General features: G+C 42.8%; 3 protein-coding genes across 5 annotated transcripts; 1 reads left to right on the top strand and 2 right to left on the bottom strand.

The window, feature by feature from the left end:
• Window positions 1-6576: 6576 nt before the first annotated feature.
• On the bottom strand, window positions 6577-63757 carry phf20l1 (PHD finger protein 20 like 1). Of its 3 annotated transcripts, none has more exons than XM_012965165.3 (21): window positions 63373-63757; window positions 61161-61280; window positions 45704-45875; window positions 44049-44133; window positions 41231-41319; window positions 40935-41142; window positions 39126-39251; window positions 37690-37772; window positions 25954-26146; window positions 23089-23256; window positions 21527-21721; window positions 19893-20090; window positions 17974-18024; window positions 17593-17700; window positions 16057-16221; window positions 15037-15218; window positions 13786-13885; window positions 12613-12808; window positions 10519-10870; window positions 8700-8862; window positions 6577-7913 (listed from the first exon to the last, which is right to left on the bottom strand). In XM_012965165.3, exons 1-21 carry the CDS (start codon window positions 63399-63401, stop codon window positions 7771-7773), a joined length of 3126 nt encoding a protein of 1041 aa, XP_012820619.2. In that variant the 5' UTR covers window positions 63402-63757; the 3' UTR covers window positions 6577-7770. The 3 variants fall into 3 exon arrangements, with proteins under 3 accessions (XP_012820619.2, XP_012820620.1, XP_004915101.2); XM_012965166.3 differs by having other exon boundaries at window positions 63404-63757; XM_004915044.4 differs by lacking the exons at window positions 6577-7913; window positions 8700-8862; window positions 10519-10870; ... (8 more) ...; window positions 23089-23256; window positions 25954-26146 and having other exon boundaries at window positions 37684-37772.
• A 7786-nt stretch (window positions 63758-71543) lies between these two features.
• On the bottom strand, window positions 71544-95908 carry tmem71 (transmembrane protein 71). The gene is made up of 10 exons (XM_012965167.3): window positions 95517-95908; window positions 92213-92275; window positions 82608-82671; window positions 79959-80162; window positions 78930-79072; window positions 77843-77983; window positions 75029-75107; window positions 73014-73075; window positions 72592-72647; window positions 71544-71687 (listed from the first exon to the last, which is right to left on the bottom strand). The coding sequence occupies exons 2-10, from the start codon at window positions 92256-92258 to the stop codon at window positions 71679-71681; spliced, it is 804 nt and encodes a 267-aa protein (XP_012820621.2). The 5' UTR covers window positions 92259-92275; window positions 95517-95908; the 3' UTR covers window positions 71544-71678.
• Window positions 95909-102061: 6153 nt separating this feature from the next.
• On the top strand, window positions 102062-137615 carry lrrc6 (leucine rich repeat containing 6). The gene is given in 12 exon segments (NM_001037255.1): window positions 102062-102086; window positions 104525-104692; window positions 105507-105584; window positions 105872-106044; window positions 113210-113439; window positions 115632-115814; window positions 119213-119290; window positions 124348-124413; window positions 124647-124716; window positions 125904-125999; window positions 134339-134415; window positions 137287-137615. Coding segments are annotated over 12 exon segments (1413 nt in total). The 5' UTR covers window positions 102062-102076; the 3' UTR covers window positions 137471-137615.
• The last annotated feature ends 6564 nt before the right edge of the window (window positions 137616-144179 follow it).

Genomic DNA, 144179 nt, shown 5'->3' with positions numbered 1-144179 from the left:
AAAAGTTGCGCATTTTTCGTAGTGTTAAGTTTTAACGCTACGAAAAATGCGCAACTTTTCGCGTAAGTTTTAACGCTACGAAAAATGCGCAACTTTTTACGCAACTTTCGTAATGGATACGAAAACTCGCGTTTTTACGCAAAAATCGTATTGGTAACGAAAAATTCGTAAAGAATCCGAAAAAATCGCAAAACATACGAAAAAATCGCAAAATACCGATCATTACGAAAAAAACGCAATCGGACTCCATTCGACCCGTTCGTGGGTAAGTAAATCAGCCCCTTAGAATTACTTTACAGCCATATGAGATAACTAGACAGCAGTAGAAACTGTTTTGTTCAAAACATGCTTTCTAGAATTATCTAAGGAAACAGGACCTACGTAAACTGCTAACCTACACCTACACAATTTTGATAGGGGACAACCCCACTAAAGTTATTCAAAAGTGGAGTAAAAATTCCCGCTTTCTCTACTTTCTTTTTGATTTCTATTTATGCAGTTATGTATCTGTTAAACTGAAAACTGTTGAATAAAAATCTTTTTTTTTAAGAAAATACCAATTTATCCAGCTCAGCTGTAGCCTTGGCCCTGCAGTCTGCCCTCCATTTCCGGGATAAGGAAATTTGGGAGGCGGCACTGGACTTGCTACCCCAAGCTCACAATCTCTGCTATAGACATATATGCAAGTTACATTTCTCCACATCTCAGTAAGGCCACACTAGGCCAATTGGGCTCATTCTCGTCTTCCGCTTTTCCCTAGTCAACAATCCATGTATTGTTATGGATCTGGTAATTGAAAGCCGTTAAGTAAAAACTTGCAGTAGGGGGAGACGCGCTACCATGGCAACGCGTCTCAGGAAATGGGTCATAATTGTATTTCTGGCTTTACGCCGGTGTTCCGGATGGTTGTCTAATTCATACACTGATATATCTGTATAAATATCGATACTGGTGGGTACATTGGATTCATTTGCTCCTGAGGAAGCGTGCAGAGAGCACGCGAAACGCGTTGAGCTACTTGAGACTTTTATTCATTGCTTTTTATCACAGCTACACTGTAAGTAGCCTGCATTGAGCAGGGTTTTATATTCATATTAAACGTTTTTACAATATCGTTGCCTCCTCTTCTGCTCTACATACACTGAGGTATCTGAGCCCCCTCCAATCAATTGCCCCGTTGGGTTGGACCTACATGCTCCAGTTCATGGTGTTCTGGTGAGCATTTAGTATATCTCATTTACTACAGAGTTGGGTCAACACGTTTTAACCGGTATATTACTAAGCACGTGTGGTGTTAAGATCATTCATTATCCCATTGATCTGCACTATATTTGTTTTTGTTTCTTTATTTCCAATGAAATAAACGCATGCACTTGAAAAAAAATCAACTGTTTTGTTCAGCTCAGCCGTATCGTTAGCTAAGGGCCTATTTATTATACTGTGTGAAATAAACTCACGGAAAAGTGTATAAAGCTGCGTAAAATAAATGAAGTTTGCTGTGCGAGCGGCAGATTTTAGTTGTTTTCTGGCTCAAGAAAAACTATTAAAAAATGACAGCGAAGCCCTGCGAATGTTGTCAGTTATTTACACCGCTTAATAAATCAGCCCTTTAGAATTAACAGCCAGATGGGATAAACAGAGAAACTTGCCCAGCAGCATTAGCCCCAGCCCTGCAGCTCTCTGCCTCCCACACACACTCAGTCTCACACATACTGTCAGATAAAAATCTGATAAAAGTTTTTTTTTTATTATTGTATTTCTTTTTGTTACTCAGCTCAGCTGTAGCCTACCCCTGTCCCTTCTCCTACCCCTGCAGCCCACCCACTCCCAGTCCCCCAGTCCCCCAGTCCCACACCCATTTCGCAGGCCCCACAACCCTATGCACCCAACATAATCCCCGCGAAATCTGCCACACGCCAGCTCCAGCCTAAGCCTTTTATAGCCTCGGTTGCCCTGCCTCTTCGTGACGTCAGTACGTCTTCGGCGAGCGTGTGCGTCATCGCGTCAGCCATCGCTGCCAAGAGAAGGGCAAGCCGGAACGGAAGCCTGGGAAGGCGGGGTGCTGAGTGTGGGCGGGGCCACCAGTAGTAGGAACTGCGTTACCAGGGATGCCGGGTTGGGGGTTTCCAACGTACAAACCCGCCAAGGTGCAGATTTGGCCTAGTTTTTGGCGCCTTGGCGGGTTTGTAGTTTTGAAACTAGGAAGTTTTTTTCCTCTGACATTACTTTCCCAGTGCATGCTGGGTAATGTAGTTTGCGTTTTACTATTAGCCGACAGGTAAGCTTAATATAAAACTACAATACCCAGCATGCAATTATAGACAGAAGCTCCCCTTTCTATTCCTCAGTACTGATCCTGAACATGAAGCAGGAAAACTACTATACCCTGCATGGACTGGGCACAGAGGGAATTATCAGCCATCCCACTTACTGGGGAGGGAGTACAGGGCATGGGTAGTGATTATATGGTTTAAAAAGTTTAAAATGTTTTTTTGAAATTTTTTTCATTAAGCATATTGGGCTATTTTTGGGCTACTTTCAAAGCGGCTTTTGGCTAGTTTTGGGCTGGTTTCAGAACTGACTTTGGCAGGTTTGGGAAAAAGAAATCTGGCAGCCCTGGTCGTTACCCAGGCCCTTATAACTAGTGGGTAATACACCCCTACCTGGGTAAATTCAGTTCCAGGGCGCCATTGCTTAGTTTGTGGCAGTGGGGCCAGTGTAGCAGGGGCTGCTGTAGCCCGAATCCACTGAAGCCAAGCAAGTCCTTCCGTGCTGCAGGAAGCTGATGGGGAAGGGCTGAAAGCATTTAGTTACACACCATTTATAATATACTTATACCTAATAGTGATGTACAGGCCCAACATATTCCCACACCCACCCTAAAGTTGGCCATATACTGGCCAACTTTAGGGTGCTTGTTTGGCGAGGTCCTAAGTGAACGGATCTTCTCCGCCTATGCCCAGTGTGGGACTGGGACGCCAGGGGCCCACCAGAAAACCTTAGACCCTAGGCCCGCTCAAACTATTATTCCTCCTCTCCTCACCCAACCTCTTTATTCTCCCAGTCTCTTTTATTTACATGCTAGCATCTATTCTTCCATCTATTTCTACTCTTTCTTCCCATACAGAAATAGGGAATGACCATGAAACAGGCCAAAAGGTCAAGGGCAGGAGGGCCCACCGGCACCTGGCCCACCGGGAGTTTTCCTGGTAGGCCAGTCTGACATTGCCTATACCCACTTATGGGTGGGCAATATCTAGCTAATCCAACTGTGCCTATGCCCGCCATTTTAATTAGACCGTTTGGCACTAGGGCCAAACAAGTTAAAATGGCGGGGTATAGTTGCCATCGGATCAGGGACCACATCAATGAGCAGATGTAGTCCCTTATCTGACGGAAAAATCAAACCTGCCCGATCGAGTTCTCGCCGATTTCAGGCCAGGTATTGGGTAGGCATGTTGGGGTGCCCATACATGGGCAGATAAGCTGCCGAATCGGTCTAAAGAACCCATATTGGCAGCTAAACTCTGCCCGTGTATGGCCACCATACCCCGCCGAGCACTAATCCAGGCCTGACTGAGGCAGAGGATGAAAAGGGACCTGTAAACCTGACCTCTTCCTGGCCCCCTTAACTAACGATCAGAAGGGGGCAGGATCCAGAAAACGCTATCCCACCAATGATGAGGCTAGCTTTCTGGAGAGAAGCCATATAGCATTTGTAGATTGTAAGCTCTTTTGGGCAGGGCTCCCTTCACCTCTTGTATCGGTTATTGGTTGCTTTATATGTTACTCCTTGTAGAGTGTAAGCTCTTTTGGGCAGGGCTCTCTTCCCCTCCTGTATCGGTTACTGATTGCTTTATATGTTACTCCTTGTAGAGTGTAAGCTCTTTCGGGCAGCGCTCCCTTCCCCTCCTGTATCGGTTACTGATTGCTTTATATGTTACTCCTTGTAGAGTGTAAGCTCTTTTGGGCAGGGCTCCCTTCACCTCTTGTATCGGTTATTGGTTGCTTTATATGTTACTCCTTGTAGAGTGTAAGCTCTTTTGGGCAGGGCTCTCTTCCCCTCCTGTATCGGTTATTGGTTGCTTTATATGTTACTCCTTGTAGAGTGTAAGCTCTTTTGGGCAGGGCTCCCTTCCCCTCCTGTATCGGTTACTGATTGCTTTATATGTTACTCCTTGTAGAGTGTAAGCTCTTTTGGGCAGGGCTCTCTTCCCCTCCTGTATCGGTTATTGGTTGCTTTATATGTTACTCCTTGTAGAGTGTAAGCTCTTTCGGGCAGGGCTCTCTTCCCCTCCTGTATCGGTTACTGATTGCTTTATATGTTACTCCTTGTAGAGTGTAAGCTCTTTTGGGCAGGGCTCTCTTCCCCTCTTGTATCGGTTACTGATTGCTTTATATGTTACTCTATATGTCCAATGTATGTAACCCACTTATTGTACAGCGCTGCGGGATATGTTGGCGCTTTATAAATAAATGTTAATAATAATAATAGCACAAATGCAAAGTTATTGGTGCTACAACTGGCCAATGACAACCTGTGCCAAAAGCGGTGGCCCATTTTGTTGCCCTGAACCTGCCCAACCCAAAAGAAAACCGCTAACCCCTAAATCTGCCATAATAACCACACACTTCCAGTCGCTTCCACGCGGCTCAGACATGGAATAAATACTCCTTTCTCAATGGGATTTACAGAAGCTTCTTTATTTACTGTTCCTTTGTACATTTTGTCAGATTACAATATTTATAAACTGCACACTCTTCCCTTTAGTCCTAGTCTCCCGCTTTACTTTAGCCTTTGGTTTGTGAAGATTTCGGTACAGACTCGACCTCTGACGAAAGGAGGGGGGGGACCTTTAAAGAACTGCAATAAAAAGACATCTCTTCCTTATAGTTATTTTAGTGGTTGTGTGGCGCTCACATGACCAGACTGCGCCGTTTCCTCATGCCCGCTGAGGATGAGCGCACACCGGAAATAAACAAACAAAATAAGAAGAAGCCAGTGTTGAATTACTCTGGGCCAAAAGAATAAAATATATACAGATCTATGCGGAACACTGCAAAATAAGGGTTACAATGTATATAAAGTATCTCTAGATAAACCAGCTCCGGGGATCGCCAGCACCACTGCAATGGGATCTTCCTGTTCCCTGTAGTAGTCATTTTGGCACATTTATGTAAAAATAGTGCATGCCAGCATAAAATAAAGGCTAAAATAAATGAAAAACGGATAAAATTATCATTAAACCAACGTTGTGTCCATCAGTCAAATGAGACAGATCTCACCATGACCGGGATCTGCAGGTCCAGCAATGTATATCTACTTCTCCCTTGTAAAGGAGTCGTTCACTTTTGAGTTAACTTTCAGTATGATGTAGAGCGTAATAATCTGAGAAAATTTGCAATTGGTCTTCATTTTTTATTATTTGTAGTTCTTTAGTTATTTCGCTTTTTGTTCAGCAGCTCTCCTGTTTGGAGCTTTAGCAGCTATCTGGTTGCTAGGGTCCAAATGACCTTAATAACCAGGGTGTGGTTGGAATGAGAGACCGGTTTATGAATAGGAGAGGGACTGAATAGACAGACAAGCTATACAAAGTAACAATTGTAGCCTCAACATAGCAAGAGTTTTGTGGCTGCCGGGGTCAGTGACCCCCATTTAAAAGCTGGATAGAGTTAGAAGAAGGCAAATCATTTAAAAACTATAAAAAATAAATAATGAAGACCAATTGAAAAGTTGCTAGGAATAGGACTTTCTATAACATACTAAAAGTTAACTTAAAGTTGAACCACCCACCAATAAGCAGTCAGGAAAAAAATATCCGCTGCTGGAGACTCAGATCCCCATCATGATGTGATTGTATTTGAATTGTATTATATTATATTGTATTTAAACTGCTGAATTCTACACCAAAGCGGAACCTGGGACTGTAATCAAAAACACAGCTTCCACAACTAAAGGACTTGGCCACCCTAGGGGTCTCATACCCTTTATACTATAGAGCAGGGGTCCCCAACCTTTCTTACTCGGGAGCCACAGTCAAATGTAAAAAGACTTGGGGAGCAACACAAGCACCATAAAAATTCATGGAGGAGCCAAATAAGGGCTGTGATTGGCTATTAGGGGCCTCTATGCACCCTATCAGCTTACAGGGGCTTTATTTGGTAGGAAATCTTGTTTTTATGCAACCAAAACTTGCCCCCAAATCAGGAATTCAAAAATAACTCCCTGGTTTGGGGGCACTGAGAGCAACATCCAAGGGGTTGGGGAGCAACATGTTGTCCCTGAGCCACTGGTTGGGGATCACTGCCATAGAGGAACCTGGAAGTATGGCCTGAAACATAAGTTCCACAACTGTAGGCCCTGGCCACCCTAGGGGTTTCATACCATTTACACCATAGAGAAACCATTATACTTTAAAACATAGGTTCTTAACCTGTAGTACATGGCCACCCTAGGGGGACCATATACAACCAGACAGAAACCTGGGAACATGGGCTGCACTCTTCTTTGCTAGAACTGCACCAGCACCTTCTCTCCAAGCACCACACCGCCATCTTAAAAGGCATCCCTTGTTGTTGTCCTGGCCACTTCACATGTGCAGTAAAGTAACACTGAAAGTGATTTACAAGAGTGGCCATTTTGCTACACTGCACATATGAACGGTCCTGGGCAGCTGCAATAGATCCTTGGGAAATCCCTGAGGATGGCAGGGAAATGTTTAAAGGAGAAGTATCCTAGGTGTTTTTCAGCAAAGGAATCAGTGGCCCAGGGTCCAACTTTTTGTTTGGACTTAAAAGAAAAAAAACAGATGACTAAAAAAAAGCAGATATTAGGCACAGAATGACTTGGTACCAAACAGCAATGTGGAGACCAGGGATGATTGGAATCCATTCTTGCTGTTCAGTCAAATCACATCTGAACCCTCTTAGCCTTGTGGATTAACTCCTTTCTTTCTTGTTCGGTACTGATGATATGGATTTGGTGCAGACCAATTGGAGACATAAATAAATCTGGATTGGCAAAGATGGAAGCCACCAGCTGCCTGGTGATTGGTTGCTGTTGAATAGTACACATTATATCACCCTCCTTTTATTCTTGTCACCCTGAGCGGATCCATAAAGTGCTAAAATCCAGGTCCGGAATCTCCACCGGTAGGTACCGCAGCAGTTACATATTTTTGATCTTTAGCTAAAGAACTACAGATGGAGCAAACGATAATGATGTAATTAGCACACATAATGCACCAGGGGGCATAACCAAGTGCCAGATGATTCTCCATGACCTGCCCCATCTGCATATCAGAGATACCCACCCTGCAGCCCTCCAGCTGCCACCAGAGGATTCTGGGAGTTATGCCACAACAGCTAGAGGTCCACAGATGGAGCCTCGGTGAATTCTATGGCTTGAACATTTAGTGCTGCTTTAATGAGAATTGGCATGTTGGATCGCAATATAAAGTTTGTGAGGCCAAAATTAAATGCTAAAATACACCGGAGCTTTTGAAGTGTCCTTTCTCCCGTGGAACTGCCATCTCCGGCACAGCGTGAAAAAAATCCTTGCGCCGCTCGCTAGGGCTGCCCATCTCTTTACTAACTGGTTCTCTCTCTCTCCTGGTTTAAAAGGATGTATTAATAATCCTTGCAAAGGATCAATACTAATAATATATATATTTGTTTCATAAAACTCGTACAAATTTTTTTTTTTTTCTTTTTGTATCCTAAATAGCAAAATAGTTCGGCACGGAGCGCCACGAGCTTTCCTTTCCATCGTCATACGGAGCATATGGTTGCTATTTGCTGCACTTTGCCCATGTCCATAAGAAGCTGCTTCATGCGTCTCTTTAACTGAGGCAGTCTCCCAAGCGGATCCGGCGGCTCCAACTCGCCAGTGAAGTCCAACCAGCTCTCTAGAACTTGAGATTAAAAACAAAGAACAAATTATACTCTTGCCTTATGCCCACTTCTCATTTTATATTGTAAGCTCTAAAGAGCAGAAAGACACCTTTACCTCCTGCATCCAGTAGTTGTATGTCTCATGTATACACTCTTCTATTGTACAGCACTGCAGGAAATGTGGGCACTTTATACACAATTGCACCCAGGGCTGGAACTAGGGGTAGGCAGAAGAGGCACGTGCCCAGGGCATGGGGGAGAGGGGTCACTAGGCATGTACCTTGTCCGGTGCCTACTAGTGATGTCTGGTGCCTATTAGTGATGTGTGGCCCAATACCCGGCCAGGTTTCTGCACAACATTTTTGAGTCGCGGGCGGGTTTTGGTCCACCTTACACTGCCGGTACTTCCCGGTTGCGGCTCTTATATTTATAGGTGCGCATGTACCCCCACTCCTTTTGTGACATCAACGTGGGCGGGTCTATAAATAGAGGGGACTAGCCAGGTCAGGAAGGGTTCAGGCTAGAAGCGAGCAGGTAAAACTTAACCCACACATCACTAGTGCCTATCCCTAGTCCAGGGGCTTGTCACTCCATCACCTGCTTATCATTGTCCCCTTGTCCCTCTGCTGCCACATTGCCAGAGCGCAGGAATGCGCCTTCGCCTGTGGGTGGGGCCAAGGTGCCCTAAGGCATCTGGCTGGCCTGGGTCAGAACTGAGTGTGCCGTAATTCCCCCTCTTGTCAGTATCCCTGCCAGACAGACAGCTACTCGCTATACAATAAGTGAGAGGAAGAAGGGAGCCTCACCGTCCACCTCCTTCTCTATGAGGTCCATCCGGCTGCTGACTTCGTTCTGCTCATTCTCTATGTGAGCCAAGAGGTTCAGCTGCCACTGAAGATGGGAGTCCACTTGCTCCTCCATTCCTTTCCTCTCGTAGGAGACTGCTACTTTATTCTCTTCCAACACATTCTGAATGAGGAAGAAACACAACAACATCATAATAAGGACTGGCAGCCGGAAATAATCGGGGGGATAAGGTGGCATTGGCTGCAGTGTGGTTAAAGGAAAACTATACCCCCAAACAATGTAGGTCTCTGTACAAATATATTGCATAAACAGCTCATATGTAAAGCCCTGCTTCATCTAAATAAACCATTTTCATATAAATATACTTATTTAGCAGTATGTGCCATTGGGTAATCCTAAATAGGAAACTGCCATTTTAAGTACTAAGGGCCACCCCCTGGGATCATAGGAGTCACAGTGCACACAAACAAGCCAAGGCACACATACATGCTAGGCCCCATCAGCCAATGAATGGGCAGAGTTCTGCCTTTTGCTCCCACAATACTTCCTGTTACAGTTAGAGCTGCATCACTTCCTGTCAGCTGATCTCTGAGGGAGCACACAGCCCATCACTAAATGGCGGCTCAAGGGAAAGGATGTAAAAGGGCAATATTTACTGATATATATATTCCAGTTTGGGGAGATTCTTTAATAGGCCACTTAACATAATATAAACTGTCTGTTGGTTACGTATTCATTCTGGGGGTATAGTTTCCCTTTAATGTATTTATATTATCTAGGGCTCCACTTAGCACCACACACACAGTTGCCTAATTACAGCAGATACAATTAGAAAATACATTCAAATAAAAAAAAGGTTTTGTACCATGTGCAGAAAAGAAGTAAATAGAGGGTTACGTTTGTTAAAGAAAGGGCAACTGAACCCTGTTAAATTATTCATTATTTCAAGGGAATATATACATTAGCATTTAATGGCGTGGCTCTCTGTACAGGTTATGAGATATCCAAGAAAGGAAACTTTTGCCATGGAAACTTCCATTTATAGCCCTAGTCTTGCCCCAGAACCACCTGACCAGATGCCAAGGCCACCAAGTCACAACCCTCCCAGCTTCTGGTTAGGGACATTGGCAACAGGGTGAGCTATAGAAGGGGCCGAGAAGGTTGTGGCCAGGCAGCCTGAAACTATGGCAGCTTAGGGAAAAGCTCCTCTGTACAGGTTTCAGTGGAAAATAATCATATTTTGGTTAAATATATAGTAAAATAGAAGATCTGGGTTGTTTTACGATGCTAAAATCAACGTAAAGGAAAAGTGCCCCCTGTTGTTTTATCTGGTGCCAGACACCAGGGGCGCAACTACAGAGATAGCAGACCCTGCGGCTGCAGGCAGGCCCAGGAGTGTAGGGGACCAGTAAGGCCTTAATTATACAGCAATTTCAATATATCTTGGTAGAATAGGTCAACTTTAGGGGCCCCAAATTGAATTTGCTTGAGGGCCTAGTAGTTACGCCACTGCCACACATAACCATCAGAAGACTCCTGCTGCAATAATAACTGAAGCCACTAGTCAATCAGGCAGACAGAATAGCAGAGAGCACTCATGCTACAAACAGATATTGGTAGTGTAAAACTGCCAATATCATGAAAACTATAAATAATGCAAATGGCAGGAAAAGTACCCTGAGCAATCTTCCACTGAGTAAATATTCAAGCTGATATGCCAGACAGTATTCAGGCTTTGCCTTACGATCAGCTTTCAGGTACAAGGCATTAAAAAAACACCATTTTGAGCACACAAAGACCAAAGCACGGCACCATCACCTGTTCATTCCTCCTCTCTGTCCTCAAAGAACCTTGTAAACATGTTTTTGTGTCGCCCAGAATTTCCCTTTTCTCGTTGGCAAGGCCTGCTCCCGCCTCCTCGTTGCAGCCGGCAGGGCCAGTGGGCACGTTGCAGGCAAGATTACCGCCCAGAGGCTTCTGATAACTGTGCTCGCTGGTTATGTATGTCTCGTCGGATTTCCAGAGCTCACTGGGGGATCCTACATGGTTTTGCCCACACGTCGTTCTGTCCAACTGGTTAATGCAAAACGTTCTTTTCTCATTCGTTTCTCCGCACTCCTTCTGCTTCCCGGGACACGCCCACAGTCGAAGGTCCGGGTGGTCCTTATTCCTTATTGGTAGAGAAAATGAGATGTGTGAAAAACAAGAATGTGCCAGTGCCTACTACTCCCACCCAGGCCCGGACTGGCAATCTGTGGGTTCTGGCAAATGCCAGAGGGGCTGCTGTAAGGTGCCATAGACCAGGGGTGGCTAGACTCGGTATACCAAAAATCCATGGGGATTGACTGGTGGACTGCGATTAACGTATTGGCCACCCCTGCCATAGACAGTCACTATTTATTGAGTCAGTGGGGGGCTGTTTGGGCTTCTGTGTACCTAAAATGCCAGGGCCATCTTTGCCACTTCCTGTTGGCTCCTTTCCCAGGCTGCATAGGGGCACTCAGCACTGTAGGATAGGAACCAATCGACCTGATAGGGAACCAAAGCCAGGCTTTCCATGTGTGACAGCAGGGCTGTGATTGGCTACTCCCCTCCTACCATATACATCACCTGTTTGTCTCCAGTGTTAAAGGAGAAGGAAAGGTAAAAACTCAGTAAGCTTTATCAGAAAGGTCTATGTAAATACAGCCATAAGCACTCACAGAAACACTGCACTCTGTCAAAAGAAACACAGAAGAACATGTGTACACAAAAGAAGTAAAGAAATCCTGTGTCTGACTTCCTTCTCTCAGAAAAATCCTTCATTACGTGGACCAGAGTCTGCGCAGCTCCCTCCTCTCTCCCTTCACCCCCTTCCCTTAAGGATTCACTCCCCACTCCCATAGGAATGTGTGATCTGAGCTACCAACGGCTAGAGCTATAGTAGGAAGCTATGAAGACTAAGCTAAGATGGCAGCTGCTATTTTAAACAAACAGAGGGAGCTTCTAAAGCTCTTTACTGATAAAGCTTTCTGCAGAATAAATATAGGGTTCTAGGTGGCACTAATGTGGCGAATCTATTGGCAGTAAAATGCCAAAATGACTTTCCTTCTTCTTTAAAGGGGTGGTTTACCTTTAAGTTAATGTTTAGTATGTTATAGAACAGCCAATTCTAAGCAACTTTTCAATTAGTCTTTATTATTTTTTTATCGTTCTTTAATTATTTGCCTTCTTCTTCCAACTCTTTGCAGTTTTTAAATGGGGGTCACTGACCCCGGCAGCCAAAAACCTATTGCTCTGTGAGGCTCCAGTGTTACTGTTATTGTTACTTCTTGTAACTTTCTTTTCTATTCAGGCCCTCTCCTATTCATATACCAGTCTCTCATCCGAACCACTGCCTGGTTACTAAGGTAACTTGGACCTTAGCAACCAAATAGCTTCTGAAACACCAGGCTGGAGAGCTCCTGAACTGAAAAGAGAACAAATTTGCTGCTCTGCGGGTATCTGCAATACATGTACCATTGCAATGGGCGACAGCCGTGCTACTCAAACATCAGTACAAACATTAAAGGGAAACCAGCTAGATCCTCATAATGCATTTTATGAATCAGCAGAAGTTATATAGATTGTAAGCTCTACGGGGCAGGGACCTCCATCCTCTTGTGTCTTTGACTCTTAACTTGTTGCAACTGTATCTTGTATTTATTTGTATTTATTGTTATACTTTGTATTTATCTATTATTATCTTAATAACCCCCTGTTTGTATTAATGTATTCTACTGTACAGCGCTGCGTACATAAGTAGCACTTTATAAATAAACATATACATACATGTAAACAGAAGACATAAGAACTCAACTCAGCTGATATACTTTTGGAATATATCCCCTTTAAATAGAATAACACAGCAAAGAGTGAAGCACAGGCTCTTACTTGAGTATGCCGAACTTCAGCTGCAGCCCGTACATGATCTCGGTGATGTTGAAGATGTCGGCCACTAAGTGGTGAGTGGAGACGATCTTTTTGGCGTTCAGGTAGGAGTAGTTCTCATTTACAAAAGACAAGCCGCACAGATGGCCTTTGTTGAACCAGTCCTTGTCGTATCGGTATTTCGCACTCCACCTCTGACCTAGAAAAGTTAAGGAGGAAACTAATTACTTTAAAGCATATATGTCAAACACAAGGCCCGGGGCCAAATCCGGCCCACCTGGCTGTTTTATGTGGCCCTTGGTGAGTGTGTCTGACCATCCAGCCTGATCAATTTCCATTTTCCTCACATAGTAACTAAGACTAAGGGGTATATTTATCATGCTGTGTAAAAAGTGGAGTGAAGCATTACCAGTAATGTTGCCCAAGGCAACCAATCAGCAATCAGATTTCAACAGTAGCAAAGCATCTGATTGGCTGCTATGAGCAACATCACCGGTAATGTCTTACTCCACTTTTTACACATTGTGATAAATATACCCCTTAGTATCTTACTAAGTATATTAATAAAAAATTAATATACTTAGTAAGAAATTTGGCCCGCGACTTAGCCTGTGTTTTAGATTTCGGCCCCTTATGTGATTGAGTTTGACACCCCTACTTTAAAGCAATGAATTGGCATTGCGTGCAATACAGGTGGGATAGGGGGTCATTTCCTTTTCTACGGGGGGTACTTTTTATTTCTAAATGACACTGTTACATAGCAAATAATTCCCTCTGCCATTTAAACTTTTCTTGAAACAACAAATGTATTTGCAGCTGTAATATTGGTGTGTAGGCGCCATCTCAGTGCCTGAGTCTGAGCAGTTTCATCGTATTATGCTCAGTGGGCAGCATTGCTGAGTTCTAACAGCCATCAGAATCGTTAATTTCCAACGCAAAACAGTGAACACCATTTTTTTGTTTTTTAACCACCTCTATGCATTGTTTGAGATCAGTAAAACAAATACTGAAGCTTTGTAAATCAGCACCGAAATCTCAAAGGAACAAGTTTATGTTTAATATGCAAATAGAAGGGCACTTGTTGGTCATGCTTGGCTTGGCAGAGCCATATGGGCCCAGGGCAAGGACGAGAAGGTCAGAAATAAAGGTGGTGACAGGATTGCGGTGAAATCTTACCTGGGGGGTCACTGCAGATGTAGCAGACGTACTGCTCAGGAATACTCTCCTCCAGGAGCCCCATACAGGCGCTATGCTGCCAGCACAGGCATTCTTCACACTAAAGCAAAAAGATGGAGTCAACATAAATCAGGAGGGTGGAATCTAACAGCCAGGCCTGGACTGGCAATCTGTAGATTCTGGCAAATGGAAGAGGGGCTGCTGTAAGGTGCCACAGACAGTCACTATTTATTGGGCTGGGAGGGCTGTTTGGGCCTATGTTTAATGCCAGACTAGGCCTACCCGGGAAAACTATGTACCTTCACCAGAGGGGTTCATGAATGCTGAGATAAATGTAAGGTGCTGATACTGCAGGTATATATACCCTTGGTACCCCAGATTAATGTACTACTATGTACCTTCACCAGAGGGGTTCATGAATGCTGAGATAAATATAAGGTGCTGATCCTGCAGATATATATACCCCTGGTACCCCAGATTAATGTACTACTATGTACCTTCACCAGAGGGGTTCATGAATGCTGAGATAAATGTAAGGTGCTGATACTGCAGGTATATATACCCTTGGTACCCCAGATTAATGTACTACTATGTACCTTCACCAGAGGGGTTCATGAATGCTGAGATAAATGTAAGGTGCTGATACTGCAGGTATATATACCCTTGGTACCCCAGATTAATGTACTACTATGTACCTTCACCAGAGGGGTTCATGAATGCTGAGATAAATGTAAGGTGCTGATCCTGCAGATATATATACCCCTGGTACCCCAGATTAATGTACTACTATGTACCTTCACCAGAGGGGTTCATGAATGCTGAGATAAATGTAAGGTGCCGATACTGCAGGTATATATACCCTTGGTACCCCAGATTAATGTACTACTATGTACCTTCACCAGAGGGGTTCATGAATGCTGAGATAAATGTAAGGTGCTGATACTGCAGGTATATATACCCTTGGTACCCCAGATTAATGTACTACTATGTACCTTCACCAGAGGGGTTCATGAATGCTGAGATAAATGTAAGGTGCTGATCCTGCAGATATATATACCCCTGGTACCCCAGATTAATGTACTACTATGTATAGGGTATATATACCCCTAGTACCCCAGATTAATGTACTGGTGTACATTAATCTGGGGTACCAGGGGTATATATACCTGCAGTATCAGCACCTTCTCTCAGCGTTCATGAACCCCTCTGCTGAAGGTACAGAGTTTTCCCGGGCGGTGACGCACATCTCACCTGAATCATAAAACCATTCTCCTCGTCTATTTCACAGACGCAACGCACAATCTCATTCGCGGCTTCCTCCTCGTCCTGCGACTCCTCAAAGTTGGCCGAATCAAACTCCTGGTTGTACTCGTCCCCGCTGAGAATCAGGCTTTCCGTAGAAGAATCATCCAGAAACTCCATATCAGATAGATCTAATTTGGGGGATAAGAGGGAACAAATGTAAGGACTGACCTTTATATATATCCCCCCCCCCCATATTTATCCTATAAAGGCATAATGATGCCTTCTGGGTTAGGCCTTTATTCACTCTATATATTATGGGGGTTATGTAATAAAAAGCACTAAGTTTGCCCAGGAGCAGTAACCCATAGCAACCAAGCAGCAGGTAGAATTTACTGGTCACCTGTTTAAAAGCAAAAATCTTATTGGTTGCTATGGGTTACTGCTCCTGGGCAAACTTAGTGCCTTTTATTATATATGGGGGAAAGTGCCTTACCCTAAATTTACTTGCTCTATCTACAGAATATACTGTATTGTATATTTTCCTCTGTTCTTTAATGTACCATATAAATAGTATTTATAAAGTTACAGTATATAAAGAGCAATGTTTGCCAGATTTCCTTTTTAACCACAATAAAGCATTTTTCCCCAGAATTACAGCAATAATACTATGTATCGCCCACTGCAACTGAGCCAGCAGAGAGCAGCCCAAAAATGCTGCATCCCATTCACCCAAATGGTATGTTCCTGTCCACACCATTGCTGTCGCCTATAGCCCAGTTAAAAGCATCTTTTTAATGGGGTCCTCCAGCCAAAAACCACATCAATTAAAAATGTAAAATTATTAGCAAATGTCATTGCTGCTGAAAGCTGCCTGGCTGTTTATATTCCCTACACTGCTGGTTCTGACCCGTGAAACAATGTAGCAGAAGAACTCAGAGGAGATCTGACTTCTGCTACAATGGTTCAACAAGCATTTGAATATCCTCAGAAATATGGGGCAGACAAAGCAAGGAGGGCAGGGCTTACTTTCTCCAGTGAGATCGACAGACAGGATGGCTCGTGGGAACTGAAATGAATTATTCTTCACAGTTAATGTGTTGCGGAGCGATAAAGTGCCGGAGGACGTGAGCGTCACTGGGGAGGAAGTCCTGTCTTGGAAGTCCATGGAAGCCTCCTCGAAATCTAAATATTCTTTTACAGGACAAAAACAATGCACGTTACGTAAGGGAATCGCATGATACTGTAAATCTATACACATGGTAAAATATTGGTTTAAAAGTACAGAGGTCATTTACTAACACAGGTGCTAAATTTGCTATAGCAACCTATCAGCAGTTGAGTTTCATTCTACTGAACACGAAAGCAAAGAACTGATTGGTTGTGACCTATGTTAGTAAACTTAACTGGTGGCACAAAAAGGGACAATTGCTGCAAGCTTGCTCAGGGTGCTATGCAGGGTGCTATGGGGCTATCCGACTTTTTATTCATTGCACAGCGTAACAGAAGCACCAATTGCTAGTCAGTTCCTGTAACTGTACGGTTGGAAAAATAGGAGAGAGATATATTCATAAGGAAACAAAGAGGTTGTCTGATATTGCTCTGCTCGGGAAACAGTCTCTTCTTTCCTGCCCAGCGCAGCATTAGAACATTTCTCTGCTTTTCTTCTAAACGTAACTCTCTCCTATCTCTCCAACTGTTCATTTACAGGAACTGGCCAGCAGGTGGCACTTTTACATTACAACAGGGGATACCAAAAGTGGGAGCCAGGACCACAACAATGAGTCGATGCAGTCCTTGATCTACCCGATCGACACCTGGCCAATTACTACATTCTGACTATTACTACAGATTACTACTTACTACATTATGACTATTGCTACAGATTATTACATTATGACTATAACTACAGATGCACTTGACTGTGTGACTGTTCAATTGGCCTTAGCCAGAGTAAAGTTGGCCATACACGCACCTTGTTTCATACAATATTCGGTGCATGTATGTCGGCTCGACGAGGTGACCAATATCGCAAAAGGCCGCATATATCGGTCGCGTATATCGTCAATCGGCCAAGTTTAAAGATTTTTATCAAAATCTACGTTCAGGGCTGAACTGGCAAAAGGAGGTAGAGTTTCTATTGTTTCTACCTCCATTTCTACCTCCATATCCAACGATTCGGCCCTGAACGTCAGAGGAGGGTGGGAAAGACCAATGGCCACCTTTAGGCTCAGGTATGCCTTGTTTCTCATACAGTAAGTGACATTGCCACCCAATTCTGAAGATCAGTTTCACTGATAAAATAAATCAGTACTAAAAACATCAAATGATAGTTTATGTATCTTTCATGACATTCTAAAGGCATGACATGGACACCATTTAGTTGGCCCTACGCTACAGTGTACGTTACAGGGTGCAGCTTGTAGGTGGGTGAGGGGTATAAAGTTATACACCAAAGCCCAAACAACTGATGTTGAGGACGATTGGTGTATAGGGCCTTAAACCACCATATGCATTGCCTTTTACCGCCGGCCTGAACAATGCAGCGCATTGTTTAACATTTACCGTGCTGCTTTGATTTCTTTTTTTTCTTTTTCTTCTTTTTCTGTTTGGATTTGGAGTGATCCTTCTCTTTCTTCTCTTTCCGATCCTTGTCTTTATCTTTCTTTTTCCCTGTAAAAGCAACCGTACTGTGACTCTATAGCACCAGGCTGGTAAAGAAACGTGCTATTAGCCGTGCCGTGTAGAAGCAAACATGCTTTGTGGGCCAAATACTGTATATTACGGGTAATTAAAAAGTAAATATCTTGCACATACAGTGTAATACAATACAATGCACATTACAATGCTGCAAAAATAAAAACTGGCAAGCTGCTGGGGTGGCTCCTATCTGCAGTACACTAAAGGGGAATTTCCTACACAGAATAAAACAAAGCATGGACTTACCAACTGATGTCATTTTCTCTTCAATTTTCACTTTCTTTTCTTTTACCACCCCTGTTAAAAAGACAATAAGGAATTTGCAGTGGAAATGAAACCCTAAACATATGGAAGCTAACAAATCTATGAGATGTACAGCTCACTAACACACTTCTCTCCAGCATATAACCTTCCATCCATTTAGGACAACTGCTAGTCAATGCCCTATGGGGCCCTTATAGTTCCTGGGCCACCTGGAGGTGAGAAGGTCTGCTTCCTCTATAGTTACACACCTAATGTGCCCACCGTCCAACTGTTTTCAAAGAAAGGTGTATTTATTGCATGGGAAAGCCAGACCGGCACAGTTGCTCTGGGTCCAGGCACATGGAAAAGCTAATTGGGGGCTGCACAGGCGCTGATTATCTGCCTGCGTGTTTCTTCAGCCAGAGAATCAGCTCCATGGCCAAAGCCATACATTACAGGATCAACTTGTTTGGAAAGGTTGCCAGATAAGCACATCTTAGCCCAATAAGCCCACGTAAGGTGGCCAATATCAGGCTGATGTGATTGTTTGTCCCTATGGCTACACGATCGGTTGACAACGACGGATACAATCCATTGGGGCAAGGACATCAACAAGCCAATGCAGTCTTCCATCCGATGGTAAAATCTAGCCTGCCCCATCAACATCTGCCCAATTTTCACCCATTTAACAGTTGTGTAGGCCCATCAGAGGGGCCAATACATGGGCAGATAAGCTGCTGAATCTGTCTGAAAGGATGTGTATGGCCACCCCTCAACAAAAACTAACACTAGGGTCTGTCTTATCATCATGTCTGTGCAGGTTAATTGACTCCTTGTAAAACTGACCCTTGTGTGTGTGTGAATGCGATAGGGACCTTAAGCTGGCCATGCAGATCTTTTCATTATCTTAGGACCAAGTTTATCCTGAAACGATCGTTTAAAAGTACAATTTGTCCACTACCTGTTTGGTCCTGTAAACCATAGGACAATGGGCAAATTTTGTTGCTAATGATGAAAATTTTTAAACCTGCCCGATCTATTTTATGACTGATGTCGGATGAAAAATCGCTAGATGTACGTTGTTCGGTGCCCACTAACCTTACAATAATTTGATGGATCTCAGATCGCACTAAAATTGGTCGTTAGGGAGAGAATAATCCTTCCGTATATGGCCAATTTTAGACTGTAAGCAGGAAATGATGTATAATTTCTGTAAAGATCTGTGGAATATGTCAGCACTATATAAATAAAGAATAAAACATAATATTTACAGTACTTGCTGCACTTCAGGCAGCCAATACAGGTGAAGTAAATATGCTAAGATGCCAAAAGGATGTGAACAGGGCTCTCTAGCTTCAGATCCAGCATCAGAGTAATATGATTAAACTTTGGGAATCTCCCATGAGAATCTGTAAATACTGAAGTCTGAGGACCCAACATCTAAGATTCTGTGATTAAAGGTGGCCATACATGGTAAGATTCGCTTATTTGGCGACGTCACCAAATGAGTGAATCTTTTGCAGGTATGCTCACCTTGGTGGGCAATATCGTACTAATGTGATTGGGCCAAATGATCACACTGCAATGGAAAGGATAAGAGAAGCCGATTTTTGACAGACATCAATTGGAGAGGCCTGTTGGAATGCCCCATACATGGGCAGATAAGCTGCTGAATCGGTCTGAAGGGCCCAAATCAGCAGCTTAAATCTGCCTGTGTATGGCCACCTTAAGTGTCTTTCAAAAGAGATACAACCCCACCAAACACAAAGGTGAGTCCCTACAGCCTTGCTCATCTCTTATGGGAATCCATAATATTGCCTGCAAAGCCCTATTGGTAACAATGGGCAAAAAATACATAAATAAACGGGCTTTGGAAGTGTTCCCCCATGTCTTGTGGAGAAAACAAAATGAAGGCAGTTTACCAACATCTGAATGCTTGTCCTCATTCCCTTTCTTTGTGACTTTTTCCTGTACATTATTAGGGGCTTTGTCTGTCCCCCCAGCAGGCAGTGGTTTTTCTGTTCCTTCTGACGCAGAAGATTTCTTCTTTCTATTTCCCTTTGCAGGTTTAACACTGTTGGGCAGTGCTGATTTTAAGGCATGAATGTGAGGCGATGAAGCTGAAAAGATAAATGAAACTGGTTGTAGAATGTGGAAATATGTACAGAAGTATAACAACATAGTGCTACTAGGCAATGGGGGGGGGGGGGGGGGGGGGGGTACCAGTGCAGGAATGGCTGCCCCCGGGGCTACACAGCGGGGTATTTATATAAACTATAGTAGGGTTTCTGTAGCAAACACCCCAGCTGTACCAGTGCAGGAATGGCTGCCCCCAGGGCTACACAGCAGGGTATTTATATAACCTATAGTAGGGTTTCTGTAGCAAACACCCCAGCTGTACCAGTGCAGGAATGGCTGCCCCCGGGGCTACACAGCGGGGTATTTATATAAACTATAGTAGGGTTTCTGTAGCAAACACCCCAGCTGTACCAGTGCAGGAATGGCTGCCCCGGGGCTACACAGCGGGGTATTTATATAAACTATAGTAGGGTTTCTGTAGCAAACACCCCAGCTGTACCAGTGCAGGAATGGCTGCCCCCGGGGCTACAAAGCGGGGTATTTATATAAACTATAGTAGGGTTTCTGTAGCAAACACCCCAGCTGTACCAGTGCAGGAACGGCTGCCCCCGGGGCTACACAGCAGGGTATTTATATAAACTATAGTAGGGTTTATGTAGCAAACACCCCAGCTGTACCAGTGCAGGAATGGCTGCCCCTGGGGCTACACAGCGGGGTATTTATATAAACTATAGTAGGGTTTCTGTAGCAAACACCCCAGCTGTACCAGTGCAGGAATGGCTGCCCCCAGGACTACACAGCAGGGTATTTATATAACCTATAGTAGGGTTTCTGTAGCAAACACCCCAGCTGTACCAGTGCAGGAATGGCTGCCCCCGGGGCTACACAGCGGGGTATTTATATAAACTATAGTAGGGTTTCTGTAGCAAACACCCCAGCTGTACCAGTGCAGGAATGGCTGCCCTCGGGGCTACACAGCGGGGTATTTATATAAACTATAGTAGTGTTTTTAAAATAAACACACAACTTTTACCAGTGCGGGGCAAAAGTATATAATAGTTTAATTCCTTCGTTATATTTATATTTTTTTGGTGTTACTGTTCCTTTAACAGGGTCACATTCCCTAACAACCAGACACAAGCAGTATAGGGAGGCCCTTAAAAACCCCCACACAAAATAAACAATATAAATTGCTTAGAGCAGTGGTTCTCAAACTTCCTAATGCCGCGACCCTTTAATATAGTTCCTCATGTTGTGGTGACCCCCAACCATAAAATTATTCCTAAGACCATCGGAAATATGTGTTTTCCAATGGTCTTAGGCAACCCCTGTGAAAGGGGTCACGAACCACAGGTTGAGAACCACTGGCTTAGACGAATTCCATATTCGACTTATTAAAATTAATTTGAAGGTGAACTTTGCCTTCAAACAAGCCTTCCCTCAAAAAATGAAAATCTTATGAGCAGAGGCGATTTACCTGGTGAGGCAGGGGCCCCACTGCTGTCTGCAACTGCTTTGGAAGAACAGGATATGCTTTGTATATTTTCCTTCTCTTTACTGGGGCAGATCACGCGGACAGAGGATTCAGGCAATAAAGGCGCCGTGGGTTCCGCACTGCGGCTCAGATCCAGAGGTTCCGACTTCTCTGGTGGAACACAGGCATCGCTACGTACTGCAAAACAAAAGAATGCGATAAAACATACGCACAGCGTAACAAAGACGCGGCACTTTACAACAATGGGGGCAAAATCCTGATAAAATGGACGGACTCTTTCAGGCCTAATTATGACTCTGTAATATGTTATATTACTTTTCAATTGGTCTTCTTTATAGTTTTTGAATGATTTTCCTTCCTTGGTAGCTTCTTTTAAATGGCAGCCAAAAACGACTGCTCTATGAGGCTCCAGTTTCATAGTTATTGTTACTTTTATCGCTTATCTTTATATTGTGGCCCTCTCCTATTCATCTTCCAGCCAAACAGACATAACGCTGCCTACTTGCTTGGATAATTTGGTCCCTAGCAACCAGGCAGTTACTGAATTCTAAAGTAGGAAGCTGACAAAAACCTAAATCATTCACAAACTACAAAAATAAATGAAGACCAACTGCAAACAGTTTTAAAATACTGCAGCCCATATAAGTTCAAGGGGTTGTTTATCTTTAAATTAACTTAGTATGATGAAGAGAGTGTCATTCTTAGACAGTTTGCAATTGGTCTTGATTGTACAGGTATAGGACCTGTTATCCAGAATGCTCGGGACCAAGGGTATTCCGGATAAGGGGTCTTTCCGTAATTTGGATCTCCATACCTTAAGTCTGCTAAAAAATCAATAAAACATTAATTAAACCCAATAGGATTGTTTTGCATCTAATAAGGATTGATTATATCTTAGTTGGGATAAATTACAAGGTACTGTTTTGTTATTACAGAGAAAAAGGAAATCAGTTTTAAAATTCTGAATTATTTGATTAAAATGGAGTCTATGGGAGACGGGCTTTCCGTAATTCGGAGCTTTCTGGATAATGGGTTTCCGGATAAGGGGTCCGATACCTGTATTATTATTTGTGGGTTTGAAATGATTTCGCTTTTTGTTCAGCAGCTCTCCAGTTTGGCAGGTATCTGGTTGCTAGGGTCCAATTTAAACTAGCAACCGGGCAGTGGTTGGAAAGAGGGACAGTAATATGAATAGAGGAGGGCCTAAATAGAAAGATAAGTAATAAAAAGTAACAATAACAATAAAATTGTAGCCTCACAGAGAAATAGTTTTTTTTTTTCCTGACCCCCATTTAAAAAGCTAGAAAGAGCCAGAAAAGGAAGGCAAATAATTAAACATACTATGAAAAATAAAAAATGAAGACCAATGGAAAAGTCACTAAGAATAGGTCATTTTTTAACATATAACATCTGTACACATTAAACTGAAAAGTTCTCAGTTAAAGATTTTGCTCAATTGCTCTGTCCATTCATTGGCTGATGTAACTGAGCAGGCCTGCAGGGGTTAATGAAAGCCATGTCCAACCCATAGAGGAATTAATTACCCGTGGCTACTGAAAGGCCTTGCTGGGTGTGAGGGCCCCTCTGCAATCCTTTGCCTTGGATGAATGAAGGGCAGGGGAAATCCTCGGACAATGGATTGCTTGATCTCTGAGGCCTCCTTCGATTCTTGCGCCCCAAAGACTTGGCGAGACTGACCGGCGCTGCCGAACCTAATTAGCAAGAGAAACTTTCATTCATTATCAACACAGGGTAACTCAATAACTGCCTGCTGTACATCTGCCCATTAAAGAAGATCAATTCTGAGCAACTTCCCAATAGAAATTCATTACAAAATCTCCATGGTCTTAGTGCTATTGGTAAATGGAATTGCTATTGACAGCAGTGCTACTCCCTCCTGTTTCGGACATCAGCTTTGCCTGCTTCTTCACAATCTGTTTATCCGTCGGCTTCTGCTACATTGTTTCAAATGTCAGAACCACCGGGGCAGGGAACAGAAAGGCACGGGAAGCTTTCAATAGCACTTACATCTACCAATAGCTCGACAACTTAACATGAATGTACATTGGAAAGCTGCTTAGAAATACGTCTCTCATAATATACATTTCTATTTTAGTGTTTAAATCCCCTTTTAAGAAGAGAAGAAGAGATCAGCTCCCTGTTTCCATGTTGCCTATGCAGGGTGTTTCCATGTTGCCTATGCTCACAGTGTTATCTATGGAAGGGAAATATTTCTATTATAATATTACTAGTGCCACACAGAACTAATGGAATTCTGTTTCTATTTATTATTTCAGCTTTGCAGCCTTGGTGTTAAATAGACAGGGTAAAAGGTCTCCAGATAAAGGAGGAAAGCTCCCACCCACCCCACAGTTTTCATTGAAAGCCTGGAAATTGCAAGTGATTTATTATAATTTGAGGCAAACTAGGTGCCTGCATGATTAATACTCTCCCCCCTCCTGATGGGTATGGTTAGTATTCCATGTAACACACCACCTGTATTGCATTGCTATATCTTACAGGGAGTGGGAATAGGCAGAAATGATATGGGCATAGAGGTGGGGGTGATATAAAGCAGGGCAGGAAGGCAGGGTGCTAAGGGTGGCTAAAGAGAGAAGGGCAAGAAGGTAGGTGCTTGGGTATGTCGGCAATGCAGGCCACAAGCCTCTCAATATACCAGTTCTACTTGCTGCCTAATGAATGTTTATCCTGGGATCCGTTAAATTGGCAGAAACATCTTCCTAGGATCCACATCACTAATTACTGAGCAACTTAAGAACAGAAAGGGAGGTTCCGCGCAGAAATCCTCTCCTGCTATTCCGGTTCCTTCTCATTAAGAGTTAATGCACTGCAATCCGGCCGGTGCTGCAATACTGTAATGGTTCGAGTGCAGAGAGGGCCTCAGATATGTGGCTGTGGCAAATATATCGATATATCTATATTTAATTTGGAGAGGGAATTTTTTTATAGATAGATGTGCAACAGATTTCTGATTGCAGATACTGGGCGATAAAATGCCACTTGTTCTATGGAAATGTCCCACTGGCTGACATGGGGCAGATCTCACACTGCGGGGAGAGGCAGTTTTATCCACTACTAGGGCAATGCTATGGGCCAAGAATTCCTTGTGGCAAGATAACAGGCTGCTTTACTCTTAACAATCTGGGGCTGATTTATTAACACTGGGCAAATTTGCCCATGGGTAGTAACCCATAGCAACCCAAACGGCTAGCTTTTTTTCAGTGAGCTGCAGGCAGAACTATAAATACAATAGTTTAATAGATTGCCATGGGTTACTGCCCATGGGCAAATTTTCCAGTGCTGATAAATGACCCCCCCCCCCCCTGTGTTCCTAAATATTTCACTCTTTTTGCCCTACACTGCAACATGGGGAGGTTATACTGATCTATTTTACTTCCTAATAACCTGAGTCTTGCAATATGGCAGATCTGACTTTAGCAGGACCTCAAGCTATAAAATAAAGGCAAAATAGATGAAAAGGAGAAAAAAAAAATTCCCCCCTTTTTTTGAGGGTCTCCCCACTACTTTAACTATTGAAACTAAGCATCCCTCCAAAGAATGTCAGATCAACTGGAGAAGCCCTACCTTATAAGCACTTCCATAAGAAGAGACATGTTCTCCTTAAAGGCACAGAAACACAATTAGCTTGTATGCTATATAGCTGGATGCATAGGGACATTGGTAGCCAAAAAAGACCTATACAGGACAATTGGATCAGTTGGAAGAACCTATTGATCCTTTTGACTAATGGTCATATATATACACACACACATACACACACACTAAAGGATACTTATCATCAACCGGATGGATAACCAACATTTCAAGAACTGGCCAACATTATCTACCCAGTTTTGTCCATCTTCAAAAGCTTAAGCAAATATGTATTCTACTTACTACAAGTAGACTATGTTGGCCAATTAGCTGTGTGTTCAGGTCCAGAACCTGAATTTCAACTGTAATTTGCCAAATTTGTGCATATTGCACAAGGCATGTTGGAAAATCAATTTACCTGATGATGGTATTAAGTATATATGATTACTGGCAAATGGTAATGATGGGCGCATCACTAGATCCAATCGTTAGTCCTTTCGGCTTCCATGGTGCCAATGTACCCAGCTCTATAGAAAGCAACCCATTTTTTGTTCCTGTCTGTTTAAAACGAAACATACTGAACAAATATAGATAGGAAACAAAAGCAAGATGATTGGGGTTCGGTGGATTTCCACTACATGAATTGTGTATAGTTGGGCGTATATTTGCTCCATAAACGCCATTCCCAGGGGAATCATGCTTTGCCCCCCCAACCCACAAGTTGTGTTTACTACACGTATTTCTGAAAAGGAAAAAAAAAGAGAGGAATTTGGGGATAATGGTGAGGTCCTCGCCTTGCGTTAAGTCTGGAACAATAGGGGACATGGGAATCTTTTTACACCCTGAGGCATCTCCAAGGTCACGTTTGTCTTTCCTGTTGCGAGCTTTCCCTGAAGACAAAGCTGCCGGGAGCAGGGTGGGCTTCAGTGTGCTGCAAGGGTGGCTAATGTCACCTTCATTTTGTTTCTGAGGTTTGGGAGAAATCGCCTGAATGGGAGAAAATAAGATGACGGTTATATTTGCATTACATACCACCGGCGCGCTGATGTAGGGTTCGTACATTACAGGCAGAACAAAAAGTTGATATTAATATACATAAAGTCATTATCTCAACGACAATGCCTACAACTGTAGCCTCTCATAACACACAGTCATCTTCTTTGTATCAGGCATGTACCGAATCCAACATTTTTGTATTTGGTCCAATATAGAATCTTCCACAGAAGAAGTGGCTGCCTACCAAACCGAATACAAATTACAAAGAATTGAGGAAAATTAAAAAATAGAAAATTTGCCACATTTAGTTGCCCAAGATTTTAACATTGCGTGAATATAAGGGTTCTGATATGGTTTGGCTGGGCAATGCGTATTTTGTTGAACCCAAAGCCTGTAAAATGCGCCTCAATTTGGCCAATTACTGGATTCTCAGCAAATCCCTAATTAAAAGATAGAATTGGGATCAATTTAATAGGGAACCTGGAAAGGAGAGACGCGGTGCTTATTTGCCCATAGCCGTCACATACAATGTAGGGAAACCACTAAAGGCCATTCACTAACAGCCATGTGTGAGTGTGCCGGTATCAAATAACTGGGATATTTCGATATCTTGAAAGAGAGACAAGATATTTTGGATATATATATATTAGTAATGGGGCCCAGTTCTTCATGTTTTCAGATACAGGTATAGGATCCATTATTTGAAAACCCATTATCTAGAAAGCTCTGAATTATGGGAAGGCTGCCTCCCACAGACTCCATTTAAATCAAATAACTAACATTTTTAAAGTTGATTTTCTTTTGGTCTATCCAACTGAATCTGGTCCCAAATGTGCTATTTTTCCAGTAAATATATTTCCATCCACTGAAGACCAGACAGAATTACTATTTCTATATTAGATTTAAAAAAAAAAAAAAAAAAAGTTCACATTGGGCAAAGGCCACATCAAAACCCTTATTAAAACACTTTTTTTTTTATCTTTCTCAAACCTGAATAGGCAAAGGAGGGAGTGGATTCAGTTCAGTATGTTCAGTTCAGCTGTGTGTGGTGCATTTGGTATTGGGACCCAAGCATTTAGTGTTTAGTATTTACTTTGCTCCATATGATGTGAGCACATTTGGTATCCAGTTGCCAGTACTGACTCTACTGTACCTACTGAGCTCCCGTAGCGAGTACTATACATAATGATACAAATACATATTGATGCAATATGGCCACATTTGGGAAACACACATCAGGCAATCAGTGTATCAGCACCATGTCTCAGGTAGCTCAGTAGACAGCGAAGCAGTATGAGTGGCAGATTTGTAGATAAAAAAAAAGGCTGACCAACTGCACAAATATCCTGTATAAATATATATTATAAATATAATACACAAGAGCCATAAAAAAGTGGTGGTTAGTGATGTAATTTATGTCACATGACTCATTCACGGGACATAAATTACATAATAAATTGATATGTTAAAACATAATTATTTTTGTAATTATCACATCATTATGTACCCACTGTTGTAAAATATAAGTATATTATAAGTCACCTCTGACTTCCATGACCTTCGGCCACTTGCTTTTATATGGTCATGGAACTCCCCGGTGACTTATATTATCACAATAGGGGGTACAGGATTCACTATATATTCACAAAGGATATAAAGCAAGGTATATCTCAGTGGGTCAATTCAAGTACAGTTATATACATGTTCATTTTCTATTATTTATATATACATTAAGGATGCACCAAGTCCACTAATTTTGGATTCGGCCGAACCCTGAATCCTTCGTAAAGGATTTGGCTGAATAGCGAACCGAATCTTAATTTAGATGTGTAAATGAGGATATGGAAGGGTTAAAGAGCACCCTGCACGCAGCTAAAAGTGTTCCAACTTCTGTGTTTATGTGACAAAAAGTCACGAGATTCGGAGTCGGATCCCAAACTGAATGGTTCATCGGTGCATCCCTAATATACATAGGCAATAATTTAGCCCCAATTGCAAAACATATGGCTATTATCACCTATGAGCTGCACTACCATATAAGGACCCAAGGCTCCAGGTTAATGATTGAATTTTAAAGCACTTAAATACATTGGGGCTTATTTATCAACACTGGGCAAATATGCCCACAGGCAGTAACCCATAGAGACCAATCAGTGATAGGCTTTTTCCAGCCAGCTGCAGGAGGAATAATGAATTAAACAATTTGATTGGTTGCCATGGGTTACTGCCCATGGGCAAATTTTCGCAGTGTTGATAAATGACCCCCATTGTTTTTTTTTTTTAATATACAAGTTTCAGACAGATATATAATTGTCAACTTCCTTTAAACGAACAGAACCAAATCTATTTGACACTGTGTGTTCTTTGTTAATCATCATCTGTGGTTCGGCGAATCTGTCTGGCTATAAGATATCGGCTTCCCAGACATCTCAGGTTAATAATTTTTTTTAAACATTTAAGTGCCACAGGGATGTACCAGAAAATTCCAGAAATACTCCTCTGCAGAGGTTATATATCATCAATACAAGGGAATTATTTGTATTCATACAGCATTATTGGACATGCCCAGAAAATTCCATAAAATATACTGGTATTATCCAGCTGTTATCTGCAACCCCGTTTTCTAGAAAGCTCCGAATTACAGAAAGGTCACCTCCCATTCAGTCCATTTTAATCAAATAATTCACTTTTTAAAAAAAAAAAAAAAAAAATATTTCCTTTTTCTCTGTAATAATAAAACAGTACCTGTACTTGATCCCAACTAAGATATAATTACCCCTTATTGGGGCAGAACAACCCTATTGGGTTTATTTAATGGTTAAATGATTCCCTTTTCTCTGTAATAATAAAACAGTACCTGTACTTGATCCCAACTAAGATATAATTACCCCTTATTGGGGGCAGAACAGCCCTATTGGGTTTATTTCATGGTTAAATGATTCCCTTTTCTCTGTACTTGATCCCAACTAAGATATAATTACCCCTTATTGGGGGCAGAACAGCCCTATTGGGTTTATTTCATGGTTAAATGATTCCCTTTTCTCTGTAATAATAAAACAGTACCTGTACTTGATCCCAACTAAGATATAATTGCCCCTTATTGGGGTCAAAACAGTCCTACTGGGTTTATTTCATGTTTAAATGATTTCTAAATAGACAAGGTATGGAGAACCAAATAACAGAAACACCCCTTGTCCCAAGAATTCTGGATAACAGGTCCCATACCTGTATTGTATTTATGTATTCATATAGTAACACATATGAAGGCAGGGCTTTACAAGGCATGAACACAAACAGGGCACAGTTAATATAAATTAAACCATGAAAAAAAAAGTACTTGAGTGCTAGGAGTTTCAATACACAGTTGGGATGAGGTCCCTGCCCCAAACAGCTTACAATCTATTAGGATGAAAAGAGAGAAACAAAATGGGCATAGGGTGAGGGGGGTATATTGCTGCAGGGAAAGACAAGCAAAGTGCTCTCCTAGAAAGTGATTTTTTTATGGAGCTTTGCGGAAAGGGTAAGTGGGGAGCCTTCCCTTAATGCAAGAAGGTAGGGCATTGCAGAGGTAAGGCACAATCAGGCAATAAGGCTTTATGCATACACTATATGGTCAGTAGATTGGGCTAAGTGCAATGATAGTGCAGATAAAGAGAAGAAGAAGAATGCAGGGACCTGAAGGAAACAATATGAACTTTATAGTTAAAGGGGTGGTTGACCTTTAAGATAACTTTACGTATGCCTCTGGTAAAACACACATAGAGACAATTATTAGTAAATTATCAGCATTGTCTATTTTAGTAGCTGCTACTAGTAGCTCTGTGTGTCTTCACCCTTAGAGGCAATGCAGCCCTATGTTATCCCCAGTCCCATAGCAGCACCAGAGCGTGTGGGTGACAAACCCTGTGCAATCTGTGTCTTACTCATTGTGTAAGTTACACCTTAGCAAGCGACTGAGATGGAAGCGTATAAAGTAGCTGGAACGCAGGGGAACATCTCAAACAGAAAAGGCAACCCTGTGTCTGAGATCATGCAGTGGCCATACTCATGAACCTTTACATTAAAATACTAATAATTAATGGATACCTAAATGTAGAGATGCATAAAATCCAGAAAAGTTTCATAGACTGATCTCAAGGTCTGTATTCAAATTTAAAAAAAAATTATAAAATTCCCATCTTTTAAAGGAGAAGGAAAGCCATTTTGGCATTTTACTGCCAATAGATTTGCCACATTAGTGCCACCTAGAACACTATATTTATTCTGCAGAAAGCATTACCATACCCGAGTAAACAGCCCTATAAACCCCCCCTGTTTGTTTAAGATAGCAGCTGCCATTTTAGCTTGGTCTCAGTAGCTTCCTGCTGCAGCTCAGATTACACAGAGATGGGAGGGGGAGCGAATTCTGATGGGAAGGGGAGAGAGGAGCAAACTGAGCAGACTCATGCCAGTGCCCTGAAGGATTTTTCTGATAGAAGGAAGTCTGATCCTGAAGAACATGTGTACACAAAAGAAGACAATATATCTTGTTTGATAGAGGACTCAGTGCAGCGTTTCTGTGAGTGCTTATGGCTGTTTTTACATAGACCTTTCTGATAAAACTTACTTAGGTTTTACCTTTCCTTCTCCTTTAAGAGTTGGATGGGGCTTGGCAGCCAAATCCTTGGGCCGAAGCCCAAACTGAACTTTAGATTTTGTGTGATGCATTCTAACAGACATATTTATGCCAGTTGTCTCCATAAGATATATTAACGCATAACACAGATCTGGTGAAATCCAGAGACAAATCACGTTTTCTAAAATCGTTTTGTTTTTGTTTTCCCGTTTTCTATTTGTTTTTTTAAATCATTTGCCCCCATCAGGCAGCGGTTAAAACTTTCATTACTGTGTTCAAACGTCAATTTTAGGGATGTATTTTCCTTCAAAAACCCCAAACTGGAACAATTGGCGGCTCTTTCCAATTAACATCCGTCTTCTTCTTCCAACAGAAGATGTTTTCGCTTAAATCCTCGCTCTCCCGCACTGTCGTTTGGTCATGAAATCCCCGGGCAACGCTGACATGTGTATGAATTATAGCCACAACATGTAAATAAACAGATTTTATTGCACATTTTCACATTGGTGAAAGGCATGAACTACAACTCAATAATAAACGGTTGTAACATGATCAAGCTCTATAAGAAAATAGTCACATTGCTTTCCACACTTAAATGCAACTCATTGGTTTCTACTTTATGCAACAATCGCACATTAAAAAAAAAAAGGAAAAACAACACCGGGCAGTTGTAACAATTAACAAACATGGAACCTTCCAGCTTTGCATTAAACGACTGTAGGCTAGGGAGTGTTGTCCTTTAAAAACCTATTAAAATATTTTTTGTTGTTGTTTGTTTTTATTAACAAAATACTTTATTGGTAACTAGTACGCCTATAAAATAAACGGAGTCGTAAGAGAATGACAGATGAAGCGGATTTCTGTTTGCCAAGTGCAAGGGTTATCTTACAAAAAGTTTCGGCGAAAGTGCTCTGTCAGTATTTTAGGTAATAACGCTAAAGGTGTAAACGGCCTGGACCACCGCTCTGCAAGTTTCAAGTTTTATTTCACCCCCCCAACAGGAAAACAACGTGATTAAAGGAGAAGGAAAGTCATTTTGGCATTTTATTGCCAATGGATTAGCCACATTAGTGCAAGTCAGAACCCTATATTTATTCTGCAGAAAGCTTTACCATACCTGAGTAAACAGCTCTAGAATCTCCCTCTGTTTGTTTAAGATAGCAGCTGCCATTTTAGCTTGGTCTCAGTAGCTTCCGTGCTGCAGCTCTAGCTGCTGGTAGCTCAGCAGAGTTGGGGAGGGAAAGCGGGTTCTAATGGGAGGGGTGAGCAGGAGAGAGCTGTCCAGATTTGTGACTGTGCCCTGAAGAATTTTTCTGAGAGAAGTCTGACACTGAAGAACATGTGTACACAAAAGAAGTAAAGAAATCCTGTGTTTCTTTTGATAGAGGACTCAGTGCAGCGTTTGTGTGAGTGCTTATGGCTGTATTATATAGACCTTTCTTGATAAAGCTTACTTCGTTTTTACCTTTCCTTTTCCTTTAATGGAATTTATAAATGTTCTAGTCGGTGTAAATCGACAAAGACCAGCCTGCAGCCCTGTGGTTAAATGACAATACCCAGCGTCAGAATGAAGGAAGGACAGGCTGGACTGCCCAATATAATACCAAAAGGTTGGCTTTTAGTTCCCCTATAAAACAATCACAGCGCTACTAAGTAAACATAGTTGGAAAAGTACATATGGCTCGACTGACACGGCGGGAATGTACACCCCCAGCCAGTTTACACCTGAAGTTTGCAATGTCAGTTTATTCCCTTTATAGTCACATAGATAAATGTATCCCAGACTTGGTCTGGCCAAGGGAAAGGGATGGCTCTGTGCACAAATACAGCAGGGGAAGCAGAATGGTTGCGTGAGAAATACTGGAAACATCGTAAGAGGGTTTGTAGAGTGCATAACCTTATATACCTGTTGCCAGCAAAATACAATGTTGAATGTGCTTAGATCATAGTGCGAGCTTGAGCGGATACCCTGTCTGGACTGGGATTCAAAACTAGCCCTGGCATTCCAAGTACCCCAACAGCCCCCCCTGCCCAATAAATAGCAACTGTCTATGGCATCTTATGGCAGCCCCTCTGGCATTAGCCACAATCTACATACTGCTAGCCCTACTGCTAGTCTGGGCCTGGTATATAAACATAATTGAACACGGAAAATATTGGATTTCTTTTTATCTTGATTGGAGCATTCTGCTACTCAACGGGAGAAGACTGAATCCACTCTTTTGGGATTGGGCCGAACCCTTCGTAAAAAAATTTTGGCCGCTATTGTATGTAATGTAAATTAGGATATGGAAGGGTTAAAGAGCAGCGCGCACTGCACAACTTCCGTGTTTCTGTGGCAAAAAGTCACGTGATTTTAAGGATTCGGTTCGGCCAGGAGTGCGGATTTGGCCGAATCCAAATCTTGCTGAAAAAGGCCGAATCCCAGATTCGGTGCATCCCTAGAAGACACACCACACGGAGTTACTTAGTAGCAGCTACTTGTCACAACTACTAAATGCCAGAAAATCCCCTGCCATAGACAATACTGAGAATTACCTCTGCTAAAACACACGTAGAGACAATTATCAGTAAATGATCAGCATTGTCTGTTTTAGTAGCCACGACAAGTAGCTGCTACTAGTAGCCCCATGTGTCTTCACCCTTAGGGTGAAGACACAGTTACTAGTAGCAGCTACTTTTTTTTACAGCTACTAAACGCCAGACAATCCCCTGCCATAGACAATACTGAGAATTGCCTCTGCTAAAACACACGTAGAGACAACTACCAGTAAATGATCAGCATTGTCTGTTTTAGTAGCCACGACAAGTAGCTGCTACTAGTAGCCCCATGTGTCTTCACCCTTAGGGTGAAGACACACAGTTACTAGTAGCAGCTACTTTTTTTTACAGCTACTAAACGCCAGACAATCCCCTGCCATAGACAATACTGAGAATTGCCTCTGCTAAAACACACGTAGAGACAACTATCAGTAAATGATCAGCATTGTCTATTTTAGCAGCCGTGACAAGTAGCTGCTACTAGTAGCTCTGTGTGTCTTCCCCCTAAGGGTTCCCCAGGAAATACTAACACTAAGGGGGGGCATTTACGAACATTCGGATTTGCTTGGCAATTTATTTGAAAGCACAAATAAACTCATTTCCATGAATGGCAGTCATTTGTGTTTTAAAAGAGCCGAACTGAAAAAAAATAAAAGAAAAAAAAGACGCAGGAAAAAAATCTGAAAACGGCAACTTTTTCATATTATCGCACAAAAACCATAACTTTTTCATACTGCCGTACAAAACCCAGCATCAAAAATACGCGAAAACCTCTAAACCCATGAAGCAAAGAGAGATTTTCCAGTTGTAAAAGGGACGTCTGCCATTGCCATTATACGATCTCAACAGGTTTTAGATGGCGTATTTTGTCTTTCGGATTTGACACAGTTGCATGGTAAATTTTTTTTTCCTTCAACAAAATGGTATTTTGCCCAACTAAATAAATTGAGTGTAAGTAAATGCCCCCTTAACACTACTTCTTTCCTATATCTACAGAAAATACCTAGTTACAAAATGAACAAAATGGCTTATTTACAAACACAGAAAGCAGCAATTTTCTACAAATTCCAGGGGTATTTGTATAACAGATTCCCATATACCAATTTAAAAAAAAAACATTTGTGTGGGCCAATCATGAGCAAGCATTCTGGCATCAATGGACTTTATGTGGCAATTGTGGCAATTGTGTCACTACTTGCAATGCCAGAAACAGTAGGGGTCATTTATCAAGTTTAGCACAAGGTGCAAAGCGCAGCCAGAATCTATATGCAGTTATATGTACTAATTCCACCTTATTTGCACCCTATTCAGACAGACACAATTTTTACACGCAAGTAGCTTTAAGAACAGCATATAAACACATGCGATATTAAGCTTTGCACTTGCGTTCATATATGACCCCCCCAATAACTTACATTTAGTTATGTAAAAAGGAAGTGCTTGCAAAAATATTTCCCTATTACCATGGCAGCACATGAGTGCAAAGACAAGGTGATGATGCCACAAAGCAACCAGGCAACCACACACATTGGCCAAACTCATTGGCCAAGCGCTCATTGTGGGAGTGACTTCCAAGCAGCAATTGCCCCTCCCCCTTCCCATTGCTACTGCTCAGGCAGCTCAGTGAGAATCAATGGAACTGTGTCAGGGGAGGGACACCGGCAACCGGTGGCAGCATAGGGATTCCCCTGTACTAAACACAATTCAGCAGGAACAGCCCCCTAAGTTTGCTCATAGCCTGTACAGAGACATACCATAAAACTATGGCAGCATAGGGATTCCCCTGTACTAAGCACAATTCAGCAGGAACAGCCCCCTAAGTTTGCTCATAGCCTGTACAGAGAGATACCATAAAACTATGGCAGCATAGGGATTCCCCTGTACTAAGCACAATTCAGCAGGAACAGCCCCCTAAGTTTGCTCATAGCCTGTACAGAGAGATACCATAATACTATGGCAGCATAGGGATTCCCCTGTACTAAGCACAATTCAGCAGGAACAGCCCCCTAAGTTTGCTCATAGCCTGTACAGAGACATACCATAAAACTATGGCAGCATAGGGATTCCTCTGTACTAAGCACAATTCAGCAGGAACAGCCCCCTAAGTTTGCTCATAGCCTGTACAGAGAGATACCATAATACTATGGCAGCATAGGGATTCCCCTGCACTAAACACAATTCAGCAGGAACAGCCCCCTAAGTTTGCTCATAGCCTGTACAGAGACATACCATAAAACTATGGCAGCATAGGGATTCCCCTGTACTAAGCACAATTCAGCAGGAACAGCCCCTCTCTCTTTAGCACCTGCTGAATTGTTCTTTATGTGCTAATAAGAGCTTTAAAGTGTCCATCTGTAGAGGCTCTGAGTGCATTATAAGCTACCAATGTCTTGGTATCATTAGGCCACATTCTCTAACCCAAAAGCCCAAACACACTGTTATACAGTAACTTCTCCTTAGTACAGGACTAAGAAGGAAATAGGTAAGGAGGATTTAGGCCGCTTAACCCTTTCCTTGCATATTTATTTAACTCTACATGTTAAAACCTTGCTCTAATTTTCTTCTCTTCTTCAAAAAGTGATATATATATATATATATATATATATATATATAAAAAAGCACCCACGAAAACTGCAAATTGCATCTGAACTTCCCACCAGTCCCCCAGCAATAGTGCCTAGATGAACCCTAATGTAAATATTTTATGTGGTGCCTATTGTATTTGACATACTTGCTGTAAATACAGAGCTGTGTTCAACTACATTCTGGCTCGTGGCACCACGGGCATGGGAATTCCCAATACTACTTAGTTGTGTGTGATGGTGCAAATCCATTAAAAGAACCCAGGAAGTAACAACCCATCAAGAGAGGGAGTTTCTGCAATGAGTACAATGGCGCTACTCACCATGTATAAGGACTATATATGGAAGCAAAGTACCTCCGCTTTGCAGTTGTGCTTCTAAATGAACCCAAGGGTCTCAAAATCAATCTGCCTTCTGGCTGCTGGAGAAACTGAACTCTGCAAAGCAAATGAGCTTAATGGGGAACTAAAGATTAAAAAATAATTAGGTTGAAAATCCTTTACATTATGTTTTGGTGGTTTTTTTTACCAGCCCAAGGCCCCCACAGCCCTTTAGCAGGGAAGATATGTGCCTCCAAAGATGCCCCCAGTAGCTCTTTATCTTCTTTTCTGCCGATTCCCTGTACATCTGTCACTTAATGAGCTTAGGGACCCACAATATACTGTATATATACAATATAAAACATTCACAATACAGGGCTGATTCGTAATCAATTCAAATGCTCGTTACATGGCAGCTCAGAAACCGGTGCAGTCTGCATCAGAATTTAGTAACCAGCACTGTGGCATCAGCTTCTATGGCAGGCAAAGTGTAATATAAAAAAATATACAGCATTTCTATCCATATTCCTATTTAGGCTTGAGAGTTCTCCTTGAATTACTATCTTCTACAAAACGCTAAACCTTAGGCCTGCTCTATAAAGTGCTGCATCACATGTCTCATCACATCACATTAAAAGGATAATAATAATAAAGTATCAATTTTCAGACAATATCATTTTCTAAATTTGCCTTGAGGGAGCTGGCAAGTCATATTATATTCATATTAAATCTGTATTTTGTCATTTTGCAAACAATCTTTTCTTATGTAATCATTAGCTTTACAGCAAAGACAACCAAATATGATATGGATTTCTATTTCTAATATAGTAACTCAATAAGCCCCTGCTCTGAAGAGCTTACATTCTAATGCTGTTGGCTGGCAAGGAGATATAGTTATTGAGCTAAAATCCAAAATTTGGAAATCTCAATTTCCTTCATTTACAATTTCCCCATTATACTAATTTTAGCTATGCTTGATCTCGTTTCAAAATGCCATATTCATTCCTTATTATTTGTTTTTTTCTAAGCAGGAGAGTGCTTTTCATGACCCTAATGAAACAAATGAATATTTAAACATTCTATCTAAACAGATAATGTGGAAAAGTGTCATCAACGGGCACCACAATGGCTGCCATCGGGTGGATTTGCCTGCAGTAAGTCATTAGCGTGACTATGACTACAGCAGGAAATGTATAAGCACCCTGACTCCAGGTTATGGTGGACACTGGATCTGGTCTGCCTGTAATGTCGTTGGAACAGGCGAGCACGAATGACAAACATAGTGGGACGACACAGAGGCAGGTTGGCAAAACCAAGTTAGAAAAACAAAAATCAGCGTGTGGATTTTACAGCTCAAAAGCACTGATCCAGAAACAGGCACTGATTTTAGCGGCTTGAGAATAGTTTCAGTAACTTAAAGCCCTGTAGTGGGTCCCTGCTGGGATCTTGCAAAAGACAAATTCTCCCATTTCATACCTCCTCCAGCCTGGATGCCTTTTCTGAGACACGGTCCTTCTTTTCTGCGTCGTCCAAACTAACTGCTTTAGATGCCAATAATCCTTCAATGAGAAGAAATGAACAGCAAAGCTAAGAATGACACTCTTTCAACTGTACTACATTGCAATGGTATAAGCACAGGCTGCCTGAGAGTGCCCCCTGGTGGAGCCAGTGCTCAATATTAAGCAGTGGGAGACATGGGGAACATATGGAAAACAGATAAACACTATCATGGGGAAATGTTCAAGAAGCACAAAGGAATCACAGCTATAGTGATAAAGGTAGAAATCTTACCCTTGGTTAAGGTGGGTCCGGGTGCTCATGCCCCAGACTCTCAGTTGGGGCATTCAGGGATTTCACATAGAAAAAATGCTGGCAGGCACTTCTGGATCACCAAAAAAGAATTTCAAAGCAGCTCAATTTAAAGTAAAAACATGTTCAGTTTATTTTGTCCACACATAAAATGTCAAAAAGCCTTACTTGTTTCGTACCTAGAGGGGTACTTAGTCATAGGCTGAATGTGTCTCTTTGAATTGTAATTCAGCCTATGACTAAGTACCCCTCTAGGTACGAAACAAGTAAGGCTTTTTGACATTTTATGTATGGGCAAAATAAACTGAACATGTTTTTACTTTAAATCAAGCTGCTTTGAAATTCTTTTTTGGTGATCCGGAAGTGCCTACCAGCATTTTTTCTATGTGAAATCACTATTGTGGGGAAGGAAGCACAAGCAGACATGGAGCGTGCACCAGAAGATGTCAAAATTCAAGTCCTGCAGCAATGAGCAAACCTGGCTTTATCCATTAGCTGACTGCATAGCGCCCCCCGACGCATACAGTAAACTGTAAATACCACACTGTCCCATTGTTACCACAGAAGTCATGTTGGGTTTGTGGGTGGGACAAAGACTCCATGTATCTCCAGTCTATCAATTCCTTGTCCCACATCCAAGCACATCATCAATGTATCATTTTGATTTGGCTGAACTTGTACGAGAAAAGCAAAACCACTGGGGCTGTAACTAAAGGTTTCTTATTATATTCTTATTATGGCCCATGTATGAGCACTAACGACGGACCTGCCTAACCGACATCTGGCCTGAAATCGGGCAAATATCGATCAGACCGGTTTAAAAATTTAGTTGGATCGGGCACCGCATCAGCTCGTTGATGAGGTCCCCGGACCGACTGTGCCTATACCCGTTGTTCTAATTCGGCCAATCAACTAAATTAGCCTGAATTAGCCCAATATCACCCACCCATAGATGGGGATATCGGGAGAAGATCCGCTCGCTTGGCGACCTCCCGAAGCAAGCGGATTTTAGCGTGTATGGCCACCTTAACACTGTCAAGCAATATGGCTTTAGTGCCCAGTGTTTGACTGAACCCCCTGGGTACAGTAACATAAGCAAGTACCTGTGATTTTGTTCAGACGAGCTCTCTTTGCTTGAAACGAACTTGTCTGACTAAGTTTTCTCTTCAGTAATAACTCGTCCGGTGGTGGCTGAATACAGATCTTTGGAGTCTCCGAGAAAGCAACATCTAATTGCAGGAAAAGAAACAAAATCAAATGTTAATTTTGAAACCACAGAGGACTCATTAGTATGCTTGTATATCTTTACTTCTATATTGAACTTATATTGAGCGCTGCACAGTAACACCAAAAAATGATTCTATAAGAAGAAAAAAAGAAGTCTATCAAAGTAATTAAAATATAATGTGCTGTTGTTCCACACTGGTGAAAGTTCTGTGTTTTCCTAAGGGTAATGTCCCATGGGGAGATTGGTTGCCCCCGATAAATCTCTACTAACCGAAGTGATGCTTAGGCTTTTCCACTGGGGATCCTCCTTGCCGGTGGAAAGGCATTTCGGAGTTAGCCGCCCGTGGTATCTATTGCGGGCAACAAATCTCTCCGTGGGACATTACCCTTAGGGCAGTGGCAGACGGGGAGATTAGTCGCCCCTTGACAAATATTTGTTGATGCAGGCGACTAATCTCCCCGCAATGACATCCCACCAGCAAGAATGTAAATCGCTGGTGGGATGGCATACGCATCGCTGTGATTTCCAGAGGTCGGCCGAAAATTCCTCTCAAGGAAACTTCAGGCGACTAATCTCCCCGTCTGTCACCAGACACACAGAGCTACTAGTAGCAGCTACTTGTCACGGCTACAAAAATAGACAATGCTGATAATTTACTGATAATTGTCTCTATGTGTGTTTTACCAGAGGCAATTCTCAGGGTATTTTATGGAATTTAGTAGCTGCGACAAGTAGCTGCGAAAAGTAGCTGCTACTAAGTAGCTCAGAGTGTCTTCACCCTTAGAATAGTCATTCTACTGTATAAAGATCTATCTGTGCTACCAAAAATAAAAGATAATCAATCACCTATCCATGCCCACACCCTCACTTTGTTCCATATTGTAGCAGTGGGTTGTCGGACCTGAAATGCCTTTGCTTTCGAGAAAATCTGAACAGAGCCCACCAAGTAAAGCAGAATCCATTCCTTTACATGGATGAATGACTCCACCATATATAGAAACAAAGGACTTAACACCCACAGGATTTGTCCTTTGTTTCTTTACATGGTGGCTACCTTACCTTGCACCTGGGCATTTTTGTTTTGGTGGTGTGTGCCCTCTCCTATACATATATACACATGTATATATACATATATACACATGTATACATATATACACATGTATATATATATTATATATATATATATATATATATAGTAACATAGTAAGTTGGGTTGAAAAAAGACATACGTCCATCACGTTCAACCATAATGCCTATATATAACCTGCCTAACTACTATCTTCAGTGATGTAACAGGCACTCACGACAAAGCAATCATAATTGCCTGGGTGCAGTCCAAAATAAGCAAGATATATCCAAAAATGAAAGGTACCGCACTCGCAGGACTTAAGAAAAACAAAATTTATTTTACTTACAGAATTGTATCTAACGTTTCGGCTGCTGCTGCAGCCTTTCTCAAAGTCTTTGAGAAAGGCTGCAGCAGCAGCCGAAACGTTAGATACAATTCTGTAAGTAAAATAAATTTTGTTTTTCTTAAGTCCTGCGAGTGCGGTACCTTTCATTTTTGGATATATATATATATATATATATATATATATTATAGCTGGCAGTTCATTTTCCCCAGCATGGGTAATTATACACTTTTTTAACACATGTTGGAGACCAAAGACTGTAAGCGGAGTACCCAGGTTCCTGCTAGATGTAGGCTCCTCCTCTTCTTTCTGGAAGATGCCAAGGGCTTTGCACAGAACTGGCTCCTCCTTCTTGGACAGCCCTTTGCCCCACTTCCTCTCCTCTTTGTCCTTATTGCTGTTAATGCTGGTCCTGGGCTTGTTCCCTGATTTATTCTTTGCTGCCACTGCTGCGGCTGCTTTTACAAGTGCAATCCAATCCTTAAATAAAAGGAATAAAGGAAATTGTGAAGCCTCATTATTATTACTAAGCATTAATACAACTAATAGGGCAATTGAAAACTCGTACCTGTCCTTTTGCATCTTCTGGCATGTATTTAATGTGCATTTTCTTCAGACATCGAATGACCCCATCATAAAACTGTACAGTATAAGTTCCTATAGAAGAACAGACATGTTTCATAGGGAAATTTAGGACGTGATACAACCCCTTGCGAATCACACTTGCCTTCACATCGGAGAACTGTCAATAAACTACAACTCCTAGGGGGAAATTCACAAAAGTGGAGAGAGCCCTTTTTTGGAGTAAAAGTGGTGGAAAAACTGGTGGAAAACACTTTCTCCAGATTCACAAACAGAAATCCGCCTAAATTCCGACCCAACCGCCACTTTTCCGTTTTTGGTGAAAGAAAGACAGTGTACAGACACTTTTGTGAATTTGTCGTTTAAACCACATTTATACAACGTTTTAACAACATTTTTTTCCTGACATTTTTCCCCGACATTTTCAAAATGGAGTAAAGCTCAGTGTAACTCAGTCAGACAAAGTCTAAGCTCTTCTGTATTGTTTTGTTTCCCCCAGTCTCCATTTCACACCTAAGGTAGGGGCCCCATTGGGGGATCATTAACATATTAATGGGGATGAGCAGACTATTGTTAGGGGACAAATTTCTGTCTAAGCCTAGAACAATAGGTGCAAAAAGCCTCATTAACATGTTATAAACAAGTAAAACACTGATTAAAAAAAGTTTAATTTATATCTTATATATCTTAGTTTTAGCTTAATCAATGAGGCAATAATAACTTTTTGTGTGAATATATTGTAAACATTTTTATTAAAAGGAAAAGTAAAGCCTCCCAGGCAAATTTTTAGTTTTAGCAGCAGTGTCCCCTCTTTAACCACTTCACTGACATTTGCCCCAACTTATCTGTGCCCCCATAGCATGTCCTGAACTACAGAGCTGCTTGACAGCATTGGCCCCCACCTGTTCTCAGCAGCCATCTTGGTGGCACATACACACCCACACTGGGATATTGGGGTATAGGGTTGGACTGGCCCAACAGGGCATTGGATAAAAATGGATAGAAATATAGAAAACATTATAAAGCCCAGATTGTCCTGAAAAAATTATGTATAGTTTCCCTGGGCAAACTAAAATTACCCCTCAGGAAATGCCCCAAAGTGAAATGGCATATGAAATGCAAAATCCTGCTGGTAAAATTTGTATCCCAAGGCTCCTGTAACTGTGGGACGGGGTTTGATGGCACCAACAGATTTACTAACAGCTTAAGGCAAATTCATAAAAAAAATTGTCGGGAAAATGACAAAATCTGAAAACTGTCTGTTTAAAAGACAAATTCACAAAAGTGGAGATAGATGTTTGTGAATTAGGTGGAAAATCCGACAAATCTATCTCCACTTTTATTTTGTCGGAATATCACCACTTTTGTGAATTCTCCCCCTAGAATCCTCAGCCACTTCAAAGAAAATAAAAATCAATCTGCATAATTTCTATACTAGTGCATCAGAAAGGTTTAGTTAGACGGGTAGTATGATTTCTGTTTCCATCCCTAGATGGCAGTAATGATTCATTATACTCCAAGGCAAAGGGGTTTGATATTACAATGACTAGGGTGGTAGAGTGACCCAACAAATGAGAGAAAAGGTGAGTTTTCCCTTCAAGTTCTCCATAGTGAGAGATGAAACCTTTAAGGTAGAGGTTGATAAACGGAGAAGGTTTGCTCTGTTTAAAATGTGCTGTCTGGCCCTGGAAGCCATAGGGTTCTGGATAGAACCAGTAGATCAGGCGATCCATTCCAGCAGTCCAGCTCACCTATTGGAGCATACTTTCCACAGGAAGGCTGTCCTGTGGAAAAGGTATGTAATGCTATAGAAAGGTGCGAGAAGGTCTCTCAGAGCGGGGCACAGAGCAGGAAGGACACCTCTTAGTGTTAGGACTCCCAGAGGGGCTGGGGGTGCTGCCTGCCACTGCCGAAAGCAGAGGGAGCCCAGAATTGAGAAAGCTGCCAAGGGACTGAGGATCAAAGGAGCTGAAAGGAAAGCCAGGAGGCTGAGCTAATTCCCCAGAAGTGTTGTGAGTACAGGGGTGACCCCAACATTTGTGTTTTCCCACTGGTAGTCCACAAGGGACCCAGGTTAGTGAGGGAACTAATAGAATGTGTGAAGGTAGCGCCCAGAGGGCAGGATTTATTTTTATGATTTGTTTTGTATGCTGAAATGGGCCCCCCTGTGTAAATACACTGCTTTAAAGCCAAGAAAGTGTCTTTCCTGGATCCTGCTAGTTTACATTAGCTATCTTTGTTGGATCAAACCAGTGCTGATAAATGCATAGTTAGCAAAAAGGACAATTCAGATCTCTACTTCATCCTAGTTGCTAATACCACCCTAAGTGTCTGCACCCCTTGCAAAGGACAACATGCCCCACACATTTCTATTAATCACAGAGTAGACGTAAGTATATCAATACATACAATAATATGAAAAGAGAGAGAGAGTTATACAACCAGAGAGAGAATAAGAGATATGATAGAGAGACAGTTATAAAAAGAGAGCACACATAGGAGGGACATGATAGAGAGACAGAGGCAGATGATATAGAGATAGAGTTAGTAAAAGAGAAAAAGAAAGGTAACAGATATATAAATAATGTTATAAAAAGAGAGAGCATTGGAGGGACCGTTAGAAAGAGTTATGATAAAGAGATAGACTTATAAAAAGAGAGAAAATAGGAGAGAGACATGATAGACAGAGAGATATATACATTTAAAAATCAAGATCACCTCCCATAGCCTTCCCACTATGTTTTGATGCCATAAATGGGTTATGTTATACAAAAAAAATACACAGTTTCAAATAATAATCATACCTTCCTTGTTTATAGCTTCAATCTTGGCTGGGTAATATCTGCAATCAGTCCATCGTGCCAACACTTCTTCTCCTTCTTTAAAATCCTATGCAAACAAAAGAAATATATTTTAAACACATCTTACAGAGATGAGATGTTAGGCATTTACAACTATTATTAATGCCGCAACATAAGGGTGCATACATCAGCCATACAGATCAGTGGTGTACCTTGTTCCTACTGGGCCCCACCAGCAAAAAATCTTCAGTGGGGAGGGGGGGCTGGTGCGCACAATTTTAAGCAGAACGCACAGCTCCCCTTTCTTCCCACCCTGTCACACACCTCCTATACCTCCTATATACAAATACTGACTGAAACAGGAGCTAAAGAGGGCCCCCTGCTCATTAGCACCATTCACCTAATTATATACCTAATTTTTTATAATACAGATCCCCAATCCTAACTGTAAATTAAAGAGGGTACTCCCTGCATAATGAAAGAACATGTATGTTTCATATACATTAATTAAAGGGCAAGTAAAAGCAAAGTCACTGCCAATATGCTAGCAAGTTCAATTGCCACCATCTTACTTCACTTTCACATGCATCCATCAGAAGACTTAGGGGCAGATTTCTGATTCAATCTGCCCCTTATACTCATGCCTAGGATAGGTACATAAAAGGGCTAAGGGGCACTGCATTACTTTTTCTGTCAGCAGCACTGGCCTGGGGGAAAAAAAAATCTATTCATTTTAGTGGGATTCAAATGATTTGTAAATGTAATTGCTATTAAAATCAGCAGAAAATTAAATGTGTAAGGATAAAATAGAAGCATTGAAATTGGTGCAAATTGTGCTATGATAATATGCATTTTTTAACCTCCCCCCGGAAGCCATAAAGTGACAGGTTTTTTTTTTTTTGGTTTTTTTTTAAATTGATTGTTTTTTCTACAACCTATTTTGAGCTGTGCAATCTTAATACCTATGTACCCAAATATCAGTAAGCGTGCTACTTGTACAATACTGATTATGGAGTATGCATTTTTCATTGTCAGTAACTATACCCCCAAACAATGTAGGTCTCTATAACAATATATTGCATAAACAGCTCATATGTAAAACCCTGCTTCATCTAAATAAACCATTTTCATATAAATATACTTTTTTAGCAGTATGTGCCATTGGGTAATCCTAAATAGGAAACTGCCATTTAAGTACTAAGGGCCGCCCCCTGGGATCATAGGATTCACAGTGCACACAAACAAGCCAAAGCACACATACATGCTAGGCCCCATCAGCCAATGAATGGGCAGAGTTCTGCCTTTTGCTCCCACACTACTTCCTGTTACAGTTAGAGCTGCATCACTTCCTGTCAGCTGATCTCTAAGGGAGCACTCAGCCCATCACTAAATGGCGGCTCAAGGGAAAGGATGTAAAAGGGCAATATTTACTGATATATATATATATTCCAGTTTGGGGAGATTCTTTAATAGGTCACTTAACATAATATAAACTGTCTTTTGGTTACGTATTCATTCTGGGGGTATAGTTTCCCTTTAATCACATTGAGGGCATGCACATTTAATGTTGTAGGTGGCCCATTCCATCTGGATGGCAGCACAACAAATCATAACATTTGGAAAATGCTCACTATTCTACAGCGGATAAATGCACTTACATAGTTTTCTTCATCATCTCTAATCCCCTCCTTCCTCAATGAAGGCTTCTCGAGAGGGCGGAGCCGGCTGCTCTCCCAGTGAATCCACTCATCGTATCGACTACTCCAGCGCTCAAAATGTATTAACAGTTTCTCCTCTTCGAAGTCTATTTTCTCTATCTTTGATGGGTACCTGCACAGAGCACAGATGAGAAAGTAAATGACCCCAAAGCTTATATCAAAACGACCATTTACTCTGTATACAGGGAGGTTGTTATCTTCCCAGGCAGAATAGGTTTAACACAATAGATATGGCTGAGTAAGGCACAACAAATTGCATATGATGATTTCAAAATACAGTTACTTTTAGTTGTTCAAAGTCATATGGTTTTAAAGGGGTAGTCTGCCTAAATCTTTTAGTATGATGTATACATTGATATTTTGAGACAAGTTGTAATTGGTTTTTATGGTTTTTCAGTTATTTAATAATAACAACAATATTAATTACAACAATAACAATAATAACAATAATATTTTTATCTCTACAATAACTCTCTTCATTTAAATAGAATGCCAGTTCCTGATGCTGTCCCATTTTTCCCATTTAAATGAATGGGTGGCGGCTTTGGCAGATTCAACTGCTAGATAAAAAAAAACCCCATTAGAGTATTACTGCTGAAAAGTAATTTTATTCCACCTTTAACTAATTATTGCTACTGGGTTGCACATTTTTAATTTTATAATATATAGAAGCACTTGGCTTTTAGCCTTCTGCCTTTTTATGGTCACAGAACCCCTCAGTGACTTCTAATATCCTTATCATTTACAGTGGGGGGTACATTATCCCTTATAATACATGAGTGATACTCAGAGTTCCCTGTATAACTCAGCCTGCAGCCTTGTGCCTTTATATGGGCACAGAACCCCTCAGTGACTGCTAATATCCTTATCATTTACAGTAGGGGGTACATTATCCCTTATAATACATGAGTGATACTCAGAGTTCCCTGTATAACTCAGCCTGCAGCCTTGTGCCTTTATATGGGCACAGAACCCCTCAGTGACTGCTAATATCCTTATCATTTACAGTAGGGGGTACATTATCCCTTATAATACATGAGTGATACTCAGAGTTCCCTGTATAACTCAGCCTGCAGCCTTGTGCCTTTATATGGGCACAGAACCCCTCAGTGACTGCTAATATCCTTATCATTTACAGTAGGGGGTACATTATCCCTTATAATACATGAGTGATACTCAGAGTTCCCTGTATAACTCAGCCTGCAGCCTTGTGCCTTTATATGGGCACAGAACCCCTCAGTGACTGCTAATATCCTTATCATTTACAGTAGGGGGTACATTATCCCTTATAATACATGAGTGATACTCAGAGTTCCCTGTATAACTCAGCCTGCAGCCTTGTGCCTTTATATGGGCACAGAACCCCTCAGTGACTGCTAATATCCTTATCATTTACAGTAGGTGGTACATTATCCCTTATAATACATGAGTGATACTCAGAGTTCCCTGTATATCCGCTTTCTGGTGATCTACTTTGTCTCTAAGACTCGGTGTTATGTATTATACACACTGTATTGTTATTTTTGTGTATTTTTTAACCTCTTAAATGAGGAAACTTCAAATGCAACTACTTGCGGCTTCAGAACATCTTACCTAATAAGCCCACAGCCCACAACACGAGGCCCTCAAGCTATTACAGAGCCGCACTATATTTTTGCAAAAAAAATTTCTACAAATTTGTTAGATCTAGTGCTCTCCCACAACTAACTATTTCATATTTAAGGATAGATTTTATTTTTGTATTTATCTTTTGCAGAAGTTTGAACAGACAAAATCTACCCAGCAGTGGCAATATCATGCAAGTCTATAGATGCTGTATATTTAAAGGAGACATATCATATGAAAAATATGAATGTACCAGTGAATTATACTCCTCTAGCTATAGAAGGATTGTGCTTAAAAAAGTTGTGTTTCAGACACCCCAGCTGTACCAGTGCAGGAATGGCTGCCCCCGGGGTCACACAGCGGGGTATTTATATAAACTATAGTAGGGTTTCTGTAGCAAACACCCCAGCTGTACCAGTGCAGGAACGGCTGCCCCCGGGGCTACACAGTGGGGTATTTATATAAACTATAGTAGGGTTTCTGTAGCAAACACCCCAGCTGTACCAGTGCAGGAATGGCTGCCCCCGGGGCTACACAGCGGGGTATTTATATAAACTATAGTAGGGTTTCTGTAGCAAACACCCCAGCTGTACCAGTGCAGGAATGGCTGCCCCCGGGGCTACACAGCGGGGTATTTATATAAACTATAGTAGGGTTTCTGTAGCAAACACCCCAGCTGTACCAGTGCAGGAATGGCTGCCCCCGGGGCTACACAGCGGGGTATTTATATAAACTATAGTAGGGTTTCTGTAGCAAACACCCCAGCTGTACCAGTGCAGGAATGGCTGCCCCCGGGGCTACACAGCGGGGTATTTATATAAACTATAGTAGGGTTTCTGTAGCAAACACCCCAGCTGTACCGGTGCAGGAATGGCTGCCCCCGGGGCTACACAGCGGGGTATTTATATAAACTATAGTAGGGTTTCTGTAGCAAACACCCCAGCTGTACCAGTGCAGGAATGGCTGCCCCCGGGGCTACACAGCAGGGTATTTATATAAACTATAGTAGGGTTTCTGTAGCAAACACCCCAGCTGTACCAGTGCAGGAATGGCTGCCCCCGGGGCTACACAGCGGGGTATTTATATAAACTATAGTAGGGTTTCTGTAGCAAACACCCCAGCTGTACCAGTGCAGGAATGGCTGCCCCGGGGCTACACAGCGGGGTATTTATATAAACTATAGTAGGGTTTCTGTAGCAAACACCCCAGCTGTACCAGTGCAGGAATGGCTGCCCCCGGGGCTACACAGCGGGGTATTTATATAAACTATAGTAGGGTTTCTGTAGCAAACACCCCAGCTGTACCGGTGCAGGAATGGCTGCCCCCGGGGCTACACAGCAGGATACTTATATAAACTATAGTAGGGTTTCTGTAGCAAACACCCCAGCTGTACCAGTGCAGAAATGGCTGCCCCCGGGGCTACATGCACTCCAGAAAATCGATTCTACACCTGTATATGAGTTAGCTTCTTTCCAATACAGGTATGGGATCTATTAGCCAGAAAGTTTATAAATACAGTCAGACCCTTCCCATAGGTTACTGTTTGAACAAACAGTTTCTTATTAATAACTCATCTATATTTTATATGCAAGACTATTCCTTGTACCTGATGAAAAACACAATACCACTACAACACTCCTTACCATTCTACTCCATACTACCATTTCTCACATTATAGAAAAGGAGATGAAGGGACAAAGCAGTTGATTCAGTGCCCGACATGTTTCAGGGTTCACAGGCCCGTGACCAAGGCAGATAACTCTTGGGGACTCTTCAGATTCATGCATTTGGGGTGAATGGTAACCCTATTCATAATGGGTATCAAACAGTTCAGACAACCCCTGGGGCTCATATTTAGGATGTTTCATCTTTATCATGAAAACAATTAGATTTAATAAAGTTCAGCAGTTTAGTAATTAGGAGAGATTTACCCAGATTAAATTCAATTCAATTTAAATTCATCAGAATGCGTAGTGGTGAAATATGTTAAATTTCCCTGTGCTGAACAGACTGGGGCTTTATTTCTTTTAAAATACAATCTGAAGGTATAAGTTTAGGTTTTCCTTATTTAACCCTTTATGTGCCAAGCCAATTGAGCATTTTATTTACACATTTGATGCTCTCTCCTTATGGGGGAAGATTTTGTTAACCTTTTTTTTTTCAGGACCTTAGTTTCCTAAACTGAATCTTTGTCTAATTTAGATTTACTGCAGGAATAGATAGATATTTTTGGACACATTTTAATGAATTAAATGAAAACTGCTCCAAACTACCAAATTCTGCTAGATTTAACATATTGTAAGAAATTTCGGAAAATCGTCTCTAAAAGGTGGCCATACACGGGCAGATTTCAGCTGCTAATTAGAGTCTTTTAGACCGATTTGGCAGCTCATCTGCCCATGTATTATTGCCCCGCCCAATCAATATCTGGCCAAAAATCGGCCAGGTGTCGATTGGGCAAGTTTAATTCTCCTGTTGGATCGGGGGCTGCATTGGCTCTTGGCCCAAAGTCTTCTATGTTTGATAAAGGGGTCACTTTTGCCCCGAAACGTTGCACCTCCGCAATAAATATTTTTAAAGGGTTTTCCCTTGATTATAGCTCTGAGTGCTACTTGCTTTTGTTGCTCCAAAGTCTTCTATACCCATTGTTGTAGTGGGTAATAGGCAATTAGCCCGATATTGCATCAAGTCACTTGATACAAATATAAGAAACTCCAAATATGAAAAAAAGACGTCTTGTGTCATTTCATGCCCAACACACAAAGGATCACCTAAGTATGTGGCAAGTAGAGATTCCAAAATAAAAACTGCATACAAATGATCACAGCTGTCACAGAAGTATCAACACATTTACTGTGTCGGTAAATGCCCCAAAAGTTACGTTTACCTGTACTTGATCCCAACTAAGATATAATTACCCCTTATTGGGGGCAGAACAGTCCTATTGGGTTTATTTAATGGTTAAATGATTCCCTTTTCTCTGTAATAATAAAACAGTACCTGTACTTGATCCCAACTAAGATATAATTACCCCTTATTGGAGGCAGAACAGCCCTATTGGGTTTATTTCATGGTTAAATGATTCCCTTTTCTCTGTAATAATAAAACAGTACCTGTACTTGATCCCAACTAAGATATAATTACCCCTTATTGGGGCAGAACAGTCCTATTGGGTTTATTTAATGGTTAAATGATTCCCTTTTTCTGTAATAATAAAACAGTACCTGTACTCGAGTATAAGCCTAGTTTTTCAGCACCCAAAATGTGCTGAAAAAGTCATACTCGAGTCGGGTGCCATGGGTCCCAAATTAGGCCCCCCCCAACCAGACCCTCCAGTGCCCTGGCCCGCTCCCAAATTCTTCTTCATCTATCATCCTTACCTGTCCCATTCTGCACTAGACATTGCACTTTATATTCTATATAATCTATATATAGTTTTGAATGATTTTAGCTCTTTGTGTTTTAGCTGGGTTACTGATTGAGCTAAGGGAGTAATACTCTTTAGGTATCATTGTTGATACCATATTGTTTTTGTTGACCCTCTTCTCCACTTACAGAGCTAATTTACTGTTTTTCTTTTAAATAAATATTTAAAAACATAAACCTCACTGATGCCTCATTTAATGTAATTGTATTGATATTTATTTTGATTATTGAAACTGAGCAATAGCTGCTGCATTTCCCACCCTAGGCTTATACTCAAGTCAATATGTTTTTCCAGTTTTCTTAGGTAAAATTAGGTATCTTGGCTTATATTCGGATCGGCTTATACTCGAGTATATACGGTAATTACCCCTTATTGGGGGCAGAACAGCCCTAATGGGTTTATTTAATGGTTAAATGATTCCCTTTTCTCTGTAATAATAAAACAGTACCTGTACTTGATCCCAACTAAGATATAATTAATCCTTATTAAAGGCAAAACAACCCTATTGGGTTTAATTAATGTAAAAATGATTTTTTAGTAGACTTAAGCCCCAGACATCCAAATTACAGAAAGATCCCTTATCTGGAAAGCCCCAGGTCCCGAGCATTCTGGATAATAGGTCCCACACCTGTATTCATTTTGACAGATTCAGGGTAAATATGTCTTAACTCTTAACTACAAAGCATTGCTCCTATCAAATTTCTGAAAGTTACCCTAAAGCTTTCCCTATACAGCATCTGATCTCTCACATATCCTTACAAATTAAGATAAAACATCCTAAATATGAGCACCCAATAGTTTGATGCCCAGTATGCATATGATTACCTTAGTTGGTTACATATAGAAACCCTACAATGAAAAGAGTATATACAAATTGTTATGGCTTGCCTTACACCAATGCTGTGCAACTTATTACATGTAGTGGGCCAATTATTTCTCATATAACATATTCAAGGGCCGGATTAAATTCAAACGTTGATGTCATAAAATAAAACCTATGAAGCCCCTGAGAAGGCTGAGGGCCATAAAAATCCTTTAGCAGGCCACATCTGGCCCGTGGGCCTCCAGTTGGACAGCCCTGGCTTACACTATGGCTGCTGAAAAATAGGCGGTCTGCATGCACTTTATGAGACATAAGAGCCCCTAAGGGTAAGCTGACCCCAGAAAACAGCACATTCTTCTAAATCCACAATGAACAAATATGTCATTCGATGCCAAATGCCAGAACGGCAAAGCTTCGCTAAAATTTCTTTATGAAATTACTGAAAATACTTGAGATGCACTAAATCCGGGATACAGTTCGGGATTTGACCTTGTTAAGCAGGATTTGGATTTGGCCGAATCTTTATGACTTTTTGTCACATAAACACGGAAGTTCAAAATTTTTGCTGCTCTTTAACCCTTCCATATTCTAATTTAGAAGATTCGGAATTCGGCCAAATCCAAAAATAGTGGTGCATCCCTAGAAAATACACATAATTCAGTGCACAGGACCACAAAACTATGTGCCATGTAAAGACCTCAAAACATAATACACCAAATTCCCATGGTCAAAAACAAGTAATCGAGAGCAATGCAAAAAATCAATAAAATCGCTAAAACCAAAAGCAATAAGAAATGATCATTTGCACAATACACAACAATAAATAACGATAGTAATTTTGCAAAAAGTAAAATAACATTTCTTAAAAGTAAAAACAAAAAAACACAAAAGCAAATAAAGACAATTAACACTATTTTTTTGTGTGTATATTGCAAGGAGGGACACTGTTTTTAGCAGGATTACAGTTGGGTGGCTCTGAAGGAACAGAGGTTGGGTTTTCTGCCTGAGGACCCTGTAGAAATTGCACCCCAGGGGCCACTTGCTACCTTCTGCGAGTTGCCTAGGGGTGGGCGGGATAATAGGTGAATGAAGGAGTGGCTTTTAAACACATTATTCAAACACAAAAGGCTGCAAAATATAATATCTACAGATTTATTTACATTCAACTATCAGTTGCACCCTATAGCAGTCCGTTTGCTGTGGCTAGTGATATGGTCTACAACATTTTCTCTTAGGACCAAATTTAGGCTGTACAGGTATAGGACCCATTATCCAGAATGCTCGGGACCAAAGGTATTCCAGATAAGGGGTCTTTCCGTAATTTGGATCTCCATACCTTAAGTCTACTAAAAACTCAATAAAACATTAATTAAACCCAATAGGATGGTTCTGCCCCCAATAAGGGATAATTATGTCTTAGTTGGGATCAAGTACAGGTACTGTTTTATTATTACAGAGAAAAGGGAATCATTTAACCATTAAATAAACCCAATAGGGCTGTTCTGCCCCCAATAAGGGTTAATTATGTCTTAGTTGGGATCAAGTACAGGTACTGTTTTATTATTACAGAGAAAAGGGAATCATTTAACCATTAAATAATCCCAATAGGGCTGTTCTGCCCCCAATAAGGGGTAATTATATCTTAGTTGGGATCAAGTACAGGTACTGTTTTATTATTACAGAGAAAAGGGAATCATTTAACCATTAAATAAACCCAATAGGGCTGTTCTGCCCCCAATAAGGGGTAATTATACCTTAGTTGGGATCAAGTCCAGGTAATGTTTTATTATTACAGAGAAAAGGGAATCATTTAACCATGAAATAAACCCAATAGGGCTGTTCTGCCCCAATAAGGGGTAATTATACCTTAGTTGGGATCAAGTCCAGGTAATATTTTATTATTACAGATAAAAGGGAAATCAGTTTTAAAATTCTGAATCATTTGATTAAAATGGAGTCGTTGCTGTCTTTTGCTGAACTGCAGAAAATCATCATCCCCCCTTTGTGTGTAATGAAGGGGCAACTCTATTTAATATGAATTTTAATCAACATTTAATACGTATTAGTAAAGATGTGGTTTTAGAATTTGGATATTTTACTTTGTAAAAAGCAGACAATGCAGTCAGATTATAGGAAATATATTTTCCCCTAGGTTCCTACTCAATAATCCTATCCAACATGTGGCTCCAAAATGAGAATAGAGGTTCAGCTGTTTTACGTTACTATTTTGCATGGAGCAAAATGCCTGAAATTGCTGCATCATTCATGCTGCAAGCTAGAGTGATATCCCCCCCTCACCCCCAGCAGCCGATCAGCAGAACAATGGGAAGGGAGCAAGATAGCAGCTCCCAGTAGGTATCAGAATAGCACTCAATAGTAAGAAATCCAAGTCTGGCTTGGGACTCCTCCAGTTACATGGGAGTAGGAGAAACAATAGGTTAGCTGAAAGCAGTTCTAATGTGTAGCGCTGGCTCCTTCTGAAAACTCAGACTCAGGCACACTTTACTGCTGCGCTGCAAGTTGGAGTGATATCGCCCCCCCCCTCACCCCCAGCAGCCGATCAGCAGAACAATGGAAAGGGAGCAAGATAGCAGCTCCCAGTAGGTATCAAAATAGCACTCAATAGTAAGAAATCCAAGTCCTGCTTGGGACTCCTCCAGTTACATGGGAGTAGGAGAAACAATAGGTTGGCTGAAAGCAGTTCTAATGTGTAGCGCTGGCTGAAAGCTCAGACTCAGGCACAATGCACTGAGATGGCGCCTACACACCAATATTACAGCTAAAAATACATTTGTTGGTTCAAGAATAAAATGTTAAATGGCAGAGGGAATTATTTGCTGTGTAACAGTGTCATTTAGAAATAAAAAGTACCCTTAAAATTCATGGCAGTATCCCTTTAATATATAAAAACTCACCCACATTCTATTTATACCTGTAGGATTTTTTAGAAGTGTGCTTATCAAATGAACTTTTTAACCTATTGATACATATGCTTCTAAAAATTCCATAAAAGTGAATAGAACATTGGTTTATTAATCACATTTTGATAAATCTGCAAACTGGAAAACTGCACAGCCACAAAGCGATATCATTAAAACATAAACAGTTGCCAAGTAAAGCAAAATTATACCATCTTCATACCAAAAGATCTCCATAAAAGTAAACCCCAGTCTGTTCAGAAGGTAAACAAATCAGGATAATACACATCACAAATGCTTGACTACTTGACTAAAGCCGTGTAAATATGATGCACAACTTAAAGACATCTCACCACAAAGACATCCCAACACCTACACAGCAACTATAAAATGTTCCACTGGTAGGGCTGTCACTTCCTGAGTTAAAAAGTGGCAAAGTAACCTCCAAACTTGACAATAATGTCTAATCTGCCCAGCTATAGCACAGACTAGTAACACAAGTGCGACAAGTGTAAGTATTGTAAGTTGTCTAATTCCAGGCAGTGTCATTCTGTGGCTACTAAAACAAATAAAGTGCTGTCTTGTATAAAAAAGGGCATTGACTCAAGGGATGAGAACATAATTTTGCCTCTTTACAGGTCCCTGGTAAGGCCTCACCTTGAGTATGGGGGGCAGTTTTGGGCTCCAGTCCTTAAGAAGGATATTAATGAGCTGGAGAGAGTGCAGAGACTGCAACTAAACTGGTAAAGGGGATGGAAGGGTTAAACTATGAGGTGAGACTGTCAGGGTTGGGGTTTTCTTCTCTGGGAAAGAGGCGCTTGCGAGGGGACATGATTACTCTGTACAAGTACATAAGAGGGGATTATAGGCAGATAGGGGGGGTTCTTTTTAGTCATAAAACTAATCAACGCACCAGAGGCCCCCCTTTAGATTATAGGAAAAGAGCTTCCACTTGAAGCAGCGTAGTGGGTTCCTCACAGTGTAGGCAGTGAGGGGGTTGGGGAATGCCCTTCCGGGGGGCATTGGGTAGGGGGTTCCTCACGGTGCGGGCAGTGAGGTTGGGGAATGCCCTGCCGGGGGATGTTGGGTAGGGGGTTCCTCACGGTGAGGGCAGTGAGGTTGGGGAATGCCCTGCCGGGGGGATGTTGGGTAGGGGGTTCCTCACGGTGAAGGCAGTGAGGTTGGGGAATGCCCTGCCGGGGGATGTTGGGTAGGGGGTTCCTCACGGTGAGGGCAGTGAGGGGGTTGGGGAATGCCCTGCCGGGGGATGTTGGGTAGGGGGTTCCTCACGGTGAGGGCAGTGAGGGGGTTGGGGAATGCCCTGCCGGGGGGTGTTGGGTAGGGGGTTCCTCACGGTGAGGGCAGTGAGGGGGTTGGGGAATGCCCTGCCGGGGGATGTTGGGTAGGGGGTTCCTCACGGTGAGGGCAGTGAGGGGGTTGGGGGAATGCCCTGCCGGGGGATGTTGGGTAGGGGGTTCCTCACGGTGAGGGCAGTGAGGGGGTTGGGGAATGCCCTGCCGGGGGATGTTGGGTAGGGGGTTCCTCACGGTGAGGGCAGTGAGGGGGTTGGGGAATGCCCTGCCGGGGGATGTTGGGTAGGGGGTTCCTCACGGTGAGGGCAGTGAGGGGGTTGGGGAATGCCCTGCCGGGGGATGTTGGGTAGGGGGTTCCTCACGGTGCGGGCAGTGAGGTTGGGGGAATGCCCTGCCAGGGGATGTTGGGTAGGGGGTTCCTCGTGGTGAGGGCAGTGAGGGGGTTGGGGAATGCCCTGCCGGGGGATGTTGGGTAGGGGCTTCCTCACAGTGAGGTTGGGGAATTCCCTTCCTAGTGATGGGGTAATGGCAGATTCTGTTGATGCCTATAAGAGGGGCCTGGATGAGTTCTTGAACAAGCATAGTATCCAAGGCTACTGTGATACTAATATCTGCAGTTAGTATTAGTGGTTATATATTTAGTTTATGTATGTGAGTGTATAGATTGGTAAGTATAGGTTGTGAGTGCTGGGTTTACTTGGAAGGGTTGAACTTGATGGACTCTGGTCTTTTTTCAACCCTATGTAACTATGTATTATAGTGTTAGGAAACCCAGCACAGAGTATTGGGCAAAATATCCAACACAGTAAGTGCAATAAATGACATTATAAAGCCTCAATTGTATTTAAGAATAAAGAAAATGACATGCTATATTATCCACATGTAAATATGAGTGGCAACGCTTCAGCCCTGAGACACAAACATAGTTAGGAAACTGAGGACAAATAATCCTTTTACCAAATATGGGCAAATAAAATGACACAAACGGATGAACAGATTCCTTCAGGGGAGTAAATGTTAGTTTGCTTTTCTAATAAAGGACTCAACAAATCGCCAATTTGTATCCGCTAATAATTAGTCAACCGCAGTCTTCTATTAAAGGGGACATAAACCCAAATATACTATTTGAAATAGAGGATAAACAATCCTTTTGACAAATATGGGCAAACAAAATGACACAAACTGATAAACAGATTATTAGTTTGCTTTTCTAATAAAGGACTCAACAAATTGCCAATTTGTATCCTCTAATAAATAGACAATGGCACAAGTTATTAAAGGGGATGTAAACCCAAATATATAATTTTGCCTAATGAAATAAATTTAATTCCAAGCAACCGTAACAGAAAGAAACACGCTTTCATTAGGCAACATTTTATTTGCGTTTACAATCCCTTTAAAAAAGCAGCATCCCAAGCATATGGTACTACAGCATTATACATACTGGGGCAGATTTGGTCTTCCCAGTAGTTTAACATTTCCAGTTATTTCATTTTTTTTTCCTATTTAATAACACTTTTTTTTTTTTAACAGAGTAGCGTACCAAGGGCGAGCATGCACAATGCTCCTGAGTGGCAACCAACTCCCAGCAACCTGTACACCAGATCTGATACAGCCAGACATGGCAACCACCCCACCCAGGGTGCTAATCTGCTTTTTCAGGCCAGGTATGGGACAAGGGGGCAGCCACGGTGTTTGCACTTGGGGGGGGAAGGGTTGTTTTTTAATTATATTTATTAGAGTAGTGGGAAGTAAACCAGTGGTTGGATGAAGGAAGGCAAACCTAACTTTTGGGCTAATGCCACAGGGGACTGACTCTCAGCCTACGGATAAACATAAGAACATGGAGTGGATTGTGGCCCCTAAATGCAAAAGTATGCATTTAGGGCCTCAATCCACTTCATATCCCTGCACCAGGGCCGACACAATAGCTCCAGGTAAATGCACAGGTTGATGCCAGTGTAGGGGCCGGTTTATCCGCATCAGCCTTTCCCTGTGTCTTTACTCAGAGCCACTGCATCGGGCCGGGTTCAAGCACACAGACCGGATTTTGGCCCCAAAATCCGCTCTGTGCGCTGGCATCCAGGGCTAAACTCTGCTCCGTGTGCCTGCATCCAAGTCGACACAATAGCTCCCGATGCAGGCACAGGAAAAGGCTAAAGATGGCCAAACATGCCAAGATCTGCTCGCTTGGCGAGGCTGCCAAGCGAGCAGATCTTCTCCCAATATCCTCAACTACGGGTGGGCGATATCGGGCTAATTCGGTCGTTTGTCCCTGGGGCCAAATGATCGAATCAGAACGACAGGTATAGGCATCTGTCGGTTCGGGGACTGCATCAACGAGCCGATGCGGTCCACAATCCGGCTAATTTTGAAACCTGCCCAATCGATGTCTGCCCGATTTTAGGCCAGATGTCGGTCGGGCAGGCCCGTCGTTAGTGTCCATACACAGGCCGATAAGCTGCCGTACCAGTCTATGGGGCTGATATCGGCAGCTAGAATCGGCCCATGTATGGCCACCTTTAGGCTGAGAACACATGGAGAATTTGCTGCTCTCAGCCAGTGTTTTTTGCAGCTTCCGCCTCCGCTTGGCTTGGTCTGAAAATGCCTGCTTTCATATTTACGGCCTGATCCCCGCTCAGGTTCACTTCATGTAGCCAAGTGGAGGCGGAAGCTGTACTTGTCAGTGCAGTTTTCCCAAGGTGCATATGGAAGTGGATCCACTTCTCTCAGCCTGCAACAACAACAAAAAAAATGTTGTCTGTTTCCTCTGCCTAATACCACATTAGGCTAATTCTTGGCCAGTGGTTAAACACAGGCCAAAAATCAGCCCCTTGTGGGATTAACATAAGGGCAGCAGCTTTATGGGGCAATTCCATGGGGTCACTTTTCTCTATAATAAAGATTGTGCTCCATTTTGGAGAGTAAAAAACCTGCATCTAGGGAGCAAAGAGTGAGGCAATGTGCAAAAATTAAGGCTTACTAAATAAGCACCTAAAAAATCAGGTACTAAAGCTAAATGTGATGTTCAACTTTTTATTCACTTTTAGAGTGTCATAAATGGACCTATTCTAAGCCACTTTATAATGGCCTCCATAATTAGTTTTTTAGGTGTTTGAGTTTTTGAGACTTCTATTATTCTGATTTCCAGCCTGCAGCTCCAAATGCTACCTGCTTGTTGGGGGCCAGCCACCCCAATGATCAAACTTATAGGGTTTAACTTTAGCTTTATTTGTATTAAATCACTACCTAGCTTCTAGGACAGTGATCCCCATCCAGTGGCTCGGAGGCAACATGTAGCTCACCAGCCCCTTGGATGTTGCTCTCAGTGCCCCCAAACCAGGGAGTTATTTTTGAATTTCTGACTTGGGGGCAAGTTTTGGTTGAATAAAAACAAGATTTCCTACCAAATAAAGCCCCTGTAAGCTGATAGGGTGCATAGAGGCCCCTAATAGCCAAACACAGCCCTTATTTGGCACCTCCATGAACTTTTATGGTGCTTGTGTTGCTCTCCAAGGCTTTTAAACATTCGACTGTGGCTCACGAGTAAGAACAGTTGGGGTTCCTTGTTCTAGAATATTGAAAGGGGTGGTGCAGTTTCCAAACATTTTTTCCAAATCAGGCGTTTTTTAGATAGTACAACAGGATTAAAGAGTTTTACCTCATTTTCCTCATTTTTTTTTCTTAAATTGAAGTTTAAATTGTATCTTTCTCTAGTGTTTGAGTCTGGCAGCTCAGTAATCCATTTAGTAAGCCAGGCACTGATTCAGAACGGTTACAATTTGCTACATTAGTTGTTACATTAGTTGATACAGCATCTGTGAAATGTTAGCAACTATTGTATCAATTATAAAAGCTGCCTTTGATGAAACTCAGGGAAAATGCCCACTGAGCCACAAATAATGTAAGTATCAACTAATGTACCAGATAGGAGCAGTTTACAGAGTCCATGATCAAAAACATCTCTACTGTGTCTTTCATACCGTGGATTCCCTTATCAACATAAAGCACATATCACATATTCAGACAGCAAGCAGATAGGTGACAGCCCTACTGTCTCATCATGACTCTTTCACTGGCCCATAAATACTGTAGTATATATATCATACTAAATCACAATTTTAAGGTCAATTAACACTTATGGCCTATTTTTCCTAATTATAATGCCCCACAACACATTTAGTAATTGTGCAATTTCTAGTACTGTCCTATGCAATTATAAAAGCTATACATGACCTGTGTGTTCTTCCCAAGAACATAAATATCTACAACCAGGAATCCTGCCTTTTGGACTTTTCTGGAGAGCGTGGCATTTCAGTAGCAGGTTTTGATCATTCTAATCTGGCTCTCGTATATCTTAGGGAGAAGACACACGGAGCTACTTAGTAGCAGCCAGAAAATCCCCTGCCATAGACAATACTAAGAATTCCCTCTAGTAAAACACACATAGAGACAATTATCAGTAAATAATCAGCATTGTGTATTTTAGTAGCCACGGCAAGTAGCTGCTACTAGTAGCTCTGTGTGTCTTTACCCTTATAAAAACCAAATCCAATGTATTCTACACAGCTTATATAGGTTATCTGCTATGTAAACATGTGCCCTAAAGCCCAGTTTAGACTGAATTGTTGACCCCACTGGCTACACTGCAGCTTGCTCAGTGATTCTGAAGCAAACAGGGCAGTGTAACAGCAAATTACAATTAAATCAATACAAAAATCGTATTAAAACTTTTAGGGTGAAGACACATTGGGCTACTAGTACTACTACTAAACACAAGAAAATCCCCTGCCATAGAAAATACTGAAAATTGCCTCTGCTAAAACACATGTAAAGACAGTTATCAGTAAATGATCAGCATTGTCTGTTTTAGTAGCCACGACAAGTAGCTGCTACTAGTAGCTATGTGTGTCTTCACCCTAAGTCTTGCTGGCCCTTTATTTTACATTACAAATGTTTAATCTGACTAGTATCTTTAAATGCTGCTTTCACCAAAGAATATGGCATTTGGAGGTGGAGCTCTGCATTTAACACTGTATCAGATGAAGACAACGGTCCAATTCAATCACTTGTTAGCATCAGCTGGTTTCTTGTATAAAGTGCATTACACTGGTGTGACAAATTAGTTCAGGGTACAGAGCCCTACAGCCGAATGGGACCAGACACTTTACACGGCATAGTGTGATTAAGCTCCTGGACTGCAGTTGCACCCCAAATACCAGTGCCCTCATTACCCCAACCATTTATGTATTATTTATGTTCTCATACCAACGGCAAAGAAGAAAGCGATAAGAAACAGACAGGCCCGTACCATTTCTGTAAGTAGTCTTGTGCTTCTAAACGGGCACCAACTTCAAAAGTGATTCCAGGGCGGCTTGGAGCCTTCTTACTCATCCTGGCTTCTCCTCCTCCTCCTTCTGTCTTCTCCGGCCTTGGAACAAATCACAAAAATACTCTGTGTAAGATACATGTTCATAAATAAGACCAAGGATTATTATGTTTAAATCTGTATTCCCTGCGTCTGGAACTTTATCTTTCAAGGAAAATAGCCCAATATATATAAGCAAACTGATTAAACTGATAAACATAAATCACGTCACTACCCAGTGCCCCTGTCACTACCCAGTGCCCCCTTTGCTCCCCTGTGCCCCTGTCACTACCCAGTGCCCGTCACTACTGTGCCCCTATCGCTACCCAGTATCCCTGTCGCTACCCTGTGCCCCTGTCGTGCTCCTGTCACTACCCTGTGCCCCTGTCACTACTGTACCTGTCACTACCCAGTGCCCGTCACTACCCAGTGCCCCTGTCACTACCCCCCTGTGCCCCTGTCACTACCCCCCTGTGCCCCTGTCACTACCCCCCTGTGCCCCTGTCACTACCCCCCTGTGCCCCTGTCACTACCCCCCTGTGCCCCTGTCACTACTGTACCTGTCACTGCCCTGTGCCCGTCACTACCCCCCTGTGCCCCTGTCACTACTGTACCTGTCACTGCCCTGTGCCCCTGTCACTACTGTGCCCCTGTCACTTCCCCCCTGTGCCCCTGTCACTACCCCCCTGTGCCCCTGTCACTACTGTAACTGTCACTGCACTGTGCCCCTGTCACTACCCCCGTGCCCGTCACTACTGTACCTGTCACTGCCCTGTGCCCCTGTCACTACTGTACCTGTCACTACCCCCCTGTGCCCCTGTCACTACCCCCCCTGTGCCCCTGTCACTACCCCCCCTGTGCCCCTGTCACTACCCCCCTGTGCCCGTCACTACCCTGTGCCCCTGTCACTACCCCCCTGTGCCCCTGTCACTACTGTACCTGTCACTGCCCTGTGCCCGTCACTACTGTACCTGTCACTACCCCCCTGTGCCCGTCACTACCCTGTGACCCTGTCACTGCCCCCCTGTGCCCCTGTCACTACCCTCCTGTGCCCCTGTCACTGCCCCCCTGTGCCCCTGTCACTACCCTCCTGTGCCCCTGTCACTGCCCCCCTGTGCCCCTGTTACTTCCCCCCTGTGCCCCTGTCACTACCCCCCTGTGCCCCTGTCACTACCCTGTGCCCCTGCCACTACCCCCCTGTGCCCTTGTCACTACCTCCCTGTGCCCCTGTCACTGCCCCCCTCTCACTGCCCTGTGCCCCTGTCACTGCCCTGTGCCCCTGTCACTGCCCCCCTGTCACTGCCCCCCTGTGCCCCTGTCACTGCCCCCCTGTGCCCCTGTCACTGCCCCCCTGTGCCCCTGTCACTGCCCCCCTGTGCCCCTGTCACTGCCCCTGTCACTGCCCCCTGTGCCCCTGTCACTGCCCCCCTGTCACTGCCCCCCTGTGCCCCTGTCACTGCCCCCCTGTCACTGCCCCCCTGTGCCCCTGTCACTGCCCCCGTGCCCCTGTCACTACCCCCCTGTCACTACCCCCCTGTGCCCCTGTCACTGCCCCCCTGTCACTGCCCCCCTGTGCCCCTGTCACTGCCCCCCTGTCACTGCCCCCCTGTGCCCCTGTCACTGCCCCCGTGCCCCTGTCACTACCCCCCTGTCACTACCCCCCTGTGCCCCTGTCACTGCCCCCCTGTGCCCCTGTCACTACCCCCCTGTCACTACCCCCCTGTGCCCCTGTCACTGCCCCCCTGTGCCCCTGTCACTACCCCCTGTCACTACCCCCCTGTCACTACCCCCCTGTCACTACCCCCCTGTCACTACCCCCCTGTGCCCCTGTCACTACCCCCTGTCACTACCCCCCTGTCACTACCCCCCTGTCACTGCCCCCCTGTGCCCCTGTCACTACCCCCCTGTCACTACCCCCCTGTCACTACCCCCCTGTCACTACCCCCCTGTCACTACCCCCCTGTGCCCCTGTCACTACCCCCCTGTGCCCCTGTCACTGCTGTACCTGTCATCCCCTGTCCCTTGCCAGTGCCAGTCTGTGCCCTCACAGCTTTCTACCCTACCTGTCCTTCTCTTCTCCTTTCAGTGCCCAGTGCGTCGGCTCCATGCCTGCCCATCAGTGCCCCAGTGTGTGCCCTAGCTGCCTCTCCCCTACCTGTCCTTCCCTGCCTCTCCTGCCTGCATACCGCCCAGCAGTGCCGCTTTTGGCGGGACAGTCCCGGTTGTCAGTTCAAACGTCCCGCAGCTCGGTGAATGCCCCGCTCCTCGGGTCCTGCCGGACGGCTAATCCACACGTCACAGGGCTCATGTCGCGAGAGTGTGACGTCACGGCCAGACGCAGGCCAGCGCGGTGACGCAATACGTACAGCCGCTTTGTGGGAGTGACGGAATGTGTCAGACAGGTATAAGCTGCGAGGAACCGGTCTGTACTGGGAGTCCGCTCGGCTTTATTCCGTGCTGCTCGCAGCTCCGAGTTTAGTCAGGGAACCAAGAGAAATACTGTGTGGGTGGGTGATTGGCAGCCCTGCCCCCGGAGCCCCAGCTCCCTCTATTTGCCCACAACTAACGCATGTTTTTCTGGTAATTAGACCCCATACTTGTGTTGCTAAGGAACAGAAACCCCGCCCCCAGGCGGCAATAGCCCAATAGCTGCTCTTGGAGTCTCTGCTACAAATATTCCGTCATAAGCATTTCCGCTCACAGCTGCTCCTAGTAACAAGCACTATAGTTATAGCAATACCAACCTTGCTTACATTGAGAGTATATCTGTTCCCTGTATATTTAAGCTTTAATACAATATAAGCAATAACAATTTATATCCCAAATAAAAGTTCCCTATAGGTCATGTTGATAGTTTTATACCCCCGTCATCTAAAAGCAAATGCTCTGTGAGGCTTCAGTTTTATTGTTATTGCAACTTTGTATTCCTCAGCTTTCTATTCAGGCCCTCTTCTACTCATATGTCAGTGTCTCATTATAACCAGCGCCTCATTACTAGGGTCGTTGGGCCCTAGCAACCAGATAGCTGCTAAAATTCCAAGATAAAGAGTTGTTTCATAAAAAGCGAAATAACTCAACTCAAAGGGCCACATTTATCAAAGTACGACAGGTCAAATTTGTATTTTTACAACTTTTGCATATTTTCTATGATATTTTTGTTAATGTGCGCAACTTTTTCGTACTTTGCAACAATTTGTGGGACAAAATCGTATTTGTCTCAACGAGTAGGAAAGTTTTGGATTCATTCAAGCTTCGGTACCGTGACTTTCCTTGGGCTGGGTTGGAGCTGCAGAGTGCCATTGAGCCCTATGGGAGACTTTCCTTGGGCCGGGTTGGAGCTGCAGAGTGCCATTGAGCCCTATGGGAGACTTTCCTTGGGTCGGGTTGGAGCTGCAGAGTGCCATTGAGCCCTATGGGAGACTTTCCTTGGGCCGGGTTGGAGCTGCAGAGTGCCATTGAGCCCTATGGGAGACTTTCCTTGGGCGGGGTTGGAGCTGCAGAGTGCCATTGAGCCCTATGGGAGACTTTCCTTGGGCCGGGTTGGAGCTGCAGAGTGCCATTGAGCCCTATGGGAGACTTTCCTTGGGCCGGGTTGGAGCTGCAGAGTGCCATTGAGCCCTATGGGAGACTTTCCTTGGGCCGGGTTGGAGCTGCAGAGTGCCATTGAGCCCTATGGGAGACTTTCCTTGGGCCGGGTTGGAGCTGCAGAGTGCCATTGAGCCCTATGGGAGACTTTCCTTGGGCCGGGTTGGAGCTGCAGAGTGCCATTGAGCCCTATGGGAGACTTTCCTTGGGCCAGGTTGGAGCTGCAGAGTGCAATTGAGCCCTATGGGAGACTTTCCTTGGGCCCGGTTGGAGCTGCAGAGTGCCATTGAGCCCTATGGGAGACTTTCCTTGGGCCGGGTTGGAGCTGCAGAGTGCCATTGAGCCCTATGGGAGGCTTTCCTTGGGCCGGGTTGGAGCTGCAGAGTGCCATTGAGCCCTATGGGAGACTTTCCTTGGGCCGGGTTGGAGCTGCAGAGTGCCATTGAGCCCTATGGGAGACTTTCCTTGGGCCGGGTTGGAGCTGCAGAGTGCCATTGAGCCCTATGGGAGACTTTCCTTGGAACAGGTTGGAGCTGCAGAGTGCCATTGAGCCCTATGGGAGACTTTCCTTGGGCCGGGTTGGAGCTGCAGAGTGCCATTGAGCCCTATGGGAGACTTTCCTTGGGCCGGGTTGGAGCTGCAGAGTGCCATTGAGCCCTATGGGAGACTTTCCTTGGGCCGGGTTGGAGCTGCAGAGTGCCATTGAGCCCTATGGGAGACTTTCCTTGGGCCGGGTTGGAGCCGCAGAGTGCCATTGAGCCCTATGGGAGACTTTCCTTGGGCCGGGTTGGAGCCGCAGAGTGCCATTGAGCCCTATGGGAGACTTTCCTTGGGCCGGGTTGGAGCTGCAGAGTGCCATTGAGCCCTATGGGAGACTTTCCTTGGGCCGGGTTGGAGCTGCAGAGTGCCATTGAGCCCTATGGGAGACTTTCCTTGGGCCGGGTTGGGGTTGCAGAGTGCCATTGAGCCCTATGGGAGACTTTCCTTGGGCTGGGTTGGAGCTGCAGAGTGCCATTGAGCCCTTTGGGAGACTTTCCTTGGGCCAGGTTGGAGCTGCAGAGTGCCATTCAGCCCTATGGGAGACTTTCCTTGGGCCGGGTTGGAGCTGCAGAGTGCCATTGAGCCCTATGGGAGACTTTGCTTGGGCCGGGTTGGAGCTGCAGAGTGCCATTGAACCCTATGGGAGACTTTCCTGGGGCCGGGTTGGAGCTGCAGAGTGCCATTGAGCCCTATGGGAGACTTTCCTTGGGCCGGGTTGGAGCTGCAGAGTGCCATTGAGCCCTATGGGAGGCTTTCCTTGGGCCGGGTTGGAGCTGCAGAGTGCCATTGAGCCCTATGGGAGACTTTCCTTGGGCCGGGTTGGAGCTGCAGAGTGCCATTGAGCCCTATGGGAGACTTTCCTTGGGCCGGGTTGGAGCTGCAGAGTGCCATTGAGCCCTATGGGAGACTTTCCTTGGGCCGGGTTGGAGCTGCAGAGTGCCATTGAGCCCTATGGGAGACTTTCCTTGGGCCGGGTTGGAGCTGCAGAGTGCCATTGAGCCCTATGGGAGACTTTCCTTGGGCCGGGTTGGAGCTGCAGAGTGCCATTGAGCCCTATGGGAGACTTTCCTTGGGCCGGGTTGGAGCTGCAGAGTGCCATTGAGCCCTATGGGAGGCTTTCCTTGGGCCGGGTTGGAGCTGCAGAGTGCCATTGAGCCCTATGGGAGACTTTCCTCGGGCCGGGTTGGAGCTGCAGAGTGCCATTGAGCCCTATGGGAGGCTTTCCTTGGGCCGGGTTGGAGATGCAGAGTGCCATTGAGCCCTATGGGAGACTTTCCTTGGGCCGGGTTGGAGCTGCAGAGTGCCATTGAGCCCTATGGGAGGCTTTCCTTGGGCCGGGTTGGAGCTGCAGAGTGCCATTGAGCCCTATGGGAGGCTTCCAACATCATGCACTGAAGGTTCAAAGTCAGAAAGGTTTTCCCGCCGTTTACGATCATTCAGATACGAAAATTTTGTGACTATCGCAAACGATCGTTTCAATACGATCGTAAGTACAACGTTTTTGTATTCAAATGGAAAGATTTTTCGTGACATTTGCGATCATCAGAAATGATCGGATTTTGTGATTCGGATTCGTACCTTAGTGAATCTGGCCCTAAGTAATGGAAAAAACACACATGATAGACCAGATTGCAAATTGTCTCAGAATATTACTCTCAACATCATACTAAAAGGTGAGCAACCCGTTTAAAGTTAATGTAAAGGTGAGCAACCCCTTTAAGGACCATTGAGAAGTATGGGAAGTAAGGAAAGGGGCATTCTGGCTATGGGATGCACAGCTGACAAATGGCCTTATATTTAGAGACGTTAGTAGTTTTGGATTATGAATATGAAGGTGGTACAGGGGCATTCTCTATAGCAAGCAGCCCTTATGCCTATTTAGGCTACAATCATTAAAGGCAATCTAAACCCAAAGAAATTAAATTATGTAAACTTATACAGAGGGCTCCTATGAGCCCCCCTTACATTCATTTTTAGAGATTTCTGACTTATTTTAGACAGCTAATAGCAGACTAACAGCTCTCCTTGAAGGCCAGAGTGCCAGTGACCCTAACTGTCCATGCACTTCCTATGCGCTGTCCATGCACTTCCTGTATTCAGTTAACTCTTAGGTTGCAGACTCTCAGTTGCACCTAATGCCTGGAATTAACATTCTAAAAATACAAATATCTTAAAATCACTAACAAAAAAAATAAATACGTTTAAGTTGCAAAAGGTCTCGGAATCAGGGATGTGCAGGCCCCAAAATAAGCATGAACCAAGAAGGAATCTCAGGTATTAAGAAAGGGACGGGGGGGGGGGGGAGAAGTCCTGTCAGGGGTTCAGTCTCAGTAGACATGAAGTACAAAGGGCCTATTGAGTGAAATTCTTATGTAGGTGTATGCATAAGGGGTATCTATTCTGGAGGGGGGTTCTTCCATATGTATATAGTTTCCATAGGATTCTGTGGAATACTTACATTTATGTTGTAATACAGCAGTATTAAAGGAACAGTTCAGTGTAAAAATGAAACTGGGTACAATAGACAGTCTGCGCAAAATAAAAAATATTTCTCATATAGTTAGTTAGGCAAAAATGTAATCTGTAAAGGCTGGAGCGGGCAGGTGTCTAACATAATAGCCAGAACACTACTTCCTGCTTTCAGCTCTCTAACCTCTTAGTCAGTGACTTTAGTGGGGGCCACATGGGACATAAAGCAAACTAACTGAACAATTATGTCCCATATGGCGCCCCTCAAGTTACTGATTGGTTACTGACTGCTAACAGCTTAGAGAGCTGAAAGCAGGAAGTAGAGTTCAGGCTATTATGTTAGACATATGCCCACTCCAGCCTTTACACATTACATTTTTGCCTAACTAACTATATTGAAAACATGTTTTATTTTGCGCAGTCTGTCTATTTTACCCAGTTTCATTTTTACACTGAACTGTTCCTTTAACATATGTCATTTCATTCAAGAACCTATCTAGTAACAGAAACCAAGGGATATAAATCACACAAAGCTTTTCTGTTTCATCATATATCAATTTATTTAAATTGCAGTTCACACAATCAGAAATATTGCACCATAAGGTCCCATTCGTTCCATAGAAATATATATTATTTTAAGCAATTTTAGAAATTTTAGCAACTGGATCTACAAAACACATAAGAAAATAAGAATAATATAGAAATGCTGCAAGTACCATTATTAAGTGCTGATTGACCAGTTTCCCAATAGAAAGTTCCACAGTGAGAGTTCCAGATTGTAACATAAATCTGATAGAAGCAGGAGCGGTCTGAATGTAGGTATCTGGCACACACACAGCCACACCCTTATTCTATTTAAATGAATGGCTCGCCCTCAGCGCCAGATACATCACATATGTCTGCCCCCTCTGTATCTTATTTCATAATCATCTTCACATAATAATACTAATATTCCAGTGATTATTTGTATAGATAAAATTTCTAAATAATTAACTCTGAGAATTCTCATCTCCAAACAGTGGTTCCAGAACGCAATATGGGTTCCAGTTCCAAGCTGCAGGAAACTCGTCAGTAGGATAATGAACAAAGTTAGTGATCCATGGCTCAACTGTCAATAGGTAAAAGGAGACTGGGGGTCTGCCTGCAGTTCCATTACAATTATAAAAAATGGGCCCAAAGTTGTGCATATTGATGTTATTCATGGTATCTGCATCCAAGCATGGGCATTGCATAAGTGAGCCAAGCACCAATGTGTCCATCCTGGCTTTTCTAATGAGTCATGCGTACTGCAAATGGAAACCTAGAGTTGCACCACACAGAGGGTAATTCCAGAGCCCTTAGAATGGGATGTGCCAATAGGAGCTACTGACTTGCACCCAATGAATTGAACTCCAATTCCCTCCTCATGACACCTCATGACACTGACACTCTTGGTGCCATGTGATTTTTCTATATATCCCCTGATATTATGAACAGTACATAACACTCTACTGACTACAAAGTAAGTGCTAATAGCAAAGAAGGATCAGGGTAAGCCCCAAACCAATGGCCTCAAAGCAGGGGCTTATTTATGAATTTCTGGCTTGGGGGCAAGTTTTGGTTGCATAAAACCATATGTAGTGCCAAACAGAGCCTCCTGTAGGATACCAGTCCTCATAGGGGCTACCAAATAACCAATCACAGCCCTTTTTAGCACCCCCAGGAACTTTTTTCATGCTTGTGTTGCTCCCCAACTTTCTTTATATTCAAATGTGGCTGGTCGGTAAAAAAGTTTGGGGACAACCTGAGTTCACTGAATAGGCCTTGTGTTAAAAATGCATTAACCTTTTCTTTTAATTATGAAAAATCTATGGTTTTTGTTATTTCTATTTCTAACTTTCTGGTTCTTGCAGGATAGCTACAAACTGCTGAAAAGGCGATAATAAAGGGCTGAGGGGAATGTTTGTTTATACAGAATCCATTGTTTCTAGTTAAACTCACTTAACTACAGGGCAATTAGAAAGAATAAAAAAGTAAAACAGTACTTTCTTAATGCTTTGCAATAATAAGGAAGAAAAAAAAAGAGGGTAATAGTCCAAAGGGTTAAATTGGCAATAATGGCAATATTTCTGACTGTAAATTAACTGGTATAGACTAGAGAAGTAGATGGAAGTATTAAAAACTTCTATGGCTGTACCATGAATGTTGACTACAACAGAAAGGCAGGGTTTGGTAGCTACAGTATCATTCATGGGTTCCATAGAACTAAAGTTGATTAAAGGCAACTCAAGAGGAAAGCACAGACAAATGAAGACAAATTGTACTCAGTCTGTGCCTTCAGGTTTTGTTGAGTAGATTCTCACATCAAACCCGTACATTTGAAGAGCAAATAACCCATTGGAAAATACCAAATAAAACACTAGCAATGTGTTACGATAATAATTAGTACATTATAATGTCTGAGGAGAAAGTGAATGTGAAAAAAGAAGCAATTGAATTACAGTAGTCAATGAATTGGAAAATAATTCCATTGGAAGAACACATTAATCCTGTAGGGAATGTATATAATAGAAAACTGCTATTTGGGCTTCTTAACTTTCTTTACAATTGTTACAACTTATAAGGAGCTAATACTTACATTCAGGGAAACACTGCCGTAGAGCAGGGATCCCCAACCTTTCTTACTCATGAGCCACAGTCAAATGTAAAAAGATTTTGGGAGCAACACAAGCACCATAAAAGTTCATGGAGGAGCCAAATAAGGGCTGTGATTGGCTATTAGGCAGCCTCTATGCACCCTATCAGCTTACAGGGGCTTTATTTGGTAGGAAATCTTGTTTTTATTCAACCAAAACTTGCCACCAAGTCAGAAATTCAAAAATAACTCCCTGGTTTGGGGGCACTGGGAGCAACATCCAAGGGGTTGGGGAGCAACATGTTACCCCCGAGCCACTGGTTGGGGATCACTGCCTTAGAGTCTCAGTTTAAACCAAAATGGCAGGAGCTAGAAAGGTATTCCCTCTAATTGGAGCACCAGTGCAGGTTAGAGTTACCCACGGGTTGGGCGGGTTAGGGTTGAAATTTAGGTGACCATTGTGGGTTCCAGTTGGACTGGGAACTCTGCTCCCAAAGATTTCCTGTCTTGGAACCAAAATTGCACAGTGAAGTAGAATACGGAGCAGGAGAATGAGAGTACAGCTTGGGTGCGGGTCTTACAATAGCAACATTTTGTGCGTTAGGGTAGAGCTTGGGGTAAGGTTTTGTGGTTTGGGGCAAGTGCGGGTTTGTGTTTTTCCTGACCCACACATGACTAATCACCAACTGTAAGTTGAATTTGATATAAACATATACATTTAAGAGGAATTGGAAAGCACGCTTATATCTACAAATAGGCACAACTTATAAGCAATCCACCCCTACCAGAAATGAGCCCGGTAAACAGATACTTTTATACATTATGTGATTGGACAATGTTATATCAGCGCACAAATATATTTTATGCACCTTGACCAGGGAGCCAGCGATCCAGCAAGGCACGTCCCACTGCTACAGAAGTGGTCACCTATCCCATCTCTCTTGGAGAATGCAATATAAATCTGTATAAATATCATCAAATATATCCATTAGCTGCCAAGCAGATTGGCACATAGAGGTTCCCAGAATGCACTGCAGTGCACAACTTACTTGTGTAACACATCCCATACAATGGTTGGTATAATCCTCTAACCTAAGACACTTGACATACATCGATTGTCGTGGTGCAATAACTAAACTTTATGGAAATGGTTTCACGCATAAAACCCACGTAGAGAGGAGACATTAAGGCTGATGTTGGCCTCTCAGTTCATCATGGATCCCAGCTGGAATGGATCTTTGGGAGGTTGAGTTTCAGGTGACCTAGAAATAAATCAAAACAGAGTTTTCAGAGGAAACCAAGGAAAATATGGTTTATTGTAATGCAAAAGTATTTGGTAGTAGGGATGCACCAAATCCAGGATTCCTTATGGGATTCAGCCAAGATTCTGCCTTTTTCGTTTGGATTCGGCCGAATCCATGGTCCTGGCTGAACCGAATCCGAAAAATCACATGAGTTTTTGTCATGTAAACACGGAAGTTGAAATTTTTTTGACATTTAACCCTTCAAAAACTTCGGTTCGGTATTCGGCTGAATCCTTTACGTAGGATTCGGGGGTTCGGCCTTATCCAAAAAAGTGGATTCGGTGCATCCCTTAATAAAAGTAATAAAAAAGAGGGAACTCCGCCCAAACACAAGCTTTTAAAGTGTAAACATAATTTCAAGCAACTTTGCAATATACATCAATTAAAAAATATGCAGCCTTTTCATGATATTTAATGTAATAATCTGGTTTGGAACAGTTCCCTAAGCCCCGCCCCCTGTTCCCCTGCTTATCTGGCTGACTACTTTGTGACTCAAATAAAATGTAACAGTAGTCGCCTGTCCCTCAGCCTGCCTCCTCCCAATCCCACAATTCCCTGCTGCACACGTGATGTCAATAAGGAAAGGAACATCCCAGTGCAATGCATTGTGGGTTATGTAGTTCCTGCAATTGGTAACATCAGTGTTTTAGTCCCTCCTCCCCTGCCCGGATTTCAGATGATGCAGAAAGAGAAGAACTGTTTTGCAGCTGGATTTCAGCATATAAAATGGGATTTATTCCTACTGTTTGAAAGAACAGATTACAGGGATAGGGATATTAGGGGTTTCTGTGTTGTGTGGGGCTCTAAAAACACATTTTGGTCTGGAAGCTGGAGTTCCCCTTTAATTTCCTGAACGCCTTACCTTCTTGTTGAAAGTTCGAGCCCGGAGAAAGGATTGTGGTGGTTGTGAGAGAAGAGCTTTGGAAAGGAAAAAAAAAAAGAAGTTTTGTGAAGGGAGATGGAGGGTTAAAACTAGACATTTAGGAAAGTGTATGCTATAGTGAATAAACTACCCCCTATTGTAACCTTTTTTACAGGCCATGGAACTCTGAGCTGACTTCTAATATCCTCATATTTTGCAACAGGGGGTACTTTATTTATTATAATATACAAGTTTTAGTGGGTCATGTGACAGAAATGACATCACTAAACTACGATTATAACTGATGACATCACCAAGCACCTTTTTTTTTTCTCTTCACATTTGGTGACACTTTTTGTGGTCGTTTTACTACAAACGTGTTTTAACTATTAAATGTGTTTCTAATAGTATAGGAAACTTACAGAACAAGCAGATCAGCAGAAGAGCAGTCAGCAGAGCAGAGATCACTTCGTACAACCCAAACCTGTATAAATACAAATAATTGTTAGAATCACTAATGTACCCACAGCCAAGTAATGGGAAGCGGCAACATTGTTTGGCAAATACACGGCAAGTTGGTCCTGGCATAGAAGCGGAACGTCACCATTGGTATTTTGTGTGTTATAGAATGTCCTAATCCTAGCAACTTTGCATTTGGCCTTCATTATGTATTTATTATAGATTTTTTTAATTATTTGCCTTCCTCCTATGACTCTTTCCAGCTTTCAAATGGGGGTCGCTGGCCCCAGCAGCCAGAGAGCTATTGCTCTGTTAGCTTACAATATTATTATTATTGTTTAGGGATGCACCGAACCCCCGAATGCTTCGTAACGGATTCTGCCGAATAAAGAACTAAATCTGAATTCTAATTAGCAAATGCTAATTATGTTACAGAAGGGTTAAATGTTCATTAGCAAATGCTAATTAGGGTACGGAAGGGTTACATTTTCAATGTCCATGTTTACGTGACAGGAGCATGGATTTGGTGCATCCCTATATTCACAATTATGTTTGCACATTAAGGGGATGATTTATCAACGGTCAAGTTTAAGTTTTGTTCTCAATTCGACTTTTTTGGTGCTTTAAGTTATGTTTCGAAAACTCAAATGTCTTTGTCATAAAAGATTACGAGTTGCCCTAGGCAATGTCAAGCCATGTACAGGTATAGGGATGCCTTATCCGGAAACTCGGATTAAGGAAAGGCCATCTCCCATTATAAGAAAATAATTCTAATTTTTAAAAATGATTCCCTTTTTCTCTGTAATAATAAAACAGTACCTGTACTTGATCCCAACTAAGATATAATTACCCCTTATTGGGGGCAGAACAGCCCTACTGGGTTTATTTCATGGTTAAATGATTCCCTTTTCTCTGTAATAATAAAACAGTACCTGTACTTGATCCCAACTAAGATATAATTACCCCTTATTGGGGGCAGAACAGCCCTATTGGGTTTATTTAATGGTTAAATGATTCCCTTTTCTCTGTAATAATAAAACAGTACCTGTACTTGATCCCAACTAAGATATAATTACCCCTTATTGGTGACAGAACAGCCCTATTGGGTTTATTTCATGGTTAAATGATTCCCTTTTCTCTGTAATAATAAAACAGTACCTGTACTTGATCCCAACTAAGATATAATTACCCCTTATTGGGGGCAGAACAGCCCTATTGGGTTTATTTCATGGTTAAATGATTTCCTTTTCTCTGTAATAATAAAACAGTACCTGTACTTGATCCCAACTAAGATATAATTACCCCTTATTGGGGGCAGAACAGCCCTATTGGGTTTATTTAATGGTTAAATGATTCCCTTTTCTCTGTAATAATAAAACAGTACCTGTACTTGATCCCAACTAAGATATAATTACCCCTTATTGGGGGCAGAACAGTCCTATTGGGTTTATTTAATGGTTAAATGATTCCCTTTACTCTGTAATAATTCAATATTCAAATGATTCTGAGTAGACTTAAGTTATTGGAGATCCAAATTATGGGAAGATCCCTTATCCAGAAAGCCCCAGGTCCCGTGCATTCTGGAAAAGGGGTCCCATACCTATATTCAATTCGAGTTTTAATCCCATTTGAAACTCAAATATCTGAGTATTCACGTTTATTTCATTCGCACGAGTTTACCAATCTAATAAATAAGCAATTTGCGCGTTTAACTGATATAGAAAAACGAATACACAAATTTGAAAAATTGATAAGTAAGCCCCCAAATGCACCACTCTTGTCCAGCTTTTATAAATTTAAACACAGACAGGGCAAATATGTTCTCTGTGGGAATAATTCCAGGCTGCGCAAATTTTTTAAATGACCCCCACTATTACTAGATACTATCCTAACCTACTATACTATCCTAACCTGTATGAACCAAACCCTTCAGAGACACCATAGGGGATTGATGAGTAACTTGTAGTGTTGTTATTACCTGGCCCACAATATAAGGATGACGATGATTACAGAAAACAAGATCAGTCGATTCATCCACCTTTTGCCATTGCTCCATCCTGAAATGATAAAAGGGTGTTTTTTTTTTTTTAAAGGGCAGACTAAGACGCCTGCAAAACAGTGTTTCGCTCCAACAATCTCGTACATACTGTATATTTACAGAATAATTGTGAGTATACAATTGGAAAATCCTATACAGTTATGTTTTACTAAGTAACTAACTAATTTTATTGAAAAATATAGTGAAGTAAAGCTTTCACATATAGATTGTAAGCTCTACGGGGCAGGGACCTCCATCCTCTTGTTGCCTTTGACTCTTAACTTATTGCAACTGTTACTGTATCTTGTATTTATTTGTATTTATTGTTATACTGTGTATTTATCTATTATTATCTTAATAACCCCCTGTTTGTATTAATGTATTCTACTGTACAGCGCTGCGTACATAAGTAGCGCTTTATAAATAAAAATATACATACATACATACATATAGATTTGGGTCTCATTGAGCCACCGCATAGCTCAGTGACATTCTTTCCTGATTCACTTCCTGTGTTTCTTCCTGTTTGCAGTATACCCCACATTAGTTCAATAAATATGGCTTGCTTTCCAATGCTTTTATAAAACACATCTATAATTTCAGGTATATCTTGTAAAAGGAACTACTTGGTTTTGCTAAGTCACTGTTTGAAGAATAGTAGGTACTAGCCCAGTTAAAGGAATATTGTCATGCTATTAATGGGGTACTTTTTATTTCTAAATGACACTGTTACACAGCAAATAATTCCCTCTGCCATTTAACCTTTTATTCTTGAACCAACAAATGTATTTGTAGCTGTAATATTGGTGTGTAGGCGCCATCTCAGTGCATTGTGCCTGAGTCTGAGCTTTCAGCCAGCGCTACACATTAGAACTGCTTTCAGCTAACCTATTGTTTCTCCTACTCCCATGTAACTGGAGGAGTCCCAAGCCGGACTTGGATTTCTTACTATTGAGTGCTATTCTGATACCTACTGGGAGCTGCTATCTTGCTCCCTTCCCATTGTTCTGCTGATCGGCTGCTGGGGGTGAGGTGGGGGATATCACTCCAACTTGCAGCGCAGCAGTAAAGTGTGCCTGAGTCTGAGCTTTCAGAAGGAGCCAGCGCTACACATTAGAACTGCTTTCAGCTAACCTATTGTTTCTCCTACTCCCATGTAACTGGAGGAGTCCCAAGCCAGACTTGGATTTCTTACTATTGAGTGCTATTCTGATACCTACTGGGAGCTGCTATCTTGCTCCCTTCACATTGTTCTGCTGATTGGCTGCTGGGGGTGAAGGGGGGTATCACTCCAACTTGCAGCGCAGCAGTAAAGTGTGCTTGAGTCTGAGCTTTCAGAAGGAGCCAGTGCTACACATTAGAACTGCTTTCAGGTAACCTATTGTTTCTCCTGCTCCCATGTAACTGGAGGAGTCCCAAGCCGGACTTGGATTTCTTACTATTGAGTGGTATTCTGATACCTACTGGGAGCTGCTATCTTGCTCCCTCCCCATTGTTCTGCTGATTGGCAGCTGGGGGTGAGGAGGGGGGATATCACTCCAACTTGCAGCGCAGCAGTAAAGTGTGCCTGAGTCTGAGCTTTCAGAAGGAGCCAGCGCTACACATTAGAACTGCTTTCAGCTAACCTATTGTTTCTCCTACTCCCATGTAACTGGAGGAGTCCCAAGCCGGACTTGGATTTCTTACTATTGAGTGCTATTCTGATACCTACTGGGAGCTGCTATCTTGCTGCCTTCCCATTGTTCTACTGATCGGCTGCTGGGGGTGAGGGGGGGGATATCACTCCAACTTACAGTGTAGCAGTAAAGTGTGCCTGAGTCTGTGCTTTCAGAAGGAGCCAGTGCTACACAATAGAACTGCTTTCAGCTAACCTATTGTTTCTCCTACTCCCATGTAACTGGAGGAGTCCCAAGCCGGACTTGGATTTCTTTTTTATTGAGTGCTATTCTGATACCTACTGGGAGCTGCTATCTTGCTCCCTTCCCATTGTTCTGCTGATCGGCTGCTGGGAGGGGAGTGGGGGGGATATCACTCCAACTTGCAGCGCAGCAGTAAAGTGAGACTGAAGTTTATCAGAGCACAGGTCACATGGCTGTGGCACCCTGGGAAATAAAGAATATGGCTAGCCCCATGGAAAAAACAGATTACAATGTAGTATTTTGCTGGAGAAGCTCTATTAACGTTAACTTTTAGAATGTCCTAGTCCAACTTAGCAACTGGTCTTCATTATTTTTTTTTTATAGTTTTCAAATTATTAGCCTTCCAGTTTCCAGTTTTCAAATGGGGGTCACTCAATTAAACCACTGCCTGGTTGCCAAGGTAAATAAAACCCTAGCAACCAGATAGGTGCTGAAATTCCAAACTGGAGAGCTGCTGAACAAAAAGCTAAATAACTGTAAAACCACAAAAAAATAGAGACCAACTGCAAACTCTCAGAATATCAGTGACTACATCATACTAAAAGTTCATTCAAAGGTGAACAACCCCCTTAGGGAGCAGCTTTTCTCAGAGGCTGCAGTTTAAGGGGTACGTGCTCCTATAGAGATAATTAGCTCCATTTAATCATATTGTCCTATGTATATGGGGGCAGAGAGCTGGGAGAGTTCAAGACAGAAGGAAAGAATGTTCCATTACTGACTTCTAATAGCAAAAAAATTGGGAAATTATGTTTTTTTTTTCAAATATAAACAATATGTATGTATGTATACATGTATATATATTATGTATAGATATGAAGCAATCATTAAAATATACCAGTGGCTGGGGCGGAACATTCATAGCCTGATGACTGTAGGAGCATTAAATCCACTGATGCATCAGGGCAATATTGCGATTGGTCAGAATACAGCTTTGTTGGAGTCCAGTTTCTCACATCATATAGGAAGGCACATTGATCTGTTGGAATAAACAATATACTGGTTACAGAACTGAGCAACAGCAGCGAATATAAAAGGGGTTGTAAACCCAACCGCAATGCTTTGTCACTGCGCCCCCTGGTTATCTATAGAAGCTGCTGAAAAATGGAATTAAAGATGCAATAAAATTCACCAATGAAAGTTCTACTGACCATTATAAATGCAGAAGAACTAACCAATGAGATTGCTGATCCCCAGCACTATGTCAGGCATCTTGCCATACACTAGTCCGAATTTTTGGGGCTTAAAATCACGATATGGAAAAATTCGGAGTAACCACGATCATTTCTGATGTTCTAAAATGTCACGAAAATGCTTTTAGTCGTACAAAAATATTGTAATTGCCTTCCGAAAGTCATGAAATTTTCAGGTCCAAACGTTTGTAAATGGCACGAAAGCCTTTCTGGTTTTGAAAGGATCCAACCTGGCCAAAATATAGTCACGATACCAAACTTGATGAATTCCGAACTGTTCATAGTCTTCGCGAAAAGTATGATTTTTTTGTGAAACTTAACGAAAACCACAAAAAAGCTGCAAAATTTCAACGAAATTATCATGGACATTCCGAAATGTTCAATAAGTTATAAAAAAATACGTTTTTATGTTATAAATACTTAGTCAAGGTTTTGTAAATGGGCCCCATAGAGATAATTATGACATTTTTCCTTCATTATATGACACAGGAATCAGATATGGGGATAAAGGGACAGACTTGTTCAGTGCTGGGAAAGTCCATACAACCCTGATGTTGTAGGACTACAGCTCCCAGCATGCCTCTACCTTAATTTTATATTACATTATTCTGGGGTTTGTAGTCCAGCAACAACTAAATAAAGTTTGGTTGAGCAGTGCTGTGCAGCAGGGTTTACATCCCCTTTAAAGGCAAACATGAAGGCACGGTTTCCCTAAGATTCTGCATGTTCTACCTGAACTTTGCCTGGAGTTGTCTTCAGAGAGATCAAGCTCTACATCCCAGAGCTCACCCAGAAGAAAAGACCCCGCTTGCTTTATATCATCCATCACATCGAGGCTCCTTTGAGGTATATGTCTGCGTTTTCTTCGAAATACTCTGAAAATCAAAAGTCCCCACGTTAGATTCTTTGGGTGTTTACAGGTGAATATCTAGGTAAACATGTCCCGGGGCAAATGTGACCTTAAAAGTATCATGGGTCAGTATTGGAGTGGTCCCATTTTGTTATTACATTAGAAATATCATTATGTCTTTCTATCTTGCCCAAATCTGATGCATTTTTGAGCGGTAATTAAAGAGGAACTCTGGCTTCCAAACAAAATTTGTTAACGAGCAACACAGAAACCCCTAATATCCCTATCCCCGTAATCTGTTCCTTCAAACAGTAGGAATAAATACCATGTTTATATGCTGAAATCCAACTGCAAAACAGTTCTTCTCTTTCTTTCATTTGAAATCCTGGCAGGGGAGGAGGGACTAAAACACTGATGTTACACATTGTAACAACTTCTCCACAGCTTACAGACAGCATGCAGGAACTACATAACCCACAATGCATTGCACTGGGATGTTCCTTTCCTTATTGACATCACGTGTGCAGCAGGTAATTGTGGGATTGGGAGGATGCAGGCTGAAGGCAGACTGAGGGACAGGCGACTACTGTTACATTTATTTGAGTCACAAAGTAGTCAGCCAGATCAACAGGGGGCGGGGCTTAGGGAACTGTTCCAAACCAGATTATTACATTAAATATCATGAAAAGGCTGAATATTTTCTAAGTGATGTATATTGCAAAGTTGCTTGAAATCATGTTTTATTTTCAAGAAGCTGAAGTTGTGTTTAGGCGGAGTTCCTCTGTAGGGGTGGTTTTCCCATTGAAGTGATCCCAGGCAGCAGTGGTTTAGTGTTGTATGTGTGCCTTAGGTCTAGATTTGTGATTTCTGCTCATAAAGTGATTTAATAGGATGTAAAAAACCAATAGTACCTTGCAAGAGTTTCCTTATATGACACAATAGACTTGGTGGGTTCTAAGGAGATGTTTCCCTCATCATCATACACAATGCTGTCTTCATCAAGCACATAATATCCATTGGAAAGTAGGCGAGGACTGTGCCGACATGGCGAGAAAAAGCCACTCGTGAACGAACCATCATGGCTGATACTTGTGTTCTGCAAATCGAAGGAGTCCCTGAACAGACAGATAACATGCTGAAAATTGGCCGACCTGCTGCTCATATATACAGTGTTAGCATTCTAAGTACCCATGGGCGTCCACAGAAGGGGGCAAGAGGGGGCACTTGCCCCCCCCTGGAAAAGTAGCAAAAAAAACAAAAACCTTACTCCGTTTCTGCACTTTCCCCTCAAGCCCGTTTTTGCTGTGCTCCGATTGGATCTTTCTTCTTGTGGATTCTCCAATCAGAGCACAGCTTCCTTGACAGACAGTAAAATTGACCAATCAGAGCACAGATGCACACAGGGATCGGGAGATTTTGCAAACTGGAAACAGAAATAAAGACTGAAAAGATGAATCTGCAGCTGTAACTTTACCTGAGAACCAACTCTCAACTTTTGCTGCAGTTTTCATCCCACAGGTACTATACAGTTCTAAAGAATCACTAGCTGACATTAAATTGTTTAATTTATAATCTATCCCCTACCCTAACACATGGAGGGTAAGTTAACTCTTTCCCTCTGAAAAAGCTCATTGTGTGTTTATATATGTGTTGTTGTTTTTTGCACTTACTATTTTTTTTCTTTTTTTGTCATTGTTTTGTTCATTTATAGTAAGTTACAGTGGGGCCAATGTTGTGTATCAGTGCCAGTGTTATAGTGCCAGGGCCTGAATATCTGCCATCAGTACCCACTGCTCCTCATGGCATATAATGTGCTGGGTTTGTAAATACGGACTGTGTCTCACTGTATATAATGGGGAGTCAGTACCCACTGCCTTTCTTGCTATAAAACTAACATAAACACATCTAAAGGGGTGGTTCACTTTTAAGTTAACCTTTAGTATGTTATAAAATGGCCTATTCCTAGCAACTTTGCAATTGGTCTTCCTAATTAATTTTTTTGAATAATTTGCCTTTCTCTTCTGCCTCTATACAGATTTCAAATGGGGGCCAAAAAATATATTATTATTATTATAATTTTGTATTACTTATTTTTCCAAGTAGGCCCCTTAACTATTCATATTCCCATCTCTTGTTTAAATCACTACCTGGTTGCTAGGGTAAATAAGACCCTAGCAACCAGATAGCTGCTGAAATACCAAATGGAGAGCTGCTGAACAAAAAGCTAAATAACTGAAAAACCATTAAAAATAAAAGTGAATTCGAATGCGAACTACCCCTTTAAGCTAACTGATCCCAAACACAAATGTTTGCAGATCCCCTAACAGAAGTGCGCGTATGAATACTTTTACTACTAATACTAAACATTTTAGGGTAAAAAAAAAAAAGCACCCCCACCCGCACTTTTGTACAGTATCCCTGGGAGTCAGTGGGAACGGCAAGAGGTAGTTGGGAGGTTAACTTTTTACGTCAGCAGTGAATCCACTAAGTGTCACATTAGCTGTAGGTCAGTCTGTGTATGGGCCATATTTAGCCTCCCCTAGTATCATCCTGCAAAAAAAAAAAAAAAATATATATATTTATCTGTTGCAGGATGATGCTAGCTTACTTGCCCCCCCTTGGAAAATTTTCTGCGGACGCCCATGTAAGTACCACAGAGTCTATTCTCTCTTTCTCTCTGTCCCCAATGTATCTAGAATCGCACAGTAAATGTATGGAAAATGTAAAAAAATGTATGTAATTCTGTTTTAATGTAGTAAAAACAAACAATAAAGCTTGCTCAGGGAAAAAGGGTAAGTTGTGCTCACCACTACATTTTGAACTATTAGGCCGGGGTGCAATGCGGCTGTGACCACAAAATTCATACAGACAAAAACAAGACCAGACTGGCCAGACCGGGGTGAGTGAGTGTAGGACTGGCCAGACCGGGGGTGAGTGAGTGTAGGACTGGCCAGACTGGGGGTGAGTGAGTGTAGGACTGGCCAGACCGGAGGTGAGTGAGTGTAGGACTGGCCAGACCGGGGGTGACTGAGTGTAGGACTGGCCAGACTGGGGGTGAGTGAGTGTAGGAAAGGCCAGACTGGGGGTGAGTGAGTGTAGGACTGGCCAGACCGGGGTGAGTGAGTGTAGGACTGGCCAGACCGGGGGTGAGGTGAGTGAGTGTAGGACAGGCCAGACCGGGGGTGAGTGAGTGTAGGACTGGCCAGACCTGGGGTGAGTGAGTGTAGGACTGGCCAGACCAGGGGTGAGTGTAGGACAGGCCAGACCGGGGCTGAGTGAGTGTAGGACTGGCCAGACTTTTACTTTCAAGAGGTGAATCAATAAAACCAACCTGCAGATTTACCCTAGGTGACTTGACCTACAAACTATGCAGCTCTTATTTCAATCGCCCATGCCATTACCACAAGTGGCTTAATTACTACTCAAGGCACCCCCACACACCAGAAATGAAATAAAGGCCACAAACACAATGGTGAGACATTCTATGTAATTTCAAGGGCACATTCATAATATAAGTACCCAATCGATGGGTAAAAATTAGCGTTCTCTAACAGTTTTACCTTTCAGAACAGTTTCCAAAGAGTTTAATCTGTAGCAGTTTGCAGTCGTTGAAGAAAGAATGTTCTGGAAAAGCACAAATACATTAGTTCCATATACAGTAATGTTAGAAAAAGCCAATTAGCCATTATCCCATAGACCAACTGTGCTGGGTCCCTCCCATTTTCATGACTTTGACCCTAAATAGCCCAGTGTGACTGATGTTTTATTCTTTTAAGAAATAATTCTAAAAATGTAATAATAATAATAATATTGTAAATATGCTTCTTATTCTGATACAGTGAGCATTAAGCATACAGTTGTTACTCTAGTATCCTACAGGCCCATACACTGGGAATTCATATACGTTTAATGTCAGTATTGCAGGTTGTGGGGTCCAGTTACCCTTTGTATTATCACAGACCTGCCCATTGAGCCTTGTTAATTAATCAATAACTTTGCCTCTTATAGGTCTCTAGTAAGGCCTCACCTTGAGTATGGGGGGCAGTTTTGGGCTCCAGTCCTTAAAGAGATACTGACGCTGAAACTCACTCAACACAACTTGTACAGAAAAATCAATAAAGGCTGTATTTAAGTTCCCAACATTTCAGTCACACTTAGTGACCTTTCTCAAGGGAAAACAAACAATGAAGTGTGATGGAAGTAAGGACCCTCACCCTCCCCATTTGAGGAAAAAATGGCCCCAAAGTTAAACACAACATTGCCATAGGAACCAGTGGGTGTAATGCGTGTCATAGTTGATCGGATACAAAGTGAAAAATAATGAGGTAAAGATAAACAGAGAATCATTACAGCAGTGAGAGGTAATGAAATCCATGATCGGTAACACTGTTTGAACTATTGCAGTATTATAATAGTTATAGACAATATCCCATAGACTGGACCTATTGAGGCCACTGAGGTAACTTACAGTCATAGTGTCAAGGTTCACGGTCTCTCCCCACTGTGACCACAGTAAGTTACCTCAGTAACCTCAATAGGTTCAGTCTATAGGAAATTGTCTATAACTATTATTATACAGTAGAACCCCAAATTTACGTCCCCGAATGTAACGTTTTCCCGCCTTTTTCACCATTTTGTTGTGGTCCCACCAATTTGTATGCATTCCTATGGGCTCTATTCCCGGGATTTACGTTTAAATTTCCACGCATTTTGCACTGTTTTTAACATGCCTCTCCCTAGCAAATCGCTTCATTTTAAGCTGAAAAAGACGCTTACTTTAGGAAGCAAAGTTTCCCCATGTCTTGCGATCGCAGGCGCCATCTTGGGAAGGTCAGCTTCACCACTATCGCCTCATAATACACACTGCGCATGCATTCATTTTGAAGTCAATGTTATGGGGTGTCTCTGTGTCAGTGTCATGTAGCAATGGGGTGTCAGTGCTGAATGCTTTTTGGGTAGAGGGGGGGAAGGGGTGTCTCTGTGTCAGTGTCATGTAGCAATGGGGTGTCAGTGCTGAATGCTCTTTGGGTAGAGGGGGGGGAAGGGGTGTCTCTGTGTCAGTGTCATGTAGCAATGGGGTGTCAGTGCTGAATGCTCTTTGGGTAGAGGGGGGGAAGGGGTGCCTCTATGTCAGTGTCATGTAGCAATGGGGTGTCAGTGCTGAATGCTCTTTGGGTAGAGGGGGGGGAAGGGGTGCCTCTATGTCAGTGTCATGTAGCAATGGGGTGTCAGTGCTGAATGCTTTTTGGGTAGAGGGGGGGAAGGGGTGTCTCTATGTCAGTGTCATGTAGCAATGGGGTGTCAGTGCTGAATGCTTTTTGGGTAGAGGGGGGGAAGGGGTGTCTCTATGTCAGTGTCATGTAGCAATGGGGTGTCAGTGCTGAATGCTTTTTGGGTAGAGGGGGGGAAGGGGTGTCTCTATGTCAGTGTCATGTAGCAATGGGGTGTCAGTGCTGAATGCTTTTTGGGTAGAGGGGGGGAAGGGGTGTCTCTGTGTCAGTGTCATGTAGCAATGGGGTGTCAGTGCTGAATGCTCTTTGGGTAGAGGGGGGAAGGGGTGTCTCTATGTCAGTGTCATGTAGCAATGGGGTGTCAGTGCTGAATGCTTTTTGGGTAGAGGGGGGGGAAGGGGTGTCTCTATGTCAGTGCCATGTAGCAATGGGGTGTCAGTGCTGAATGCTCTTTGGGTAGAGGGGGGGGAAGGGGTGTCTCTATGTCAGTGTCATGTAGCAATGGGGTGTCAGTGCTGAATGCTTTTTGGGTAGAGGGGGGGGAAGGGGTGCCTCTATGTCAGTGCCATGTAGCAATGGGGTGTCAGTGCTGAATGCTTTTTGGGTAGAGGGGGGGGAAGGGGTGTCTCTATGTCAGTGCCATGTAGCAATGGGGTGTCAGTGCTGAATGCTTTTTGGGTAGAGGGGGGAAGGGGTGTCTCTATTTCAGTGCCATGTAGCAATGGGGTGTCAGTGCTGAATGCTTTTTGGGTAGAGGGGGGGAAGGGGTGTCTCTGTGTCAGTGTCATGTAGCAATGGGGTGTCAGTGCTGAATGCTCTTTGTGTAGAGGGGGGGAAGGGGTGTCTCTATGTCAGTGTCATGTAGCAATGGGGTGTCAGTGCTGAATGCTTTTTGGGTAGAGGGGGGGAAGGGGTGTCTCTGTGTCAGTGTCATGTAGCAATGGGGTGTCAGTGCTGAATGCTCTTTGGGTAGAGGGGGGGGAAGGGGTGCCTCTATGTCAGTGCCATGTAGCAATGGGGTGTCAGTGCTGAATGCTTTTTGGGTAGAGGGGGGGGAAGGGGTGTCTCTATGTCAGTGCCATGTAGCAATGGGGTGTCAGTGCTGAATGCTTTTTGGGTAGAGGGGGGAAGGGGTGTCTCTATTTCAGTGCCATGTAGCAATGGGGTGTCAGTGCTGAATGCTTTTTGGGTAGAGGGGGGGAAGGGGTGCCTCTATGTCAGTGCCATGTAGCAATGGGGTGTCAGTGCTGAATGCTTTTTGGGTAGAGGGGGGGAAGGGGTGTCTCTATTTCAGTGCCATGTAGCAATGGGGTGTCAGTGCTGAATGCTTTTTGGGTAGAGGGGGGGGAAGGGGTGCCTCTATGTCAGTGTCATGTAGCAATGGGGTGTCAGTGCTGAATGCTTTTTGGGTAGAGGGGGGGAAGGGGTGTCTCTATGTCAGTGTCATGTAGCAATGGGGTGTCAGTGCTGAATGCTTTTTGGGTAGAGGGGGGGAAGGGGTGTCTCTATGTCAGTGTCATGTAGCAATGGGGTGTCAGTGCTGAATGCTTTTTGGGTAGAGGGGGGGAAGGGGTGTCTCTATGTCAGTGTCATGTAGCAATGGGGTGTCAGTGCTGAATGCTTTTTGGGTAGAGGGGGGGAAAGGGGTGCCTCTATGTCAGTGTCATGTAGCAATGGGGTGTCAGTGCTGAATGCTTTTTGGGTAGAGGGGGGGAAGGGGTGTCTCTATTTCAGTGCCATGTAGCAATGGGGTGTCAGTGCTGAATGCTTTTTGGGTAGAGGGGGGGGAAGGGGTGCCTCTATGTCAGTGTCATGTAGCAATGGGGTGTCAGTGCTGAATGCTTTTTGGGTAGAGGGGGGGAAGGGGTGCCTCTATGTCAGTGTCATGTAGCAATGGGGTGTCAGTGCTGAATGCTTTTTGGGTAGAGGGGGGGAAGGGGTGTCTCTATGTCAGTGTCATGTAGCAATGGGGTGTCAGTGCTGAATGCTTTTTGGGTAGAGGGGGGGGAAGGGGTGTCTCTATGTCAGTGTCATGTAGCAATGGGGTGTCAGTGCTGAATGCTTTTTGGGTAGAGGGGGGGAAGGGGTGTCTCTATGTCAGTGTCATGTAGCAATGGGGTGTCAGTGCTGAATGCTTTTTGGGTAGAGGGGGGGAAAGGGGTGCCTCTATGTCAGTGTCATGTAGCAATGGGGTGTCAGTGCTGAATGCTTTTTGGGTAGAGGGGGGGGAAGGGGTGCCTCTATGTCAGTGTCATGTAGCAATGGGGTGTCAGTGCTGAATGCTTTTTGGGTAGAGGGGGGAAGGGGTGTCTCTATGTCAGTGCCATGTAGCAATGGGGTGTCAGTGCTGAATGCTTTTTGGGTAGAGGGGGGAAGGGTGTCTCTATGTCAGTGTCATGTAGAAATGGGGTGTCAGTGCTGAATGCTTTTTGGGTAGAGGGGGGGGAAGGGGTGGCTCTATGTCAGTGCCATGTAGCAATGGGGTGTCAGTGCTGAATGCTTTTTGGGTAGAGGGGGGGAAGGGGTGTCTCTGTGTCAGTGTCATGTAGCAATGGGGTGTCAGTGCTGAATGCTCTTTGGGTAGGGGGGGGGAAGGGGTGCCTCTATGTCAGTGCCATGTAGCAATGGGGGGTCAGTGCTGAATGCTTTTTGGGTAGAGGGGGGGGAAGGGGTGTCTCTATGTCAGTGCCATGTAGCAATGGGGTGTCAGTGCTGAATGCTTTTTGGGTAGAGGGGGGAAGGGGTGTCTCTATTTCAGTGCCATGTAGCAATGGGGTGTCAGTGCTGAATGCTTTTTGGGTAGAGGGGGGGAAGGGGTGCCTCTATGTCAGTGCCATGTAGCAATGGGGTGTCAGTGCTGAATGCTTTTTGGGTAGAGGGGGGGAAGGGGTGTCTCTATTTCAGTGCCATGTAGCAATGGGGTGTCAGTGCTGAATGCTTTTTGGGTAGAGGGGGGGAAGGGGTGTCTCTATTTCAGTGCCATGTAGCAATGGGGTGTCAGTGCTGAATGCTTTTTGGGTAGAGGGAGGGGAAGGGGTGCCTCTATGTCAGTGTCATGTAGCAATGGGGTGTCAGTGCTGAATGCTTTTTTGGTAGAGGGGGGGGAAGGGGTGCCTCTATGTCAGTGTCATGTAGCAATGGGGTGTCAGTGCTGAATGCTTTTTGGGTAGAGGGGGGGAAGGGGTGCCTCTATGTCAGTGTCATGTAGCAATGGGGTGTCAGTGCTGAATGCTTTTTGGGTAGAGGGGGGGAAGGGGTGTCTCTATGTCAGTGTCATGTAGCAATGGGGTGTCAGTGCTGAATGCTTTTTGGGTAGAGGGGGGGAAGGGGTGTCTCTATGTCAGTGTCATGTAGCAATGGGGTGTCAGTGCTGAATGCTTTTTGGGTAGAGGGGGGGAAGGGGTGTCTCTATTTCAGTGCCATGTAGCAATGGGGTGTCAGTGCTGAATGCTTTTTGGGTAGAGGGGGGGAAGGGGTGTCTCTATTTCAGTGCCATGTAGCAATGGGGTGTCAGTGCTGAATGCTTTTGGGTAGAGGGGGGGAAGGGGTGTCTCTATTTCAGTGCCATGTAGCAATGGGGTGTCAGTGCTGAATGCTTTTTGGGTAGAGGGGGGGAAGGGGTGTCTCTATTTCAGTGCCATGTAGCAATGGGGTGTCAGTGCTGAATGCTTTTTTGGTAGAGGGGGGGAAGGGGTGTCTCTATTTCAGTGCCATGTAGCAATGGGGTGTCAGTGCTGAATGCTTTTTGGGTAGAGGGGGGGGAAGGGGTGCCTCTATGTCAGTGTCATGTAGCAATGGGGTGTCAGTGCTGAATGCTTTTTGGGTAGAGGGGGGGAAGGGGTGTCTCTATGTCAGTGTCATGTAGCAATGGGGTGTCAGTGCTGAATGCTTTTTGGGTAGAGGGGGGGAAAGGGGTGCCTCTATGTCAGTGTCATGTAGCAATGGGGTGTCAGTGCTGAATGCTTTTTGGGTAGAGGGGGGGGAAGGGGTGCCTCTATGTCAGTGTCATGTAGCAATGGGGTGTCAGTGCTGAATGCTTTTTGGGTAGAGGGGGGGAAGGGGTGTCTCTATGTCAGTGTCATGTAGAAATGGGGTGTCAGTGCTGAATGCTTTTTGGGTAGAGGGGGGGGAAGGGGTGGCTCTATGTCAGTGTCATGTAGCAATGGGGTGTCAGTGCTGAATGCTTTTTGGGTAGAGGGGGGGGAAGGGGTGCCTCTATGTCAGTGCCATGTAGCAATGGGGTGTCAGTGCTGAATGCTCTTTGGGTAGAGGGGGGGAAGGGGTGCCTCTATGTCAGTGTCATGTAGCAATGGGGGTGTCAGTGCTGAATGCTTTTTGGGTAGAGGGGGGGAAGGGGTGTCTCTATTTCAGTGCCATGTAGCAATGGGGTGTCAGTGCTGAATGCTTTTTGGGTAGAGGGGGGGGAAGGGGTGCCTCTATGTCAGTGCCATGTAGCAATGGGGTGTCAGTGCTGAATGCTTTTTGGGTAGAGGGGGGGAAGGGGTGTCTCTATGTCAGTGTCATGTAGCAATGGGGTGTCAGTGCTGAATGCTTTTTGGGTAGAGGGGGGGAAGGGGTGCCTCTATGTCAGTGTCATGTAGCAATGGGGTGTCAGTGCTGAATGCTTTTTGGGTAGAGGGGGGGGAAGGGGTGTCTCTATGTCAGTGTCATGTAGCAATGGGGTGTCAGTGCTGAATGCTTTTTGGGTAGAGGGGGGGGGAAGGGGTGTCTCTATGTCAGTGTCATGTAGCAATGGGGTGTCAGTGCTGAATGCTTTTTGGGTAGAGGGGGGGGAAGGGGTGCCTCTATGTCAGTGTCATGTAGCAATGGGGTGTCAGTGCTGAATGCTTTTTGGGTAGAGGGGGGGAAGGGGTGTCTCTATTTCAGTGCCATGTAGCAATGGGGTGTCAGTGCTGAATGCTTTTTGGGTAGAGGGGGGGGGAAGGGGTGCCTCTATGTCAGTGTCATGTAGCAATGGGGTGTCAGTGCTGAATGCTTTTTGGGTAGAGGGGGGGAAGGGGTGTCTCTATTTCAGTGCCATGTAGCAATGGGGTGTCAGTGCTGAATGCTTTTTGGGTAGAGGGGGGGGGAAGGGGTGCCTCTATGTCAGTGTCATGTAGCAATGGGGTGTCAGTGCTGAATGCTTTTTGGGTAGAGGGGGGGAAGGGGTGCCTCTATGGCAATGTTGTGTTACATTTTGGTACAATTTTTTTCTTCAAATGGGGAGGTAGGGTCCTCACTTTCATCACACTTTATTGTTTGTTTTCCCTTGAGAAAGGTCACTAAGCGTGGCTGAAATGTTGGGAACTTAAATAAAGCCTTTTGTTGATTTTTCTGTACAAGTTGTGTTGAGTGAGTTTCAGTGTCAGTATCTCTTTAAGGACTGGAGCCCAAAACTGCCCCCCAGTCCTGTTGAGTGAGATACTTTTTTCTTAGATAGACAGATAGGTAGATAGATAGATAGATAGATAGATAGATAGATAGACAGGTAGATAGATAGATAAATGATAGATAGATAGGTAGATAGACAGGTAGATAGATAGATAGATAGATAGATAGATAGATAGATAGATAGATAGATAGATCATAGAGAGATAGATAGATAGATAGATAGATAGATAGATGGGTAGATAGATAGATAGATATAGATAGATAGCTGGGTTGATAGATATTAGATAGATAGATAGATAGATAGATAGATAGATAGATAGATAGATAGATGATAGATAGATATAGATAGATAGCTGGGTTGATAGATAATAGATAGATAGATAGATAGATAGATAGATAGATAGATAGATTGATAGATAGCTGGCTAGATAGATAGATGATAGATAGATAGATAGATAGATAGTTGTGTTGATAGATAGATAGATAGATAGATATATAGATAGATAGACAGGTAGATAGATAGATAGATAGTTGTGTTGATAGATAGATGGGTAGATAGATAGATAGATGATAGATAGATAGATAGATAGATAGATAGATATAGATAGATATAGATAGATAGCTGGGTTGATAGATGATAGATAGATAGATTGATAGATAGATTGATAGCTGGGTTGATAGATGATAGATAGATAGATAGATAGATAGATAGATAGATAGATAGATAGATAGATAAATAGATAGATAGTTGTGTTGATAGATAGATAAATAGATAGATAGTTGTGTTGATAGATAGATAGATAGATAGATAGATACTGTAGATACAAAATGTTATGATACAGGCTGATCAGTAGTTAATTCAGATTCAGATTACATGGCAACAAAGAAACCAATGCATTGTGTGAGAGAACTGAATATTCAGCATTATCTTGCATGACAGAATTAACCTCACTGATTATGTTTTAATAAAACCCTTAAGCAGCAGCTCGCTGAGCCCACTGAGCACGTGCAGTGCCACCGACACACAGATGGCCTAACAAGATCCAAGATGGGGAGCTGCTGGGAGCAACTTTAAAGGCCTGGCTCATTGCTGTTATAGGGCTGCTGCAGGTCTGGTCTGGTACGCTGATTCTCTTTTAACTTTGACAACCTTTTTTTAAGCATTTTAATATATGCTACTAATTTGCTGTAATCCCTTGTCCCATACTGTTGGATTGTTCCACCCCTCTAAGGATTTCAATTTCAGCCCCTCTCATGCATTCCTCTATCCCAGTATTGTATCTACTGCTAAGTGGAATCCTTAGCTGCTTCTATACATAGATTCTGGCACATCGAGCAACAAATGGTCCCTGCAGGTCCCTCTGAAAGGCATTGTCTGGGACGTTCTTTTTTGCCCCCCTCAATAGAACGACACGGTAAAACCCAACACAAGAAGAAAAATTAAACTGGGCAATAAATTATAAACAATCTCAGAATTATTACTGAAATAAGTCTTTGCTGCCGTGGTTTATTCATTTCAGAATCCAGGAGTTCGGAGGTTAAATTAAAGGAGAAGGAAAGCCTCCAACACCCTTTGGGCTTTGGGTTCCACTTGGTGCCGACCTTTTATTGCAAATTATTTTCAAACCGGAGATAATTATAATGTCAGGGATGAACCCCTATAAATCAGTTGTAGTGATGATGTAGTTGTGGCCGTATCAAGGATAGGATACCCTTTATCTCCCAACCATGATACAATTTAAAGGAGAACTAAAGCCTAACTATAGAGGTAGGGCAGAAATGTTGTACATTATGTTTTGGGCTTCTGTAGCAGCCCAGGGCAACCATAGCCCTTGCAGGGAGGATCTGTGCCCCTAAAGATGCCTCAATAGCTCCCCATCGTTTAATTTTTGCAGAGCTTTAATTGCAAATTATTTTCGGGGATAAACCCCTATAAAATCAGTTGTAGTGATGAGCAATTTTTTTTTGCCAGGCATGGATTCGCAGTGAAATTCCGGATTTTGCCACTGGCTAAAAAAAAATTGGTGAATGAGGAAAAAGTTGCGGTCGCGTAAAAAAAAAAAAAAAAGTCGTGGCCACATCAAGAAAATCTTGAAGATCAAAAAGTATGGTAGCTGCATTTCACAAATTTTTTGGACTAGGGCCCAATGGGCCCCAGCTACAGCCTTCACACCCCCTGTGCAGGGACCCCCACCACACATCCTCCCCTGAGCAGGCGTAAATTAAATGTACCTTCAGTGTGTTGGGTAGGGTGACCAGCAGCTCAGGTGAGTGGCCTGTGGGGTTCGGGTCTGGGCCACCGGGGCCCATAAGGGGCCGTTGAGGTACAAGGGGTCATTGAGGTACAAGTAAGCTGAACGCAGCACCGAGCATATTGCCACAAGCCTGTAGAAACATAGCAATGAGGTGCCCCAAGGTAACTACCTGCACTGGGCACTGAATATTTGCCCAGCCGCACTGACATTGGATATAGCTAGGAACGTATGTGCCTTATATAGATATTTAGGCAAATACATTACATGAAACAAAAATATGGCTCCTACCTCTGTCTGCCACGGGGGTCGATGTCACATTGGGTACATGATCCATAGCGACAAAATCTTCAACTGCAAAATAATAAAATAACAAATTGACATTTTTCTCCTGTTTCTGTTTTGATATTTCTTTACAGAAAGCACTCTATTTAGTCTTTAGGATATTTCACCCATAAGACACAGGTAATAGATAGAAAAATGCAATCTGAACCCCAAAGGATGATTCGGGAGTACCTGCTAGGGAGAGCTTCTTGCTTTAACTCCCAACCATGAGACAGTTAAATCCAGTGATCATGCTGAAATTTAAAGGGAAACTAAAGCCTAACTAAAGAAGTAGGGTAGAAATGTTGTACATTATGTTTTGGGCTTCTGTACCAGCCCAAGGCAACCACAGCCCTTGAGAAGGGAGGATCTGTTCCCCTGAAGATGCCCCCAGTAGCCCCCCATTTCTTTCCTGCTGATTCCTATATATACACAGTCTTGGCTGGGGAAACAGTATCTCCCAGGCCTAGCAGAGTCACTAATCATGGGGCTCTATCCTACTTAGAAATTGTCGCCCGCGGCTATTATTTTGTTGCGCGGCTATTGTTTCGTCGCCCGCGGCTATTATTTTGTTGCGCGGCTATTGTTTCGGCGCCCGCGGCTATTATTTTGTAGCGTGGCTATTATTTTGTCACCCGCGGCTATTATTTTGTCGCCCGCGGCTATTATTTTGTCGTATTATTTTGTCATTCTTTTTTGACGCTGGCGACAATTTTTGGACGTGCGGCGAATTTTTCCGTTTCGCGCAACAATCCGCCAATGGCGAAATGCGGAAATTCGCCGCGAATCCATGCCTGGCGAAACATTTCGCCCATCACTATTAGCAACCCACTGTGCCCTGGGCAGTGTGCCCAACCTAATAAATAGAATGGGACCCCATATAGCATGTTTGACCCCCAAACATTTAATTTAATATAATTAATTTTCATGCCAATTAAGCAACGTGTAGTTTCTGACACAGTCCATGCCTTGAATCTAGGGCTCATGATACACTAACCTACCTGAGTCTGAAGTGGCAGCTGTATATCTGTGTATAACAGGCAGAGAGAAGTCCCTATACAGAGGCCGAGGCTACTCGCTGTAGGTGCAGCACTCATAGCTTGCAGGCTGCTCAGAGGAGCAGTGCCTATCAGAGCACTTAAGATAATGATGGCTGTGGCATTCCTGGCATACTACATTCTGTAGGGCTGTAAGGCCGACATAGGAAGCAGCGCAGGGCAATACTAGGGAATGGAATGAGCCCCGGCCGGCCGGCGATATTTACTCAGGCTCATGTGCACTTAGCAAACATGTAAAGAAGCAAAAATAGAGGGAATCACCGAGCTGCAATGATAATATTTTAGCCAGTTCCTAGGCAACATAGAAACATACAGTCCTTTTATTAAAAATACAGTGAGTTACATAGATCTACCTCTGTCACACATATCTGTCATCTCTATGTGCTTCTCTGTATATCGATATCTGTATTTAGTATCTACTCAGGGATATGTCTATGCCTAATATTGTAAGCGTTTTGGGCAAGGCCCTCTTTACCTTTTTGCATCGGTTAGTGGTATTTTTGTATTATTATGTCATTTAGATGCTCAATTTAGGGAGTGGCAACAGATGCCAATGGGCCCCGTCCATTTAAATAAAACTAACAGGAAGCGCTAACCAATGCTGCAAAAGTAATTATAGTACAGGTATGGGACCTGTTATCCAGAATGCTCGGGACCTGGGGTTTTCAGGATAAGGAAACTTTCTGTAATTTGGATCTCCATAACTTAAGTCTGCTAAAAATCAATTAAAGATTGAATAAACCCAATAGAATTGTTTTGCCTCCAATAAGGGGTAATTACAGTATATCTTAGTTGGGATCAAGTGCAGGTACTGTTTTATTATTACAGAGAAAAGGGAATCATTTAACCATTAAATAAACCCAATAGGGCTGTTCTGCCCCAATAAGGGGTAATTATATCTTAGTTGGGATCAAGTACAGGTACTGTTTTATTATTACAGAGAAAAGGGAATCATTTAACCATGAAATAAACCCAATAGGACTGTTCTGCCCCCAATAAGGGGTAATTATATCTTAGTTGGGATCAAGTACAGGTACTGTTTTATTATTACAGAGAAAAAGGAATCATTTAACCATTAAATAAACCCAATAGGGCTGTTCTGCCCCAATAAGGGGTAATTATATCTTAGTTGGGATCAAGTACAAGGTACTGTTTTATTATTACAGAATTAGAATTATTTTCTTAAATGGAGTCCATGGGAGATGGCCTTTCCGTAATTCGGGTTTCTGGATAATGGATCCCATACCTGTCCATTTTGCATGTAAATCTCCAGATCCCAGGTAGAAGAGTGGTCGGGAAGGGGGGATTTACAGGCAAGTGGGTCGGGGGACACGTCAGAGCGGAGGGAGGATGCGTCAGGGAGTGGGGCCAGGTGAGTTTGCTATTTTGTGCCGGACCCCTCTGAAGATTTTTTTGCAGAGGGGCTCGGCACAGATTAGTGACGCCACTGCTGTGAGTGCAATGAAACCCCTGCATATTATTCAGTGAGAGTAATCAGGAATAGAACCCCAGACTAATACACAATGGGTCCAATAGGTAAGAGCATTCGGAGTTCATTATCTTAGAACAAGCGACCAATTGGCTAAGAGCTTTACACAATCTACTGCTATTTAAAAACTGAAAGGAAATGTTTGATTGGTTGCTATGGATAACTGCATTTGTGCAACATTCATAGTTTAGCCCGTAAAAATGCTGGAAATATCCCCACGGATCCTCAAGGATCTCTTGAAATGGAAGGAAATTGCTGATGTTGCTGAAGTCCTGTGTGCCCTTAGGGTGAAGACACACAGAGCTACTTATTAGCAACTACTTGTCACGGCTACTAAATGCCAGAAAATACCCTGCCATAGACAATACTGAGAATTACCTCTGCTAAAATGCACATAGAGACAATTATCAGTAATTATCAGCATTGTCTATTTCTGTAACTGTGACAAGTAGCTGCTTCTAGTAGCTCTGTGTGTCTTCACCGGAGTAACTAGTAGCAGCTACTTTTCACAGCTACTAAAATAGACAATGCTGATCATTTACTGATAACTGTCTCGACGTGTGTTTTAGCAGAGGCAATTCTCAGTATTGTCTATGGCAGGGTATTTGCTGGAGTTTATTAGCCATAAAAAAAGTAGCTGCTACTAGTAGCTCAGTGTGTCTTCAGCCTAAAGGTACATGTGTGCAGTATCAAATCAGCATCTATCTATATCTGTATGACCTACCTGTTGTATGGCAACCCAACTGGACCACTGTTAAGATATAAAAGCAGTTGTTTTCATCACATAGCCAATGAATTGATGCCTCTGCTACAGTCTTTCTTCTTTTGCTCTCAGGGGATGCTGGGAGTTGTAGTTGCAGCTGAAGATCTGTTCTGTTGTTTGATCTGATTTGAATGGCACAGTCATAGGACTGTATATCCTGTTCTTCTTATCCAGCACCGTACCCCAAGATAATGCACAGCGGGGAAAGAGGGGGTTCTCCTGCAGAACTGGGTGCCTTTGCAATGAGTTTAATGGGTGCAGCCCCTCAGCTGGTCTCTCCCCTCTCTGGGAACAGAACTCACTGCTCAAGCCTCTTGTTTCCTTTCAAACGGAGACTGTGAGCAGCCAGTGGCTGACAGGCGGAATGAGCTCAGCTTCCTGTTACAGTGTCAGGGGCAGTCGCAGGGGCTCACAATGCACATTTACTGTGCAACCCGCACAATCCCACCCTATCCCTGCCGGCCCGGGCATTGCCCTATCCACACACATACCTCTGGCAAGGCAGCTGTCTGTCCATTAAAGTAAAATAGTGGCAGAAGGGGATCTCTACACCAAAAACCTTCAGGAAATGTCTATTTTAGGCCACTTTTCCGGCAACATTGCTTAAACATTTGCAATTGCTTAAAAGGAGAAGGAAAGTTACAATCATTGGGGGAGGGGAGACAAAATAAAAGGCACCCCCCAGTGATTGTAATTGCTTACCCTGATACCCCCGGCAGTTATCTGGTTGCTAGGGTCCAAATTATCTTAGCAACCAGGGACTGGTCTGTACGAGAGACAGGGATATGAAAAGGAAAGGACCTTGGTATAAAAATAAGCGATAAAAAGCGGCACTCCATTTGGTATTTTAGCGGCTATCTGGTTGCTAGGGTCTTATTTACCCTAGCAACCAAGCGGTCGTTTTACCGAGAGATGGGAAAACAAATAGTAGAGGTCCTGCATAGATAGATAAGTAATAAAAAGTATGCAATAACAATAAAATTGTAGCCTCACAGGGCAATAGGTTTTTGGCTGCTGGGATAAGCGACCCCCATGTGATAGTTGGAAAGAATCAGAAGAGAAGGGAAATCATTAAAAAACTATAAAAAATAAATAATGAAACCAACTGAAAAGTTTAAAAGTATGTGATGCAGTGGGACACAAATGATCATTTATAGGGGACCTGTCACCCTAAGAAATAATTCTAAATCCTTTTCTATCATGTTAGTCAAGTAAAATAATCTTTAATTACATTATATAAATGATATAAATACTGTTTGCTTCAGTTTTGGAATTACACAATCACAGCCAGCAGGCAGGCGCCATATTGGGAACACTGTTATTAAGGCATTATTTGCATTATTATGCCAAAATCATGTTTATGTGCCAGAATGGGGGACCAATGCCCATGGCAGGGGCTTATTTATCTCTGCACCTGATTTCCTTCTGGGTGCGCTCTATACCCCTCCCTCTAGTTGTCGCTATGTCAAAGCTCCACCTATTTTGCATTATTGACCACCCAATTAATTCCATCACCCCACCCCTTGTGCACCCCCACCCCCCTATCAGAAAGGTGGTAACCCTAATAGAGGTGGCCAGGGTCGGACTGGGCTGTGGAGGGCCCACCGGGGCCCGCTCCCATAGCGTACCCCTCCCCCCGAGGGCCCCCCCTAACCCCCCTCGCAGGGCCCCCCACCCGACGACCTTCCCCGAGCGCGTAAATATAATGCGTCGGGGCAGGACCGTTTGGGCAGGGGGAGCGCTGCAAGGGTCAGGTCTGGGCCTCCGGGGCCCACTAGAGCCGGGGATTTTTCCCGGTATCCCGGCGGCCCAGTCCGACCCTGGAGGTGGCAGGGGGCCCAGAGAGAGCAATTCGGCAGTTTTGTAAGATTACAGGACAATTACTTTTTTACAGGCCAAAATCCACTGGACCTTATCGCACTGCACTCACTGTTACCCCAAATGTTGTGTCACTAGAGGGCGCCACTATATGAATTATACACAGGTAGGGAGATTGGTGTTGGCTTTCGGCAGTACTGGCCAAAGCACAGCAATAAAGGTTGCCAGTCAGGCTTCTGGCTTCTCTGCTGGCAGTCAGTGACGTGCCCACCCTACAGGCTGCAAGGAATGCTTGGAACTCAATTCCCACATGTTCCATTCAGCTCCGATGGGCACGCCCCTGGCTGGGGGAGCACTAACATCTGTGGGTCTCAACTGGGCCCGTTGTTTTGGTTGCACTGCAGGAAAAGGCTAAAATTAGCCATGAACACAAAGTCAGATTTTTAAAGAGGGAAGTCCTCCCAAAAACTGCCTAATAAAAGGAAACACAATTCAGCAGCTTCCCAATATACATTCGTGACTCAGACGGGTTTAAAATACATTTATACATATAATCACTACTGAAAGCAGTGCCGGTTCTTCCCTTGCTGTTCTCTGTTTATGAATCTTGAAACAATGTAACAGAAGCCATTTCTCATCAAGGTTTTTTAATCAGCTGCTTCTGCTCCACTGTTTCAAGAGTCAGAACTAGCTGTGCAATATAAATTGCCAGAGTAGTTCAGCATCAGTAGTACAGGGATGTGATCCATTATGCAGAAGTTTTCTGGATAAGGGGTCATTCCATAATTCTAATCTCCAAACCTTGAACCCAATAGGATTGTTTTGCCCCCAATAAGGGGTAATTACATCTTAGTTGGGATCAAGTACAGGTACTGTTTTATTGTTACAGAGAAAAGGGAATCATTTAACCATGAAATAAACCCAATAGGGCTGTTCTGCCCCCAATAAGGGGTAATTATATCTTAGTTGGGATCAAGTACAGGTACTGTTTTATTATTACAGAGAAAAGGGAATCATTTAACCATTAAATAAACCCAATAGGGCTGTTCTGCCCCAATAAGGGGTAATTATATCTTAGTTGGGATCAAGTACAGGTACTGTTTTATTATTACAGAGAAAAGGGAATCATTTAACCATTAAATAAACCCAATAGGGCTGTTCTGCCCCCAATAAGGGGTAATTATATCTTAGTTGGGATCAAGTACAGGTACTGTTTTATTATTACAGAGAAAAGGGAATCATTTAACCATTAAATAAACCCAATAGGGCTGTTCTGCCCCAATAAGGGGTAATTATATCTTAGTTGAGTTCAAGTACAGGTACTGTTTTATTATTACAGAGAAAAGGGAATCATTTAACCATTAAATAAACCCAATAGGGCTGTTCTGCCCCCAATAAGGGGTAATTATATCTTAGTTGGGATCAAGTACAGGTACTGTTTTATTATTACAGAGAAAAGGGAATCATTTAACTATGAAATAAACCCAATAGGGCTGTTCTGCCCCAATAAGGGGTAATTATATCTTAGTTGGGATCAAGTACAGGTACTGTTTTATTATTACAGAGAAAAGGGAATCATTTAACCATGAAATAAACCCAATAGGGCTGTTCTGCCCCCAATAAGGGGTAATTATATCTTAGTTGGGATCAAGTACAGGTACTGTTTTATTATTACAGAGAAAAGGGGATCATTTAACCATTAAATAAACCCAATAGGGCTGTTCTGCCCCCAATAAGGGGTAATTATATCTTAGTTGGGATCAAGTACAGGTACTGTTTTATTATTACAGAGAAAAGGGGATCATTTAACCATTAAATAAACCCAATAGGGCTGTTCTGCCCCCAATAAGGGGTAATTATATCTTAGTTGGGATCAAGTACAGGTACTGTTTTATTATTACACAGAAATCCAAGCATTCTGGATAACAGGCCCCATACCTGTACATAAAGGAGGCTTTATTCACTAAGTTTGCCCAGGAGCAGTAACCCATAGCAACCAATCAGCAGGTAGCATTTACTGGTCACCTGTTTAAAAGCAAATAACATTTTGGTTGCTATGGGTTACTGCTCCTGGGCAAACTTAGTGCCTTTTATCACATATGGGGGAAAGAGCATAAAGAAGGAAATATAACACATTCCATACAAATTGTCCCTCTGTCTCTAGTTTATATTTACTACAAACCTTATAGTAGGATCCGTTAGTAATTAATTCGCAAATCCATATCACAAAATTGAGTCGTTTAAACCTGCGTTTTATAACAAAAGACAGACGGCTCCCTGCTTTTCCCAATCAGTCAGTAGAATTATTACCCCTTTACCCCCCTTATATTTTCCCAGTGACTGCCATGCAGCTTTTGCGTGTTCAGATCGGCCCCTGTCTGTACAGAATTATGTCAGAAATGATGTAATGGGCTCTGTGTGTAACAGGCGTGTGTCTCTGCACATACTTACACCATGAGGTATGGGATACACGTGGCCTGAAAGCATTACACAATAAGGGGCCTATTTATTACACTGTGTAAAATGAAATTTTGCGGAAAAAATTCCCACACCTTGGGGCACATTTACTAACCCACGAACGGGCCGAATGCGTCCGATTGCGTTTTTTTTCGCAATGATCGGTAATTTTGCGATTTTTTTCGTATTTTTTGCGATTTTTTCGGCGTCTTTACGATTTTTGCGTAAAAACGCGAGTTTTTCGTAGCCATTACGAAAGTTGCGCAAAGTCGCGATTTTTTCGTAGCGTTAAAACTTGTGCGAAACGTCGCGCCTTTTAAGTTTTAACGCTAGGAAAAAGGCGCGACTTTGCGCGCAAGTGTTAACGCTACAAAAAAATCGCGACTTTGCGCAACTTTCGTAATGGCTACGAAAAACTCGTGTTTTTACGCAAAAATTGTAAAGACGCCGAAAAAATCGCAAAAAATATGAAAAAGTCGCAAAATGTTCGTTTCCAATCGGAATTTTTCCAATTCGGATTCGAAATCATGTCTTAGTAAATCAGCCCCCTTGTGTCTCAACCCTTTCTCCTTGTAGAGTGTAAGCTCTTTTGAGCAGGGCCCTCTTCCCCTCCTGTATCGGTTACTGATTGCTTTATATGTTACTCCTTGTAGATTGTAAGCTCTTTTGGGCAGGGCTCTCTTCTCCTCTTGTATCGGTTACTGATTGCTTTATATGTTACTCCTTGTAGAGTGTAAGCTCTTTTGGGCAGGGCTCTCTTCACCTCTTGTATCGGTTATTGATTGCTTTATATGTTACTCCTTGTAGATTGTAAGCTCTTTTGGGCAGGGCTCTCTTCTCCTCTTGTATCGGTTACTGATTGCTTTATATGTTACTCCTTGTAGAGTGTAAGCTCTTTTGGGCAGGGCTCTCTTCACCTCTTGTATCGGTTATTGGTTGCTTTATATGTTACTCCTTGTAGAGTGTAAGCTCTTTTGGGCAGGGCTCTCTTCTCCTCTTGTATCGGTTACTGATTGCTTTATATGTTACTCCTTGTAGAGTGTAAGCTCTTTTGGGCAGGGTTCTCTTCCCCTCTTGTATCGGTTATTGGTTGCTTTATATGTTACTCTGTATGCCCAATGTATGTAACCCACTTATTGTACAGCGCTGCAGGATATGTTGGCGCTTTATAAATAAATATTAATAATAATAATGGTGTAAAAAGCTGTGTAAAATAAATGGAGTAGTCTGCCATCCAAACAGCAGATTTTATGCTGTTATTTTAGTTCCGGCAGAAGAAAAATGGTGAAAAAATTAAGCTGATTTGACACTGTTCTTTATGTGGTGACTCCTGCTGATCTGGCTGACTACTTTGTGACTCAAATAAAATGTAACAGTAGTCGCCTGTCCCTCAGCCTTCAGCCTGCCCCCTCCCAATCCCACAATCCCCTGCTGCACACGTGATGCCAATAAGGAAAGGAACATCCCAGTGCAATGCATTGTGGGTTATGTAGTTCCTGCATGCTGTCCAGGGCCGGAACTAGGGGTAGGCAGAAGAGGCAGCTGCCTAGGGCGCAACGATTGGGGGGCGCCAGGCAGGAGCCTCTCCTGCCTACCCCTAGTCTGCAATAAGCTTTGCGTCGCTGTGCATCGCACATCACTGCCGAATCGCCAACAACAGGGGGCGGGGGTGCGCAGTGCAGGGGCGAGGTGGCCGACCAGGTAGCCTAGGGCGCCCGGTTGGCTCGGTCCGCCCCTGATGCTGTCTGTAAGCTGCGGAGAAGTTGTTACAATGTGTAACATCAGTGTTTTAGTCCCTCCTCCCCTGCCAGGATTTCAAATGCTGCAGAAAGAGAAGAACAGTTTTGCAGCTGGATTTCAGCCTATAAAATGGTATTTATTCCTACTGTTTGAAGGAACAGGTCACAGTGATAGGGATATTAGGGGTTTCTGTGTTTTGTGGAGCTCAACAAAATTTGTTTCGGAAGCTGTAGTTCCCCTTTAAACTCGGGACTCCGGCCTGTGTTATGAAAAGCGGGACGGTTGGCAGTGTATATGATATCCCCTGGCTGTGGGGTCCTACTGACTCTCTGGCTCCCTCTAGTGACCCACCATAGCCCTAAGCACGACTAAAGCGCCGCACGGGTTTGTTTACATAGGGAGAGGATTGACCCTACTTGCTTCCCGTAAGGCAACAAACTGCGTTGCCTGGTTACCAGCTCAGCGTCCGAGTTCTGAGAGCCGAGCGGCGGAGGCATCCGAACAGCATGGTGCGGGGTAAGGGCAACGCTCCTCCGGCTTCCGGGTAACCCTGCAGCGGGGCTGGGGCTCTCCCACCATGGGGCTGAGCTGCAACTCACACACCGGGCCGCAGGGGCTACTGGGAGTTGTAGTCCAACTATGGGTACAGGGGGGTGGGGGGGATAAACAGTATCACAGAGAAGCTTTAAAGGGGAACTTCACCTAAACAAGCCATATACTCCCTGTCCATATACTCAGGCTGCAGGGGTTACTGGGAGTTGTAGTCCAACTATGGGTACAGGGGGTGGGGGGGATAAACAGTATCATAGAGAAGCTTTAAAGGGGAACTTCACCTAAACAAGCCATATACTCCCAGTCCATATACTCAGGCTGCAGGGGTTACTGGGAGTTGTAGTCCAACTATGGGTACAGGGGGTGGGGGGGATAAACAGTATCACAGAGAAGCTTTAAAGGGAAACTTCACCTAAACAAGCCATATACTCCCAGTCCATATACTCAGGCTGCAGGGGTTACTGGGAGTTGTAGTCCAACTATGGGTACAGGGGGTGGGGGGGATAAACAGTATCACAGAGAAGCTTTAAAGGGAAACTTCACCTAAACAAGCCATATACTCCCAGTCCATATACTGCAGGGGTTACTGGGAGTTGTAGTCAAACTATGGGTACAGGGGGGTGGGGGATAAACAGGATCACGGAGAAGTTTTAAAGGGGAACTTCACCTAAAGACCAGTTAGCAATTACATGTATAAATAATTTTAATACCAGCGACAAAGTGCAATGGATTTATATTGAGCATGTATGCATTCTGGGCAAATCTCCCCTTTAAATTTAAAGACCGAACCATAAATGGCGCCCCAGTCCATATACTCAGGCAGCAATGATGTCTGGGTTTCAGGGTGATAAGCCCCCCCTCTGCCTGGGCTAGTTAACCCCTTTTAATCTGTGGCCCCAGTCTTATCTTATGGGGCCCTTGTGGTATAATGGAGACCCGTCGAAATATTGGTTTCTCGGCCCTTTTTACTCTTGTACCTACTAAGCTCTACGTAAAAAAAAAGCCACTACTTTATGGCAGGTTGTGCCCCCCCCCAGTTATTATTATTGTAAATGTATGGCAGGCTGTGCCCCCCACCCCCAAGTTATTATGAACTACCCAAATACTGGGGTGCTTCTGTCAGCTAAAATGAATGTGCAGCGCCGCTTTGCCTTGATGCCCCTCCTGAGAATTCAGTTGGAACCGGCGCTAAATAAAAATAAATGTTGTTTCAGTAAGTGATAGAACTGAGCAGAGAAGCCCCAGGAGATGCCTCTGCATCAGTAACTAAAGGGCAAATTCACATTTAGTATGCTATGCATGTGGTATAAATGGCCTGTTCGTTTCAGTTGTTCTCCATTTTTATTTTTAAAAGTTTTTAAATGATTTGCCTTTCTATTCTGACTTTTTGCAGCTTTTAAATGGGGTCAGTTCACCTTTAATTTATCTTTTAGTATGTTATACAATGACCAATTCTAAGCAACTTTTCAATTGGTCTTCATTATTTATTTTGTATAGCTTCATCTTCAAACTCCTTGCAGCTTTCAAATGGGGGTCACTGACCCCGGCAGCCAAAACCTATTGTTCTGTTGTTATTGTTACTTTCTATAACTTTTTTTTTCTATGCAGCCCCTCCCCTATTCTTATATCAGTCTATAATCCAAACCATTCCCTGGTTGCTTAGGTAATTTGGACCCTAGCAACCAGATAGCTGTTATAACGCCAAACTGGAAAGTTGCTGAACAGTTATTGAAATAATTAAAAAACTACAAATAATAAAAAATGAAGACCAATTGCAAACTGTTTCAGAATATCTCTTTCTACATTGTACTAAAAGTTAACTCAAAGGTGAACAACCCCTTTCATATTCATATTCCAGTCACTCATTCGCATCGCCCCTTGTTTTTGTTTCCATTCAGCAGCTCTCAGGTTTGGAATTTCAGAAACGATCTGGTTGCTAGGGTCCAATTTACCCTAGCTACCAGATAGCTTTTGAAATTCCAAACCTGAGAGCTGCCGAAGAGTAATCTATATAATTTAAAAACCCACAAATACTGAAGACTAAAATATTAATTTCTTCATCATACTAAAACTTAATTCAGGGTGTTCAGTATAAGACATCTTGGTGGGTTTATGTCTCCTTTAAACTGGGCGTTCCTATTTTTTTTAAAAATATTTATTGCTTCATGGTTCCCTTTCTCTTTATCTGTGTTGCTGTCTTTCCATAGACCTGTCCAATATAAGGGAAAATGTTAGAAGGCAGAACATGGCCAATTAGGGGCGCCCCCTGCTGGTAATGTGAGCAATTATCTCCCAGCTGGTCTGGCTGTCTCTTACACGGGAAGGCAAATGAATGCAGATAGCGGGACCGGCGCTGGGAAAGCGAAGTGGCGATTAAAGTTAAATAAAATTGTGTCTTTCAGTAAGCGAAGATCTAATCCGGCGCCGTGCCGAGCACAACAACTGCGAGATCTTCAGCCTGGAGGAGATCTCTCTGCATCAGCAGGACCTGGAGAGGATAGAATATATAGACAAGTGGTGCCGGGAGTTAAAGATTCTTTATCTGCAGAACAATCTCATTGGAAAAATAGGTGAGAAAAAAACAGCTTTATTCATTCATTTATTCTCTCCATGGTTTATATTCAAAGGGGACATATACCAAGCCATAAACCTGTAGGGCAGATTGCTTAGGGTGCTCTTCCCAGCACTTTTGATATTTGCACAGTGTTTTTTAACGATATTAGCAGTTTTTTCCCTGCAAACAACATGAAGGTGTAACAGGGGCTCTGTGTTGTGAGTGGGTGCAGGCTGGATAGAATAGTAAATGTTTAAGTTGCTGATACAGGAAGCATCTCCTGAAGCTTCTCTGCCCAGTTCTGTTGCTTCTGTCACACTGAGCGCCCATAGAACTGAGCACGGAACAGGCAGGAGATGCTTCCTGCATCAATAATTTAAAGGACAAGAAATGTGCGAATTACTGGGGAAGACAATAATATGGGCCTCACAGGGTACAACAAGCATGGATATATAACCCCAATCTCTCTGCAGATTATAATGGGTATAGCTTGTTGCTACTGGCACAGTCACCCCAGGGTATGCCAGTGCTAAAGTAGGGGTGGGCCAGTATGTACACTATATAGAGCATTCATTCCATAAGCAACATACAGAACTAAGAAATAACATAGTAGCCATTTATCCTTTTTATGTTATCCAGAAGGTCAGCACTAGCCGTGGCTTCTCTAAAAGCCTTTATTGCAGCGGGTATAGCAATAAAAGCGTCTGATTTATACATTTTATATCATCCCTGGGGTCTCCCTGGGGTGCAGTTTCAAATGAGTATAAAATATCTCGAGATTTGCTGCCTGACAGTTTTGTGACACATATTTATCATTCTGTTGGTTGCAGAGAATGTGAGCAAGCTAAAGAAACTGGAGTACTTAAACCTGGCTCTGAACAACATAGAGAAGATCGAGAACTTGGAAGGTCAGTGATCCAGAACCATCTGCCCCTCTCGAGGGGTCATGTACATATTGGGAGGCAGGTTTTTCCTTGGGTTCTGGATTCTCTAAATACAGCATTGCAGTAAAATGTTTGCTTTTAAACAGATGACCAGTAAATGTTACCTGCTGATTGGTTGCTATGGGTTACTGCTCATGGGCAAACGTAGTGCCCTTTATTACATAAGCTTTCAGGAAACAGCAATATTGGTTGCAGTGCCTGTAGCTGCAAGTTGCGGAATTGCTCTGTTTCAGTTACTTTTTTCCTCTCAGGTTGCGAATCGTTGCAGAAATTGGATCTGACAGTCAATTTTGTCGGGGACCTGTCCAGCATTAATAGTCTCCAGGAGAACCGTCAACTGCGAGAGTTCTATCTGGTCGGAAACCCTTGTGCAGAATATGAAGGATACAGACAGTATGTTGTGGCAACTCTGCCACAATTAAAGGTATTAATCACAATTACAGACCACAATAGGCACAACCCAATTGTCTTAGAAGTGATAAAGCTTGGAACAATTAGTTAAAGGTATAAACATATATATGTAATACAGGAAGGTGCACACAGATACAAATATAGGGGAAGGCTTTGTATGTGGTTTGGTGTCTGTTCCAGACTGTGCGCTGATTATATTAATTATAATAAATATTATTAAAATAGTTGTAGCTGACGACTAGGCCCCTCCAGACCCAGTTGGCAGCTTATTGGCCCTTGAACAGGGACCTGCAGATGGCCTGGCCAACTGATAGCTGTTAGAAAATTACAGAATTTAGAATAATGGAGGGCACTCCGGGATAAGATATTCTTGCCCTTTACAAATAATCGAAAAAGAATAAATATATGAAATATCCAGGTGCTAGGGTTTCAACAGTCCCCCCATTAGAGGATTATATATACCAGTAAATCCCCAGGTAAACCCTGCACACCGGAAAAAACTTTCCCAGGGAGGTATTATAGTTAAAAAAACATTTTTATTTAACAAATCATTATGCAGCCAAAATATTGCATTTTAAACAGTACAATATCCATCAATAAACAATACATACCACCCAGTGAAAAAACTGACCAAAAGGATATAAAGGCAGGTACTCCGGATGAGAGAATCCCCCAACGTTTGTCAAGGGAGCTCTTAGAAAATTAGCCAGATATCCCCAACCAGTGGCTTAAGCCGGTCATACACGCACCGATATTATCGTAGGAAACCTTGTTTTGTACAATATTCGGTGCATGTATGGCGACTCGAGAGGTGACTGATATTGCAAAGACTGCGTATATTGATCTGCTCATCGATTGGCCAGGTTAAAAGATTTTGAGGCGTCCGAGCAAAATCTACGTTGAAACGGCCAGTGGAGGTAGAATTCCTATTGTTTCTACCTCCGATTCAGCCCTGAACGTCAGTGGAGGGTGGGTTCTATTTTTACATTTCTGGCTTAGGGGCAAGTTTTGGAAGCCCAGAGACACAGTTTTACTCCAAGCAGAGCCCCCTGCAGGCCAGCAGTCACATGGGGCTACCAAATAGTCAATCACAGCCCTTATTTGGCACCCCTAAAGAACTGTTTTCATGCTTATGTGGTTCACAGACAGTTTTTACATCTGAGTGTGGCTCATGGGTAAAAAAAAGGTTGGGGATCCCTGACCCAGAGCATGGGTGGAAGGGGGAGAGGAGAATTCAGAAAGGGTTTCCTTAAGGGGGTTGTTCACCTTTAAATTAACTTTTATTATGACATAGACATTGATATTGTGAGATCATTTGCAATTGGTTTTCATTTTTTATTTGGTTATTTAGCTTTGTGTTCAGCAGCCCTCCAGTTGGGAATTTCAGCAGCTATCTGGTTGCTAGGCAGTGGTTTAAATGAGAGAATAGAATATGAATAGGAGAGGGTCTGAACAGAAAGATATAAAAGTAACAATAATAATAATAATAATAATAAAGTTGTAAGCTCACGGAGCAATAGATTTTGGCTGTCAGAAGTCTGTTAGCATTAAAAGCTGTTACTGACAGGCTGACAAGGGACAATCAGGTCGGTAAAACAGTCAGGTTTAGGAACTTCAAGTAACAATTACTTACAAAAGCAAACCTAATGGTGAAAAATTATCAACATGACCTATAGGCAACTTCAAAGGAACAGTAATATTTTGAACCAGCAGCTGGCACACTGGGGATTTACTTTGTATTCCCCCAGATCCATTAGTATTTAGCAACATTTGTGCTTAGGGGCGGCCAAGGCCGGACTTGGCCGCCGGGACACCGGGAAAATACCCGGTGGGCCCCTCCCCCGTGGGCCCTGCACCCCCCAGTCCGACCCTGTTTGTGCTAGTGTATATGTAGCGTTGAATGATTGTTGAGTCCAAAAGCCCTACAAAGCAAAATGAACAAAAGCAAATGGAATGTTTGGCAATCATTGTAAATAATATATAACGTGCATATGGGCCAGTTTGAATTAGTGGCGTTACTGACCCTTGAGTCAATATTATGATGGGGGTCACCTTGATGGGAATTGACTGCAATGGCTCAGCTGCTGCGGTCACTTCCTGTTGCAGGTTCTATTGTCCTCTTCCAATCAGCAGGGACAATGGTCACTCTGTTCCTTAAATTATATATTGTTGTGGCAAAAAAACAATGTAACACAATATAAAGAGCACACAATGGCTCAGTATTATCCAAAGAACACAGGCACACACAATGCTTGCTCTAATGACTGATAGTGGCTGGTTTGTTCACTAGTACAAGGTATCAGGGAAACAAACCTGCTGCTTTCTTTGTGTAATAGGATGGAGGGGCACCATTATACCCTCCAAGGCAGAGCTGTCTAACAGGAGGCCCGTGGGCCAGTTGTGACCCCACAAAGGGTTTTTATGGCCCTCAGTCTGCTGTTTGGCATAAACATTTTAAAGAGATAATGTCATGATTTTATGGGGTACTTTTTATCTCTAAATGACACTGTTACACAGCAAATAATTCACTCTGCCATTTAACATTTTATTCTTGTACCAACAAATGTATTTGTAGCTGTAATATTGGTGTGTAGGCGCCATCTCAGTGCCTTGTGCCTGAGTCTGAGCTTTCAGCCAGCGCTACACATTAGAACTGCTTTCAGCTAACCTATTGTTTCTCCTACTCCCATGTAACTGGAGGAGTCCCAAGCCGAACTTGGATTTCTTACTATTGAGTGCTATTCTGATACCTACTGGGAGCTGCTATCTTGCTCCCTTCCCATTGTTCTGCTGATCGGCTGCTGGGGGTGAGGGGGGGATATCACTCCAACTTGCAGCGCAGCAGTAAAGTGTGCCTGAGTCTGAGCTTTCAGCCAGCGCTACACATTAGAACTGCTTTCAGCTAACCTATAGTTTCTCATACTCCCATGTAACTGGAGGAGTCCCAAGCCGGACTTGGATTTCTTACTATTGAGTGCTATTCTGATACCTACTGGGAGCTGCTATCTTGCTCCATTCCCATTGTTCTGCTGATCGTCTGCTGGGGGGAGGGGGGGTATCACTCCAACTTGCAGCGCAGCAGTAAAGTGTGAATGAAGTTTATTAGAGCACAGGTCACATGGCTGTGGCACCCTGGGAAATGAAGAATATGGCTAGCCCCATGGGAAAAACAGATTACAATGCAGGATTCTGCTGGAGAAGCTCTATTAATTGATAGGTTTTGACAGTATTCCTTTAACTTATTCCGGTTATCAAACATTATATGAGAAATAATCGCCCCACTGCATGTAATAAGTTGGGCAGCACTGCTCCATGGGATTTTATCTCTTCAAGCAAGGAGCAAGGAGAGTACTAAAGTGAAAGTGGCTTCATGGTCATTAGTGCCAAATATGACAGAAGCCGTAGATATTTCTTAATTAACACAATAGGCAAAATGTATGTTCCACACATGCTCTATTCATTGCATTTTGAAAGGGGTGTATACTGTGCCTTTAATTATAAATAAATACCAAGATACCCAATGTAAAATAGTGTATGTATATGTAATTAATCTGAGGAGGGACCACGTTCAAGGTGGGATCCTGGGAGTCTGCAGTGGCCCCTCGCTTTGCCCTTTCTTTAATGTCAGGGATGGTGTAATCCCCCGTGCAAACGAGGCAACAGATATTAGTTAGCGGAAGTCATATCCCTGGGGGGCACACACCTAATAACACTAATTACCTAGCCGAGCATTAAACATTTAAATAAGTGGTTCTTAGCAATGTGTGCATTAACGTATGCTGGAGGGGAATGAGACAGAGCACATAATGGATTGAGGAAAGGCAGAGATGGTGTAAAACTGTCACAAAGAGTGGAACTTTATTTAGGACTTGGAATAAAAAATGAAGTAGTAAAATGGAATACATTAAGATATTCATCATAAGCAGGTCCTATCCTATCCTTGCTTATCAGTAATCACACTGACTAATGTACCACATAGCCTTAGCTAACATACTGTTTATCTATCAATATTATGTACATCTGGACTCCCTCCCTGTGCACTTACCTCCATAAAGATAAATACTGTAGGGCTCATTTACCAACGCAGCCATATCGCCATTGCACAAAAGTGGATGCAATCATTGATGCCATTCATTAAAGGTAATTTTGTCCAAAGACGGTCCTTGTACTTCCCTATAGGCATTTCGGTGCATGTATTAACCCAGGGGAAGCCTGGAGATACCAAGAAGACACACGGAGCTACTAGTAGCAGCTACTTGTCATGGCTACTAAATGTAGATCATTTACTGATAACTGTCTCTACGTGTGTTTTAGCAGAGGCAATTCTCAGTATTGTCTATGGCAGGGGATTTTCTGGTGTTTTATAGCTGTGACAAGTAGCTGCTACTAAGTAGCTCTGTGTGTCTTCGCCCTAAGCTGGAGGCAATTCCAGTGTTTCCCCTGCAGGGTGCGTCAGTAGGCACAGCAGAGCGAGTGCTGGAAATGATGCAATTCCCACTCTGATAAACTCCATACACAATTGCTTCCAGGGTCGGATTGGGGGGCTGCCACCTCAGGGGCCCTGCAGGTGCCCCCGCCCAGCCGCACCCCCTAACCCCCCCCCACTGAGCCTCCCTAACCGCCCCCCCCCCCACTCCGCAGGGTCCCCCACCCGATGTCCTCCCTTGAGTGCGCATAAGTTTTATGCATCAGGGGAGGAACAGTCGGCCAGGGGAGCGCCGGCAAGGGTCCAGTCCGACCCTGATTGCTTTAGATTCATCAAAATGGGCCCTCGCTATTGCGTCTGTTGTGGTGAACTTTATAAGGACTTGACCACAATGACACTTGAATTGAGGGGAAAAAAATGGTGAATTGCGTTTTGCACTCTGCACTTGCAGTTGTAAATGAGCCCTTAGAAGTTTTTAAGATGAGGGTCTGTGGATAATTATCCCATCTGTGGATAATTAGCTTTGAATATTACCAATACATGATAAGAGAGAGAGAGGGCGTGTTTATGTATGTGTGCATAATATAATATATAATATATAGTTTGGCTGTTTCCCTATGGGACCAAATTGTAAATTATATCCTTAGAAACAGTGCTTTGTGATGTCATAAGTTATAATCAGAGCTTAGTGATGTAATTTCTGTCACATGACTCACTGAAACTTGTGTATTATAATAAATAGTGCCCCCTGGAAACTCAAATTGAATAAATAGTTTAAGTTCCAAGTCACATATTGTACAGTTTCTAATGTGTGTGTGTTTCTGTATATATTGTGTTTTAGGTACAATTTGCCTTTCTGCTGGCACAAAAATCACTGAATCTGATTAGGAACCAGGGTCCTTCTTAAAGCACATCCCTCAGTATTGTCAGTATTGGTCTTTAGCGACTGAAGACTGAATAAATGACCCTGCTTATTTATGACCTTCTGATTTCCTGACTTTGGGTGTAAGTGCCGATACCGGGGCTAACATAGTGCAGGCACAGCAAATCAATGCCATTCTTCTGAATTGAACTCATTTGCCTTTCCGGGTTTTCCAGTTAAATGTAGAAATGTGACTATTGATGTATTTGATTTACACACGTGGTGGGTTAGTAATAAGACCCCCCCTTCAACCAGTATTTGTTGTATCCTATGTATAACAGCTGCAATTGCCTGCAATACCCACCCCCCCATTGTAGGCAGCACATTGGACCTTGTCTCTCCCTAATGGTGGCCTGTCACACAGCTGCATCTACATGTACATTTCATTCTGCTTGGCAAAGCAGTTATAAGGGGGTCATTCCTGACCCCGAAGGTGCAAGAGCACTAAGGGGCCTTTGCTGTCTCTTTTCTTCCCCTTTACAGAGTGCTGGTAAGGCCCCATCTAGAATATGTCGTTCAGTTTTGGTCTCCAGTGCTCAAACGGGACATTACTGAGTTAGAGAGGGTCCAGAGAAGGGCAACTAAGCTGGTAAAGGGTATGGAAAGTCTCAGTTATGGGGAAAGACTGGCCAAGTTGGGTCTGTTTACACTGGGGAAGAGGTGCGTAAGGGGGATTATGATAACTATGTATAAATATATAAGGGGATCATATAATAACCTCTCTAATGCTTTATTTACCAGTAGGCCCTTCCAACGGAAACGAGGGCACCCACTCCGTTTAGAAGAAGGGAGGAAAAGGGTTTGTTTCTGTGAGAGCTGGGAAGCTGTGGAATTCCCTCCTCAAATCAGTCGTACTGGCTGATACATTAGATAGGTACAAGAAGGGGCTGGATGGGTATTTAGCAAGTGAGGGAATACAGGGTGATATGGGAGATATGGGAGATAGCTCTTCAGGGTCGGACTGGGCCGCCGGGACACCGGGAAAAATCCCGGTGGGCCCCGGCCCTAGTGGGCCCCAGCGGCCCAGTCCAACCTTTGCCGGCGCTCCCCGCTACTGACTGTTCCTCCCCTGACGCGTTCTATTTATAAGCGCTCGGGGAGGACGTCAGGCGGGGGCCCTTCGGGGGGTTAGGGGGGCCCCTGGGGGGGTTAGGGGACGCGGCTGGGGCACCTGCAGGGCCCCTGGGGCGGGAGCCCCGGTGGGCCCGGCACCCCCCAGTCCGACCCTGTAGCTCTTAGTACAAGTTGATCCAGGGTCTGGTCCGATTGCCATCTTGGAAGTCAGGAAGGAAATTAGAGAGGCTTCAGATGGGGTTTTTGCCTTCCTCTGGATCAACTGGCAGTTAGGCAGGTTATATATAGGGATTAAGGTTGAACTTGATGGGCGTGTGTCTTTCTTTCAACCTAACTTACTATGTTATTGTACTGTCACTCTAAATATACAAATGAAGGTTCCAACTTACATTGCAAATACAGTAGTTAAATATAAGCATAGTGCCAGCCTTCGGCAGAGTGTAGAATATCTTCTGTATTTAAAGATCTAGCAATATGGAAGGCAGTTTATCATTGCCTTCTTTATAAATACTTAATTATGTTGATTTCTGAGATTGCTTTGGAAGGATTGCTTCTGCGAATTAATTTGCACAGGCGGCACCATATAAAGCTGCAGGATACGCAAGCACCATAAATTATGTAGGTTTGTGCTGTAGAACTTTGGCACACTTCGGATGTCTGTTACCTCTAGCAGATGTTCCGAGGGCTCTGTGTTTCTGCCTGTAATCAATAATCGCAACTGTTCTCAATGAACATGATTTTTTTTTTCTCTTCAAGTGGTTAGATGGCAAAGAGATAGAGCGCTCCGAAAGGATTCAGGCCGCGCAGGATTATCCCCAAGTGCAGGGCAAAATCAAAGAGCAAGAAGAGGCGTACCTAAGGAAGAGGGCCGCGGAGAGGGAAAAGGCAACTAACAACCTACAACAGAAGCAAAAAGAAGGCAGAAAAGCACAAGAAAAAAAGCCTGGATTTGACCGGCGCTGGTATACAGACATCAACAATACCATGTAAGTGTAAGGGCAAAGACACGCAGAGCGATTAGTCGCCACAGCTTCGGTCACAGCCACTAATTGCGGTGATTTAGCTGCGGCGTGCTGATAAGTCGCAATGACTTTTCAAAAAAGCCGTGTTTTGTATTTATGTTTGAAACCTTTACCTAATAGAGCTGACCATACACTTAAATATCCGCTTATTTGGTGAGGTTGCAGAGCAAAATCAAAGAGCATCATGTAGCTCTAGAACCACACATTCCTAACGGAGGGGGAAGTTCTTAGCATTCCTTTGGGAGTGGGGAGCAGGAGAGAACTGCACAGACTCTGGCCACAGGAATTAAGGATTCTTCTGAGAGAGAGGAAGTCAGACACCCGAACAACATGTTTACAAAAAAAGAGACAAGAAATCCTGTGTTTCTTTTGATAGAGGGCTCAGTACAGCGTTTCTGTGAGTGCTTATGGCTGTATTTACATAGACCTTTCTGATAAAGCTTACTCATAATATTGTCTTTGCGTGTTATTTATAATTTTGCCTTAAACATATTTGCCCAATGCTTTTACACCACCTATCCGATCCCCCATGTTTCTCTATGAGGGGGCGGCCATATTTGTGCAGCAGGAGTCTGTTAGCATTAGAAGCTGTAACTGACAGGCTTAGAAGGGACAGGCAGGTTGGCAAAACAGTCAGGTTTAGGTACTTCAAGGAACAATTACTTACAAAAGCAGCCCTATCAGTGAAAAATAATCAACATGACCTATAGGGAACTTTTAATGTACATTCATATTTTGAAGAGTAGTTTTTTAGTGTCAGTATCACTTTAATGCCCCTGTTGTCTAATGTCCTATGCATATTGTTTTTAACATATTTATTTAGTATATAAGTGGGCAGAATCTGTGTACGGTTGAACTATAGACCAGAGGGCAGCAAGGGGAAATGGGGGAAACCAATCTAATACTTGCATTCTGGAAACTGTTTTCTTTACAGTTCAGCTTTGTATTTAGTTTGGTGCAGGAACCCTGCCCCCTCAGCAGGCAGATCTGTATAATAACAGTTATAGGAAGGTGGATTTATTCAGCAGCCATTCATCCGCTGCTGGGAACATTTCTCTGCCCTGCACATCATGGTGAGCTGCTCTCATCTATTTCCCTGCCATGTTGTGCCTCTGTATTCCCACCAATCAATAAATCTGAGTGCCTGCACAGTCACACACCCCTTGCTTATGAAGATATATATGTTGGATGCGACAGTGCAAGCTACAAACCTGAATGTCTTTCTTTTTACTATTATTTTTAAGGGTTTTATTGGCCAGAAATAGGTATAAGTTCTGCAGGTTACGTACTGTAGGCACCATTCATCTCACCATTTAATTAATCAGAAACAAAGCTGTGCAGGTCATATATATCATTGACTGGTGGGAGTCCATCTTCCTCTAAAGGGGCCTGTCACCCTTAGAAATAATTGCAAATTCTTTTCTATCGGGTTAGTCTAGGATAATAAACTTCACTCACACTATAAAAATGATTGAAATCTTGTTTCCTTGAGTCTTGGAATTGCACAACAACAGCAAGCAGACGGCCGCCATTTTATTAGTAAGGAAAGCTTTTCCAAAAGTGGACCTGATGCCCAGGCCCATGCACTGGCTACACAATTAGATGGTGAGGAGGGAGGGAAAAAGTGAAGAGGGCAGTGACATCTATGAAGTGATGAATGGAAAGTGAAAGTAATTGTCTGCCCGCCTCTATGCCGCTGATTGACAGCTGGGATTTTTAAGTGCTGTTATAATGGGTATGGATGTGGTAATTAAAAAAAGGAATTTGGATTTGTTTAATTTGAACAGGACTTTTATTATACAGCTTTTTATGTTTGGGAGACAGATCCCCTTCAAGAGGGAGGCTGGCCTGAATGTGCAGGTCTAGTGTAACAATGACTGGTCAGGGTCCAACCTACTCTGTGAGGCAGGCTGACAAGGATATGCAGGCTATATTTACCAATGAAAAGTTGGAGTGCATCTTTCTCCTACAAGGAAGATGCCCTGAATGTACCAACGCATAGCCAAGGTCCATCCTACTCCGTGAAGGAGGCTGATGAGGATATGCAGACCATATATACTAATGAATAGTTGGAGTCCATGTTACTCTACTAGTACTACGTGATATCATCAAACACTATGAAATCTGTCTCTAACCATCACTTTAATCTTTTGTAGCCCAGACCCTGTAGAAAAAACAGACACCGTTGCTCAACTGAATGTAGATGAGACGGCGTTGAGAAATGATGATGAGGAAGAAGAAAAAGAATTTTGGAACCAGCCCTCGCAGTACACACCAGAATCCAGATTAGAAACACACCGATACTTGGAGGAGAAGCGCAAGTCCAAAGAGAACAGAAGGTACCGTTGAGAATTTATTTTCATTATAACTTTGTCTTCCTCTACTACTTCTTCTACTTCTTCTTCCTCAGTATCTGTACATTCATTATTTGTGTTTAGTTATGTTCATTCCTCATTCTCCAGTATATCAGGTTCCGCTACCCAGTTTAACCTGTTAGAACATTGAGTAAAGACAGCTGTACATGGGTCAACTCTGGATGGCCAAATAGCATGGACCAATTGCTTGATTGGCCTGTGCAATTAGATGCATTTGATGCTTGAAAGAGTTTGGTACCTCTTGAGGCAACTAGTGATAGCATAGGCACACAGGGCAATTGCCATCATCTTTTGTAATTTATGACTAGTCTTATCTAGTTCAGCAGTAATTTTACTGGTTGGTACCCATGGAACAACTTGGAGCAGTGGCAGGGGGCTCAGCCTGATTGCCAATTAGGGAAAGCTGTTAGCTGAATGCCTGTGTGATCTATTAGATACACTTTAATGCCCTTGAAGATTACTTGGGGTAAAATTTAGGGTAAATACGTATTAAGTATTCTATATATTATTGGAAATATGGCTGACTAAAACTATATCTTTAACCTTGTTATTAGTGCTGGGCGGTATGACCAAAAATTTATATCACGGTATTTTTTTTATTATATCGGTATCACGGTATTTGACGGTATTTTTTTTTCCCCATGCATGATTAGGTGACCACCCCAAACACCCCCCCCAACCCCAAACACCCCCCCCAACCCCAAACACCCCCCCATCCAACCCCAAACACCCCCCCATCCCCTTCACATAAATATAACTTACTGGCCAGGCAGCCGCAGGCACCCCCGACAGCTCACAGAGCCTCCTGGCAATTTTTCTTACTATTTCCGGGTTGCGCGCGTGACGTCAGCGCGCACAACCCGGAAATAGTAAGAAAAATTGCCAGGAGGCGCCCACACCGGTATGCCGGTAAATTAAAAATTTTTATCATTTTTTTTAAAAAAAACGGTGTTCGGTATATACCGGTATACCGCCCAGCACTACTTGTTATGAGCTAAAAGGTTGGGCCTCCAAGAGGGGGCTTGAACTGAAAAGGCCTGACAACCAATGGTATATTTGAGCCAGAGAAATCCCAATATAATGGTAATGGCACAAGGTGTAAATATGATGTATTACTAAACACAAGGGACCATGGCCGGCCGAAAATGAGTGGGCAGCAAAATGCTCCCAGGTGCCCCGTGTACCATTTTTCTTATATTGGGTTTCATTTACTTTCCTCAGCTCAAACCTAGTTAGAAATAATTTCAAAACATTTTTTTCAGAATATAACTAGGCAATAAAGTATAATCACTTCAGTTCCTTCAGTCTACAAGGCTCTAAAACGTCTGTATTATGCACTTATCAAACTTCACTCCTTTTTATAAAAGCTGAACTGCTTTCATTTAATAAGTCTCAAACAAATATTGCACTTGCTGAAGGTGCCCATTTGGGAGATGAGACCAGGAATCCCCCCACACACAAATGTGCAATTTCAAAAGTTCTAAATTCTATTACAGCATAATGGCCCCCGTAAATCATTGTATTGAGAACGCACTTCAAGAAGTAAAGCGCTCGCTTCTTTATTGCCTTCTGATTGGAATTCACACTGGAGAACTATGCAGCCGCGTGATAGAACTTTGTTTCTTATTTGAATAGCTGCTCGGAAAGTGATTCTCTGTCGGATTTATGTTGCTAGAATTCTCATATGTGCCGGCTGCATTGATTGTTTTGTTTTTATTGTGTGTTTATGGTTTCATTTTATAATTGAGTTGCACTTCTTTCCACATTTGCATACAGGAATTTATATGCACGGCACACTAACTGAATGCAGACATATGAGCCGTATATACTGTCTATATAAGTATATCAGTCTTGTTAATAGTATAGAAGCGCTCAGAAAAAGGACTAAGATGCTACATGCCCTAAATAACAGAGAGAATCAGGAGAGACCTGAACATGTAGAAGCTTAGAAGCGAGGAGAGAGAAAGGTTATATAATAGAAACATTCAGATATATCCAGGGAATAAACACAAAGTTCAGAAGGTAAAGGTTTAATGGAAGCGAAAGATGATGGGTACCAAGGGACGTAGCATAAAGCTGCAAACTGCTTTACAGCAAAGGAGGTAAGTAGTTAAATGGATTAGCCTTGTAAATAAGTGCTGGAGACTTAAGGTGGCCATACACGAGGCGATTTCGCTCGTTGTGCGATGAACGATTATATCGACAAACGATCGTATGGCGATCGAGTTCCCATACGATATGCCATCCACGGGCAACGATAATTCGGGAAAGATTTCGTCGCATCATTATCGTAAAATACGTACGATCGTACATCTACGTACGATCGAATGTCGTTGACTTCCGCTGCTGGCAATCGTGACATGCGCAGAGAACAATCGTTGAAAGACAAATGTCTGACACTCACACCAACTGGCAGATTTTATCGTTAAACGACCAAAATTTTTAAACCTGGCCGATCGATTTTGGGGACGATAATGTCGGCTCGTTTAGTGGGCCGACGATCGTTCGTACACCACCAACTATACGATAACTTAACGATAGCATCGGATTGTTCGGGAATCGGTCGTTTGTAAGTAAAAAATCGGTCCGTGTATGGCCACCTTAAAGGTGGCTGTACACTATAAGATCCTCTCCTTTGGCAAGGTCAACAAACAAGCGGATCTTTCCACCTAAAGGTCCCCCTACACGGGCCGATTCTAGCTGCCGATATTGGTCCCTTAGACCGATTCGGCAGCTAATCGGCCCGTGTATGGGCACTACCGACAGGCCTGCCCGACCGATATCTGGCCTGAAATCGGCCAGATCTCGATCGGGCAGGTTAGACAATCTAGTCAGATCGGGGACCGCATTGGCTCGTTGATGCGGTCCCTGGACCAACTTTTCTTATACCAGTCATTATAATTCGATCGTTTGGCCCTGTAGGTGGGGGATATCGGGAGAAGATCCGCTTGCTTGGCAACATCGCCAAGCGAGCGGATCTGAAGGTGTTTGGGCACCTTTAGGTGGGCAGTATCGAAGTAATCTGATTGTTTGGCCCTTTGGTCAACGGAGTGGGAAAACTCATCAGCACTTTTGGGCAGGTCCAGTCCCTGTCCCTCTGATGACCATGGGAAAGAGATCAGCACATAAAGAGCTGCGCTTATCTAGGGGTTGGATTCATACAACATGGACTTAATTCTAGGCTTGCTCTGTAGCCTATTCATTTATTACCATGTCCAATAACCCATTATATATCTCGCCTAATCATTTTTGTTTTAAACACTTATCCAGTACAAAAGCTTTTTGTTCTATTCTTATTTTGGCAAGTAGCACAGAAACACCTATTAATGTTTCATTCTACTCTGGGGCTTTTATTTTCTCAGCGAAGAAGAACTGAAGAAGAAACCTCCGAGGACCTTAATCACCGCCGAGGGACGTGTTTTGAATGTCAACGAGTCGAAGTAAGGCAATAATATCACGCGCGGAATAAAGGGAGTTTTAGAAAACCTGCATTAAATAACAGCGTGTTGTGCACAGAAAGGATTTGACAAACCTCGGTGCCGGAACAGGTTTGACAGATCTTTAAATTGTGCTTTTAGCTGTTTAATTTCAAGGTTAATTATAGTTCTTTTCCTGAAGCTAGGCAACAACCAATGAATTTGCACTTGCAAGAAAAGCACTGATGGCAAGCATAGAGGAGTTTTCTAATGTATTTCTAATGATCTACAGAACCCATTCATAAGAAACACTATATATATATATATATATGTATTAGGGATGCACTGGATACATTATTACTTGATCCCAACTAAGATATAATTACCCCTTATTGGGGGCAGAACATCCCTATTGGGTTTATTTAATGGTTAAATGATTCCCTTTTCTCTGTAATAATAAAACAGTACCTGTACTTGATCCCAACTAAGATATAATTACCCCTTATTGGGGGCAGAACAGCCCTATTGGGTTTATTTAATGGTTAAATGATTCCCTTTTCTCTGTAATAATAAAACAGTACCTGTACTTGATCCCAACTAAGATATAATTACTCCTTATTGGGGCAGAACAGTCCTATTGGGTTTATTTCATGGTTAAATGATTCCCTTTTCTCTGTAATAATAAAACAGTACCTGTACTTAATCCCAACTAAGATATAATTACCCCTTATTGGGGGCAGAACAGCCCTATTGGGTTTATTTAATTGTTAAATGATTCCCTTTTCTCTGTAATAATAAAACAGTACCTGTACTTGATCCCAACTAAGATATAATTACCCCTTATTGGGGGCAGAACAGCCCTATTGGGTTTATTTAATGGTTAAATGATTCCCTTTTCTCTGTAATAATAAAACAGTACCTGTACTTGATCCCAACTAAGATATAATTACCCCTTATTGGGGGCAGAACAGCCCTATTGGGTTTATTTCATGTTTAAATGATTCCCTTTTCTCTGTAATAACTCTCCCTGACATATATAAATGTATGACAGCGAGAGAAAGATGCAAAAACATATAAAAAATGAATGTAGTTTTAAGTAAGGGCCACACTCCAAAAACATACAGACAGGCCAATTGGCTCTTGATATAACTGGCCCTGGTGTGTGTGATTGTGAATGTGATAGGGACCTTAGATTTTAAGCTTCACTGGGGCAGGGAATGATGAGAAGAATGTATATGTACAGTATGTGCAGAGTCATGGAAGGAGACAGTGAGTTATTAGAAAGCAACAAACAGGCCAAGATCACTGCTAGAACACAGAGAAGCCAATAAGAATAGCCATACTGCAGGCAGGGAATGCTGGGAGTTGTTATATACCGGCCAGAGAGCTGAAGCACAGTGTATGGAGCTCTGTTGGTTGGATTGTGTGGAGCGGAGTGTGTAATGACGTGCCTGCCAGAGCCCTATCACTGAAGCCTTCTCATTACAAACAGCACTTTATCACTCTCATAGAGTCTCAATAAGCTCCTCTCCTCAGCACCTTTCTTCATCCGTCATTTCCTAGCAAATCCTACGGATCATTATTCCAGTCATTAAGAGCCGTATTCGTTACACTTACTGAGAGCTACAGATTAACGCTCTGCACATCACTTTGCAATTCAGATTTTACAAAAGCTTAATTGGTTCGGATCAGTATGGGTACATATTGACTAGTATTTCTAGCCAAATTCTTTGATAAAGAGGTTGTTCACCTTTGACTAACTTTTAGCATGATGTAGGGAGCGCTAATCTGAGATAATTTGCAATTGGTCTTCATTTTTTATTATTTGTAGTTTTTTAATTATTTCACTTTTTGTTCAGAAGCTCTCCAGTTTGCAAATTAAGCAGCTATCTGGTTGCTAGGGTTCAATTACCTTAGCAACCAAGTAGTGGTTTGAATAAAAGACTGCAATATGAATAGGAGAGGGCCCGAATAGAAAGATAAGGAATAAATAGTAACAATAACAATAAAACTGGAGCCTCACAGAGCAATAGTTTTTTGGCTGAGAAGAGTCAGAATGGGAAGGCAAATAAGTCAAAAATTATAAAAAACAAAAAACTGAAAACCAATTGGAAAACTGCTTAGATCTGGCCATTCTATAACATACTAAAAGGTAACATAAAGGTGAACCCACCCCTTTAGCTTTAGTTCTCCTTTAATTTCACTGTTGGTGACATCCCAGTGTGGGGACTCGAAAGCTTCAAAGGGGTGGTACACCAAGTAAACTTTTATGTTATAGAATGGCCTATTCTACGCAACTTTTCAATTGGTCTTCATTTATTTGTTATAGTGTTCGAATTGTTTGCCTTCCTCTTCTGCCTCTTTCCAGCTTTCAAATGGGGTCACTGACCCCGGCAGCCAAAAAACTATTGCTCTGTGAGGCTCCAGTTTTATTGTTATTGTTACTTTTTGTAATTTTTTTTATATTCAGTCCCTCTCCTATTCATATACCAGTCTCTCATCCAAACCACTCCTTGGTTGCTAAGGTTACTTGGACCCTAGAAACCAAATAGCTGCTGAAACACTAAAAAAACTACAAATAATACAAAATAAAGACCAATTGCAAATTGCCTCAGAATCTCACCCTCTACATCATACTAAAGGTGAACAACCTCTTTAATTTGTTGAGGAACTTTTGCAGCTGATGGCTTTTAATTCTGGCATCTGGGCAAGTTGGGTGGCATCTCTAAAGCAGGGTGAGCAAAGGGTTATAAAGAGACCATATCAGCCCCATGACCTGTAACCAGGCCCCATGCAGGCTGCACATTTCTTATGTAACAACTTTCAGTCGCTCGCAACCCTCCTGCTGTGCCACAATGCTTACAGCCACCTGCTCCCATTATTATAATGTAACGTCATGCGTTTGCCTGTGAAGGGGTTAACGACACATATAAACGATTTCTGCACGCACCCATATCCTCTATGCTGACAGAATTCCCAGAACACCCCAGGTTTCCACTGTTGTGTGCCACCCAATCATGTAAGTGCGTGCGCTCCGGAACCCGTCGGATATTCCCATAACAAGCTGCCAGCGCAGATAGCTATGTAGGTAACCTATTTACATACTGATTTCCCTCGCTTCTGGGTAGGTTACACTTGGATCCTGTACAATACCCACAAACAACGGGATGGGAATGCAGACTTGCAGTGTTGGTAGCAGTTAATGAGGCCCGTGGCCACCATACTGTGACTCTCATTCCAGCATTTCAGCCCTCTGGCGTCACTGTACAATCTGGGAGATGTGGATTCATTCAGGGCGCAGTGATTCTCTCCATTAACTCGGCCTGTTTTACTTGCTGTGCAAAGTGCGATACATAGACATCTATATGTGTTCTCGTATGTTACTCACAGGGAACATTGTCACCCATTCATTTGCCCTTTATTCAGTCTAGGGTTTTAATTGTTAAAGAGATTCTCTCATGATTTTTATTGGGTACTTTTTATTTCTAAATGACACTGTTACACAGCAAATAATTCCCTCTGCCAATTTAAACTTTTATTCCTGAACCAACAAATGTATTTGTAGCTGTAATATTAGTGTGTAGGCGCCATCTCAGTGCATTGTGCCTGAGTCTGAGCTTTCAGCCAGCGCTACACATTAGAACTGCTTTCAGCTAACCTATTGTTTCTCCTACTCCCATGTAACTGGAGGAGTCCCAAGCCGGACTTGGATTTCTTACTATTGAGTGCTATTCTGATACCTACTGGGAGCTGCTATCTTGCTCCCTTCCCATTGTTCTGCTGATCGGCTGCTGGGGGGGAGGGGGGGGGGATATCACTCCAACTTGCAGCGCAGCAGTAAAGTATGCCTGAGTCTGAGCTTTCAGAAGAAGCCAGCACTACACATTAGAACTGCTTTCAGCTAACCTCTCTGCTTGATGTTGATGCATAAACATACATTGTCATTTTATTTAAAATTTGAAGTACCACTTACTGGTTTAACCCAAATTTCCTCCCTTATTACATGCATCCAAGCATTTTATAATTAAAAATCAAGGCAAGTCTGCACACATTTATGCACAGACATCCCCTCAATCTGCTTGAAGCCCCACCCTCTTTCATTTAAGCCCCACCCCATGATTCAGGGCCGTCCACTACTTATGTTGTGTTAGAATTCATTAGTGCCGTAATATTTGTTCTGTGTATAGAGCAACTTGCAGTACTGTACGGATAGATAAGTGAATAATAATATATGCAGAACATTAGTGATATTGCTAGTGGGCTTTAATAATGGCTATGTCTTTTTACATCTGATTAAGCATTTTCTGACAGGCCTGAATCCCCAGGGGGTGTAAGACAAATTGCTAGTGATTTATAAAAATGATGAAGAAATCATGTATTTAGGATTAAATCCCAAAGGGAGACCATAGGCTTAAATTTATCTTGTTGACACCGTTGTTTTTGCCAGACATTTCCATGCAGATAAGGAATGTATAACTAACTATACACGGAGGGATTAACAGCAGGAAATGGGAAATAAATTATTATGATGAGCGCCTAGCTAATGTGTGTTGTCTGGTCCCGGACACCGTATCTACAGAAGGCGGCCAATGCCAGCTATATAGGAGTAATAATGGCGTAAGTACTCACAAACCAATGTGTAGCTGAAAACAGCAATTCATGTGCCTAGCCCTAGATTGTACTTGTGATACCTGAAAATGTCCATTTATACTAAAGCTGATCATATGGAAAAATCTGCTGATCTGCTCAGGTCTTCAGGTAAGAATTAGGGTAACCCAGACAGATGTGAATGTGTGGGGTGCTATGCAATGATGTCAGCTGATAATAGATAATACTGCTTAAAGGCTCACTTAAGGTGGCCTTAAACGCTAAGATCCGCTTGCTTGGTGAGGTCGCCAAGCGAGCGGATTTTCTCCTGATAATCCCCCACCTACAGGTGGGCGATATCAGGCTAATTCAGGCTAATTTGATCGTTTGGCCCTCTGTGTATAGATGACTGGACCACTTGCTGATCGTTAGCCCCTCGCTGACAGACAAGGGGGCTTGCAGACGGGATAACATACACTCTTCTCTTTCTACAGGCTTGATTTCTCACTGGTGGATGATGAAGAAAATAACCAGTTTGTTTTGGATCTGGCTATTTATAGGTATTTATTTATTTTGCTTGCATTTCTTATACATATACCTTATGACAAATACAGATAGCATGAGGAGTGGGGCCTGGGGGTCTTCCTCATATCCAGGCATTTTACCTTCACCGATTAAGTTAATAATATATCAATTATTTGTGATTTCAGATATTTTTTATATTTTAGCCTCCCAGTAAATTAATACTAGCAAATGTTTCTGTATGGTTTTCATCTTTTTTTTATTTTAATAGGCATTTGGACACATCTCTGCTTGATGTTGATGTACAACCGGGTTACATAAAAGTGCTGGTCAAAGAAAAGGTATTTCTCTTTTACTATTTATATATCTGTATAATACATATCAGTGTATGCGCAGCTAAAGCTCTTGGCACACAGACACGTAAAAGTGACTTGTCAGGTTTGTTAAAGGTAGGGATGCCATCTTTGTTATAAAATACACCGCCAGTAAGGAATAGGGTCCTTGATATCAGGAGAGGGGGCGGGGCATGATATAAAGGGGCAGATGGAGAGGCATTTGGTGGGTAGGGAAGGGTTATAGAAGGGGTGTTGGGAAAGCCAATTGGGGTGTAATAACTGGGAATTACACATTTACCAAGTTTATTGCTGGTAACTTTATTATACTGTACCATCCCTGGCTTTGGGCAGTATTGTACTCTCTAGCTTAGTGAAATACTGGCCAGATGGCAACCCTAGTTACAGAGGGACGTAGCCACCTGTTTTTTTTCTATAATGAAAGAAAGTGTAATTCTAGGTAACTATGCAATCTACATTAATTAAAAGAATTCCACATTTGTAGATTTCATCCTTTCCCCTGCTGCACGGCTCATTCTGACTCCTGAAACAGTAGCCAGCTCTCCTCCAATCACACTTCAGTTCTCACATTGCCCCGCATGCTGCCTCAGAGGTCTGTTAATTAGCTGGTTTCTGTATATTGTTTCAAGAGTCAGAACCAGCAGAACAGAGAAAGAAGCGGGCCAAGATACATTAAATTAAAACCACTGATTTTTTTAAATTAATGTTGTTTTTTTTTAGAATCACATCATTCTACAAACAAAAAAGAGATTTGGGGCTGATTTCAGGCCAGATGTCAGTCGGGCAGGCCTGTCGTTAATGCCCATACACGGGTCAAATTGGTCTAAGGGACCGATATCGGCAGGTAGAATCAGGCCGTGTATGGGCACCTTTACTGTTTGTGCGCTAAGGAGCTGATTTATCAAAATTTGAGTTTGCGTATTTTCACGATTCAAGAAAAAAAAGCGCAGCAGAATAATGAGAATAGACTAGAGAATAAGGACCACGAATAGTCAGTATTTATTATTTTAGTCATTAGTATGTATTTAAGAAAAAAACTCTGCAAGTAATAGCTGGCGAGATTCAGTAGAGCATTGGGTATCACAATTAGCTCAAGGGCAGGAGATAATATACATTATGGCATTGCTTTCATACTGCGCTATACTGATAAATGTAAATATTCTTCTACTTTTTAGCCCTTCCAGCTTGTGCTCCCTGCTGAAGTTAAGCCCGACAGCAGCGCTGCTAAGAGGTCTCAGACTACCGGTCACTTAGTAGTCACTATGCCAAAGGTATGTGAGTGCAGGAAAACCAGTGATCTCACCTCATGCCCCGCCTCATATTGCTTCTGTGCTGCTTACGTTATTTAATTACACAAGAAAAAATCTAATTGCCACATTACACAGACTGTGAGATTAAATTAGGCTGGCTAATTTTTGACCTTTGGCTGGGTGCTGGGAAATGCTTCTTTAACAACAGCTGAAAAACCACAAATTAACTACTGAATGTGTCACCATCTTGCCTCTTTTTGCCCCTATTTGCACACCCTAATAGGTTTACCATGGAATTGTGTTGCACTGCAATAATGTAACCAGTCAAGCTGACCTATCACAGTCTGATTAGTTAGATTATAATTTTAATAGACTTGTAGAGCAGGTGTTTGAGTGCTTAGCCCTATTATCCACACAGCACTCTAAAGGGTATATTTATCATTCTGTGTAAAAAGTGGAGTAAAACATTACCAGTGATGTTGGTCATAGCAGCCAATCAGATGCTTTGCTTTGGTTTTCTAACAGTTGAAATCTAATTGCTGATTGGTTGCCCTGTAATGCATCACTTGTAATGCATCACTCCACTTTTTACACAGTATGATAAATATACCTTCTAAATGTTGTGCTTACTGACACCATTGATTATCTGCACATCCAAACTCACTCTTTGCACTTTGGTATAGTTGCACTAGCAACCCTGGAGTTACTGCCACCCTAACCATGCATCAATAGACTGTGAGGGATAGGAAGGGGGCACTGAAGAGGAAAAGTGGGAAGATACCAGTCCTCAATGACTGTGATAAGACAGAGTGGGAGAACACTATGACAGGAAGGAGTGGGCAACTCGGGAACAAAAACAGGAGGACGTAGGATCAGAATAGGTAGAAGTAGGCAGAATCAGGCGCAGAGACTGGAGCAAGGACTGAAGCAACAGCAGGAACAGGGGTAGGAACTGGGGCAGGAACAAGAATAGAAAAAAAACAGGAGCAGGAACTGGAACAGGAGCAGATTGAGAGGGAGAGCGAGAGCAGAACCAAAGCTTATATAGGGCAGGGTCAGCCTTGACTGGCTGACCCCAACCCACCAATAAGGCTGCTGCTGGGAATAGAATAAAAAGGCCAGGTGATATAATGAGCAAGACTTCTAGCTACTCACCTGGCCCAGTGGTAAAAACATGCAGCCAGAAACCCAAAGTTCCCTGGCTCAAATCCCAGCAGAGCCTTACATAGACGCAACAGACTTGCACCAAAAAAATTAAAACACGCTAATGCTGTTTTAAGGCCACACGGCGGAAGTGACACAATCACCACTCAGATATTGTTAGCTGCAACTTGCACCCCATTAGCAAACATGCAATTGCTCTTGTTTTGAAGCTTCAATCACAATTGTGGCCCGCAGTTATGCTGGAATTCTGGAGGAAATGTGGCCTTTGGTAAGAGTGTCTCACTGTACTCCATCGTTAGTTGTGCTAGAACCTGGGCCAAAACACTATGGGTATACTGTTGTTTTTATAAGGTAGGGCTGTCAAACAGAGGTCCTTTCATTTATTGATACATTAAAGCAGTCCCGGGTCAAGCCAGTCAGGCACCCTAGCAGGCAGTGGAAAAAAAGGGCCCAGACTAGGGGCAGGTGAAAGAAAAGGTACGTGCATAGCGCCCCCCACTGCTGCACCCTAGGCACGTGCCTCTTCTGCCTACCCTTAGTTCCAGCCCTGAATGAAAGGTCTCAGCACTTCCAAATGCCTTCAGGAGTGCTACATTCCATCCACTGATATAATATGTTACTGCATTTGTCCTGCTCGCCATCTCCATTTTGCATTACTGGGGCCATCTTGCCTTGCTATACCTTCCCACTACTGCTTGTTGATCTGGCCTTGCTATATTATGCAGGGCTCGGAAGTCACTTCTATTTGTAACCCCCAAATGCAGCCTTGGGCGTTAGAGCTCTAAATCTTGCACCGCTCAGGGTTGGCAGATGAGTAATTCATTGGCAAAAAGACGTAACTGGTTTCCTTTCTCCATTTATCTCATCTCCTGCTGTCACTCACAGTCTTTGTGCTGCTTCTCTTATTAAGTTCCCTCTCAGTTATCGATCCAAATCCACATACTCCTTAGTTATTTGTAAAACACTTACACGGCTTAGAGATAAAATCCGTAGCGGGGGTGGAACGAGGGGAATCGTAATGCAACATTTTATTCTTGGTGGCACTTGTGTATCGTACATATGAACCATGGTAGGAAGAACGGCCCCCATCATTAATTATGAGCCCCTCAATGTACAAACAGCTGCTGTTTTAATTCCGAGGCGCAGGGGGTCACGACCTGTTAGATTTTGTTTGTATGTAATGGGAAGGCTGATTGGCTGTGGGCTCAGATGTGCAGAAGAGCATTACATTGTGATATATAGGTTGGCGTCATCGTTGCTTCTTTTATATCACAATTTCTCAAGCAAGTGTGGCCTTGTTAGAATTATGGCCGAAGCAGGAACCTTGGCCGAAGTGACATGATGTCTCCCAGGAGTACAGCTCTTACACAGAGCAGATGGAAGGGTGGGTGTAATCTGCCAACAGACTCTGCGTCATACCCTTATGCTTAAAGAGATACTGACATAGTAGCTAATGCCTGAGGCAGGTGTTAACTTAAAGTTTCTATGCACAACTGGTCCATTGACATAGAGCCCATTAGTGCACATAGGTGCAAGAGCTTTAGAGCATAGTGCAATTATGCCCTTACTTTAATGAGCCTTAAAGTCTGCCACCAGCAGGTGGGCCCAGACTGTCTCTGCTTGGGGCCCCTCAGTGGGGGGCGGGGTGGTAGGGGGCAACCTGGTTACAATTAGGATGCTGGAGTAAATGGTTTCTTGCTCTCCTGGACATTCCTGATATGATAGTGGAGTTATTGTACAAGTATGGAACTTGTTATTCCATCTTAGGAACTGGGGTTTCCCCGATAAATTGGATATCCATACCTTAAGTCTACCAAAAAACACTTAAACATTAAATAAACCAAATATTGATTGTTTTGTTAGATGAACAGCAAATCACAATGTTAGGCTAGGTAATGAGGACCAATGAGAGGGATGAAAGGCAAGTCTCATAGGATATGAGTAGGAACTCTCACTTCCTTATTGGATGATGCCTTTTCCAGCTTAGAAGTTGCCGGCATGTAAAGGGTTACCTGTGCGTAGCCTCTCTTTCTTTTATATATATATATATATATATATATATATATATAAAGTCAAGCTATAAGCTAATTTCATAGGTATATATATATATATATATGTCAGACTAGCTATTTTTTACCCAAACTCTTGATAGTTTCTGCCCTTATCACATTGAGAGTATTCTCGTATCCCTAGCCCATACTCAGAATAAGATATTTGACGTGTTCCCACCTCCCCTGACACATACACGGAATTAGCAGCTAAGGTTACTGCTACCACCTTGGCACATATCTCCCTGTGGGGACAGAATATCACCCCTTTGGGCTGTGCTTACCTTTAATTACAACTCTATCTGGCAGATACGTTGATGACTTTCTATTTTGAATGGTACAGATGTTCAGTCAGTAATGGTTTGTCTAGCGCCAGTATCCCTACCCACTAGGGCAGTACTAGATGAGCCCATAGCTGATTCTGTGCTGAGTCACGTCTCGGTCACACTATTCTATTAGTACCAGACACCTCATTATCTCCCAGAAAGGCAACTGCTACATTTATCCGTAAATTGCAGGCTGTTTGCCTGAGCCAAGCAAAATGACACCTATTAGATACCTCTGGATATAAAAGAACAATAATATATTGCTTCATACAGAGAGCTGCTAGTTATTTACTTTGTTGACTGTACAACTTGTCAGGGTCAGAGTGTCCTTGGTACGGAGAGCTTCCCATCTAACTTTGGTCCCTAAGGCAAAGGCCTATGTGCTGATAATAGAACATGGGTCAAACAGAAGGGTTTTTTGGCTTACGGCTAGCCATTTGGACTGCTAGGTTGCCCAGCTAAGGTGAATAACTCAAGGAAAAGAGAAGGAAGGGGTGCGTCTGTCACTAATATACACAGATGGAACACTGCAATTCTGGTCTCAAGAGGTTCTCTGTGATCTCTGTCAGAACTGCTTGTGGCTGCCAATGTAAATCCAGTTTCTAAATGATCGCAGACTGCCTCCATGGCTTCAAATATCCTTATAAATTACTGTAGCTGGTAAATTAATCCTTATAATACAAGAGTGATACTCAGAGTTCCCTGTATAACTCAGCCTGCAGCCTTGTGCATTTATATGGGCACAGAACCCCTCAGTGACTGCTAATATCCTTATCATTTATAGTAGGGGGTACATTATCCCTTATAATACATGAGTGATACTCAGAGTTCCCTGTATAACTCAGCCTGCAGCCTTGTGCCTTTATATGGTCACAGAACCCCTCAGTGACTGCTAATATCCTTATCATTTACAGTAGGGGGTACATTATCCCTTATAATACATGAGTGATACTCAGAGTTCCCTGTATAACTCAGCCTGCAGCCTTGTGCCTTTATATGGGCACAGAACCCCTCAGTGACTGCTAATATCCTTATCATTTACAGTAGGGGGTACATTATCCCTTATAATACATGAGTGATACTCAGAGTTCCCTGTATAACTCAGCCTGCAGCCTTGTGCCTTTTATATGGGCACAGAACCCCTCAGTGACTGCTAATATCCTTATCATTTACAGTAGGGGGTACATTATCCCTTATAATACATGAGTGATACTCAGAGTTCCCTGTATAACTCAGCCTGCAGCCTTGTGCCTTTATATGGGGGGCACAGAACCCCTCAGTGACTGCTAATATCCTTATCATTTACAGTAGGGGGTACATTATCCCTTATAATACATGAGTGATACTCAGAGTTCCCTGTATAACTCAGCCTGCAGCCTTGTGCCTTTATATGGGCACAGAACCCCTCAGTGACTGCTAATATCCTTATCATTTACAGTAGGGGGTACATTATCCCTTATAATACATGAGTGATACTCAGAGTTCCCTGTATAACTCAGCCTGCAGCCTTGTGCCTTTATATGGGCACAGAACCCCTCAGTGACTGCTAATATCCTTATCATTTACAGTAGGGGGTACATTATCCCTTATAATACATGAGTGATACTCAGTCCCCTTTAAATGGTTCAGTTGACTCTCAGGTTTTCTGAAGCAAATCACACGGCATCGATTTCCTTTTATTCCCATGGAAACCTGATACTTTTTTCTCTGGCAACTCGAAAAGTCCACGGTGAAAATGAGTTAATTAGAGACAAATTCCCACTTCTTTCAGTAATTAGGGAGCCGCTGATTAACATGGGGGGAAAAAAATCACAGGTTTACTGAAGGCAGACCCTTATTAATCACTAATGTTTGGCTTTCGCAGTTCGACCAGATCTCGCTGCGATAGAGATTTCATTTCAATCTTGAATACTTCCTTCAGTGCTTGGTATCAGCAACTCAGATAATCCTTATGTTAAAGGGCAATTGTTATTGAATAAAACAAACAAGTAATGCGCTGTGTTGGGCCATTAGCACAGCTGCCATCCAAGCACCCTGTGTGCCTTAAGGTCCCCATAAACAGGCTGATTCTAGCTGCCAATATGGGCCCCTTAGACAGATTCGGCAGCTAATTGGCCCATGTATGGGCACTACCGACGGGCCTGCCCAACCGATATCTGGCCTGAAATCAGGCAGATCTCGATCGGGCAGGTTCAAAAATCTAGTCGGATCGGGAACTGCATCGGCTCGTTGATGCGGTCCCCGAACCAACTTTGCCTATACTATTCATTATAATTCGATCGTTTGACCCCAGGGCCAAACGATCAAATTAGCTTACACGTTACCCGATATCGCCCACCTGTAGGTGGGGATATCGGGTGAAGATCCACCAAGCGACCTCGCCAAGCGATCAAATCTTCACATTAGACCTAAAGCTCAAAGATCCGCTTGTTTGGAAAGGTCGCCAAATCCAGCAGATCTTACCCCAATATGCCCACGTCACAATGACTGCAAGTGCAGGCCATGGCCTGATGGAATTTTTAAACCTGCCCAATCAATATGTGCCTGATTTTTGGCCAGATATTGAACCGGCAGGAACCGGTCCAAAAGGAACAGTTAAGTGTAAAATAAAACTGGGCAAATACACTGAGCAAAATTAAAAAATATTTGTAATATAGTTAGTTAGGCAAAAATGTAATCTATAAAGGCTGGAGTGGGTAGATGTCTAACATAATAGCCAGAACTCTACTTCCTGCTTTAAGCTCTTTAACCTCTTAGTTAGTCGGTGATTTTAGGGGATGGGGGCACATGGGACATAACTGTCAGTTTGTGAGCACGCAGGTCAGATTCAAATGCAAACTAACTGACAGTTATGTCCCATATGCCCCCCCCCCCCACCCTCAAGTCACTGATTGGTTACTGACTGCTAACAGCTTAGAGAGCTGTAAGGAGGAAGTAGTGTTCTGGCTATTATGTTGCCCACTCCAGCCTTTATAGACTACATTTTTGCCTAACTAACTATATTGAAAACATGTTTTATTTTATCCAGTTTCATTTTTACACTGACCTGTTCTTTTAAATCTGCCTCAGTATGGTTCAGCCAGCCTTTGGGTTGTATGGGTCGTTTTCTCCACTGGCTGCCATAGACCAGCAGAGCAAATGCACCACAGATTTTGGCTAAGAAAAGCATAGTTTAGCAATTCACAGCCAAAATTTACTGTGTTGCCTTTTCTCAGTGTTCCGGTATGCCTTCCCATGATTGGAAGGAGAATTCTTGAGTACTGACAGATATATAGGCCCCCTGAGCCGCACAATATGAGTGTTAGAAAATGCAAGGACTCCTTATTGACCGAAGCATAAATTAAGGTGCAGCCATTGCTATAAACTAAACAGATATGAAGGTTTCCTTGAGCTTCTTGGCTATAATTGCACCTAGTAACGTAGCTGTTAGTTTATGGGATAGCTCTCTGTATCACTTCCACATAACTATAGCTACAGTACATTTATAGTATTATCCTTATAAATTTAGATAAATGGTACAGGTACCAGACCTGTTATTCAGGAAATCAATTATCCAGAAAGCTGCAAATTACGGGAAGGCTATCTTTATTATAATTAAATAATTCAAATGTTTAAAAATGATTCCCTTTTCTCTGTAATAATAAAACAGTACCTGTACTTGATCCCAACTAAGATATAATTACCCCTTATTGGGGGCAGAACAGCCCTATTGGGTTTATTTCATGGTTAAATGATTCCCTTTTCTCTGTAATAATAAAACAGTACCTGTACTTGATCCCAACTAAGATATAATTACCCCTTATTGGGGGCAGAACAGCCCTATTGGGTTTATTTAATGGTTAAATGATTCCCTTTTCTCTGTAATAATAAAACAGTACCTGTACTTGATCCCAACTAAGATATAATTACCCCTTATTGGGGCAGAACAGCCCTATTGGGTTTATTTCATGGTTAAATGATTCCCTTTTCTCTGTAATAATAAAACAGTACCTGTACTTGATCCCAACTAAGATATAATTACCCCTTATTGGGGCAGAACAGCCCTATTGGGTTTATTTCATGTTGAAATTATTCCCTTTTCTCTGTAATAATAAAACACTACCTGTACTTGATCCCAACTAAGATATAATTACCCCTTATTGGGGGCAGAACAGCCCTATTGGGTTTATTTAATGGTTAAATGATTCCCTTTTCTCTGTAATAATAAAACAGTACCTGTACTTGATCTCAACTAAGATATAATTACCCCTTATTGGGGGCAGAACAGTCCTATTGGGTTTATTTCATGGTTAAATGATTCCCTTTTCTCTGTAATAATAAAACAGTACCTGTACTTGATCCCAACTAAGATATAATTACCCCTTATTGGGGGCAGAACAATCCTATTGGGTTTATGTGTATGATAAATATTTTAGTACATTTAAGACATTGTGATGCAAATTACGGACCCCTAATCCAGGAAACCTCAGGTCTGGATGATAGGTCCCATACTTGTAATTGTAAAACTTGAGGTTGCTTTCCTTGTGGATACCCCATTGTATCCCCCCATGTAACAAGGGTCCACCAGCAATGCATAAGCAACTCATAGGGGGCACTGACAATGGGCATGTTATACATATACTCCAGTGCTCATGCAGATTTAATCCTTTTAGCACTTGCAATACCTTTGCTCCTCTTCAATATAGTGTCTTGGTCATAATCAAACCCATAAATCCACTGAGAGCGAGACAGCATGCGCTGCACTGTGCCAGGCATACAACATATATCCCTTATTGTTACACGAAACGTGCACTTTAATACATTTATCTTATTTTCTTTGCAGGCAACAGAAATGATTCAGACAAAAAGAGCCAAATCCCCAGCGATTGCAGAACGGACGTGTAAGAATCCCCAGAAATGGTAAAGCCATGCTGTCTCTTTCACTTACCTGCTAACCAATACTGAGTGCCTGGTCCTGAGCTTTCAGGAAGAGCCAGCACTACACAATAGAACTGCTTTCAGATAAGTTGTTTCTCCTACTCACTGTAACTGGAGGTGGGGCATGAAAGCATATATAGCAATGCAGGTGTCAGGGACCTGTTAGTGGAGGGAGGGGGATGATATCACTCCAACTTGCAGTGCAGCAGTAAAGTGTGACTGAAGTTCATCAGAGCATAAGTCACATGGCTGACGATTCCTTGGAAACTAAGAATATGTCTAGAACATGTAAAAATTAAATATAAAATGGATTTCAATGCAGGATTCTGTTGGAGCAGCGCTATTAAGTGATGCTTTTTGTTAAAAAAAAAACATGTTTTCCTGGGACAGAATCCCTTTAAGATGGAGTCAGACATGGTTATTCATCTGAGCCAAATAACTATATGGAGATCTCACAAGGTTCTAGTCATTTACAGTTAACTACCAAAAGGAAAAAGCCACACAGAATGGGGATGGGCGGAGCTGTGATGTTAGGGGGCAGGCCAGAGACATTTAGTGGGTAGATCTCCTGCTGATCTGGCTGACTACTTTGAGACTCAGATAAAATGTAACAGGAGTTGCCTGTCCTCAGCCTGCCTTCAGCCTGCCTCCTCCCAATCCCACAATTCCCTGCTGCACACATTCTGCCAATAAGGAAAGAAACATCCCAGTGCAATGCATTGTGGGTTATGTAGTTCCTGCATGCTGTCTGTAAGCTGTGGGGAAGTTGTTACAGTGTGTAACATCAGTGTTTTAGTCCCTCCTCCCCTGCCAGGATTTCAAATGATGCAGAAAGAGAAGAACTGTTTTGCAGTTGGATTTCAGCATATAAAATGGTATTTATTCCTACTGTTTGAAGGAACAGATTACAGTGATAGGGGTATTAGGGGTTTCTGTTTTGCGTGGGGCTCTTTAAAGGAACAGTAACACCAAAAAAAAAAAGTGTTTTAAAGTAATTAAAATATAATGTACAGTTGCCCTGCACTGGTAAAACTGGTAAGTTTGCAACAGAAATGCTACTATAGTTTATATAAATGAGCTGCTATGTCAACACGGGGGCAGCCATTGAAGCTGGGAAAAAGGAGAAAAGGCATAGTCACATAGTAGATAACAGATAAGCTTTGTAGAATATAATGGGATTTTATCTGTTATCTGCTAAGTAACCTGTGCCTTTTCTCCTGTAAATGGCTGCCCCCATGGCTACACAGAAGCTTTATTATATAAACTATAGTAGTCTTTCTAAGGAAAACACACCAGTTGTACCATTACAGGGCAGCATTACATTATATAGTAATTACTTTTATACACTTTCATTTTTTGGTGTTACTGTCCTTTTAACACATTTTGGTTCAGTTCCCCTTTAAGATCTGATCCATGCTCCCATGCTATTGCTCATAATATACTGATTGTATATTCAGGGAGCGGGTCTGGAGTCAGACCCATGTACATTCTATTCCCATCCTCCTCTCTTAGTTTCTCTCCGTGAGGATTTTTATTTTCTTGATGGAATTACTGACAACAACCATTTCATTTGAGAGGGATCTTTGGGAAGCGCCTAATGGATAAATGCATGTATAATTAATCTCATTTCAAACGAAAACCCTTTAATTTAAGGAGAATTAAAGAAATTCAATGTTAATGTTCTCAGGGAAGGGACTCCCTCCTTATTGATCGGCACAGGAATCATTTACATACGCAGTTATTAATCAATAGGATAGAGTGCTGGGCATCAGTGTGCCGACTGCGACTGTTTAATAGGAACCGCAAGTAACTGTTTTATAGTAACGGGATTAATAAGGTTCTTTTTCATTCAAGCCATTCCCTGGGAAGTCCCCCCTTTGCTAATAGCAAGGATATAGGGAAATAGTCATTCACTCATAGCTCCTAGTATATCTAGGGCATTGTATAAGGTTTATAGTTTAGTTGGGATCAAGTACAGGTACTGTTTTATTATTACAGAGAAAAGGGAATCATTTAACCATTAAATAAACCCAATAGGGCTGTTCTGCCCCAATAAGGGGTAATTATATCTTAGTTGGGATCAAGTACAGGTACTGTTTTATTATTACAGAGAAAAGGGAATCATTTAACCATGAAATAAACCCAATAGGGCTGTTCTGCCCCCCCAATAAGGGGTAATTATATCTTAGTTGGGATCAAGTACAGGTACTGTTTTATTATTACAGAGAAAAGGGAATCATTTAACCATTAAATAAACCCAATAGGGCTGTTCTGCCCCCAATAAGGGGTAATTATATCTTAGTTGGGATCAAGTACAGGTACTGTTTTATTATTACAGAGAAAAGGAATCATTTAACCATTAAATAAACCCAATAGGGCTGTTCTGCCCCAATAAGGGGTAATTATATCTTAGTTGGGATCAAGTACAGGTACTGTTTTATTATTACAGAGAAAAGGAATCATTTAACCATTAAATAAACCCAATAGGGCTGTTCTGCCCCAATAAGGGGTAATTATATCTTAGTTGGGATCAAGTACAGGTACTGTTTTATTATTACAGAGAAAAGGCAATCATTTAACCGTTAAATAAACCCAATAGGGCTGTTCTGCCCCCAATAAGGGGTAATTATATCTTAGTTGGGATCAAGTACAGGTACTGTTTTATTATTACAGAGAAAAGGGAATCATTTAACCGTTAAATAAACCCAATAGGGCTGTTCTGCCCCAATAAGGGGTAATTATATCTTAGTTGGGATCAAGTACAGGGACTGTTTTATTATTACAGAGAAATTCCTCTCCTCTCTTTTTGCAGCGAACCCAGATTAACCCAAATTTGTACATTTTGTTTTTTAGCTTAAAAACACATGAAAAGCTAGAAGTTGACCCAAAGGCTCGCTCCATCCCGGATGTGGCTAATATTGTGCAGGAGAAGAAAACCTGGGCACAGGGGCCGCTCCGGCTACACAGGAACAGCGCCAGAGATACAGCAGACAGCGAGGACTTTATAGATAACGCAGAGGTTCCGCCGCTCGTATGATTAAACTACAGTTTATATTTTTGATACTTTAATATATTTCTTTATACAAGAACCCAAGCTGTGTTTAACTTAACAACAGTGCTGCCGAGATCCCCATCTCCTCTGCCAGTGTAAAGGTATAATAAAATAATAGCGTCTACGGTTATTATATAGTTTTGCCTTTACTTTTATGTTTATTCAGTCACGTGAAACAATCATTACTAAATGGGAAAATGAATAACAGCAACTGCTATCTGCAATCTCTCTATTCGTATTGAGTTATATAGCGCTGTTCATTTTAATGAGAGGGATCCCAAGTTATTGCAACAATGTGGCATTTACTGAGGCAGCGTTTGATGCATACCCAGAAGGTATATTGGCAATAAAAGAAAATTCCCCCCAGTTGGACTGATATATGGAAGCCGTACCATTCCATATAATAACCCAAATGATATGAATAATAGGCCTTTATTAAAGGGGTTGTTCTGCTTAAAATTAATTGTTGATAGTCTTAGACAATCTGCAGTTGGTCTTTTTTATTATTTGTAGTTTTTGAATTGTTTAGCTACTTGTTCAACTCTCCAGTTTGGAATTTAAGCACCAGTCTGGATGCTAGGGTCTAAATAACCCTAGCAACCAGGCAGTGGTTTGAATGGGAGACTGGAATATGAATAGGAGAGGTCCTGAATAGAAAGAAAAGTAATAAAACTTAACCATAACAATAGTTTTTTGTCTGCCAGGGTCAGTGACCCCCATTTGAAAGCTGGAAAGAGTCAGAAAAAAAAGGCAAATAATTCAAAACCTATACAGAATAAAAAAAATGAGGGGTAGGTGAACCTACCCCTTTAATGGAGCTTAGTGATGTCACAGTTGAATTCTTTTTTTTTTATGTTGTTTATGTTGCACGATATACAAACACAAGGATTCTATTGCATTTGGGAGAGGTTGAACCACTACAGAAGCCAAGTTGGAGATCTTATCAGTGACTTTTAGCATCGTTTTTGTGCGCACAAACTCTTTGGTCAGTTGGATCAGAAAGCAGTCTGGCAGTATATGTTTGTTTTGTGGGACAAACTGGGGCACCAAGAATCACCCAGGCCATGGTCTATAACAGTGGTAAGGACAGGGCAAGACAGTCACTGCCGGCCCCATTGTTTAGGAAGGAGGGCTGACATAAGCCCCACCCCCCATAACAATACAGCCATGTTTGCAATTGGCTTTGTGTTTGGGTTGCACCCCTTAGTACTCCAGCACTTGCACTTGTGCCCTTTACACAATGATGTATGGCAGGGACACCCAGACTTTGTCACCTTATGCTCTACCTTTGCCACCTGGCCTCCATCATGGGATCTACCTTAATAAAAATAGTGCACTGTCTATGATATGACTGGTAGACTGCGCTCAACATCTTGGGCACCACTGGTGTAAGGCCAATATAGCTTGGGTACTTGGTACTTTATGAATATGCCCCAGTAAGGAGTGGTGTGCACATGTGTACATTGCCTTCATGTAAAACAATTTGCTGTGGTTAAGGAATGAGATCTGACCAGGATCGGATTGGCCCAGCAGGGCAGCAGGAAAACACTCCTGGCCCAGACCCAATCCTGGCCGGTGCTCCCCCGGGCTGCAGATCTACCTCCCCCGATGCGCCAAAGGTAAGAATAAAGTATGCACGCTCGGGGGAGGGGGTTGGGAAGGCAGCGGGGGCCCCTGGGGGGGGGGGGTGCAGAGCTCCTGGGGCAGCAGCCTTGGTAGGCCCTGCAACACCAAGTGGGACCACAAAAACATCCTTTACTGCTAAATGCAACATATGTGCTGCTCCTGTTGACAATGGCTTTGTATTATTTACATTGCAGGCAATCTGATTGGCTATGGTCCAATTCCAGCAGGGGGCACAATCAGTTTGTACATACTCCAAAAACACCCAGGTAATTGGCTCCTGATTGGCCCTAGTGTGTGTTACTGTTGTACGGACCTTAGATTGTAAGCTCCACTGGCAATGAATGATGTATAATCACTGTGAAAATGCTAGAAGTATGAATATATATATATATATACAGTATATATATATATAATCTTCTCTGCACTGGCACCCAGGTATCGTCGATTGCTTATGGTGTGCAGCTTCTAGCTTTCTACATTTATATATATATATGTGTGTGTGTGTGTGCGTGTATAAGACATATATATATATGTCATTTTGGTAGCCCACAGCAAGCCCACCGGGTCCCTACATTATACAGCCAGGGTGGGGGTTAGTTCATTATATTCCAATATAAAATAAATGTATCACAAAAGAAGATCTGAAATTGCCCATGTTAGTTATGGATTTATGGATCTAATATACAAGCAGATAGTCTGATATGGAAGCCGAGCCACTTGGCTCCTAATGAATAGTCATGGGCACGGCCGGGAAATTACTGGCTGGGAGGCGGCGCAGCTCTTAATAAAGGGGAAACCACTTACGGGATGTTGTTTGTTGTGTTCCAGGCGCTATCAAGGCCACTTACTCTCGGCACTTTGTATGGATGGGAACTCTTCCCCTGTGCTATTTACTCATATGCCAAGTGCACGGGGGGGGGGGGGGGGGGATTTATCTCATCTGGATTTAAAGGAAAACTACAGCTGAAATGCAGGGGAAATACACAATAACAAACTCCTAGACTGCAGGAATCGTTAGGCATAACAATTTCGGGTCGCTGACCCCGGTAACCAAAATTCAGACTTATCCCTGATGCTTCCCCCCACCCAGACCACTTATTTACATGCCCCTTATGTCATAGCCCTGCCCCCAAATGACATCATATCCCAACCCCAAGGCTAGTTTTACAGAAAAAGGTGGCAATTATGGCAATGTTATATTTGGGTTTACTACCACTTTAAGTCTGCCATTCAAAGCACTGGCTGGTTGCTAGGGAAGTGGGACTGTAAGAAACAGGATAACAGTTTATACCCCATGGAAAGCTGGCAGAACAAAACCACAAACAAATAATTAGGCCCCTTGCCCCACATAGTAGCCCTGGGGCAATAACAAGTAATCCGAGCAAATGAAAAAAAAAATACAAACCTACGGTACTTGTTTCCCCCAAATGGCATTTCCTGATTACGTTATCTCCCCGCCTCTGAGCTCTTTCCAGCTCTATAATGTATATTTCATGAACTGATGCCTGAAAGGACTGAGAGTATTTATCAGTGATTGTAAAGAAGCTGAATAATACATTGACTTTATCGGTCTCGCACTCACGTAAAAATGACCCAACGCCCAAGTCTCTCTGGTTATTCCTGGACTTTCAATGGGAGCCACACAGAGCGATGAGTTAAACTCATCCATAGACTGCACTGAAACAGAGCATGGGATTGGCCACATACATAGCTTTATAAACATGCATTTGGTAATAATTATACATATAACATATAGATACCATACAGATCTATGGGACCATAAAAACATTTTGGAGGGCCACATGTGCCCCACAGGCCTCCGGTTGGACAGCCCTACAGTTGAGTATAAAGTCCCCTTCAATGACAGGAGGTACATATGCACTTACAGCTGGGATGTGGCCCTATATATTATCGAACTACAACCCTTAAGGGGCCCCTCTGGCATTTGTCAGAACACACAGATTGGCCAGTCCGGGGCTGGATGGGAGGAGTGACATCTTTGTTCCTCCCCCTAGTCATCCTCAGTCCTGTTGAATTCATATGTAGTTTATATGTGGAGTTGGAAGTTGTAGCCTTTCTGCAATGCCCTGAGGCACTGGCACAATACCTCCAAATCTCCACAATTTTTGCGGGACAGTCTTGATTTTAACAGCTCAGCCCACAACTTTACATAAGCTGCCATATTTTGTAAAATGGGAGTGGTATTTAGGGGGACGTGATCACCAAAAATGGGCGTGGTCATAACATTTTCGCAGCCCTATTTCTCTATGGGGATAAAACAACTAAATATACAGGAGAATAGATTATAGTATATAAAGATAAAAAACTAGGAAGTAAGAAGTGGATGAAAAATGTTTTGGAGAGTGGGCCCCCTGGTCTATGGTTTTCTGGGGGGCCCCTGGGGTCCCTGTCCGACACTGTCCAGGCCTGTACCTATAACACAGCTGAACCTTGGCTTACTAGCACCATGGCCTATATAAATATATATATACACTCATTTCCAGGCTGCTGTATCCCAGCTCTCCCAGCACTTTCCCTGCCAGCCATTGCACAGAGCTAATAAGTACTTAGTGTATGCAGCCAGGCACGGTGCATCTACATTTAATGCTAATTTACCATGCAACACGAGCATTAAGCTGCTCCTTGCTAACACAATGCATTACAGATATCAGTGCTAAACCATTCCACTTAAACCCAACACAGTATAAATCATATGTATTCAAGGGTAACTAAAGCCATACATAGAATCAGCTTTGAAATGTAAATTATATATATTTTGGCTGTAGGATCCAAGGCTTTGTTGTTGGCCCCCCAGCAGTCTTTCTTATCTTCCTGGTGTCTGTAGCATAAACTATCAGCCTGGCAGAGTTATATCTGATCAATAAATCCAATGTGTAAGCAAAACAGTTTAATGGTTCGATTATTTCCTAATTAACTACATAAAAAGCAAAATGCTGGCGCTGCAGGGTTAATTCCTAATGAGCTTTTTTCGTCGTTTAGCAAATTTATCCAAAGTTTCGCAAATTTTTTTTCCACTGAAATTTTAAATTTTAGTATGTTATAGAATAGCCAATTCTAAGCAACTTTTCAATTGGTCTCCATTATTAATTTTTTTTAATCGTTCAATTATTTGCCTTTTTTCTTCTGACTCTTTGCAACTTTCAAATGGGGGTCACTGACCCCAGAAGCCAAAAAACTGTTGCTCTGTGAGGCTATGGATTTTATGGTCATTGCTTTTTATGAACTTATTTTTTCAAACCAGCCTCTCCTATTCATTATACCAGTCTCTCATTCAAACCACTCCCTGGTTGCTAAGGTAATTTGAACCCCTTGCAACCAGAGAACTAGAGCTGCTGAACAAAAAGTGAAATAATAAAAAAGCAAAATGTCTCTGGATATTACTTTCTACATCAAACTAAAGATTAACTCAAAGGTGAACAACCCCATTAATAAAAGGGGGGGCATGATGTAGGGCAACAGTGACTTTTATGAACCTTACCAGGATTTACTGGAGAAGCTTAGAAAACCCTAACCCAGAGGAATTTTTTGTTTTTTTGGGGTCAACACTTAGGAACGCTCCAGCCATGGGGCTGAAACTTGCCCCACGGGTTACCAGGGTGGTGAAAAGCTGCTCCTGGTAATTTTAAAAGACAAAAGTCTGATTTTTAAATTGGAATTTAGGCTTTTCTGGTGCAATTGTGATGCGGCTCCCCTTCTCCGAAGCTGTAAAGTTAATCCCCTGTCACCCCAGCAACAGGCTGTTACCCCCTATCAGTATCTTGCACTTGAATCTTTACTTACCCCTTTTGTTGAAATGCATAGAAATGTTGCCTGAAATCCTCAGAAGCAGCTGGGCATGGAGCGCAATCAGGGGGCAGAATGGGGTGGAATGGAGGTGTGGCCTGGGGCAGGTGAGGCGGAGCTTGGATGCACCCAGATAACTACCAGTCTTGATTGGTATGTCTTTACAAAAGTATGTCAAAAAAGGGCTTACGCTCAAATAAAGCAGTTCACACAGGTGGTACTGGTACCAGTATAATTGCCCCTTATTGTGGGCAGAACAGCCCTATTGGGTTTATTTCATGGTTAAATGATTCCCTTTTCTCTGTGATAATAAAACAGTACCTGTACTTGATCCCAACTAAGATATAATTACCCCTTATTGGGGGCAGAACAGCCCTATTGGGTTTATTTAATGGTTAAATGATTCCCTTTTCTCTGTAATAATAAAACAGTACCTGTACTTGATCCCAACTAAGATATAATTACCCCTTATTGGGGCAGAACAGCCCTATTGGGTTTATTTCATGGTTAAATGATTCCCTTTTCTCTGTAATAATAAAACAGTACCTGTACTTGATCCCAACTAAGATATAATTACCCCTTATTGGGGGCAGAACAGCCCTATTGAGTCAAAAAGAAATATCTTTATAGAGTGTATGTAAAAATGTCACAAAATAGCACAATATTGCAAATACATTCCGACACATGTAATTACATATAATACATACCACCAAATGTGGACTTGTTAGGAAATCTTTTGCATTGCTAATCTATACAGAGCCCGGGGCAGTGTGTATATCGGCAGCCCTGGAGCCCTAGCGGGTAATGTTTGTCCTGTCTATCAGACTCGGAATCCATGTAAAGCACTTACCCATTTAAATATCATTTATTGTAAATATTATAAGCAAATAGTAGTAGAGACAGAGATCTGAGCCCCTAGGGATAGCGCCGGCCAACGCTGTGTATTGTGTGTGAGTGGGAATGATCCAAACAAGGATTTGTCATAAGGCTCTGTAATCAGTATTCTGTGTGTGTTGTACAATACAGAGAAATATATATGTATATGTTAAAGGGATCCTGCCATGATTTGTATGGTGTAGTTTCACAGTGCCACTCTGTCTAGAATAAAATTCAAACTACTGACCCTCACATTTAAGGGCAAAGACACACAGAAGGATTTGTTGGAACAAATTTTTCAAAATACTGTCACTGTGACTAATTGCAATGATTTACCGCTATTGACATGGCGACTAATCATGCATCATTTCCGCTGGGCCGATTAGTC

Source organism: Xenopus tropicalis, chromosome 6, assembly GCF_000004195.4.
Source record: "Xenopus tropicalis strain Nigerian chromosome 6, UCB_Xtro_10.0, whole genome shotgun sequence".
NCBI classification, from domain to species: Eukaryota; Metazoa; Chordata; class Amphibia; order Anura; family Pipidae; genus Xenopus; species Xenopus tropicalis.
Note: the sequence above shows the minus strand (reverse complement) of the source record. Positions and strands in the feature narration are given on the sequence as shown.

Excerpts from the sequence above, each read along its gene's own strand:
- tmem71 (XM_012965167.3), bottom strand. The coding sequence starts at position 92,258 with ATGGATCATGTACCCAATGTGACATCGACCCCCGTGGCAGACAGAG. Across the intron at positions 77,984-78,929 it reads CAACTCCAGGCAAAGTTCAG|ATCAATGTGCCTTCCTATAT; the intron begins GTAGAACATGCA and ends TTATTCCAACAG. Across the intron at positions 73,076-75,028 it reads ATCCTTATATTGTGGGCCAG|GTTTGGGTTGTACGAAGTGA; the intron begins GTAATAACAACA and ends GTATTTATACAG.
- phf20l1 (XM_012965165.3), bottom strand. The coding sequence starts at position 63,401 with ATGCAGGCAGGAGAGGCAGGGAAGGACAG. Across the intron at positions 21,722-23,088 it reads AGGCCTTTCAGTAGCCACGG|TACGTAGCGATGCCTGTGTT; the intron begins GTAATTAATTCC and ends TTTGTTTTGCAG. Across the intron at positions 20,091-21,526 it reads TGGGGCCCCTGCCTCACCAG|CTTCATCGCCTCACATTCAT; the intron begins GTAAATCGCCTC and ends TTATCTTTTCAG.